Source organism: Pristis pectinata, chromosome X (assembly GCF_009764475.1).
Source record: "Pristis pectinata isolate sPriPec2 chromosome X, sPriPec2.1.pri, whole genome shotgun sequence".
NCBI lineage: Eukaryota > Metazoa > Chordata > Chondrichthyes > Rhinopristiformes > Pristidae > Pristis > Pristis pectinata.
In genome coordinates this window covers 13,584,816-13,728,994 of record NC_067450.1, presented here as the reverse complement: position 1 = coordinate 13,728,994, position 144,179 = coordinate 13,584,816, and the positions used below count along the sequence as shown (strand labels likewise).

General features: G+C 48.6%; 1 protein-coding gene across 1 annotated transcript; it reads left to right on the top strand.

Moving 5' to 3' along the window:
* Window positions 1-54,040: 54,040 nt before the first annotated feature.
* On the top strand, window positions 54,041-134,299 carry LOC127567050 (natural resistance-associated macrophage protein 2-like). The gene is made up of 16 exons (XM_052009715.1): window positions 54,041-54,079; window positions 56,967-57,047; window positions 65,724-65,848; window positions 71,151-71,273; window positions 75,189-75,308; window positions 80,119-80,225; window positions 83,033-83,103; window positions 97,778-97,845; window positions 100,228-100,383; window positions 103,677-103,835; window positions 105,749-105,835; window positions 113,658-113,777; window positions 118,118-118,267; window positions 126,382-126,455; window positions 127,495-127,648; window positions 132,228-134,299. Exons 2-16 carry the CDS (start codon window positions 57,014-57,016, stop codon window positions 132,375-132,377), a joined length of 1,698 nt encoding a protein of 565 aa, XP_051865675.1. The 5' UTR covers window positions 54,041-54,079; window positions 56,967-57,013; the 3' UTR covers window positions 132,378-134,299.
* The last annotated feature ends 9,880 nt before the right edge of the window (window positions 134,300-144,179 follow it).

The following is a 144,179-nucleotide window of genomic DNA, read 5'->3' as shown; positions in this document are numbered from 1 at the left end:
CTTTTCCTCCCAATAGTTTCTCGCACCATCTCCGGCCAATTAGCTTTCAGCTGCCGAATAATGCAGGAGAACCAGTTGTGTGAAGTGCCAATCACAGAGCGAAGTAACATGGGTGCCTGACTCACTGGAAGGCAGCTGTTGCTGACTGAGTCTCCCGGTGGCCCCGACACTCACTGATCAGAAAGGAAACAAGTGAAAAGGGAAGAGGTTTCAGGAACAAGTACAGCAGGCAGAGGTGGGGGCAGGGGGCAGGGAAGTGGCTTCTGACCTGCTGCTCATGTTGTGTTCATTTCCAGGCTACAGGCTGTGTCGTTCCAAGAGGCGTCAGACAGAATTGTACAGCAGTCAGTTTTTGAACTCTACACAGTCCAATTTCGACCTTGCTTGGAGGAGATTGCACTGGAGATTAGTTCTGGGTGAAATCACACCAGACACAAGGCTAGAGCGGGTACTTGCGTGGGGAATCCACGTTAGTGTTCCTGACCTTCCCTCGGAGGAGCTGAGAGTTCCTCTACACCCGTCTAGGAACGGTCCCAGTGGAACCAGGACCACCGGCTGTGAGCCTGTTACTTTGAAGGAACCTTGGAGACACCAAGAGACCTGACTGGGCAGCTTCAGGACTCACTGCCGACTGCTCACACACTCTCCACACCCCACCCAGTGTGGTGCGACCAACAGGGAAAGATTTCTCCAGTTGTTGGGATACTCATTCCATGGGGGGCCCCGAGCGCTGTCAGCTCTCCATCACTGGAGGGCCCCACTTGCACTGACCACAACACCTCAATGAGTGAACCCCTGCCCCAATTAGCACCTCAATGAGTGAACCCCTGCCCCAATTAGCACCTCAATGAGTGAACCCCTGCCCCAATTAGCACCTCAATGAGTGAACCCCTGCCCCAATTACTTCTTTCATTTGTTGCATTGGGTTTGGTCTTTGTCCTGACATGTTGAGAAATGAATAAATTCACCTGTTGGATTAGCCTTAGAAAGCTTCTGGATTCTTTCTTGCCTTTTGGTGTTTTCATTTCAGAGAGCTGTGACGTTTTCTGGGCTTGGTTTAACTCCACTTGGTCTATGAACTGTTCTTAAGAACTGATATTCTTTCACGTTGTCAGCACTTAGCTTGAATCAGCCTTTCCGGTTTGGCTCATGAAGATGACAGTTGTGGGTTTCCTTATCCACTCTACAGATCTACTTTGCCTTCTGCTGTTTTGTATCCTCTGTAAGCCTCATCTAGCTTATGTTGAAACACGTTCTGGTTTACTGTGAGACCAAACAGTAGACATTGGAACTTTTATCATCGAAATGGTAGAGTGGGTATTGTCAACACTGAAGCTTCATGTTCTGACATCAGGTTTGCTCCAAACATTAGTCTCTGCCATTGCTGGACTGATGCCTTCCATAGTTGGAGTTAGGTGGTGATCCCCCTTCATTGTCAGATTTGAGTCTTTTGGGACCAGGCATATCATGAGCACATCCGTGAGTTTATCCAGTTGGTAGATTCAATGACTTTAGTACTATCTCCTTCTGCCACATCTCTTGGAGTTCACTTCAACTCAGTCGGTGTTTTTTCTTGGCAGCCAACAGTGACTGACATTCAAAATCCTCAGAGCATCCAACTGTTCAATCAGAACTGTCAGGGTGTGTTCTGGTTGGGTCTGTTTGCCTTCTAGTTGGAAGTTGCTTCTGATCAGCATGTTGCTTCAGGGTTGTCTCCTCCATCTCACAGTTTACTGAGACCAATTCTACTGCAGAGCTGGGGCAGTAGCCTTGTGTTTCTGTGACAGAACCTGTAGTTAACTTCCTTTTGTGTCCCCCTGATTTGGGTCATTCCAGGTTGTAGAATTTTACCTCCTCCATGCACCGTCAGCTTTGTTCTGAGACATTTTCCTTTGGATTCCTCTCTGCCAGTTTTCAGGGAGGCTTTTTTGGTCTAGGCCATCTGGTGTGATGTTAGTTTGTGCTCCTGAACCCCATTTGGCTTGCTGCTGATGGCTGTGCATTTGTTTGTCAGCCTTTTTGTGGTCTGGATGGAAGTGCGAAAGTCATTTCTCTGGGACTGCCTCATCCAGTCGCTCCATAGATAGTCCTCAACCCTACTTCCTGTCCCGGACTGATCCACAGGTGGCTTTCCGTGCCCTGGCTGAATCTGCAGTCTGTGCTACAATGAGATGCACCTCCCTAATCAAGGCTTTCCGCATAAGCTGAGCCTGAGGTGAGTTGCTCCACTTACCTCTCATCCATTGCCCTGAATTTGCATTTATTGACTGTGTTTCTCAGCCTTGCAAGGGAATGGCCAATGCTTCCCCAGTTCCTGTCTCAGCCTGTGGAATTCACATCTGTGGATCCAATGATTTGATTTCAGATCCGGCTGTGGGCTGAATCTTTGGGCAGGATTTTTATTTTCTGACACACACTTTCAGCTGTTGCAAACATCAAATCCTTTCTCTGCATCCACAAAGGCACACAGCTGACTGTCTCTTCATCACTCATGCTTTTCAGAAAACTGTCGGAGTGTTAGTTTACATTTCTGCTGATGTTTTCTGCTCACCTGCACCAGGTCAGGGCACTAAGAGTTGGGAAGTTATGTTGCAACTTTATAAAAACTCTGGTCAGGCCGCATCTGGAGTACTGTGTGCAGTTCTGGTTGCCCCATTATAGGAAGGATGTGGAGGCTTTGGAGAGGGTGCAGAAGAGGTTCACCAGGATGCTGCTTGGATTACTGAGTATTAGCTATAAGGAGCGGTTGTACAAACTTGGGCTGTTTTCTCTGGAGCGTCAGAGGCCGAGGGGAAACCCGATAGAGGTTTATAAAGTTATGAGAGGCACAGATAGAGCAGACAGTCAGTATCTTTTTCCCAGAGTTGAAATGTCTAATACCAGAGGTCATGAATTTAAGGTGAGAGGGGGAAAGTTTAAAGGAGATGTGCGGGGTAAGTTTTTTGCACAGAGAGCGGTGGGTGCCTGGAATGTGCTGCCAGGGGTGGGGGTGGAGGCTGATACAATTAAGACGTTTAAGAGGCTCTTAGGTAGGCACATGGATGTGCAGAGAATGGAGGGATGTGGACACTGTGTCGGCAGAGGGGACTGGGTGTCATTAGCTTCATACGTTTGGCACAACATGGTGGGCTGAAGGGCCAGTTCCTGTGTTCTACATTAACAGTGGGGGCTCCTGGTCCACCCTGGACTGGAACTGTGCAGGCAACGCACCGTCACCACAGCTCAGTGTAGATATTCTCCTTGTACTTGTAGTTAGATTCAGCTTTCACATCATTCGTGTGTGGAACTTTCACCATGAGGCCACGTTACATCTTGCTGTTCCCAGAGCTTTGTGTCCCTTGGTTGTAATTTAAGACTTAGATCTGTGTCTATTTTCAGGTGACGGCCATGTCGGGCACAGAGATGCAAGGTGTGTCATGATGAGCAAGTACAAGTGGTGCACTAAAGCAGATCACAATTCACTCTTGCAACGATACCATCTGCATGAAGTCTGTTACTTTGCCTCTTGGCCCTCCCCACGTCTGACCAGCTCATGGACAGAGTCCGTCAGGCACATGCAATGACCTCCAATGACACACAACGTGGCCAAGATGCCTTGTCCATGACGTTGGACCTTGCAAGTGTGGCCAGCGGTCACCACATTCACACACACAGGGTGAACACAGTGAGACTTTGCTGCAGAGGAAATCTCCCACCATGCTTACACTGCAGGATCAGCAGGAAGTGAAGGAAACTCTCTGCACTCTCCTGGCCAGAGAGAGGCTTAGGTAGTGAGGAAAGATCCTTCTCTGCTGCCCTGTCAAACACATTCAGCACAGGGTAAGGATAGGGACTCAGTGTGGGGAGTCCATCACCAGTGAGACGGTGGGCATCCTCGTGCTCCCCACCGAGTCTCCCCTCATCCCCATGGAGGAACTCCGGGATTTCCTGGAGAAGACCAGGGGTTGTTGCAACAAGGTCCAGCTGACCACTGACCATCAGTTGGAACTGGCGCTGCTCCTGGGGTCTGTCCGTGCCGTCCTCAACAAGACTGGGAGGGGCACGGGTGTGGCTCTCATCGATGGTGCCGGTTCAAGGGGTTCCCCACTGGGCTGCTGAGGGGAGGGTGACGAGCGACTCTGCTCCCTCCCCACAGGGTGTCAGTGACGGGATCTACAGTACTCCTAACATGAAGACCACCACAGCCAGACTCAACGTCAACAGCAGTAGGGGGTCTCTGCACAGGTTTCACCATCTCTTGGTCCTCAGGGACGGGAGATAAGTGGTGAGCTTCCTGCAGGAAACCCCCACCATTCTGGGAGATGACCCCACTTCACTCCTGGAGTGGTGGGGAGGGGTCTACATGAGTCACCTCAGTTCCATTTCCAGTGGGGTGGTACCTTGTTGGCCCCGACATTCCAGCCAGAGACCGTGGGGGTGAAGGATGTTGTGCTGGGCTGCTTGCTCCACCTCACCGTGTGTCTTTGGGAACGTGTACGCCCCCAGGCCTGGTGATGCAAGCATGCTCGTTTTGAGAGGTGCCTGTTCTCTCGAGTTCCAATGTCAGCAATGAGTGAGTCATCCTCGGAGGAGATTCAGCTGTACCCTCAAGGAGGGGGAAATCGCTCTGGTCCCCAGCACGGCCAAGTGTCAGTGAAGAAGTTAAGGGAGCTGTCGGCTCCTTTGATTTGCTGGACATCTAGTGAAATCTCCTGACTCCAGCGCCTTCAACCTGTGGGGGGTGGGGATTCTCTTGGATTGAGCGCCTGTACATCTCACAGGCGTACATCTCCTGTGTCTCGGCAACCTCCACGTGGCCGGTGTCGTGCTCGGACCACCTGGTGTGGGCGGAGCTCGGACCACTGCGCACGAGTGGTGTCCACGTACCAGCACCTTCACAGCCAGCTGCCTGAGGACGAGAGATTCCGGGATTCCTTCTGTTGGTTCCGGATCACCTGGGGAAGGGAGCGGGAGGGTTTCCTCCCCATGAGGCTATGGTGGGATGTGGGCAAGGCGTGACTCGGCTCGAGAGGGAGGCGCTCGACTTGGAGTCTCGTCTAGGTCGAGCTGTCGAGGGCCTGGTCCTGTGGCAGATGTACCAGAAGAAGAGTGCACTGAAGGACTGGTAGATCCAGAGGTCATGAGGCATGTACGAGAGGTCGTGGGTCCAGACCGCTCCTCAGCCACCTTCTACTCACTGGAAAAATGGTGGGGTGTCTGTAAGCGACTCGTGGAACTGCTGGCTGACGACAGATCCTCCGTCATGGATCCAGAGGGAATCGGCAATTTGTGTTACTCCTTTCACAGGACTTTGTTTTTTCTGGATCCATCCGCGAGGATGCGCACAGAGCTTTGTGGGAGGACCTGTGGAACATCAACCCGGAGGGCTCTGGTCACCTGGACACTCGCGGACTTTGGCGGAGCTGACCGGTGCCCTGATAGAGTCCTAGAGTCACACAGCAGGGAAACAGGCCCTTCGGCCCAACTGGTCCACGCTGACCAGTGTGCCCATCTACACAGGTCCCACTTGCCCACATTTGGCCCATATCCCTCTAAACCTTTCCTATCCATGTACCTGTCCAAATACCTTTTAAATGTTGTTAATGTACCTGCCTCACCCACTTCCTCTGGCAACTCGTGCCATGTACTGACCACCCTCTGGGTGAAAAGCTTGCCCCTCAGGTCCCCTTTAAATTTCTCCCCCCTCACGTTAAACCTGTGCCCTCTAGTTCTAGACTCCCCCATCCTGGGGAAAAGACTCTGTCTATCTCCCCTATCTACACTCCTATAATTTTATAAACCTCCCCAAGGTCACCCCTCATCTTCCTACGTTCCACTGAGAACAATCCCAGCCTGTCCAATCTCTCCTTATAACTACAGCCCTCCGTTCCAGGCAACATCCCAGTGAATCTCTCCTGCACTCTCCATTGCTACCACATATTTCCTGTAGTGCATTGACCAGAACTGTACACAATACTCTGAGTGTTGCCTAACCCAATGCTTGTACAGCTGCAACGTGACATCTCAACTTTTGTACTCAATGCCTCGGCCTATGAAGGCAAGTATACCAAACGCCTTCTTCACTACCCTATCGACCAGCATCACCACTTCAGGGAGCTCTGGATTTACACCCCAAGTTCCCTCTCACTGTACATCAACACCCCTGAGGTCCCTGCCATTTACTCTGTATGTCCTACCAGAATTTGACTTCCCAAAGTGCATCACCTCACACTGGTCTGGATTAAGTTCCATCTGCCACTGTTCCACCCAGCTTTCCAGCTGATCTATGTCCCGCTGTGTCCTCAGACAACCTTCTTCACTATCTGCAACTCCACCAATCAGCAGACAGTAATCAGTTATCCTACATTCTCATCCAAGTCATTTATATACATTGCAAACAACAGAGGACCAGCACCGATCCCTGTGGTACACCACTGGTCACAGACTTCCAGTCAGAGGAACACCCCCCCCATCACTACCCTCCTTCCACCAATTCTGGATCCAAAACCAAGATACTGGAGGAACTCAGCGGGTCAGGCAGAACCTGTGGAGGGAAATGGACAGTCGACAGTTTGAGTTGGGACTCTTCATCTGGACTGCATCTCCCCCCACAGATGCTACCTGACCCACTGAGTTCCTCCAGAATTTTGTGTGTTGCTCCAGATTCCAGCACCTGTCGTCTCTTGAGCCTCAGTTTTGGATCCAGTTTGCCAACACAGCAAACCCACATGCCCTGACCTTCTGGACCGGCCTACTGTGCGGGACTTTGTCAAAAGCCTTGCTAAAGTTCCTGTGAACCGCGTCCACTACACTGCCTTCATCAATTTTCTTAGTTACCTCCTCAAAAAAAATTCACTCAAACCTGTGAGACACGATCTCCCCTGCACAAACCTGTGCTGGCTCCTCCTAACCAGCCCCTGCCTTTCCAAGTGAACATAAATCCTGTCCCTCAGAATCTCCAACAACTTGCCGACCACTGATGTAAGGCTCACTGGCCTGTAGTTGCAGGCTTATCCCTACTGCCCTTTTTGAACAAGGGGATGATAACTATCACCCAGTCTTCTGGTACCTCACCCCTGGCTAACAAAGATACAAACATCTCCATTAGAGCCTCAGCAATCTCCTCCCTTGCTTCTCTTAGCATCCCAGGATAGATCCTGTTAGACCCAAGGGATTTATCCACCTTCATATGTGCCAGTAACCGTAACATCTGATACAGACGTGCTCCAGAGCGTACCCCTCCCCTAACTCTCCATCCTCCACATCCGTCTCCCTCGTGAATACCGATGAGAATATTCATTCAGGACCCCACTCATAGCCCCTGGCTCCACACATAGATTCCCCCGTTGCTCTGAGGGGACTTACTCTTTCCTTAACTGCCTTCTTATTTAAAATGTACTTAAAAAAGATATTGGGATTCTTCGTAATCCATTTTATTTCTCCTTTTTGCCCTCAGCGATCTACAGAGGCTGGACAGAGCCTCTGGACTTTCTGGGATGCCCTGGGGAGTGACTACAAACAGGACCTGGGGGAAAGCCCGGCGACCAGGGAGGTGCCCGCCCCATTGCACAGGGCAGTCACTGTCCTGCTGCCTAAGAGGGGAGATCTCCACCTCTTGACAAACAGGGGACCTCCTGGTCGGTCTGCTCCTGGGCCTGGCCAAGGTGGCCATTCACAGGTCCAGGAGCGGGCTATCAGGAGTTGTGCCCGATCCCATTACCTACCCCTCTTCTGGGGTTACTCCATGTCTGGATGTCCCTGGAGAGGGAACACATGGTGTCCTGGGCACATTGGAGGTTGCCCGGGACGAGTGGGTGTTGTAGGGGCTGCAGTGTGTCCTGGACACAGATGACAATATTTTAATTTGAGAACCATGTAGATATTCTGAAGAAAGTTGTGTAAATATGTAAGTAATTCCCTTTTTAAACAAACGGAATTTTGGAGGGAACCAGGCTGGCTTCCTTCCCGGACATGAAGGATATTCTAAGTTTTGTTGATGTTTCAATAAAGATATTTTTAAGACAAAGGAAATGAAAGCAGAAAAAAACAGGTTGGATACAGAATGAAGTTCCTCTACACTGTCATTGACATACTTCCTCCCACTGCACTAACAGTTTGTTAAGTGACAATGTCACATGTTCTTCGATAATGCTCTCATGAAATGCCTTGTGGTTTTTTGCTATGTTAAAGTTGATTTATAAGCTTAGGCTTATTATCCCTCATTGAATGAACATTAATGATCAATCACCACTCTCTCCTTAGGTTCATTTTGGCAATTGACAACAACTGATACCCCCACAATCCACTGTCTCTCAGTGGATCCAAGGCAGTGAGGAATGAGAGGTCCCTCTCTCTGGACCTGGGCCAGTGATGGTCTCATCTCTGTCCATGGCTCTCTCTCTCTCAGCAGATTCAACCCAGTGATGGATCACAGCTCTCTTTAGGTGGAGAATTGCTGGTGACTTACTGGCTCAGTTGTTAGGGATATTGGTATTGGTTTTTTATTGTCTCTTGTACCGAGGTACAGTGAAAAGCTTGTCTTACAAACCAATCGTACAGGTCAATTTATTACACAGTGCAGTTACATTGAGTCAGTACAGAGTGCATTAATGTAATACAGGTAAAAACAGTAACAGTACAGAGTGTCACAACTACAGAGAAAGTGCAGTGCAATAAAGTGCAAGGTCACAACAAGGTAGATCGTGAGGTCAGAGTCCATCTCATTGTATAAGGGAACTGTTCAATAGCCTTATCACAGTGGGGTAGAAGCTGTCCTTAAGTCTGGTGGTACGTGCCTTCAGGCTCATATACTTTTGATCAATGAAGGATACAACCCCTCTCAGTATATTCTAGGTAATAACATCTCTCAGTCTTTCTCCTATTGAATTGAGGACAGGGACACATCACACCTTTCCTTTACTGGATAGATCACACTTCCTTGTTGGGTGAGTGTTGATCAGAGGTGATCACTCCTTATAATTTGATCAAGTTTGGTGACAAAATGCAACTCACTCTCAATGCAATCAAAGCTACACTGCTCACTGCTCCTGGTCATTGGAACCAAATCAGTGATGCTGCTCAGTCTCTTGCACTCAGATTATCTAAGGCAATGATCAATCATTACTCTCTCTTTCAGTAATGAAAGTGATGACCACATCAAGGTCACTGATGGAACAAATTTCAAATTGGCTCCATTTTAGTGACAGATCTCTTTGCAGCAAAATTAATGATGAAATATAGCAGCGTCTGACTGCATTTAAGAGTGTGATATCACAAGTTTCTGATAATGGATCAGAGAAAGTGAATGAACATGTTGTTGATGGATATGTTCCCCTTGTATTGAGTTTAATGATGGATCACAAGCCTCCCTCTCAGAAATAAACCCAGGGATCTTTTTCCCATTTTTTTCATGTCAGATCGCAATCAGTGATGGATCACACCCCTCTCTGGAAAAACAATCCATTGGTGTGTCACCTAATGCATTACATTCAGGGAAGGATCATGGGTTATGCTCGTGGAATCAAGTAAGTGGTGGATCACAACTCTCTCTCTTGTTCATTCCATGATTGTTGATACACGAGAGCTCTCTCCCAATGGAGTATGTCAGTGGTGGATTGCAAGGAACAACGTCAGTGATGGATCATAACTTTCCTTCATCAGCTCCAGTTACCTGTTCGATCACATCCCTCTCATTGGACCAATAGAGGTGCAGTCAGCTTCAGAGAGGTTCAGGTGAACAGATTGCTCTAGTGTGCAGAACCTTGGCCAGACATCCCCAAACCAAGACAAAGCGACAGCCAGAGGAATGCCTGAGTTCAGCAAAGTCGACAGGGCAACCAAGTGAGTCCTAATTGCTGGGGGAGCCTTGGGAAACTCAACTTGTAGAGGGACCTGTGAAAGAGGTTTGTGACCATTCTCACTTCCTTGTGGTTTTGTGCAGAAAACGTTCAACAGTGGTCACACTTGACTTCTGCAGAAGTTGTAACTATTGTTTTGTTCTTGGACCTCACAAAACATTTAGAGCCCTTCATGATAGGCAAGGCTGGCAGGCAGCAGTCACTTAGTGAGGGCACAGGGTCAGGGGCTGAATAAAACAAGACCACCAGCTGGGTAAAGCTTAAGCCTACCTCAATGCGCTCTGTACTAACCCAATGTAACTGCACTGTGTAATGAATTGACCGTACGATCGGTATGCAAGACAAGTTTTTCACTGTACCTCGGTACAGGTGACAATAATAAACCAATACCAATACCAATAGCAATACCATTGCTTCCAACACTTTGAAGACCAGTCTGTTCAAGTCAGTCAAAAGTCTCCTGAGCACCAAGTAACAATAACGAGGCGGGGTTATTCAGAGTGCAAGAGTCCTGTTTACTGCTGAGGTAGCATTGAACCTTCTTAATAGCTTCTCCCTTTCTCTAGGTGCTTTAGAACCTTAACACTGAGCAGGGTGATTTTCCACTGAGATATGAAAGCAATTAGAAAGTCTAAAGGTTGAGTACAGAGGACTATAGACTTGTCATTACGTCCCCTGCAATGAGACTTAGCACGGAAGGTCTATAAGACATCCAACACTCCAATAAAAAAAGGTGAAGCTTGCAAAGTCAACAGGAAACCTGGTGACATCTCAAGGGCTTTTTGAAGACAATCAGTAAGGTGTGTTTGTCTTGGAGTAGTGTTTGATCGAAGATTGGAGCTCCCTTGTGTCCTGAGCAAGCAGAGAGTATGGGTTAAACAAAGCAGCAAGTAGCTGGAATTTACCTAGCATGGAAACATGGATTAGGAGCAGGAGTGGACCATTCAGCCGCTGGAGCTGGGCATGACCTTCTACCCCAGTGCCATCTTCCTGCATTTATCTCCATAGCCCTTGATTTCCTCAATATCCAGAAATGTATCAATCTGAATGAATTCAGTGACTGAGCCTCCACAGCCCTCCGGGACAGAGAATTCCACAGATTCACTGCCTTCCTGGTGAAGAAATTCCTCCTCATCTCAACCCCAAACGGCCGCAGCCTTGTCCTGAGACTGACCTTCCTCAGCCGGGGAACCCTCCTCCCTGCATCCAGCCTGGAAGGACTCTTCAATGAGATCTTGTCTCATCCTCGGAGACTCTAGTGATGCAGTCCTAGTCTGCTCAGTCTCTCTCCATACAGCCATCTCAGGAGCCAGCTGTCACAGATACATGCCCTCCATGCCAACGATATCCGTTTCTAGGTAAGGAGACCACAACTGCACACAACAGTCCAGGTGTGGTCTCAGCGGCTGGAATGTGTGCTGAAATCCTTTCCCAGACTTGTTTGCGATGTGACTCCTCAGTAGGTCACATGACACTTGTCTTGCAGACTATTAGTTGCACTGCATTCATTCCCCATTGCTGATCTCAGCAGAAACTGAACGCAATGCAGGCTGTGTTTGAGAAATGTAGGAACAGGAGGGGAGGTGTAGCCTCACGAGCCTGCTCAATCATCTAATGTAGTCAGGGATGACCATACCTGAAGCCCATATATTTGCATCAACTCCACATCCCTTGATAAAGTCACTTAACACCCTATGTGAGTCTCCTGGGGGAATTGGACACATTGTCAATACTTCCAGTGGATCAAGGTTTTCAAAGCTTTGAGGGGAAGAGCCTTAAACACAACATCTGCTTCTCTACCAAGCTACCCCCTGCTGCGCTACAACATCCTCCGACAGTAACGGTTCACAGCCGGACCCTGGAAAGTGTGGACCACTCCCCATACCTCAGGAGCCACCTCTCGGTGAAGGCAAACATTGATGATAAAATTCACTACGTTCAATTCACCAGCACAGCCTTTGGTCGACTGAAAAGTAGTCACCACAGAAACCACAGAAACAGAGTGGGAACAAGTCATCCATCATCCCAGTAGAATCGCTACAAAAATCCCCACAGTGCCATGCATTAGGGAATTCCAGGAATTTGGCCCAGCAATGTGAGAGAGGGATGGTATATTTCCAGTGGCAACATGGTACACTGGTTGGGTTATTGGAGTAGTAATCCAGAGGACTGGACGAGCCATCCAAAGACATGTTTAAATACCACCACAGAATGTCCAATGACACTCAAGCTTGACACCATCCAGGACAAAGCAGCAACTCACAAAGCCATGCAGACTGTCCCTAATCAGCCTATGCTTCTCTAAATGCCCATAAATCCTGTCTCCAAGAATCTTCTCCAGTAATTTGCCCACCACTGAAATAAGACTCACTGGTCTGTAATTCCCAGGGTTATCCCTACTCCCTTTCTTAAACAAAGGAACAACATTTGCCACCCTCCAATCATCTGGCACTACTCCTGTGGCCAGTGAGGATGCAAAGATCATCGCCAAAGGCGCAGCAATCTCTTCCCTAGCTTCCCGTAATAACCTTGGATATATCCCGTCCGGCCCCGGTGACTTATCTATCCTAATGTTTTTCAATTAGTCGGGGTATTGAGTTCAAGAGCAGCGAGGTAATGTTGCAGCTCTATAGAACTCTGGTCAGACCACACTTGGAGTATTGTGTCCAGTTCTGGTCACCTCATTATAGGAAGGATATGGAAGCTTTAGAGAAGGTGCAGAGGAGATTTACCAGGATGCTGCCTGGATTGGAGAGCATGTCTTATGAGGATAGGTTGAGCGAGCTAGGGCTTTTCTCTTTGGAGAGAAGGAGGATGAGAGGTGATTTGATAGAGGTGTACAAGATGATAAGAGGCGTAGATCGAGTGAACAGTCAGAGACTTTTTCCCAGGGTGACAATGGCTAACATGAGGGGGCATAATTTTAAGGTGATTGGAGGAAGGTATAAGGGGGATGTCAGAGGTAAGTTTTTTACAGAGAATGATGGGTGCGTGGAATGCACCGCTGGCAGAGGTTGTGGGGGCAGATATACTAGGGACATTTAAGAGACTCTTGGATAGACACATGAATGATAGAAAAATAGGGGGCTGTGCAGGAGGGAAGGGTTAGACAGATCTTAAGGCAGGATAAAACAATACAAAGCATCAATACAGTGACTGCAGTGAGCACCGTCTACAAAATACACTGCAGTCACTCACCCAGGCTACTCCGACAGCACGTCCCAAACCTGTGACCTCTGCCACCAAGAAGGACGAGGGCCGCAGGCACAGGGAAACACCACGACCTGCAGGTTCCCCTCCCAGTCACACACGGCCCTAACTTGGAAACATATCACTGTTCCTTCATTGTCACTGAGTCTAAACCCCGGAACTCCTTCCCCACAGCACTGCGGGAGCACCTTCACCAGAAGGACTGCAGCAGTTCAAGGAAACAGCTCACCTCCACCTTCTCAGGGGGCAGCAAGGTGGGCATTGACAGTGATGCCCATATCCGTAAAAATTTGGCATCAAACTGTTGTGCTCTTTGGAAGAAACCTAACGGACAGCAGTGCAACAGTGTTGCCACAGATTTTCTGCCCTGGTCCTTTCAGGGGCAGAGGCTGCAGATCTGCGAAATGCAGTCAAGGAAAAGCGTGCAGGCCAAGAGCAGCAGTCATAGTGGAGGCAGGGAACCCTGGCGGTGAATGTTGTGGCAGGTGAGGGCCTACCATGTGGATTGCTTTGGTTTGATGGGGTTGAGCCTCGAGTGCTGCCACCCGCCTCAGTGGAGAGTATTCCTTCCGTGTAAGTGGCGGGGAGTCTCACAAGGCAGTGGGTGAGCCATTGCTCCAAAATACTCAGCCTTTCATCAGTTCCTGTAGCCCCTACTCTGTCCAATTGAGTTTCTGATGAATTGTCACAGCTTGGATGTTAATAGTGGGGGATTTGATGATGGGCATGTGGTGGACTGAGTGTTCTTTCCCGTTGGAGATGCTTATTCATGCCACAGAATTGCCAAGCAACATGATTTGGCACTTCTCAGTCATTGTCTTGTTGCATCCAGGTAAGGTCTGGGAGCTGTGGATGGGATTGGACATTGAGCAATCGTCACTGGGCACCCCCACTTCTGGCCTTGTGATGGAAGGAAGGACATTGATGCAGTTGCTGAAGGTCAGGTCAGGGCCGCTGCCTGAGGAACTCCTGCAACATGTCTTTCAGTGACCACAGTGGCCTCTTAGCTGAGTGTGAGTCCAGCCAGTGGCTCGTTCTCTGCCTAACATGTGGCCACTTTGCAGAACACCCCCACTCAGTCACCAGGGGCAAACCTGAGCTTTCAGTTGCCACTTGCGTCAGTTCTTCATCCCACTCACACTCGAGCCTGTCTATCCGTGAACTCTTGCACTGCCCCAACAAGGCCCAAAGTAAGGTTGGGGAACAGCACCTCTTGCCCCTGGGATGTTGCAGCCTTCTGCACTCAATATCAAATTCAACAATTTGCTTTTATAGTTGGGATCAAAACCAGTCAGTTCTTACTATTAAACATCTGTTTCTGTGCTTCTGAGTCCTGGAGTCATACAGTGTGGAGACAGGCCCTTCGGCCCACTGAGTCCATGCTGACCATCAAGCACCCATTCACACTAATTCTACTTGAATGCCGGTTTATTCTCCCAACATCAGCTCCCCCCAGGTTTTACAGCAGGGTTCTGCTGTAGCGTTAACCATCTGCCATATTAACTCCGTCTCCACAGACACTGCCTGATCTGTCGGGTATTTCCAGCTCTGACCTGCATTTTACAGCTTTGTATGTCCCTTTCATTGTTTTCCCTCTCTAAATTACCTCATTAATCTGATAAACAAGCAGCTGGAAACAGCAGGATCACCATGGCAACCCTGGTCTCACCCTTTGTCCTGCCCATCCGTCCCCACACCTCTCGACAATTTAAAGTTAACCTGGTGTTCTCCTTCCCACTTCTGATGTCGGATCTTCAGTCTGAAACGTTAGCTCTGTTTCTCTGCCCACAGATGCTGCCCGACCTGCTGAGAGTTTCCAGCGTTGCCTGTTTTTATCTCAAGTTCCAGGCTCTGCAGTTTTTTTGACTTTCATTTCCTGCCTGATCCCTGTTGACCACACTATCAGAAGAAACCCTGACTACTGTTTCTCAAACACTGTCCTGTGTAAAGGCTGACACACTCAGATCACTCCTGGATTTTAGTACTTTCAGCACAGAACCATCAGATCTAAGAACACAGAACGATGCCTCATCACCCATTTCCCTGTGCCAGCACTTTGTTAGTGAAATCGTCTACATCAATGATAGATCACAGATATCTCTCTCACTGGATCAAATTCAGTGATGGATCACAAGTCAGTCATTGGATCAAAGTCAGGGGAGGATCCAGCTCACCCGTTCATTAGATCAAAAACTGCAAAGTATCACATTCCACGGCCCCTAAACTGAACGCAGTGATGCCCGTGGATCAAGTTCAGTGACTGATCCCAGTTTACTCATTGGGTTAAAGCTGGTCGATTCATTCAATCCCCGACCCTACATCCTCTATCAGTGTTATGGATGGACAAAAGTTCCTTATTGGATCTGAGGCACTGATTGGTATTTTTCATTGGATTAACCCTTGTGATGGCTTATAAATCTTCCCATCAGATTAAAGTCAGTGTAATCAGTGAACAACAAGTCTTTCTGATTGGATCTTTGATGAATCACCACCCTCTCGGATTGAATCAAGCTCACTGATGGATCACATCTTCCTTGGGTCAAAGTCACCAAAGCTTCACAACTCTACCACATTAATCCAAGTCAATGGTGATTGACAACTCATCAGCCAAAGTCAGAGACAGATTATAGCCCTTAATTGGACCATTATCTTAATAAAATACAGGGGCACAGCTTGCTCTCATTGGATCACTTCTCTTCCTCCCATTGGATCCAATTCAATAAATATATCACAACTAATTCTCACTGATTTGTGGCCAGTAATGGAACACCACGCTTTCTCATTGGATGAAATCCATCAACGGATTAATTCCATTAATGCTTGGAGCACAAATTGATCCAAGAATGTTTTGAATTACAATTCTCTCTTCTTGGATCAAAGCAGTGGCAGATCACACTCCTCCCTTATCAGGTTGATGTTGCTGCTGCATGAGAGCTCTCTCCCAATGGAGAATGTCAGTGATGGATTGCAAGGAACAACATTAGTGATGGATCATAACTTCCCTTCATCAGCTCCAGTTACCTGTTGGATCACACCCTTCTCATTGGACCAATAAAGGTAATTCTGCAAAGTGTCTCGTCAGATCAATGGTGGTGATGGAAGATAAATACCCACCTTGGACCCAATTTCTTATTCAAATCAATCTAGTGATGGATCAGAACTTTCTCTCATGTTTTTAGGTCAGTGATAGATGAGATTCTTCTTCCACTGAATCCAAGAGGTGGATTTCTCACAACTCCCACTGGTGATGGATCACACTATTCTGACAGGGTTGAAGCCCTCTCTGGTCCAATGGATACAGCACGGATGTAAAGAACATCCCTGTCCATAGTTGGGACAACTAGTGGAGACCTCAATTCCATGAGCTGACACATGATGCAATCCATCCATTGGGAAAGCTAACAACAGGATTTACTGTGCCAGAGGTGCAGTCAGTTTCAGAGAGGTTCAGGTGAACAGATTGCTCTAGTGTGGAGGACCTTGGCCAGACACGCCCAAACCAAGACAAAGCGACAGCCAGGGGAATGCCTGAGTTCAGCAAAGTCGACAGGGCAACCAAGTGAGTCCTAATTGCTGGGGGAGCCTTGGGAAACTCAGCTTGTAGAGGGACCTGTGAAAGAGGTTTGTGACCATTCTCACTTCCTTGTGGTTTTGTGCAGAAAACGTTCAACAGTGGTCACACTTGACTTCTGCAGAAGTTGTAATTATCGTTTTGTTTTTGGACTTCACAAAACACTTAGAGCCCTTCGTGATGGGCAAGGCTGGCAGGCAGCAGTCACTTAGTGAGGGCACAGGGTCAGGGGCTGAATAAAACAAGACCACCAGCTGGGTAAAGCTTGAGCCCATTCCCATTGCTTCCAACACTTTGAAGACCAGTCAGTTCAACTCAGTCAAAAGTCTCCTGAGCACCAAGTAAAAATAACAAGGCGGGGTAATTCAGAGTGCAAGAGTCCTGTTTACTGCTGAGGTAGCATTGAACCTTCTTAATAGCTTCTCCCTTTCTCTTGGTGCTTTAGAACCTTAACACTGAGCAGGGTGATTTTCCACTGAGATATGAAAGCAATTAGAAAGTCTAAAGGTTGAGTACAGAGGACTATAGACTTGTCATTACGTCCCCTGCAGTGAGACTTAGCACGGAAGGTCTATAGGACATCCAACACTCCAATAAAAAAAGGTGAAGCTTGCAAAGTCAACAGGAAACCTGGTGACATCTCAAGGGCTTTTTGAAGACAATCAGTAAGGTGTGTTTGTCTTGGGATAGTGTTTGATCGAAGATTGAACCTCCCTTGTATCCTGGATGAGAGAAACACCTCAAAATAGTTCAGCCGCTAATTTTCAATGATTGCAAGTTGCATTCACACAACCTATCCTCTCTGGCTCTATGACACTGGATTCAGCAAAGACTGGAGGGACCAGACAACCTCCCAGCTGCATGCTGTAACACTGCAGGCCTGTGCTCCAGAACCAGGTGTGTCTCTGCCCAGGCTGCTCCACCATGTGGAAAGTTGCCATCTCCTGACAACAAACAGCAAGACCAATCCAACCCCCTCCTCACTGCTCCCCACCCCTGAGAAGCATTTTGTTAAATACCTCTGAGTGCCTATGAAACCATTGGTCTGAAACCTGCCATCCTAAACCAGTTCAGCCTCTGTGTGACGGCAAACTCACCAATGTGGGCTGACTTTTCACTGGCTCCTTGGTTGAGAGACCAGAGATGGGCAATAAATGCTGGCATTACCACCAATGTCCCTGAGTGAGGCAATACCCTGCTCACCGATGCCCAGGACCACCCAGCTCCAGACCTGATCCCAGCCTGGATCCAAACACAGACCAAAGAGCTGAACTCCAGAGGTGAGGTGAGAGTGACAGCCCTTGCCATCAGGGCAGTGCTTGAGCCCTAAAACTGAAGTCAATGGGTGCCAAGGGGAAACACTTCAGTGGGTGGAGTCACCACCCCGCACAAAGGAAGATGGGTGTGGGTGTTGGAGGTCAATCGTCCCTGCCCCAGGACATCACTGCAGGAGTTCCTCAGGGCAGTGTCCTGGGCCCAACCACCTTCATCAGTGACCTTCCTTCCATCAGGAGGTCAGAAGTGGGGATGTTCACTGATGATGCACAGTGTTCAGTTCCATTCACAGCTCCTCAGCAGATGAAGCAGCTCATGGCCTGCATGTAGCAAGACCTAAAAAATATATACACGCATGGGTTGATATGTGGCAAGTAATGTTTGTGCCTCAAAAGTACCTGACAATGGCCATCACTAACAAGCGAGAGTCTAAAGTCATACAGCATGGAAGCAGGCCCTTCAGTCCACCATATCCATGTTGACCATCAAGTACCTTTCCATACTAATCCATCTAGTCCAAGGATAGTGGGGAAGGTTGTCAAAGGATTCAGCAGGATAGATCCGTTGGAAATGTGGGCAGAGAAATGGCAGATGGAGTTTAATCTGGACAAGTGTGAGGTGTTGCAAGGGAACACTTCTCCAGAGTTGTTTGATACAAGGGAATGACCAGCCAGCATAATCAAAGACCCCACCCACCCGGGTCATTCTCTCTTCTCTCCTCTTCCATTGAGTAGAAGGTACAGGAGGCTGAGGCCACTACCACCAGATTTAAGGACAGCTTCAACCCCACTGTGATAAGACTATTGAACAGTTCCCTTATACGATGAGATGGACTATGACTTCACGATCTACCTTGTTGTGACCTTGCACCTTATTGCACTGCACTTTCTCTGTAGCTGGGACACTTTACTCTGTACTGTTACTGTTTTTACCTGTACTACCTCAATGCACCCTGTACTAACCCAATGTAACTGCACCGTGTAATGAATTGACCTGCACGATCGGTGTGCAAGACAAGTTCTTCACTGTACTCGGTACGTGACAATAATAAACCGACACCAGTACATTTCCATGTCAGGGCTTTGCGTTACTCTGAGGGAAGTGGAGTTGGTGGTCTTCCCTTTGACCTTCTGCTCTTGTTCTTCCAGGTAGTGGATGTCACAAGATTGTGAGATGTTGTTGACAGAAACTTGTTGAGATGCTGCCTTGGACCTTCACTGACGGAGGAGGGAGTGAATATGTAAGGTAGAGGAAACCGTGCCATTCAAGTGTCCTGGATGATGTTATGTTTGTTAAGCTTTGCAGCTGTTCCTAAGTGGAGAGAATCCCTTTCAGTATGTGTCTTATGAGATTGGGAAGGCCCTGCAGAGGCAGGAGATGAGTCATTTGCAGGAAAATACACAGCCTTGGACCTGTTTATGCAGCTGGTTCAGTTAAGTTTCCCCTCACTGTTGGCACCCAGGACATGAATGGTGGTGGACTCACCAATAATAATGCATTAAACTTCAAGGTGGCTGGTTGGACCTCTTCCTTTTGGAGATGGTCAGCGCCTGGTACTTGTGTGGGCCAAGTGTTGTATACTTGACTGTTGTGTCGGTCTTGCTCCATGCAGGCATGCAGTACCTCATGTTCCGAGGAGCTACAAATGGAATTGATCATTGTTCTCTGTTGATCGCATGTCAGGGCCCTGATCACATCCAAGGAGCTCCAACAGGTAAGTTACATTGTCCACAGGTCTGACAGCAGAGTCCTGTAACCAGCTCTCTACTCAAAGCTCTGCCACAGTGTTTTGACACAGAATAGGATCCAAGAAGAATGTGACACCCAGCAGCTCACGAGTATCCTTGTGCTGTCACTGCTGGGGGCCACTGAGCTCCCCCAGCCTCGATGACAGTGACACATGGATGCAAAGTGCAAACAGGTGAAGAAGGGCACAACATCCCAAATTGCTCACCCACCCACCTCCTGCCCCATCTGGGGCAGAGACCGTGGTTCCCATGTGGGACCCTTTGTCCACATTAAAGCCCTTGACCACAAAGGACTGCCTCGAAAGAAGACCCCACTTCTGACCTTCTGATGGAAGGTCACTGATGAAGGTGGTTGGGCCCAGGACACTGCCCTGAGGAACTCCTGCAGTGAGGTCCTGGGACTAGGATGGTTGACCTCCAACACCCACACCCATCTTCCTTTGTGACTCCACCCACTGAAGTGTATCCCCTTTTGATGCCCACTGACCAGTTTCACAGGGATCCCTGATGCCACACTCGGTCAAACACTACCTTGGTATCCAGGGCTGTCACAGATCAACTCTGGAGTTCAGCTCCATCACAGTATTTAGGAAGGATATGTCACAGAGAAGCCACCCAGTCATTCTGCTTGTGTTGAATTTCAGTGGAGAAATCCAATTATCTCCTCCCTTCTGATGTTTCCTGAATGCCCTATGTTTTTATGAACATTTAGAGCCTTTCGTGGTGGGCAAGGCTGGCAGGTAGCAGTCACTTACTGAGGGCACAGGGTCAGGGGCTGAATAAAACAAGACCACCAGCTGGGTAAAGCTTGAGCCCAATCCCATTGCTTCCAACACTTTGAAGACCAGTCGGTTCAACTCCTGAGCACCAAGTAACGATAACAATGCGGGGTTATTCAGAGTGCAAGAGTCCTGTTTACTGCTGAGGTAGCATTGAACCTTCTTGATAGCTTCTCCCTTTCTCTAGGTGCTTTAGAACCTTAACACTGAGCAGGGTGATTTTCCACTGAGATATGAAAGCAATTAGAAAGTCTGAAGGTTGAGTACAGAGGACTATAGACTTGTCATTACGTCCCCTGCAGTGAGACTTAGCACTGAACGTCTATAGGATATCCAACACTCCAATAAAAAAACATATAGTAGCTTCTTTGGAAATATCTATGGAGCAGTTTTGATGTTGGATTAGCAACCCAACAATGTGCAGATCCAGCAGCAAATCTCTCTCATATCAAACATTCTAAAGGTGGAAAGATACAGTTGTCCAACCACACGTCAGGCAATTGTTGGCTACAGTCTGTGTTTGTGATTGACGGAACCTCTTGCTTTGTCCCTTTTCAACTACAGAAGCTTGGAATGAGCATAGGCAAGGAAAATCTGCAGAGATTTCTTCAGCAATCTCAATGATATGTCAGTCTATCTCAGCCGAGATCCACCAAATGCCCAGATCAATAGAGAAACAAGAGTCAGTTCTCTAAAGTGGATGGACATTGGAAGAATTGTATTGTGACGAGACGGTATGATCCAAGTATAGGTGATTTGGACTTAATTTACAAACTGGAGTCAGAGCAGGGAAATGGTCCAAAGACAATGCTGATGGCCCTTCACCTGAATACACACAGCATTTATAATGGGGGAATTTGTGAACTACTGACACAGATGGAAATCAATGGGTTTGATCCAACCAACATTACAGAGACGTGGCTCAAGGTGAGCAAGGTTGGGGATGAAATATTCCAGGGATTTACCTTTTGGATGAGATTGACAGAACGGAAGAGGGGTCAGGGTAGCCCTGATAATGAGGGACGGGGTACGGGTGGGGGACAGGAAGGTCTGGGCTCAGAAAATCAGCAGGTAGAATGGATTTGGGTGGAGCTGAGGAACAGCGAGGGACAGAAAACACTGGTGGGGGTTGTACTCAGGACCCCACGCAGCGGTGGGGCTGTAGGGCGGGGTATAAGTCAGGACGGTACAGGGGCATGTGGCAAGGGTAATGCAATGATCACAGGGGACCTGAATCTACAGGTAGACCGGGGCAACCAAGTGAGCAACAGTTGTGTGGAGATGAGTTGATGGAGAGAACAAGAGATGGTTCTCTACATCAGGATGTTGAGGAACTGCAGAGGGAACAGGCTGTTCTAGAAATGGTTGCAATGAAAACGGGGTCATTGATGATCTAGTGGTTAAGAGGCCTTAAGAAAACAATGATGATAATAATATAACAGAATTTTCCACAAGTATTAGAAGCGATTTATGTCAATCAGAAACAATACTCTGAAAGAAGCAAACTCTGAGTGGATGGGGTATGAGTTGGTGACAGGAGATTGGGAAACTGCATTAAAACCTCTGCCAGTGAAGGTACATGTTCTGAGGATGTGACAACTAGAACAGATAATGGCGGGCCAGAGGATGTGGGGTATTTGGACATTCACAAGGCCACTGATAAGGTGCTACACAAGAGATTATTAACCAATATAGAGCATGCAGTACTATCAAGGACTGAGGACTGGTTAACAGCCAAAAAACAGAGAATAGGAATAAACAAATACTTTTTGAGTTGGGAGGTGGTGCCTAGTAGTATGTCACAGGGATCAGTGCCAGAGCAACCTATGGCACAACTATTAATAAGCTATATCAATGATTTGGTTGAGTATATCCATGTTTGTTGATGATACAAAGCTGGGTGGCAGTGTGGGTTGTGAGGATATGGACAGGCTAAGCGAATGGCTGCAGATGTGGCAGATCGAGTCACAGAGTCATACAGCATGGAAACGGGCCCTTTGGCCCAACCAGTCCATGCCGACCAAGATTCTCATCTAAGCAAGTCCCATTTTCCCAGGTTCGTGAAAAATGTTCATGAGACATGATCTCCCACACACAAAGCCATGTTGACTATTCCTAATCAACCCCGTCTTTCCAGATGTACATATGTGTCATCCCTCAGGATACCCTCCGGTAACTTACCTACCACAGATGTCGGGTTTACTGGTCTGTAGTTCCCAAGTTTTTCTTTGCTGCCCTTAAATAAAGGTGCAACATTCGCCACCCTCCAGTCTTCTGGCACCTCACATGTCGCTAACGATGGTGCATATATCTCAGCCAGGGCTCCCGCAATTTCTTCTCCAGCTTCCCACAGTGTTCTTGGATATACTTGATCAGCCCTGGAGATTTATCTACCTTCATACATTTTAGGACATCCAATACCTCCTCTGCTGTAATGCAGACTATCTCCAAGATCTCCCCGTTAACTATCTCAAGGTCCAAAGTCTTCATGTCTTTCTCCACGGTAAAAACAGAGGAGAAATACTCATTGAGGAGTTCGCCCATCTCCTGCAGCTCCACACAGAGATGTCCACTTTGGTCTTTGAGGGGCCCTATTCTCTCTCTAGTTACTCTTTTTCCCTTAATATATAAAATCTCTTTGGAAATGATGATGAATTATAATTGAAGAAATAAAAAGGTAAGGTATTTTTTAAACTGTGAGAGACTGAAAGGTGTTGATGTTCGGGGGCTCTGGGTACACCAGTCACTGAAAGTTAACTTGTAGACTCGGCAACAATTAGGAAAGCAAGTGTTGCGCTGGCCCTTGTTACAAGAGGACTTGGGTACAAGAGTAGTGACGTCTTGTTCCAATTGTACAGAGCCCTGGTGAGACTGCAGCTGGAATACCGTGTACAGGCCTGGTCTCCTGACAGAAGGAAGGACAGAGGGAGTGCAGTGAAGTTTGATCAGACTGATTGTCCAGATGGCAGTTCGTCCGATGAGGAGAGGTAAGGATTGGACCTGTACTCTCTTGTGTTTAGAAGAATGAGATCTCATTGAAACACTCAAAATTCCTCTGAGACTTCACAGGGTAAGTGCGGGGATGATGTTTCCCTTGGCTAGGTTCACAGCCAAGGTTCACCAGGGGTCACAGTCCCAAAATAAGGAGTTGGTCACTCAGGACAGAGGTGAGAAGAAATGTCTTCACCCAGAGGCGGCGAATCTGTGGAATTCTCTCCCCAAGAGGGCTGTGGAGGTGCAGTCACTAGTCCAAGACAGAGATCAATGGATTTCAGGCATTAAGGAGGTCAAGGGATATGGGGTTAGTGCAGGAAGCTGACACTGAGGCAACAGATCAGCCTCAGACTTGATGAATGGTTGAGCTGGGTGAAAGGATGGGTGCTCTGCTGTCCTGAATCGTACTTTCTGACTACACCATGAGACCATTGGAATGTAATTTCTGCAGAAGACAGGAATGGGTGGGGACCTTTGCAACGGCAGCTTTGGCAGAATTTGGTTCACACAATCACACCTTTCATTTTTGAACTGAAATACAATGTGTGCTGATTTACAGATAATTTAATGAATTGGTGTTTGCAACATTTGAAACCAGTTTTGCAACAAGCATCCATTGGAGATGTTGAGAGGGACATGGGACTGATGGATGGAATTCCACGGAGCAGCTGCTTTGCTCCAGTCTTCAACGGATGGCAGAAAGTGAGGTCACTGGGCCGCTTGATCTTTCCTTGTGATGCCCGGAGCAGATCTTTGGTTTGCTGACCTGCAAGCTTTCCCTGCTCAACCCACTGAGTTTCCCGGCCTTTCGTGGGCAAGAGTGATCTTATCTTCCCAAAAGCCTGCTTCAGAAGGTATTCTAGCTCAAAAAGCACATCAGGCACTATCTTGGAATGGTAACTTTACAGGCAAGGTAGCTCTCTTATAAAAGTACAATCAGCACCAGAGAACTTGAGAAAAACAATCAGGAACAGGCTATTCAACCCCTTGAGCCTGCTCCACCATACATCACGTTCATGGCTGATCTACCCCAGTGCTATTTTCCTACCCTGAGCCCAGATCTTTCACTCTCCCTGATGTACAGGAATCTATTGATCTTTGTCCTGAATGTACTCAACAACAGCCTCCACAGCCCCCTAGAGGAGAGAATTCCAAAGATTCACCACGCTCTAGTTGAAGAAATCTCTCCTCACCTCACTCCTTGACCCCTCAGCAGGAGAAACATTCTCCCACATCCAATGCTTTAAGAGTTTTCCAAGTTTCAAAGAGATTTCCCCTCGTTCTTTTGAACTCTAGAGATACAATCCCAGTCTACTCAATGCCCCTCCGTACAGAGAGCCCATCACCCCAGGAACCAGTCTGGTGAATCTTCACTGCACTCCCTCCATGGCAAGTACATCCTTTCATCAGTGGCTCAGCGGGTAGAGCCGCTGCCTCACAGCGCCAGAGAGAGACCCGGGTTCGATCCCAACCCCCGGCGCTGTCTGTGTGTGGAGCTTACGCGTTCTCCCCTGTGGCTGCGTGGGTCTCCGCGCCCCCCCCCCCCCCGGGTGCTCCGCTTTCCTCCCACATCGCAAAGACGTGCGGGCTGGTGGGGTAATTGGCCGCTGTAAATTGTCCCCGGTGTGTGGGTGAGGGGTAGAGTCTGGGGGGAGTTGGTGGGAGTAAGAAGGATAGGTTCCAGGGAGGTGAATGGGGAAGGCGGAAGTGATAGGAGGTAGCATAGACCCAATGGGCTGAATAACCTCCTTTTCTGTCATAAGAAAGTACAAAAAAAGGGAAAAACAGACTAAAATTGTGCACATTACTCCACGTGTGGTCTCACCAAGGCCCTGCACATTGCAGTAAGACTTACTTACTCCTGTAGCCAAACCCTCTCATGATAAAGACTAACATTCATAGAACATAGAACACTACAGCACAGTACAGGCCCTTCGGCCCACGGTGTTGTGCTGACATTTTATCCTGCTCTGAAATCCATCTAACCCTTCCCTCCCACATAGCCCCCCATTTCTCTATCATTCGTGTGTCTATCTAAGAGTCTCTTAAATGTCCCTCATGTATCTGCCCCCACAACCTCTGCCGGCAGTGCGATCCACGCACCCACCACTCTCTGTGTAAAAAACTTACCCCTGACATCCCCCTTATACCTTCCTCCAATTACCTTAAAATTATGTCCCCTTGTGTTAGCCATTGTCACCCTGGGAAAAAGTCTCTGACTGTCCACTCGATCTATGCCTCTTATCATCTTGTACACCTCTATCAAGTCACCTCTCATCCTCCTCCTCTCCAAGAGAAAAGCCCCAGCTCACTCAACCTATCCTCATAAGTCATGCTCTCCAATCCAGACAGCATCCTGGTAAATCTCCTCTGCACCCTCTCTAAAGCTTCCATATCCTTCCTATAATGAGGTGACCAGAACTGAACACAATACTCTGTGTGGTCTAACCAGAGTTTTATAGAACTGCAACATTATTTGGTGGCTTTTGAACTCTATATCCCGACTAATGAAGGCCTACACACCATACGCTTTCTTAATAACCCTATCGACCTGCATGGCAACCTTGAGGGATCTGTGGACATGGACCCCAAGATCCCTCTGTTCCTCTACACTGCTAAGAGTCCTGCCGTTAACCTTGTATTCTGCCTTCAAATTCGATCTCCCGAAGTGTATCACTTCACACTTTTCCGGGTTGAACTCCATCTGCCACTTCTCAGCCCAGGTCTGCATCTTATCACTATCCTGTCGTAACCTATAACAACCTTCTACTACCCACAACACCACCAACCTTTGTGTCATCAGCAAACTTACTAACCCACCCTTCCAGATCCTCATCCAAGTCATTTATAAAATCACAAAGAGCAGGGGTCCCAGAACAGATCCCTGCGGAACACCACTGGTCACTGACCTCCAGGCAGAATACGCTCCATCTACCACCACCCTCTATCTTCTATGGGTGAGCCAATTCTGAATCCACACAGTCAAGATTCCCTGGATCCCATGCCTCCTGACTTTCTGAATGATCCTTCCATGAGGAACATTATCAAATGCCTTACTAAAATCCATATACATCACATCCACTGCTCTACCTTCATCTATGTGCTTTGTCACATCCTCAAAGAATTCAATCAGTCTTGTGAAGCACGACCTGCCCCTCACAAAGCCATGCAGACTGTCCCTAATCAGCCTATGCTTCTCCAAATGTCCATAAATCCTGTCTCTAAGAATCTTCTCCAGTAATTTGCCCACCACTGAAGTAAGACTCACTGGTCTGTAATTCCCAGGGTTATCCCTACTCCTTTCCTTAAACAAAGGAACAAAATTTGCCACCCTGCAATCATCTGGCACTACTCCTGTGGCAGTGAGGACACAAAGATCATCGTCAAAGGTGCAGCAATCTCTTCCCTAGCTTCCCGTAATAACCTTGGATATATCCTGTCCGGCCCCGGTGACTTATCTATCCTAATGTTTTTCAAAAGTTCCAGCACATTCTCTTTCCTCTCGTCGACATGCCCTAGCGTATCAGCCTGTCGTACGCCATCCTCACAAATGTCAAGGTCTCTCTCACTGGTGAATACTGAAGCGAAGTATTCATTAAGGACCTCCCCTACCTCTTCTGACTCCAGGAACATGTTTCCTCTTTTAACCCTGATCGGTCCTACCCTCACTCTAGTCATCCTCCTATTCTTCACGTACATGTAGAACATCTTGGAGTTTTCCTTGATCCTACTTGCCAAGGACTTCTCATGCCCCCTTCTAGCTTTCCTAAGTCCATTCTTAAGATCCTTCCTGGCTACCTTGTAACTCTCCAGAGCCCTGTCTGATCCATGCTTTCTAAACCTTAGGCAAGCTTCTTTCTTCCTCTTGACAAGATATTCTACATCTCGTGTCAACCATGGTTCCTTCACTCTACCATCCTTCCCCTGCCTCGATGGGACAAACCTATCCAGAACCCCATGCACGTACTCCCTGAACAAGCTCCACACTTCCGCTGTGCACTTCCCCAAGAACATCTGTTCCATTTGCTCTTTCAGTCACTTGCTACACCTGTATGTTGCCCATCAATGACTCGTGTACACCCGCACATCCCTTCGAACAACGACACCACCCAATCCATCCCCATTTCACCAACACTCTGCTCTTTCTGCTCTGTGCACTGAAGTGGACGGGATCACGCGTTTCCACTTTTCTATTCCATCTGCCATCTTCTCCCCCACTCAGTCCACCCCCCCCCCCCCCCCAAACCTCTCCACATCGCCCTCCCCTCTCACACTCCCACCTAGTTTAGCACCATCAACAAACCTAGAAATAGGACCTCTGGTGCCTTCAGTTTGTCCAGCTGAGACAGTGCCGACTACCAACCAAACAAGTCAACTACTAGTGTGCAACACACGTTAAACAAAATGGAGAAAGAGATGGTTGCTCACAATTGCATTCCCTTTTCCTCAAATGGGCTCCTGAGCCTTCTCCTTGAAAGTGCCACATTGACCCTTGCACTTCCATCTCCATGGCAACACAGAGAGAAGACAGGCTCAGGCACCTAAACAGGGAAGCTAGATAACAAGTTTGAGGGAAAAAAGAAACAGACTTTATTGATCTGAACCTGCGCTACACATTAATAACTCATATTAATTATCTGTTCACAAGATAATTGCCAAGCAACAGAAAAGAATAAAGAATTTCGCCAATCAGAAAATAGAAACAGTTATTGGGAAATCAGACAAAGCCCAAATATGGATAATTCCTTAATAAATAACTGAGCCAATTTATTAGAGAATAATTTCATCACCAGGTAAAAAAAATCTGAGACGTGTATCTATATATAGGTCAAATTCAATGAAGTAAAAGTGATCAATTAACAGGGGAGGCTGAATGATCGAACGACTTGCTGAACTGAACAGACAATAATTGCAGTTAATGTACTGAAGCTGAGGTTTCATACAGTGAGATTTAAACTACAGACATTAGCAAGACACAGGCTCAGCAACAGGTAAGTCCATAACTATATACAATAACCAGTTTCTGAGTTAGCATTCCAAAGCAAGTCTGCTGGGCATCGCCAGAAGCAACACTTCCTGCTGGGTGTAACTATCAGGGACAATGCCTGCAGGGCACTGTCTGCTGGATGCACTGTCTGTTGGAAATGCAATGCCTGCTGGGTGCACTGTCTGCTGGGTGCACTGTCTGCTGGGTGCACTGTCTGTTGGGTGCACTGTCTGCTGGGTGCATTGTCTGCTGGGCATTACCAAGATGTGCTGATGAGGGCAGTACAATTGACATTGCCTACCTAGGCTTCAGCAAGGCCTTTGACAAGGTCCCACATGGGAGACTGGTTCAAACGGTTAGAGCCCATGGGATCCAGGGCAAGTTGGCAAATTAGATCGAAAGTTGGTTTGGTGATGGGAGACAGAGGGCGGTGGTGGAGGGGTGTCTGTGTGATTGGAAGCCCATGACCAGTGGTGTCCCACAGGATTGTTGCTGGGACCCTTACTGTTTGTTGTGTACATTAAAGATTTAGATGGTACGATTTGTAAGTTTGCAAATGACAGGAAAACCCGCAGTGTTATGGATAGTGCAGAGCGTAGTGCTCAGTTACAGAACGATATTGGTCCGCTGGTAAGATTGCTAGAGGCTGATTGAGTTTAATCCTGATTGCAGGACTAATAAGGCTAGCTGATACACAACGAATGATCGGGCCCTGGGGAGTATTGAGGAACAGACAGACCTTGGTGTACAAGTCTGAGGATCCCTGCGGATGGCACCACGGGTCGATAAGGTGGTAAAGAAGGCACATGGGATACTGGCCTTCATTAGTAGGGCACTGAGTACAAGATCAGGGAGGTTATGGGACAACTTTATAAACCATCAGTCAGACCACAGCTGGAGCACTGTGTGCAGTTCTGGTCACCACACTACAGGATGTGACTGCACTAGAGAGGGTGCAGAGGAGATTCACCAGGGCGTCGCCTGGGACGGAGTGTTTCAATTGTGGGGAGAGACTGGAAAGACCATAAGACCATAAGGTTTAGAAGAAGAATTAGGCCATTCGGCCCATCAAGTCTGCTGCCATTCAATCATGGCTGATTATTTTTTAATCCATTCTCCCACCTTCTCGCCGTAACCCTTAACCCCCTTACCAATCAAGAACCTGTCAATCTCTGCCGTAAATACACCAATGACTTGGCCTCCACAGCCGTCTGTGGCAACGAATTCCACAGATTCACCACCCTCTGGCTGAAGAAGTTCCTCCTCATCTCAGTTTTAAAGGGATGTCTCTTTATTCCGAGGCTGTGCCCTCGGATCCTGGACTGGAGAGGCTAGGTTTGTTTTCCCTGGAGCAGAGGAGGCTGAGGGAGGACGTGAATGACAGAGGTGGACAGAGTTATGTGGGGAATAGATAGGGTGGATAGTGGGAAACTTTTCCCTATGGCTGAGGTATCCAAAATCAGATGACATAAGTTTAGGGTAAAGGGGGTGTTCAGTGGGGGTCTGAGGTGGAACATTTTTCCCCAGGGGGGGGTTGGAATTAGGAACGCACTACCTGAGGGGGTGGGGGAGGCAGAGACCCTCACAGCGTTTAACAAGTGTCTGGAGCAGCACGTGTATCACCAAGGCAGAGAAGGGTGCAGACCAAGTGCTGGGAAATGGGATCAGTGTGGGTGGTCAGCACAGACGTGCTCCTGACCTCTCAGGTGCTTTACCGCTCTCGCCATTTTCAATGCCTCTTGCCTCACTTAAACCTCCACCTCGTGTCCAAGTGAGCTCCCCAGGATGTGTTCTCCTGTGGAGTAAATGGGCAGTTGGTGTGAGAAGCCAGATGCACACAGCCTGGCGAGGGCCCAGCACTGCAGTACGTGAAACATAGAACATAGAACACTACAGCACAGTGCAGGCCCTTCGGCCCACAATGTTGTGCTGACATTTTATCCTGCTCTAAGATCTATCTAACCCTTCCCTCCCACATCGCCCCCCATTTCTCTATCATTCATGTGGCTATCTAAGAGTCTCTTAAATGTCCCTAATGTATCTGCCCCCACAGCCTCTGTCGGCAGTGCGTTCCACGCACCCACCGCTCTCTGTGTAAAGAACTTACCCCTGACATCCCCCTTATACCTTCCTCCAATCACCTTAAAATGATGCCCCCTCATGTTAGCCATTGTCGCCCTGGGAAAAAGTCTCTGACTGTCCACTCGATCGTTGCCTCTTATCACGTTAGCTGTGAACACTGATCGCTACTTTAAGGCTGTCATCCTTTTAAAAAGATTGTGCCATTTGACTAACTACTTTCTGGCCTGCAACAGTGCTTGCCAGAGTCTCCCAGAGACAGTCAGTGAAGGGCCCTTGTCCAAACAGCACACAGATTGTCTCCTCATCTATCAGTCTGTACCCTCTGCAATGGCCATCATTAGAACCCACTGAGCCCACACACTGTGAAGCCTGTGACCAGTGGTGTTCCACAGGGATCGGTGCTGGGACTCTTGCTGTTTGTAACAAACACAAATGACCTGGATGTGGCTGTCGGTGCTGTGATCAGTAAGTTCACAGATGACACAGATCAGTGGAGTTGTTGACAGTGTGGAGGGCAGAAGGCTGCAGACCAAGTGCTGGGAGGTGGGGTTAGTATGGATGGGTGCCCACTGAGTGTGGATGTTGTGGGCCAAATGACCTGTTTCCGTGCTGGATGACCCTATGGCTATGACTTTCCAAGCACTTTCAAAAGAGTTGAGTGATGACAGAGTGCAGGCCTCTAACAGGCCAATGAAAGGCAGCAAGCTGTAGCTCGGCCTGATGTGGATCAGCTGCCTGCCACGACGTTGAAAGTCGATCGTTACAAGCACGGACCCTCAGACTTCCTGCTGGGTACTGGGGTGGAGGGGTACACCAGTTGTACACAGCTATGTCCGTCTTCCTGAGTTGGGAATCACACAGTTTCCTGGAACACACCCATCAGCCCAAATCTGCGGGCGCCTCTGCACGCATACCTGGACCTCCACCAGCGCGCCGCGCTGTCTGGGGCCGTGACACGCACACACCTGGAGCCAGCAGGCAGGCCGAGGCAACATTGCCCAGCCTGGAGCAAGGCCTCTGCTTTTTGCCTGATTTACAGTTGAACTTGAAAGTGGAGGAGGCTGGAGGGGACCTGCAACAGCTGAAACTCCAGCAGGCAGCTCGCTGGGCGCCCGTGGCAAGCGTTGCGGTATGAGCGCCCTGCGACTAGCTCAGAAGTAATGCAGCCAGCAGCCAACAAACATCCTGTGACTGCACTCTGACCACAAGATGCACCCACTTCTCCTGCAAGCCTCCGTTGCTTGTCAGCCTTCAAGAGAGAGCAGTAACCAAGCAGAGAGCAGCCTTCAAAACCAAAAGGAAAGGCTCATGGATTGATCCTGCTTCACTTGTGACAGGAGGCTGTGAAAGGTTTAGCCAGCATTGGAACCTCCACAGAAGTGAAATTATAAAAATTACTTTTTTTGACTTGAAGCTGGCAGCAAAAATTCACATTGGAACATCCACTGCAACAAGCCAAAGCTCTTGTAACAAATTGATTGTGGTATCACTCCAGGACAAAAGCAATGTGATTACTTACCTCGTGCTATATTTTAGATACAGTTTTACACCACGAGATAGTCATTTTAACCTGTAGTCAATCAAAGTGGAATCCTAATTTGATTCGATAAAGTACATCATCCTTTGCACAAAATCTGTTGTCAAATGGGGACAATTAAACAGGTAACGGATAAAGAATCCAGTGCAAGGCACACACCTGAGGCAATATCGAAAGGCTTTCAAAGTTGGAAGCTTTCACAGAGGTTAAAATCCCAGCAAAGAACAACACGTCAAGTTTTAAACAATCTAAACTTGAATGTCAGGAAAAGGATTTGTTACCATTTCTTGTGCTCTCATGAACCTCTTCTGCACATGTTTGGCAAACAGTCCAGCTCCTCCAGTTTTACTTGGAGTCTCCGCCATTGCACCTGTGCTCTCTCAACTCTGGCTCTCTGTCTGCCTGCGGCTTGTGTCAGGTTGCCCCCGGTCTACTCTCTGCTTATGAGGAAGTGAGATATTTAAATACCCATCGTGCTCCACATCCGTTACAGATCTTAGATAATAATTGGTGAAAAAGGCACTTTCTGTTTTCCCTCTGGTGGGGCAAACAGTCAGAGAGCACAGAAGCAGGCCCTTCGGCCCACAGGATCTGTGCCAACTGTCAATCACCCGGTGACACCAATCCGACACTAATCCCTTTTCACTCTCTCCACATCCTCAAAGCCAACATATTATACCTGGACTTGAACAACAGATTAAACCCTTGTATTAATATGGGCGCTCCATCCTCTGGGGTTCCTGCTTACCTTGAAACCACGCACAGATGTGTTCCTGTCCCAGTGGCTTTGCGAGTGTGGCTGATTACTCAGCGCTGTGAACTCTCGAGCTGGCGGCCTCAGACTTCTTCTGCGGGACACTTTGTACTTCTGCAAAGGCAAACACGCTTGGAGATCTGGGGACAACTGGTGTCGCACTGCCTTTGTCTGCTTTGGAAAGAGCCTGTTCCCGTCATGTGTGGTTTGGCAGGGCTGTCTGTCACGTTGGAAGGAGGGAAATTGGGAGGAGTGGGAACAGTTGGGAAAAGAGGAAGAGGAGGGGTCGGTTCTGTAGGCCTGAGCCACAGCAATCACTTCTCCCAGCTGCACATCCCTGAAGGGTAGTGTCTGCAGCTACAACACAAGCCTCACACCGGGCCTGTCGCACTCTGCGTGACCTTCAACCTTCAGTCTGCAGGCTACAGCGGTGACATCAGCACCATCTCCCAGTTCACCGCTGGAGGACACGGAGCAGGGGGAGCATTTTCACCTCGCTCCCCCGTGGGCACCAGCTTCGTGCTTTCTCCATCAGCAGCGGTAGCAACTGAAAGGGATGCTATTCCTAGAGTGTATCCAGAGGCAGCAGATCACCCAGTGTGTGTGTGTGTGTGTGTGAACTCCTCCAGCAACATCACAGTTCATTCACCTCCTTCCAATCGCTCGCAGCACCTTCACTCCAAGCCGGCTGTCCCGTCACACGCCTGTCCCTCTGGACACGGCTCCCAAATCCTGGCCACAGTCGCCATGGTACCAGCAGGAAGACCAACACACAAACCACTAGTGTTTTGGAGAGTGGATCTCGGTCTGGACTGTTCTGGAGGAGACTGTAGTCAGGTTCTGCGCAGGTTTCCAAATTAGTGGCTGGCTGCTGCCTGCTCCATAACTTCACCCTGGGGATATCAGAGGGACAGGGTGTGATTTTCCTCTCCAGTGTCACCAGTCACCATGGCCTTGACCCTGACCCTGACCCTGCCTCTCATCAATGGGGTGGTGTGGGTAGGTGGGCTCAGCCTTGTCCACTGGAAGCCCCCTCTCAGGTCATGGGCAACCTGTTCCCACAGGATTGTATGGAGTGGCTTAGTCGATCCACTGGGGTGTTCAGAGAGCATGCCTACCACAGTTAAATAGCTGACATGCAGTGGGGAAGTGAGGGTGGAAACAGCAGTGAGTGTGAGGAGGATATGCAGTGCAGTGATTAGAGGAGTGTCATGGTTATACAAGAAAATAGGAGTAGGAGGAGGCCACTCGGCCCCTCAATCCTACCCCGCCATTCAATATGTTCATGGCTGATCCACACTGGTCTCAACTCTTCTTCTGTGCCAGTTCCCCGGAGCCCTCAATTCCCCGATCTGTCAAATATGTATCTATCTCCACTGTAAATATATCTAACGATCTGTCCTCCGCCTCCCTCGGGGAAGAGAATTCCAGAGATTCACCTCCCTCTGAGAGAAGACATTTCTACACACCTCAGTTTTAAATGACCGGCCCCATTTCTTATAGCTGTGCCCTCTTGTTCGTGGCTTTCCCGCGCCAGACCATTGGGAACCTCCTTCCTGCATCTAATCTGTCCAGTCCCGTTAGAACTTTGTTGGCTTCTGAGGTCAACTCTCACTCCAATAAACCCCAGTGATTATAAGTCTACTTGACCCAATCTCTGGTCATCTGTCACTCCTGCCATCCCAGGGGTTAGTCTGGTGAACCTTCACTCAACTCCCTCCAGATACGGAGACTAAAACTGCACACAGTACTCAAGGTGCAGTCTCACCAAGGCTTCACCACCCTCCGTGAAGAAATTGCCCCTCAGGTCCCCTTTAGACCTTTCCCCTCTCACCTTAAACCTGTGCCCTATAGCTTTAGACTCCCCCACCCTGGGGAAAAGACAGTGACCACCCACCTTAGCTACTCCTCTCATGATTTTATAAACCTCTATAAGGTCACCCCTCAGCCTCCTTCGTTCCAGGGAAAACAGTCCCGGCCTGTCCAGTTTCTCCTGATAACTCATGCCCTCCAGTCCCGGTAACACCTTCATAGATCTTTTCTGCATCTTCTCCAGTTTAATGACACCCTTCCCATAGCTGGGTGACCAGAACTGCACACAACACTCCGAGTGCGGTCTCACCAACGTCCTGTACAGTTGTCATGTGACATCTCAACTCCTGCACCAATGAAAGCAAATGTCCCGTACACCTTCTTCACCACCCTGTGTCACCGTTATCAGGGAACTATGTACCTGTACCCCTGGGTCTCTCTGTTCTACAACACTCCCTAGGCCCCTGCCGTTCACTGTGTGCATCCTGTCCTGGTTTAACTTCCCAAAATGCATCACCTCGCGCTTGTGAGCCTTTTCTGCATCCTCTCTAGCTTAATGAAGCAGGGATACAGGGATCAATAACAGCCGTCCGCCCAGAATCAGAATGACTCCTAAATCACAGGGAGAAAGTTAACATCCCACATAGAGAGTGGTGGGTGTGTGGAACGAGCTGCCAGAGGAAGTGGTAGAGGTGGGTACAGTTACAACATTTGACGTGCGTACTTTCCAGTCCTGGTAACACTGAGCTCCCTGGATGGGCTGTACACATCCGCATTACACTGAACGGTTTGCTGAGATCTCTCAAGTAAGAAGGGTTTGCGGACATTCCGTGGCGCCCAGTTTCACCCGGCTGCCCCGCAAGGAATTGATCCACAGCAGGGCAATGACTCCACAACTACACCAGCCACGCTCAGCGCATCCTGGGAGGGGCCATGCAGGACATCCTTCTGTGTGTGTGTGTGTGTGCGTGCGTGCGTGCGTGCATGTGTGCGTGCGTGCGTGCGTGCGTGTGTGTGTGTGTGTGTAATCCATTGGTTCCTTCTCATAATCCCCACTGAAATTCCCATTTTCTGCAGGCAGGAATTGTTCAGTCTTGCATTTCTCATCAACCAGGTCAGGCTTCTCTTTCTTTCTTTTTCAATCTTTTTATTGAATTTCAAATTTATACATAACATTAGTAATTATACATCTGGTGCAAAGACATCGGGATAACAATAATATCAGTTAATATTTATACTCACAAAGAGTAAAATATGTAATCTGGACCTCCCACTCTCTTGCTAAGTGTACTGTACGTACGGTGGCACGGTAGCGTAGTGGTTAGCGCGATGTTATTACAGCGCCAGCGATCGGGGTTTGATTCCCGCCGCTGTCTGTAAGGAGTTTGTACATTCTCCCTGTGTCTGCGTGGGTTTCCTCCGGGTGCTCCGGTTTCCTCCCACATTGCAAAGATGTACGGGTAGGTTAATTTGGGTCTAAAATGGGCAGCGCGGACTCGTTGGGCCGGAAGGGCCTGTTACCACGCTGTAAATAAAATTTCAAAAAATTTAATTTAATAATGCAAAAAAAAAGTAATTGAAAAGAAATTTGATTATATGAAAAGAAAACCCCCAAATCAAAAAAAATAATAAACTAAAGCAAACCAAAAACTTCAAAGAAAAAAAAACTGGACTGATATTTCTTAGATTAAAAAAAACATTTTTATGTCGTCAGCTCTGCTCCTCTATATTCAAAGGTTATTGAAAGGGATTTGAAAAAGTTCTGCTTACATCATATGGAAATATTGAATAAATGGACTCCAAACTTCCTCAAATTTAAGCGAAGGATCAATAGTACCACTCCTAATTTTTTCTAAGTTTAAACATGTTATAGTTTGAGAAAACCATTGAAATGTGGTAGGGGGTATCGGATCCTTCCATTTAAATAAAATGGATCTCTTGGCCATTAATGTAACAAAAGCAATCATACAACAAGCTGAAGCGGATAGATGGCTGGAATCCATCACTGGTAACCCAAAAATTGCAGTAATAGGATGGGGTCAGGTCAGGCTTCTCGTTGACATATTTTAGAATTTGTTCTGGGGATCTGGACATCACAGGCTATCCCAGCATTTACTGCCCATCCCGAACTGCCCCTGAGAAGGTGGGGGTGAGCTGCCATCCCGAACCGCTGCAGTCCTCCTGGTGAAGGTTCTCCCTTCTGACCATCCCCACTTCTGCCATTCTGATGGAAGGAGGGTCACTGATGAAGGTGGTTGGGCCCAGGACACTGCCCTGAGGGAGTCCTGCAGTGACGTCCTGGGGCTGGGACGATGGACCTGCAACACCCACACCCATCTTCCTTTGTGACTCCACCCACTGGAGTGTTTCCCCTTATGGCCCACTGACCAGTTTCACAGGGCTCCCTGATGCCACACTCGGTCAAACACTGCCCTGATAGAGGGCCGTCACTCTCACCTCACCTCTGGAGTTCAGCTCTTTGGTCCGTGCTGGACCCAGGCTGGGATGTGGTCTGGAGCTGGGTGGTCTTGACAATACCCAAGATGGGTGTCAGTGAGTAAGTACTATTTGGCACCACTGTCGCTGACATGTTCCATCACTTTGATGATGATTGAGAGTGGACGGATTGGATGGTGATTATCCAGATTGGATTTGTCCTGCTTTCTATGACGGGACATACCTGGGTGACTTTCCATGTTGGTGGGTGAGTGTCAGTGTTGTAACTGTACTGGAACAGCTCGGCCAGAGGCGCAGCCAGTTCTGGATTGCAGCTGGGACATTGTCTGGTCCCGGAGCCTTTGCTGCATCCAGTACTATCAGACCGTTGCTTGGTATCACGTGAAGTGAATTGAATCGAGGCGCGTTTGTATGACGGTGGAGATCTCAGCAGGGAGCAGAGATGGATCATCCACTCAGTGCTTCAGGATGAACACAGTTGCGAATGCTTTCGCTTTGACACAAGGGCTCGCATGCTGGGCAACACCATCATTGAGGATGGGGATGTTCCTGCAGCCTCCTCCTCCTCCCAGCAGCTGTTGAATCACCCACCATCACTCACAGCTCGAGGTGGCAGGACTGCAGAGCGTGGATCTCATCCACTTGTTGTGGGATTACTGAGCTCTGTCTGTGGCAGACTCCTTTTGCTGTTTAGTACAGGTGTAGTGCCAGTGTTACACAGGCTGTTTAGTACAGGTGTAGTGTCAGTGTTACACGGGCTGTTTAGCACACGTGTAGCGCCAGCGTTACACGGACTGTTTAGTATACGTGTAGCGTCAGCATTACATGGGCTGTTTAGCACACATGTAGCGCCAGCGTTACACGGACTGTTTAGCACACGTGTAGCATCAGCGTTACACGGACTGTTTAGCACACGTGTAGTGTCAGCGTTACATGAGTGAGAGGTCACCAGTGTAGCCTGAGGTAGACAGGTCACAATGTTCCTGCTCTCCAGTGGCTCCTCAGTTGCAGCCACAGGGAAGAAATAATGTTGTTAACCAGTGTGTTGGAACACCATTCCACTCTAACCAGCTACTTTGCAGATCTCATGAGGACAGATTGAGGGATTTCTAGAAACTGGGATACAAGGAACCCACCAACAGCCAGCGCAGGGTGGAGGCAGGCTACAGGCACTGTTCACCAGGTGCAGGAGAGCGCCTGCTCCTCCGACACCTGCCCTATGCTGTTCCAGGGAGCCATTGGAATGGTGCCAGTCACAGAGCCACTGTCACTTTATTTTGGTTCCAGTAACTTGCTTTCCCCAGAAAAAAATAAATGCTTCCCCCATTTGTTTGCCTGAAATCTCGCCCGTTACTAAAATATGCTCATTTTGAGGAAGTTGACGTTTGGTAAAGGATCTGTTTATTTATAAGTCAGAAAAGTCAGTAATTTTATGAGAAGGATTTCCAGAAATTACAGACCCAGATAACTTTAGCTTCTCTGCTGAGCTGGCATCCCAGCAGATCCCAGCAGAACCATTCACCTCCAGTCCTCACCGCCAGTGTTTCTGAGTGGCAGTCCCCCTCAGCTGATTTTGCTATGACAACCTCGGTGGCCGATGTCAGATGTGGCTCATTGCCACTCTTGTCTCCACAGAAGAATGTTGTGGGCTCAAGTCCTACTCGAGACTGGAGAACACGTCGATATTCCAGCACATCTGATAGGGCAGCACTGCCAGAGTATATCACATTATATCATTCAGATGACATCCTACATTACAACAGATAGAAGGGAAAGGGGTGGATTCCATGAGGCATGAGAGAGAACCTTCATTTACACAGCCCCTCTCACAATGACAGGATATATCAAACCACCCTGGTCGGTTGCTCCGGAACATGGAATCCACAGTGACTTGGTAGATGGGATTCAAACTTGGTCCATAGAAGGCAGAGGGTAGTGGTGGAGGGTGTTATTCTGACTGGAGGTCTGTGACCAGTGATGTTCCACAGGGATTGGTTCTGGGACCTCTTGTTTGTGATATATATAAATGATTTTGACAAAAATGTAGATGGGCTGATTTGTAAATTTGCAGATGACACAAAATTTGGTGGAGTGTGGACAGTGAGGAAGGTCGTCAAAGGATTCAGCAGGATGTAGAGCAGTTGGAAATGTGGGCAGAGAAATGGCAGATGGAGTTTAATCCGGACAAGTGTGAGGTCTTGCACTTTGGGAGATCAAATGTAAGAGGAAAGTGTACAGTAAATGGCAGGACCCTTGGGAGCATTGAGGTACAAAGGGACCTTGGAATGCAAGTCCATAGCTCCCTGAAAGTAGCAACACATGTGGACGGGGTGGTAAAGAAGGTGTACGGTATATTTGCCTTCATCGTTCGGGGCATTGAGTATAAAGTCGGGAAGTCATGCTGTCGCTGTATAAAACTTTGGTGAGGCCACACTTGGAGAATTGTGAGCAGTTCTGGTCACCCCATTACAGACTGGATGTGGAGGCTTTGGAGAGGGTGCAGAAGAGGTTCACCAGGACGCTGTCTGGATTAGAGAGCATGAGCTATAAGGAGAGGTTGGATAAACTTGGGTTGTTTTCTCTGGAGCAGCGGAAGCTGAGGGGAGACCTGATAGAGGTTTATAAAGTTATGAGAGGCATAGATAGGGTGGACAATCAGAGTCGTTTTCCCAAGGTGGAGATGTCAAATACCAGAGGGCATGGGTTTAAGGTGAGAGGGGGGATGTTAAAGAGGATGTGCGGGGCAAGTTTCTTTTACACAGAGTGGTGGGTGCCTGGAACGGGCTGCCAGGGGAGGTGGCGGAAGCAGATATAACAGCAGGGTTTAAGAGGCATTTAGACAGTCACATGAACAGGCAGGGGATGGATGGGTAAGGACCATGTGTACGCTGATGTGTTTAAATTAGCATCACGGTCAGCACAGGCATGGTGGGCTGAAGGGCCTATTCTGTGCTGTTCTGTGTTCTGTATTTGTGAGAGAAGTTGCCTCTAGAATGTCTTTAGTCTGTCTCCTTGTCCTGTTTTTCCCGATGAGGGGGAAGATTTTTGGATCCACCCTATTGTAAGAAGTTTTAATACTTTAAGCACCTTAATTAGGTAAACCTTTAACCCTGCAACCAATGAAGTGCGGCCATTGCTGGAATTTGGGGAACACAACATTCAACCTTCCCACCAGAGAGGAAACACAGGAGACAACCTGCACAAGCCACAAACTGCAGTCTCACTGCCAGCTCAGGGGCGACAAGTCCTGCGCCAGAGGTTTGAGTCCATAATCCAGACGAGACGGTCCAGTGCAGTGCTGTGGGAGGGCTGTGGTGCCATCTTTTGGCATTGTTAAGCCAAGGTCCCACCTGCTTCTACAGGTGGACACAAACACTTTGACGAGTGGCAGGGAGTTATACCCTTTGACTTGGCCAATTTATCCCTCAAGCAGCATCACCGAAACGTGATCTGATGTTATCACCTGCGGGATCTTACTGTTCACACAGCTCCCACTTGGTCACAGAGTCATAGATTCATAGAGTTATACAGCATGGAACCAGGCCCTTCAGCCCAACTCATCCATGCTGACCAAGTTATCTCGCTGAGCTAGTACCATCTGCCCGCGTTTGGCTCAGGTCCCTCTACACCTTTCCTGTCCATGTACCTGTCTAAATGTCTTTTAAACGTTGTAATTGTACTCACCCCTACAACTTCCTCTGGCAGCTCGTTCCACACACCCACCACCCTCTGTGTGAAAAATTTGCTCCTCAGGTCCCCTTTAAATCTTTCTCTTCTCACCTTAAGCCTGTACCCTCTAGTTTTTGAAGGGACCGAGTGCAGCGTATCTCAGTTTGCTGATGACACCAAATTGAGTAGAAAAGCAAATTGTGCAGAGGATGCGGAGAGTCTGCAGAGAGATATGGATAGGTTAAGTGAGTGGGCAAGGGTCTGGCAGATGGAGTACAATGTTGGTAAATGCGAGGTCATCCACTTTGGAAGGAAAAATAGAAGATCAGATTATTATTTAAATGGTGAAAGATTGTAGCATGCTGTTGTGCAGAAGGACTTGGGAGCGCTTGTGCATGAATCGCAAAAGGTTGGTTTGCAGGTGCAAAAGGTTGGTTTGCAGGTGCAAATGTTGCCCTTCATTGCTGGAGGGATTGAATTTAAGAGCAGGGAGGTTATGCTGCAACTGTACAGGGGACTGGTGAGGCCGCACCTGGAGTACTGTGTGCAGTTCTGGTCCCCTTACGTGAGGAAAGATATACTGGCTTTGGAGGCGGTGCAGAGGAGGTTCACCAGGTTGATTCCAGAGATGTGGGGGTTAACCTATGAGGAGAGATTGAGTCACCTGAGACTATACTCACTGGAATCCAGAAGAATGAGAGGAGACCTTATAGAAACATATAAAATTATGAAAGGGATAGATAAGATAGAGGCAGGAAAGTTGTTTCCACTGGTAGGTGAGACTAGAACTAGGGGACATAGCCTCAAGATTCGGGGGAATAGATTTAGGATGGAGATGAGGAGGAACTGCTTTTCCCAGAGAGTAGTGAATCTGTGGAATTCTCTGCCCAGGGAAGCAGTAGAGGCTGCCTCATTAAATATATTTAAGACACAGTGAGATAGATTTTTGCACAGTAGGGGAATTAAGGGTTATGGGTAAAAGGCAGGTAGGTGGATCTAAGTCCACGGCCAGATCAGCCATGATCTTATTGAATGGCGGAGCAGGCTCGACGGGCCAGATGGCCTCCTCCTGCTCCTATTTCTTATGTTCTTGTGTTTAGACTCCCCTACCCTGGGGAAAAGACAGTGACCATTCACCTTATCGATGCCCCTCATGATTTTATAAACCTCTGTAAAGTCAGCCCTCAGCCTCCTTCACTCCAGGGAAAACAGTCCCGGCCTGTCCAGTCTCTCCTGATAACTCAAACCCTCCAGTCCCGGCAACATCCTGGTGAATCGTTTCTGCACCTTTTCCAGCTTAATGACACCCTTCCTACTGCTGGGCGACCAGAACTGCACACAGTACTCCAAGTGTGATCTCAGCGACAACTTGTACAGTGGTAACGTGACGTCCCAACTCCTACACTCTCTTGCCTTCATCGGTCAGGGCATTATGCCATGCACCTTCTTCCCCACCCTGTCTGCCTGTGATGCCACTTTCAGGGAACCATGTACCTGCACCCTGAGGTCTCTCTGTTCTACAACAGTCCCCAGAGCCCTGCGATTTACTGTTTCGTGGCATCACTTCTCAAGTATTTCCTTGTCTGTAAAGTATCGGTGGAAGACGCCACCCCTCTCTCCCAGTTACATTACAGTGCTAGAATGGCCACTTTCTTTGCTGGTTCCTCCCAGATCTCCGACAACCTCTGTGAACCCAACTTCCAGAATAACCCCCAATAGCGCAGGCGTTTCTGGAAGAGAGCGACGGTTGATTCCTCAAAGCTCAGGGATTGTCACCCCCAATGCGCACAGAGTAACACGAGAGTGAATGAGACAAGGAGTGAATTGAGCTGGAAGTGTGCCGGACACCCCTGAGCTCCACAACATAACGGGGTATGTTCAGCCCTACCCATTGTTACTGGTGGGGCAGGCAGAAGGTGGAGTCTGGCAGAATTTGAGGAGGGCATCCTCTGCAAAATATCATCCCACCTAAATTCCCCAGAAAAACTCTGACTTTTGCAGAATCTCATTGGGAATTCTGCTTTGGAAGAGTGAGTGCCACCAAAGAAGAGAGTTATGCCACCAAATGGCTGCAGATGAACAGCTGTCATCTGTCCAGAACGTTTGTCTTCACATTGTGAGTGACATCCATTACTCCATCATCTCCCCAGATACCACCTGGGCTGGTATCTTCCACCAACTTGGTTGGAGATCTGGAGGGAAACTTTTAAACTGATGAAGACCAATGAGAACTGTGGCTTGTATTCATGTTGTGTCTTGGAGAGAGAATCATACATCACTGAAGCAGGCCCTTCAGCCCAACTTGTCCATGCCAACAGAAGTGCCTTCCTGAGTTAGTCCCATTTGCCTGTGTTTGACCCATCTCCCTCGAAAGATTTTCTATCCACTAACTTCTCCAAATGTCTGTTAAACATTGTAATTGTACCTGCCTCTACCACTTCCTCTGGCAGCTCGTTCCACACACCCACCACCCTCTGGGTGAAGAACTTGCCCCTCAGGTCCCCTTTAAATCTCTCCCCTCTCACCTTAAACCTGTGCCCTCTAGTTTTACATTCCCCTACCCTGGGAATGTCCACTTTATCGATGTCCCTCACGATTTTATAAACCTCTGTAAGGTCACTCCTCACTTTCCTGTGCCCCAGGGAAAACTGTCCCGGCCTGTCCAATCTCTCCTGATAACTCCAGCCCTCCAGTCCCTGTAACATCCTGATGAATCTTTTCTGCATCCTCTCCCACTTAATCACATCCTTCCTACAGCAGGGCGACCAGAACTGCACACAACACTGCAGTGTGGTCTCACCAACGTCATGTACAGCTGTAACATAATGCCCCAACTCCTGCACTCAGTGCCCTGACTGATGAAGGGCAGTGTACCATACACCTTCTTCCCCACCCTGTCTACCTGTGTCACCTATGTACCTGTACCCCGGGTCTCCCTGTTCTACAACACTCCCCAGGGCCCTGCCGTTCACTGTGTGCGTCCTGCCCTGGTTTAACTTCCCAAAATGCATCACTTCACACTTGTCCGAGTTAAACTCCATCTGCCATTCCTTGGCCCACTTCCCCAGCTGATCCCGATCCTGTTGTAACCTTGGACAACCTTCTTCACTGTCCACCACACCACCAGTTTTGGTGTCATCCACAAACTTACTAACCGTGCCACCTACATTCTCATCCGAACCGTTAATATAGATGACAAACAACAGAGGACCCAGCACCGATCCCTGCGGCACACCACTGGTCACAGGCCTCCAGTCTGAGAAACACCCCTCCACTCCCACCCTCTGCCTCCCACCACCAAGGCAGTTTTGTATCCAATTGATGAGCTCACCCTGGGTCCCATGTGACCTAACCTTCCAGACCAGACCTCCATGCGGGACCTTGTCAATGGCTTTGCTGAAGTCCATATAGATGACATCTACTACCCTGCCCTCGTCCATCCTCTTGGTCACCTCTTCAAAAAGCTCAATCAACTTCGAGAGACACAATTTCCCACGCACTAAGCCATGCTGACTCTCCCTAATCAGTCCTTGCCTTTCCAAATGCAGGTCGATCCTGTTTCTCAGAATCCCCTCCAGTAACTTCCCCACCACTGACGTTAGGCTCACCAGCCTGTAGTTCCCTGGCTTGTCCTTGCAGCCCTTCTTAAACGAATTGCAGAATGAGCATCTCAGCAGCTGACACCACAGCCACCAGTGATGGAGTGATTAAAATTGGAAGATGACAAAGCCTGAACTGGGGAAGTGCAGACACACTGGAGCTGGAGGGGACTGCAGATCGGAGGATGGAACCACTGTGGATTATTTAAACAATAGGTGGAGGGGTGTTTAAAAATCAACGTGTTGCTTCACATCTCACGCGATTGATATAATAGCCACATCTAGGTAAGTGGAATGGGAATGAACCCTGGGGATGGCAGGTACTTCCAATGCCAATACCTGCCTCACGTGAGCTGCTTTCCATGTGAGGTACAAACGAGCCTCTATGGTCAAGTGACCCTCTGGTGCTGGTCACCTGAGCTGGCCTCCCATCAAAGCACCAACCAAAAATCAAAACAGACAATGCTGGACACACTCAGCAGGTCAGGCAGCGTCTGTGGAGAGAGAAATGGTTAATGTTTCATTCCAGGACCCTTTGTTGAGGCATCTTTTTTACACAGAGAGTGGTGGGTGCCTAGAACACACCATCAGGGGAGGTGGCGGAGGCAGATATAACAGTGGGGTTTAAGAGGCATTTAGACAGGGAACGGAGGGATATGGACCATCTGCAGGCAGATGGGACTAGTTTAGACTGGCATCATGGTCGGCAGAGACACGGTGGGCCGAAGGGCCTGTTCCTGTGCTGTACTGTTCTGTGGTCTGTGTTGTATTCCCTATTCACCACCTTATGCTGCCACCTCCAGGGATCTCTGGACTTGTACATCAAGGTTTGTCTCTTCCTCAATACTCCCTGGAACCTCACTGTTCATTGTGTATGTCCTACCCTGATTAGACTTCCCAGGTCATACTTCCTACATTCCTATTCAAGTCCTTAATGTACACAACAAACAGCAGGGGTCCCAGCACCGATCCCTGTGGAACACCACTGGTCACAGGCCTCCAATGACCAAGCCAATTTTGGATCCAATTTCCATTTTGCCTTGTACCAGTCTCCCATGTGAGACCTTGTCAAAGGCCTTATTGAAACCTATGTAGACCACATCTACCACACTGCCCTCATCAGTATATTTTGCTACCTCGATCAAAAGATTCAATCAGACAGCATCTCCCACCAACAAGCTGCACTGACCAATCCCTGCCTTGGAGTCCCTGTCCCTTGGAGTCTTTTCCAGTAACTTCCCCACCACTGATGGTAGACTCACCGGCCTGTAACGACCTGACTTATCCCTACTGCCCTTCTTTGAGTCATGAAGTTGAGACAGAGACAGACAGACAGGCCCTTCAGTCCACCCTCTCCCTGCCGACCATCAACTACCCACTCACACCGATCCCATCTCCCAGCACTTGCTCCGTACCCCTCTCTGCCTTGGTGATTCAAGTGCTGCTCCAGACACTTGTTAAACGCTGTGAGGGTCTCTGCCTCCCCCACCCCCTCAGCCAGTGCGTTCTGGTTCACATTGGTAGTTTTCCAATCCCCCAGCACTTCTCCAGCACCTACAGACTTCTCTGAGATTACAACAGTGCATCCAGTGTCTTGGTCGGTCCTCCTTTTAGGACCCAAAGATGCAAACCATCCAGGCCAGGGGACTTATCAACTATTTCGCCCATGAGTTTGCCCAATCCCAACTCTCTGGTGAAGGTGAGGGGATTTCATCCCTCCCATGTATTTTTCTAGTCCTAGAGTCACCCAGCACAGAGACAGGCCCTTCAGCCCACCCTGAGCAATCAACTACCCACCCACACCGATCCCATTTCCCAGTACCCTTCTCTCCCTTGGTGATTCAAGTGCTGCTCCAGATATTTCTTAAACACTGTGACAGTCTCTGCCTCCCCCACCCCCTCAGGCACTGCGTTCCAGATTCCAACCCCACCATTGGGGAAGAACCATACTCCCCCCTAAACCTCTTACTCCTCACCTTATACCTTTGCCCTCTGGTTTTAGATATCTCTATTATGGGGAAAAGTTTCTCACTATCTACCCTATTTATGCCCCTCATAATTGTGTACCCCTCTGTCAGGACCCCCCTCAGCCCCTCTGCCCCAGGGAGAACCGACCCAGCCTGTCCGGTCTCTCCCCATAACTTCTAACGCCGCCTCCTTTAAAATGTTTCTCTGCTCTAAAGCGTCTCTGTTCCCCCTCCCTGAAGTCTAGAACTACGATATTTTTCTCCTTTATGAATGAGAAGTGTTCATTTCAGTGTGACAAGTATTCATTTAAGACCCCGCCCCGTCTCCTGGCTGCACCCACAGACTGGCCCCTTTGCTCCCTCATGGGCCCGACTCCTCCTCTTCATCTGCTGATAAAATGCTTTGAGATTTTGTGGCCCCTCTTTGCCCTCCTAATTTCTTTATTAAGCACCCATGACCCCCCCCTCCACACACACACACACACGTGCGCAAACACGCGCACACACACACACACACACACACACACACTCATACACACACACACTCACACACACACTCTCACACACACACACTCACATACTCTCACACACACACACTCTCACATACACACTCTCACACACACTCACACACACACACACTCATACACACATTCACACACACACACATTCACAAACACACACAGTCACACACACACACGCATATACAGACACACACATAGACAAACATACTCACACATACACTTGCACACACACACTCACTCACACACAAACACACACACACTCACACACACAGACACACATACACGCACACACAAACACACACACTCACACACATACACACACAAACACACACACACTCATACACACACACACCCTCACACATACCCTCACACACACACTCACACACACACACACACACACACAGAAACACACACATTCACTGTACCTCTCTCCCCTGTTTTCAGTTCTCTGTACCTGCCATAGGCTTTTTCCCCTTTAACAAACCCCGATATCCCTCAACTTCCAGGGTTCCTTGAACTTGCTGAAAATCCTTCCAGGGACGAGCTGGGGCTGAACTCTCACTGTTCCCTCTCTCTCTGCAGATGTGGACTACCTGCAAGTAGCTCCTCCCACTCTACCTTTTCCGGGTCCTGTCTAATCACATTGAAATTGGCCTTCCCCTAATTCAGGACTTTAATTTCCAGACCATTCCTATCCCTTCGCATAATGACCTTGAAACTCACAGAGTTTCCATACTCAAAATGCTCTCCCAGAAACTTCAACCACTTCCCCGGCTTCATTTTGTAAAATTAAGTCCAGTACTGCCCCAAGTTCGGGTTCAAGTTTATTGCCGTGGGCATACACACACAGGGTATAAATGCCATGAGAATTCGCTTTTTGAAACAGCAGCAGCACAGTACGTTACAAAATGAGGACAAATATAAGTTAAAACAAACTTAACATAAATCATGCATAACTTACATGTGTGCAGAATTAATAACAAAATAAACAGAACGACACTGGTGCAAGGCTGCCCTTCTCTAGTCAGACTGTGTACCCGCTCAAACAGCTCTCCTCCGCACATTTTAAATATACCACTCTCTCCAAGCCTTTCACGTTGAGATGATTGTTGTTAATATGGGCATGTTGAAGCCCCCACTACTATAACACGACTTCTCTTCCACCTCTGTGATTTGTCTCTGGATCTGCTCCCCTGTCTCCCACTGACCATTAGGAGGCCTGTAGTTTACCCCCAGTAAAGTGATCGCCCTCTTTATGTTTCAAATCTCTACCCACATGGCCTCATTTGAAGAACCTTCTGAGACATCCTCCCTCATTACTGCAGTGGTTTGCCCTGATTAAATATGCAATGCCCCTCACGTCTCTATCAAGCCTGAAGCTTCTTTACCCTGGAATGTGAAGTTGCCAGTCCTGCCCTTCCTCCAGCCGTGTCTCAGTGATTGCAGCAATATCATCTTCCCTTCTGCTGATCACTGCTTGAAGTTCATCTGCCTTACTAGTCAGGCTCCCTGCAATTAAACAGATGTGATCCCGCCTTCGAGTCCTCCCACACACCTTCGCATGCCCAGGCTGCTCTACCTACTGGACTGACTTAGTTTTCCTTCTAAATTTGGTTGCATCCCCGTTCTCTAACTGTACATCTATTGTGCCCCACTGCCCCACCAAACTAATATAAAAACTTCCCCAACACCATGAGCAAAGCTGCCTGCAAGGATATTGGACCTTCTCTGGTTCAGGTGAAACCTGCTGCTTCTGTTCCAGCACTGTAATCTCTATAAGTGTGACAGAAATCTCATGTTAATGGAGGTTTCAGCACACTTCCAGAGAGGTTACATCAGAGGAACAAGAGCAGCTCTGAGAAAGCTCCCCCTCTTGGTTTTCTTGCAAAGATCTTCTTGTGGCCCGCTGTCTGTGGGTGGGTGTCCCCTCTCACTTTCTAGTTAACAACCCGTCTCTCTTGATCAAAAGAGACAAAGGAGATGAGATCTTTACTCACAGTTCAATTATAACCCAAAGCAACAAGGCCGTCTTACATCTCACTTTAATGTGATATGTGAGCCACCCAGTTCTGCTCACAAGTCAGTAGGGGTCAGCGATGCACCAAGCCAACCAACCTAAATAAGATGGCTCTTCATTGGCACAAAGAATGCATCTGGGTGGCAGGGAGCTTGCGAACTTATAAATTAATTGATTTATTTTGGCAGAATGAAAGGGAAAAAAATCAAATCTCTTACATGACGACTCTTTCATCTTGCTGCATTTTTAACTCAGCTGGTAAACCTGCTGAAGCATAGAAGTGAGGCCATTCAGCCCCTTGAACCTGCTGCACCATTTAATATGACCATGGCTGATCATCCACATCCAGTCCCCTGTTCCACCTTTCTCCCTGTATCCCTTGGTCCCTCCAGCCCCAAGAACAACATCTAACTCCTTCCTGAATATATTTAATGGTTTGTCTTCAACTTCTTTCTGTGGTGGAGAGTTCCACAGATTCACCACTCCCTGGGAGAAGAAATTTCTCCTTGTCTCAGTCCTAACTGACTACCCCTTATCCTTACACTGTGACCCCTGGTCCTGAAATCCACCCCCCCCCCGCCCCCCACCATCGAGAACATCCTTCCTGCATCTAACCTGTTCAGCCCCATTAGAATTTTGTTGGCTTCTGAGGTCGACTCTCACTCCAATAAACCCCAGTGACTATAAGTCTACTTGACCCAATCTCTCGTCATCCGTCACTCCTGCCATCCCAGGGGTCAGTCTGGTGAACCTTCACTCAACTCCCTCTAGATACGGAGACTAAAACTGCACACAGTACTCAAGGTGCAGTCTCACCAAGGCCCTGTACAAGATATCCCCACTCCTATACTCGAATCCTCTCACTGTGAAGACCACCATTTGCTTCCTTAACTGCCTGCTATATCTACATATTCACCTTCAAAGACTGGTGCACAAGGACACCCAGGTCTCGTTGTATCTCCCCCTTCCCCAATCTATCACTGTACAGATAATAATCTGCTTCCTGCTGTTGTCACCAGAGTGGATCACCTCACATTGATCCACATTGTCTGCCATGTATCCCCCCACTCCCTCAACCTGTCCAATCAACCCGGAGCTTCTCGACATCCTCCTCCCACCAGCTTCGTGTCTCCAAACCTGGGGAGATATTGCATTTAATTCCCTCATCTAGATCATTGATGCATATTGTGAGTAGCCGGGGTCCCAACACTGACCCTGTGGTATGACACTAGTCACTGCTTTACTACACAGAAACAGACCCATTTATTCCTACTCTTTGCCTCCTGTCACCCAACTCATTCTCTACCCCTATCAGTACCTTACCTCCAATTCCATGTGCTTTAATTGTGCACACTAATCTTTTCTGTGGGACCTTATCCAGAGCTTTCTGGAAGTCCAAATACACCACTGATTCTCCCTCATCTATTCTGCTTGTTACATCCACAAAAAATTCCAGTAGAATTGTCGAGCGTGATATCCCTTTCACAGATCCGTGTTGACTCTGTCCCCTCCTGTCATTCTAATCCAAGTGATCCGCTGTCACACCTTTCATCAACTTTTTCCCCACCACTGATGCCAGGCTTAGAATTTAGAATTCCCCATTTTCTCTCTATTTTTAAATGTTAGTGTTACATTAGCTCCCCCCTAATCCATGGGAACTGTTCCAGAGGCTAGCAAGTGTTGGGAAATGAACCCCCAATGCATCCACAATTTCTTGGTCCCCTTCCTTAAAAACCCTGGGGTGACGACTGTTGGTCTTCAATCCAATCAACTTCCCGAACAGAATTTCCCTTCTGACACTGATTTCCTCCAGTCCCTCGCTCTCACTGGACCCTGTGCTCCCCAACATTTCTGGGAAGTATTTGTATCCTCCTTTATGAAGATAGAACAACAGTATGTAGTTAAATGTTCTGCCATGTCTTTGGACCCCATTGTAAATTCCCCTGTTCCCGAATATTTGTCTTCATAAATCTTTTTCTCTTCACTTGTCGTTTAGTCACTTTTTATGTTCTCTGCAAACCTTTCCCCTTCCTCATCAATATCTCCGTCCTCCTTTGATAAATGTTTTGAGATCCATGTTGAGCCACCTTTCCTGGTTTATTTTTGCGCCGGACAGGAATGTGCGATTGTTGTAATTGATCCGTGGTCTCTTTAAATGCTCACCATTGCCTATCCACTGTCATCCCTTTGAGTAATGTTCCCCAATCTATCACAGCCAACTCATGTCTCGTACCTGCATAGTTTATTTAGGTTCAGAACCCTCGTCTCAGAATCTGCTCTCTCATTCTCTGTCTTAATGAAGAAGGTTATGGTCACTTCTTCCCAAGGGATCCTGCACCAAGATTGTTCATTAATCATTTCTCATTACACAATACCCAGTCTAGGATGGCCTGGTCTCTAGTTGGCTTTTCAACATTTTGGTCCAAAAAGCCATCATAAATGCACTCCCAAAATTCCTGCTTATTTGGTTTGAGGCTGAGAAAGGCAGCTAAATCATGGTTCCAGTCAGACAGGATGGCATTCATGATTTTGCTAAGAACTGATCCAGTTCTATGGTGTGGGCAGCAACCTTGTAGAATGTTCTAACCTCAGAATGTCCCAACTGAGAGTTTAAGCACAACTGTAAATTAGAAGGCGTGGTTGCTGATACGCCATGGCATACTCAGAGGTGAGGGAGATCGGTGACCAGGTAACCTCTGGCAGAAAGGTTGATCAAGGGACAAATGTTAGCCAGGATGTGATGCTTAGCTAAGTATGACTATGTATTCAGATAGAAATGTATATAAATGTACATACAACAACCATTAATTAAACTGCAGAGATATGGCATTAACAGTACTTGGACCTTGCTTGGTTGCTCGTTGTCGGTCAGCGTGGACAACAGCCCCCCTGTATAGTCTGGAAACCAGCGCTACCTGAGCAGCCGGGGGTAGTGAGAGCCAGTGGTTCAACAATGGACCCTTGGTGCTGCAATGTAAAGGAGTGAGCTGGAGAGAGCTCACAATGTCATACAGTGGGACATGATGGTGCTGTGGTAACATTACCTGATGAATCATCTGAAGACTAGAGTTCAAAACCCATTATAGAACATAGAACATAGAACACTACAGCACAGTACAGGCCTTTCAGCCCACGATGTTGTGCCGACATTTTATCCTTATCTAAGATCTATCTAACCCTTCCCTCCCACATAACCCTCCATTACTCTATCATTCATGTGTCTATCTAAGAGCCTCTTAAATCATGACAGCTATGGAATTTAATGTGTTAATAATCTAGCCTTACAAGAAAACAAAGCCCTAGTCATGAGCAGTGAAGATTGCAAAACTGCTGGGTTGTTGTACAAGTCCATCTGGAGAGAAGAGCCTTTGTTTTTACTTGACCTTAAAATAAAATAATCAAACATGGATTTTTGAATGGAAAATCATATTTGCCCAATGTGTTGGAGCTCTTGGAGCACGTGTCTGGTGTTACAGATCAGGGGGAATCAGCGAACATGGTGCCTTTGCATTTGCAGAAGGTTTTCAGTAATGTCGCATGGAAGAGGTTACGGAGCAAATTCCACTTGGAATTGTGGGGTTATCCCCTGGAACAGATGGAGGGTCAGTTAGCAGATAGAAAGCAAAGACAGGCCTTTCTCAGGCTGAAAAATCAAAACTAACCGCAAACACAGGAAATCTGAAATAAAACCGGGAAATGCTGCAAACACTCAGCAGGTCAGGCAGCGTCTGTGGGGAGAGGAATGGTTCACGTTTCAAGTCCAAGGCCCTTCCTCAGAACTGGGGAAGACATTACAAAAAAGGTCATTTTAAGTTGCAAGGAAGGTGGGGCAGGGGTGTGATAGGCCAAATGGAATATATGTGATGGGGTGAGACCAGGACAAGTGGGAGAATGGAGCACTTTGAGCCTGCTTTCACTTCTTTGTCTGTGTTATGTGTGTCTGTACCAGTGGAGAGAGAAAAACTGAACCAATGTCACAGGTGGATGACTTACAGCAGAATAGGCCGGTTCTGATACACAGAAAGCAAGTCACCTGAGGTTGGAGAACTCAGTATTGAGAGCAAAAGGCTGCAACATGCCCAGATGGAAGATGAGGTGCTTACATTGGGCCTTGTGGTAGCAGTGCAGAGTCCACAGACAAAGGGAGTGGGACGGTGCAGTAAAATGACATCAGTTGCTCCTTCCACTGATGCAGCCTGACCTTGCTCAGGTTGGCAGGCTATGACTAGTGGGGTCCCACAGGAATCAGTACTGGGACCCCAACTGTTCACAATCATATCAGCCATGTGGCTGAGGGGAGCAAGTGTAAAATACCCGAGTCTGCCGATGATACAAAACTAGGTGTGTATTCGAGTAAGGAAGGAGGCTTCAGGAAGAAGTGGACAAAAGGAGTGAGTGGGCAACAACACGTCACAATGTGGAAAAGTGGGAGGCTATTCAGTTTGCTAAAAACACACAAATACTCCTTGAAACACCGGTTGGGAAGTGTTAATGTTCAAAGAGTGTCCGTCTAGATCCAGGTTCAGCAGGCAGTTAGGCAACTGGCATGTTGGTCTTTATTACAAGAGGATTTGAGTACAAGAACAAAAACGTCTTCCTACATTTAAGTGTGGTTGACTCTGAATGAAGTTCCTCCTCAGGGCTAATTAAGGATGGGCAATAAGTGCCAAGCACAGTGAGTCTCACTCACTGAGTTCATTCAGGATGTAGATTCTTGGATTTCAGAGGAATCAGGAGATGAGGATAGTGGAGGAAGATGGCATTGAAGTAGAAGATTGCCTTTGAACTTGTTGAACAGCAGGGCAGGTTTGAGGGGCTGAATGGCCTCCTCCTGTTCCTATTTCTTATGTTCTGACCAATATGTGACTCGACCCACTGACGTTGCTGGCTCAGCAAGCCACTTAACTGAAGAGTGACTGCGGGTGGACAATAAGCGCTGGCCCACCCAGCACTGCCCCGATCCCCCAACAAAGAAATCACTTCATAGGACGTCTCCTAACCTTTGAGGTGGAGGAATATGCACTCCCAGACCATGGCTCTTACTTTACCAAAACAGACTCATTAAACATTAACGAATTAACAGCATATTTACAAACTGTACTATTCAAAAGGTACAAACCTTCAAAGGAACTTGTCCTGTACTCACCCTCAATGTTAAACCAACCATGAAAACACACAAAGCTCTTCAAAATGTGGCCTGCCCCCAGCCCGGCACCGGTGCTCTGTCTTACGCTCCCACGGGCTCTGTTGGGTTGTTCCCCAAGGTAAGGTGAGGCAGGAAACTTGCAGATCGCACACCGACCTTGAGACTTAGGCGGTTGTTTGATTTTAACAGTGGTGACACAGTCAGTCCCAGAAGGTGGACACTTTCCCCCTTCACCACTGTCCCGCCAAACAAGGCACCCCCCCCCCCCCCCACTCTAGTCTGTCCCCCACCCCACCTACAGCTGGCAGAATAAACATTTCTGGCCTTTAATTCCTGCTTCTGACAGCTGTGGTATAGTGAGCGGTCTCTGCCTCCTTGCCTCAGTCTCCGCTGAGCTAGGGGGGAATGCTGCTGGCCTTCCGCTGTCAGTGAATCCTCTCCATCTGGGGTTGACATGGAGCTGAATTGAAAGACATTGCTTGGGTCTCTGTCAGGCATTTTGACTGACGTGTTGGACAGCTGTCTCACCAACACGGGGATGTCCAGGGCTTGCCTGAACCAACCAATCCAGTCTCTTGCCTTGAAGATTGGCTGGTGTGCTGGGCCTTCTGGAGAATGTAGGGGGCCATCCATCGTGAGACAGAAAACGCGTGCGTACACTCACACCTCAGGAAGTATCCCGTGAAGCAGATAAGGGCAACAGGTTTCTTCCCTGGAAGGACATCAGCAAGCCGGCTGGGGAGAATACCAAACCCCAAGTGCAATTAAACAGCAGTCCCTTCCCAGTGCTAAACCTACCTACAACTGATGCAGCTTGCAAAGCAATTTATTATGTATTGTATTTAAATTTGATATAATTAGTTATTAAATTTATTTAAGTTTAGAGTTATACGTCACGGAAACAGGCCCTTCAGCCCAACTTGTCCGCATTAAAATATCAATAATATAATATAGAATCAGAATGTGTGAGAAATCCTCAGCAGGTCAGGCAGCATCTGTGGAGATGTTTTAAAACCCACCTCATCTCCAACTTTTGCCAGTTCTGGTAGAAGGTCAATGACCAGAGATGTTAAGCCTTTTTCTCTTCCCACAGATGCTGCGTGACCTGCTGAGGGTTTCCTGCATTTTCTGCTTTTATTTCAGATTTTCAGTGGCTGCACCATTTTGCTTTCAATGTCTAATGGAGAGAGATCTTAAATCTAAATGGCACTCAATAATCAATCCATAAAGTACAGGGGAAAATCCCAGAATAGAAACAAAATTTGACTTCTTAATGAAAGAGCGGGTCCTCTAATTCACCATTCTACTGGAAACTATACCAATGGGTTGGCTCTTAAATGTCTTCTGAAATGGCAAAGTCATTCAGTTGGGAAAGAAAGGTCAGCCTTGCCAGTGATACCATGTCCTGAAAACAAAGAGCCGGCTCTGTGGATGGAGGAAGGTGGAGGAGAGAGTATTCAGGCTGTATCAACAAAACTGCCCCTTTGCACTTGTTGGTTTGAGTTGTGACCATAGAACCATAGAACCATACAGCACAAAACAGGCCCTTCGGCCCACCATGTTGTGCCGTCCATCAAACCACCCTCACACTACCTAACCCCTTCCTCCCGCATATCCCTCTATCTCACATTCCTCCATGTGCCTATCCAACAAACTCTTGAACCTGTCCAATGTATCTGCCTCCACCACCACCCCAGGCAGCGCATTCCATGCACCAACCACTCTCTGGGTGAAAAACCTCCCCCTGACATCTCCCCTGAACCTCCCACCCATAACCTTAAAGCCATGCCCTCTCGTCCTGAGCATTGGTGCCCTGGGAAGGAGGCGCTGGCTGTCTACTCTATCTATTCCTCTCAGTATTTTATATACCTCTATCATGTCTCCTCTCATCCTCCTCCTTTCCAGTGAATAAAGCCCTAGCACCTTAAGCATCTCCTCATATTCAATACCCTCCAATCCAGGCAGCATCCTGGTAAATCTCCTCTGCACCCTCTCCAACACCTCCACATCCTTCCTATAATGAGGCGACCAGAACTGAACACAGTACTCTAAGTGTGGTCTAACTAGAGTTTTGTAAAGCTGCATCATCACCTCGCAGCTCTTAAACTCAATCCCGCGATTTATGAAAGCCAACATCCCATTGGCCTTCTTAACTGCTCTATCCACCTGTGAGGCAACTTTCAATGAACTGTGAATATGAACCCCCAGATCCCTCTGCTCCTCTACACTGCCAAGTACCTTGCCATTTACCCAGTACTCTGCCCTGGAGTTTGTCCTACCAAAGTGTACCACCTCACACTTCTCCGGATTGAACTCCATCTGCCACTTGTCAGCCCAGCTCTGCATCCTATCAATATCCCTCTGTAAGCTCCGACAGCCCTCCACACTATCCACAAACCTGCCGATCTTAGTGTCGTCCGCAAACTTACTAACCCAGCCTTCCACCCCCTCATTTAAGTCATCTATAAATATCACAAAAAGTAGAGGTCCCAGTGCTCTAACTGTGGAGCTGATTTGAAGTGAAAGGAGGAGCAGTTGGTGCTGAAGTAACTGGCACTGATTGTTTCGTTCCAAACCTGGAAAACCACGTGAGACGGCCTTGGAGGATGGAGAAGATCCCATGTGGCGAAATCAGGGATGAGACCACATGTTGCCATGCTGCACTCGAGTTCCAGTGAGCTCTGGCACTGTGCCACCATACCTCGCATGGTTCCTGTACTTTCCAATGATTTATTCATGTAGCTGTGTTCCCACAAGTTGTCAAAGTGTCAAGGTCAACCATAGGAGCCCAGATGAAGGTTCTGATGGAATCTTTAGGTAGTGCAGTCACTCAGTCCCTCCCCTGTCCACACCCCTATTCAAACTCAGACCATTGTATGACGGAGATTTCTGGCAGCTTCCACTGCACCTCGGTTGCTATTTGTTCCAAACTACTTTGATTATCTAAAAGGCACTGCCTCCCCCATTTCTTAGAACTTACTGAGTGTTTCTTACATCCACTGCAGGGAATAAGCTGTTACGGAGCACTGAGTTTCAACGCACTTATTTCACCATGACACCAGAGCAAGAAAAGAAAGAGTCAACAGGTAAGAACATTAGTTACATGCCAGGTGGGAGGGAAGGGGCATATCTGGCAACCTGGTTCTCAGAAATGCTCAAAAACCTGGCTTTCTCTCTCCCTCTCCCTCCCCCCCACCTCTCTTTTTCTCTCTCTGTCTCTTTCTGTCTCTCTGTCTCTCTCTGTCTCTCTCTCTTTCTCTCTCCGTCTCTCTCTCTCTCTCTGTCTATCTGTCTGTCTATCTGCCTGTCTCCTTCTCTCTCTCTCTCTTTCTCTCACTCCCCCCCCCCCCCCTCTCTCTCTCTCTCTCTCTCTCTCTCTCTCTCTCTCCCTCTTCTACACCCTTTCCAAAGCCTCCACACACATCCTGCAATGGGGAGACCAGAACTGCCTACAATAATCCAAGTGTGGCCTAACCAAAGTTTTATACAGCTGCAACATTGCTTCCTGACTCTTGCACTCAATGCCCCGACCAACGAAGGCAAGCATGCCATACGCCTTCTTTACCACCCTATCAACCTGTGCGGCCACTTTCAGGGAGCTGTGGACTTGGACCCCAAGTCTTGTGTTCCCCCCTCAGCCTCCTCCCCTCGAAGGAAAAGCCAGTCTCTCCTCATGTGGGAGGAAACCGGAGCACCCGGGGGGAAACCCACACGGTCACAGGGAGAACGTGCAAACTCCACACAGACAGCGTCGGAGGTCGGGACCGAACCCGGGTCCCTGGAGCTGTGAGGCAGCGGCTCTACCCGCTGCGCCACCGTGTGGCCCAGATTCTGTGGGAATTTTCTTTTGGTTGCTCTCTGCACCTGGTTCTCTCTGGATCCACTTGCCTGGGTGAGAGCAGCTCCAATGACACTAAGGAAGATCGACACCACCCAGGACTAAGCAGCCCACCTGACCGGCACCTAATCCACCATTCCCTCCTTCCACCACTGGCACACAGCAGCTGCAAAATGCACTGTAGCAACCTGTCAAGGCTTTTTTGACAGCACCTCCCAAAGACCCGCCCCCCCCCCCCACGCCGGAAGGTACATGGAAGTGCAAACACCTGCTCCTCTCTGTCTCACATCACATGATACCACCTCGTCGCCGCTGGCTCAAAGCCCTGACACACTGCATTGTAGGAGTACTGTCACCACACAGACTGCAGCATTTAACAAGGCTCACCAGTTCTTCAGTGATAGACTTGCCAGTACAGCCCACATCTCAAGACTCAGCAAAATGGCAGGCTTCAGCTCCAGGCTCTCCCTCCCACCAGAGCTGAATGAACCTTGATCAGGCTGAACACAATACCAAAGGTTCAACAAACAAGGTGCTGGAGGAACTCAACGGGTCAGGCAACATCTGTGGAGGGGAATGGACAGTCAACGTTTCAGGTTGAGACCTTTCATTTGGACTGAAAGAACAAGGGGAGACAGCCGGTATAAAGAGGTCCCCTCTACGAGTCTGGAAACGTCGACTGTCTCCTGTCTACTTCCCTCCACAGATGCTGCCTGACCCGCTGAGTTCCTCCAGCAGTTTTTGCTCCAGATTGCAGCATCTGCAGTCTCCTGTGTCTCCACAATACCAAAGGCTGAGCATTTCTGGCTCTCCCACCTACCATTCGATAAAGTGACAAAAACCTGGGCTGGCTGGGGAGGAAACCAGACCAACCCTGCTCAGAAGCTGACCTTAGGGCATTTCAGCAGGCTTGGATTTCCATGTCTGTTATTAATCAATTAGATTCATACAAGTGCTGGGATGGTCGCAAACTGAGGGAAAGTCGTGGACATGTAAAGGCAGCTTGAGCCACCATTTTGTCCTCTTTACCTCTCTTCCTGTGTTTCACTCTTGCATGTTCACTTTAATCTCTCTCTCAGGGTTAACATTTCAGATCGAAAACAGAATACTGATAAAGAATCTTTGACTTGAAACATTAACGGTTTCTCTCTCCACAGACGCTGCCTCACCTGCTGAGTGTTTCCAGCACTGTCTGTTTCTATTTTCATGGGCAAATTAGCTCGCATACTTGACCACCATCATCCACAACTAATGTGCCAGGACTAGAGAGCTTTGATCTGCTCCATTACTTCATCAGATCGATAGAGTCATGGAGTCTTACAGCACAGAATCAGGCCCTTCGGTCCACTGAGTCCGTGCCGACCATCAACCACCCACTTACACTAATCCCATTTCATTCTCCCCACACGTTCCCATCAACTCCCCCCAGATTCTACCCCTCACCCACACACTGGGGGCAATTTACAGCGGCCGATTAACCCAGCAACCTGCACATCGTTGGGATGTGGGAGGGAACCAGAGCACCCGGGGGGAAACCCACGGGGTCACAGGGAGAACGTGCAAACTCCACACAGACAGCGCCGGAGGTCGGGATCGAACCTGGGTCTCTGGAGCTGTGAGGCAGCGGCTCTACCCGCTGCGCCACTGTGCTGCTCATGTAAAGGATGTGCCTGTGTCGTGCAGCTTTCACTCTTTAGCGTGAATTTTGTCGTAGCTGTGGTGAGTAGTGAGGGACAGGCTGAGCCTTGGGGTTACAGAATAATATGGAGTGTGCCCCATTGAGCAAATATCAGCTGATGGCACAGTGAAAGGAAAGCACAGCTGCCAGACTTGTAGGGAGTACAACTTGGACCTTCGCATCAGACCCTAGCTTCTATGGCATACTTGCTTCCCACTAAAACTGCTCAGGGCTAATCTTGCTTCCTCTTTGCCTCATTACCCTTTCCCAGCCTAACATTGTTTTGCTGCTGGGCCATGTTAGTCTACAAACTCCCCTTCAGGGGAATGAATTCACAGAATGGAAGGTTTTCTGTTTTCTTTGCCCTGTTTTCTGCCTTGGCCACATTCTCACACTTTTTGATGGGGTGCCTCAATCTCTCTCTGCTCACTGTCTCTCCACTGTCACCTGTCAGAGAAATAAGGTGACAGAGAAACACTGGGTGTCAACTCACTGGAGTTTCAAAAGGATCCCCCACGTGATAAACGCAGGGTAAGCTGTAAGGCCATGAGATTGATGGAATTGCAATAAAATTAACTGGTAGATTGGTTCCTTTGTTACAAAGCAAATGCAGTGAATGGGCAGGGAGCTAGTTGGCAGGCAGTTATCAGTGAAGTGTCACAAGATTGATCCATGAATTAATTATTTTTATACATTATTTCGAAGAACAAACTAAGTTGAAGTATTCACATTTGCAGATGATCCCAAATTATCGATGATATCAGTGTGCACAAACTCAAAAGGATTCAGGTTTGATTAGTAGGTGGACCAATAGTAGATCAAGTTCAATACAGGGAAATCTAAACTTATGAGATTTGACAGAGGGAAGGTTGATGTGGATTGCGTGCCAATCGGAGGTGTTCTGGAGATATCAGAAAATCTTGTAATAGAGTCTTGCATTTCTGCAGCATGTTTCACAGCCTCAGCACATCCCAAAGTGCTTTACTCCCAACTCCACAGCTTTACAATGTAGGAGAGCGAGAGAGTGAGCAAGAGAGAGAGAGAGCAAGAGCAAGAGAAAGAGAGAGAGAGAGAGAGAGAGAGAGAGCTTGGGTTTTGAATAGAAAAGTCACCCAGGTTTTTTTTAGAGCAGGTGTTAAAGTATACAGCAAAAGCCAAACATTTAAACCCAGAAGCAATACAGAAGCAAAATTCTGCAGGTGCTGGAAACCTGAAGTAAGAAAAGAAATATTCAACACACCAGCATTTATTGGTTGAGCTCTCCCCACAGATCCTGCCTAAACTGCTGAGTATTTCCAGCACTTTCTGTTTTTATTTTCTGTGAATCCAGAGAGGTTACTTTAATACTTTGTTTGGCCCTGGTGAGACTGTGCAGTTTTACTCTCACTACCTCAGCTGATGAGGACTAACACTGATGATCCCAGAATCAGGAACGATTCACTCTCCTGGCTCTATCCTGTCATAGAGGGGCCGGGATGGAACAGGTCCACATTATCAATGCTTTATCGAAGATTGAAAGATTGGTTTCACTCATAGACTAAAGAAAGAAAGAGTTACATTTACATAGTGACTTTCACAGTTTGAGACACCACAAATTAAAGAGAGCACAGAAGAAAACAGGAAGCACTTAAGGTAAATGCATGGTCAGTATGTGAAATCATTGACAGGAGAGGTGGAAGAAGAAACCTTAATGGGATTGAGGAAGAAATTAAAGAGTTCTTGGCAGCAAATGACACCAAGGGTCACTGGAAGTGTGGCAAGGGAATGCAGCAGAGGAGTGGTCTTGTCTCTGCCTGAAGCTGTTACTATGATCCTTCTCTTACATTACATCTCTGTCATGCTCCCAATAGTTTTTTAAGTTAAATTTTACTTACAGCATGGTAACAGGCCCTTCCGGCCCAACGAGTCCACGCCGCCCATTTTAACCCCAATTAACCTACCCTTACATCTTTGCAATGTGGGAGGAAACCGGAGCACCCGGATCCCACACTTATTGCTGTCGTTTTGGGCTATTCCTTGATCTGTTGTCTCTGTGCTTGTCTCTGACTTGTTCTGGCAACAAGTCAGAGACAAGAACACTTGCTGGCCCACATACTAATTTCTGCTGTGATTTAAAAGCAGTTCTGGCAATGGAGAAGATTTAAGCATGACTGAGCTGAGTGTGATATCAAAGGTTAACTATCTTGGCCCCACCTCCATGGAAATTTTCAGAACTGTGCAAGGTGGGGAAATCGTTTCAAAAACCCGTCCCCCACGTGCTTTGTGGGAGGCTGGATATATCGAATCAAGATCAAGTGCCCATTCATCTGAGGAGATTGTACATGTGAAGAGAAGGCATTTAAAACCGTACCTCAAATAGATAACCCAGAGCAGTGGTTAAAAGTTCGCAGGCACCTCCCAAGTCAGGGAGAATACAGTCCAAACAAGTATAATGTTTGATTGTGGGCAAACTCACAGCTTATGATCAAAGTGCTGAAGCTGAGAAATAACAGCTGGAAACAGGAAGGACTATACTTTAAATCGTTAGCTCACAAATTTGAACTTTACCTCCTATTAATTAGGGAAGTGTTCCCAACCTTTGAACAACTGTCGTTAAAGGTGAGATCCTAACCAGCTACTTCATTCTGATCATTACTGCTGGATCAACTCTAAAACCCTTGTGTCATTGCAAGAATAAATTAACTTGTCCAATAATGTGATTTATCTCCCTAAGACAAGAACCATTCCATAATGGAGAGATAGACCATGATAGACCCATACTGGGACAGCAGTAAGGTGAGAAATGCCACAGAACAGGAGCTCAATTGAAAGAAATTCAATTTAAAATAGTGCAAAAGGTGATAAATCCCCCCAGGTTCTACCACTCGGCCACACACTAGGGGCTACGTACAGCACCAATTAACCCACTGAGCCGCATGTCTTAGTGGGAGGAAACCAGAGCACCCGGGAGAAACCCACGGGTCACAGGGAGAAGGTGATACTCTACAATAGGGGAGAGTATCCGTGGGCTGTGGGAGGGGGTTCAGTGGATGGGGAGAGTCGATAATGGGGGAGAGTGTCTGTGGGGCTGTGGGAGGGGGTTCAGTGGGTGGGCAGAGTCGGTAATGGGGGAGAGTGTCTGTGGGCTGTGGGAGGGGATTCAGTGGGTGGGGAGAGTCGGTGACGGGGGAGAGTGTCCGTGGGCTGTGGGAGGGGGTTCAGTGGGTGGGGAGAGTCGGTGACGGGGGAGAGTGTCCGTGGGCTGTGGGAGGGGGTTCAGTGGGTGGGGGAGAGTCGGTGACGGGGGAAAGTGTCCGTGGGCTGTGGGAGGGGGTTCAGTGGGTGGGGGGGGGAGTCGGTGACGGGGGAGAGTGTCTGTGGGGCTGTGGGAGGGGGTTCAGTGGGTGGGGGGGAGTCGGTGACGGGGGAGAGTGTCCGTGGGCTGTGGGAGGGGATTCAGTGGGTGGGGGGAGTCGGTGACGGGGGAGAGTGTCTGTGGGGCTGTGGGAGGGGATTCAGTGGGTGGGGAGAGTCGGTGACGGGGGAGAGTGTCCGTGGGCTGTGGGAGGGGGTTCAGTGGGTGGGGGGGAGTCGGTGACGGGGGAGAATGGTCACTATTCTGTGCATTGACCCAGTGCAGTTCAGCAAGCAGGGTTAGTGGTTAACATTAGGAAACAGGCAGAACTTGTTTAACTTCAAGTTTCCATAAAGTCAAACAGGAAAGGCTAGCCAGCAACGTGTTGGTATACTCAAGTCCAGAGTTAAAAAAAGGCGTGGATGAGGGCTTTAACAGCGGATGAACTGGGATGAGGCAGACGTTATGGACATGGGAATAGCTGGTGCCTCCACACTCCCTGTTCTGGCGCAGGTCCCAACACTGATGGGCGCACGTGGTGCTGCCATCTCCAGTGCTGGTCCAGTCTAACTGACAGTCTAACCTGCAGTTCTACTGACAGTACGTTTTCTCTGCCTGTTCTATGCCCCCAAATTGATGCAGTGTTTGTGCAATTTGCTTCCTCACTCCCTACCACCACTGAGACTGTTTATTGCAGTGGGGCGCTAACATCTGCCCGTCTTGGTGGGGGGGAGATTGCAGCTTCCGTCTGTGGGTCTTGCTGGGTCAGGGCTGGGTCAGTGGGATGGTCAGTAGGGTGGACCAGCTGTTTCCATGCCCACAAGGTCTACCTCATCTCAGAACAGGAAGGTGGAGGTGGTCAAGACTTTGGGGAACGGGAGGATCAGAAGACCGAGAAGGCCTGAGAGAACATCAGAGATCAAGGGCTTGGACCTCAGGGGATTGGAAGGTCAGGGATGAGATCAGGGATTAGTCCTTGTGCTGGCAAAGCCCAAAGAGTCAAAGGTAAGTGAAGATCTGCAGATCTGTGGTGTTAAAACCCAGCTATCCTGGGAATGCCCAACAATGGTTGCTCCAGGAACAAATTTGTCTAATATCGCACCTGCAACAGGCAGATTGTGTGTGACGTGACATCATCCCATGCACAACTGATGCAGATGTGCATCAGGCACCCCAGAGTGAGTAACTCTGTCAAGTGCCCGGCCGAATTCCTGAAGTAGCGTGAAACATCCCAGAAATGATTGTCGTCACGTTTGACTCCCACTGAAGTGCACTTTCATTTGCATAGCACCACTAAAAATCAACGTTGTGTCATTGAATTTGGAGGCTGCTGGCTCACACCTGGGTACACTTCCACAGTGCCCCCCACTGCCAATCTTTGTGGGACCCGAGCACAGAAACTCTGGCTGGGGAAGCAGTGATCACATGTCTATACCACTGGGCTCAGCAGAGTGCAATCTGGGGTAGGGCCCTGGGTCAGTCTCCCCTTGCAAACCACAGAGAGCTGGAAGATTCCTTCTGAGTCAAACGGTTTGGATTTAAGTGCCACTCCACTGATGGCGGCTACAGTCCGAGTGCTGGTGAGGGGGATTAGTGGAGATAGGTACTTGCTGGACAGTATAGCCATGATGGGCCAAAGGGCCTGTTTCTGAGCTGTGTTCCTCTGTGACTCTGTGACAAGACTCCTGACCTCTGAAGAGTGGGTTGGTGTTCAACAGGGAATGCGTGTCTGATGGGAGGTGACTATTCCTCCTAACACGTCAAGCCAATTCCCCAGGTGGGGCTCCGAATCAGACTTCTGGCCTTTCGATGTTACAAAGTAACCCACAGCACATCGGTTGGACGTGAAATCAGTGGAAGCTTGTGTCCCGCTCAGCATCAAGCAGCCAGCTGAGGGTAGATTCTGTATTGTTGTCACTATTTCCACGGTGATTAGCTGAGTCAGTGCCCAACCCCTGTAACTGGGCACTCCACACTAACTCCTACACTGTACACTCATTACTCTTCGATCTAACTCCCCCTTGCTGCATGTCAGCTTCAGTCCAAAGATTTCTTGGCTGGGAACTTGGGGAACTGCAGCCTTACAAATCCCAGTCTTATGACAGCTCAGAAATTCCATTCTTTGGAAATCTTGGAAGTTTCTTGAAGTCAGAGAAACTCCGTTTAAAGAATTTGATGACAGTGGAGGAGGCGCTTGGGTAACCAAGGTGCCTTTAAACTGCTGTGCAAGGATCCAACTTGCACCCTGGGCAGCTTTCTCTGGAAGGAGCAGGGGCTGCATGTGACAGGCATCCCTCGGATCCAGGAGTCGACCCTCATCCAGGCACACAGTGTGACTGGGTGGTGGACACTGCAGCTGGTCAATCCAGTGTGCCCACTTTGTGCCACTGTCCAGAATAAACCTCGACCTCAAAGTGTCTGGAAATTTGAAAAGTGTCCTGAGAGCGCCCCGGGTTGGGAAAGGCCAAAACACCCATTGTTAACAATGAGTTTTATGTTGGTAAGAGTAGGTACAGGTTTGACCTGCTCCCTTCCTCCCCGGTACAGAGCCTTCAGTGGACACAGACGGGAAGAGTGGTGAACTCATGGGGTCCCTGTGAAAGCCGTGGGGCTGCTGTCAGTGCCCCTGAAAGGGTGAAATTGAAAGTTGACTTGGAGTTTCTGGGTGGGTTGGACTGTTTAGTTCCTGGTTGGACAAAAATGCAATCAGTACACATTGAAGCTAACGGATTTGATGCTTTCGAGCAAGGAACCCTTTGCTTTCTCCGACTTTAGATGCGCCAGCAGAATAGGAACATACGATCCCTTTAGGAGAGCTGTCGTCAGGAGAGAGGCGAAGAGGAGAGGGTGCTGAGAATTCCGGACTGCTCTGGCCTTGCTTTGTCTAAGTTGTGATCGATCTGTGTTTTCAGACAAGCCTCCCACAATGATCGACACGACTCGCAGTAGCACCAACCTGCGAGGATTGTTTGCTCCCATGGAACTGACCTTCCAAGGCGAGACGGAGGAAAAAATCCCCATCCCTGACACCCACTCGGTAAGTCTGCACATCAGTGACATCCTTTGGAGAGGGCACCTGCAGTATTTGGGGGGAACGGAACTGATTAAACAGCTGGTTGTGCCCTGTCTAGGGAGCCCATGAGAGCACAGATTAACCAGGTTCACATTCAGTGACGACCCAAGGGTCTTCTTCCTTTTGTATTATCACCCAGGGAGAAGAAAGCTCCTCCCCGACATCCCCTGCTCTCCTGTTATATAGAGTCCTGATGAGACTGCATCTGGAATACTGTGGGCAGGTCTAGCCTCCTTACCCACTGTGTTATTATGTAGTTATAATAAAGAACTACAGTTCCCAGTAGGCAATGCAAGGGGTCACATGGGGGAACTGGAAGTGGCTGTAAAAAGAGAGGGAAAGCAAATCAGTCTGGTGTTGGTTAATAAAAATGGTCAGATGTAAAACCAATGCGAAGTTTGTCTCTTGCTGAAGAACAAACAAAACACCCATGACAGGTTATCAAAATAAGAGCAGAATAAACTGGAAACACTCAACAAGTCAGGCAGCATCTGTGGAAATGTTTCAGGTCGGAGACTCTTGTGACAGAGAGAGTGCGGCAAGGGACAACAAGATTTGTCATCTGAGCAGATTGGGCCAGGGTAGATGCAGGGAAGGTATTTCCCCTGGGTGGGGTCTCTAGAACCGGGGGTGACAGGGTCAGAGTAAGGTGATGGCAATTCAGGGCAGAGAGGAAGGGAAATGTCTCCACCCAGAGGGTGTTGAATTTCCTGAACCCTTCACCCAGAATAACTGCGGTCGCTCTGTCACTGAGTATTTTCAGAGCAGAGATGGACGGGTTTTTGGATATTGAGGGAATCACTGGATCTGGGGCAAGTGCAGGAAAGTGAGGCTGAGATAAACTGTCAGCCTGGACCTTACTGAGTGGTGAAGCAGGCATCAGGGACCTCAGGGTCAACCCAGGCTCCTATTTCTTATGTTCAGTCCAGGTGGGAATTATTGTACAAAAGTCTGCTCTGTTGGTTCAAGGAATCCCAGATCACTGAGTTGCAGCAAACATCACTGGGTCAGCTGTGCTCTCAGGATGCAAGCACAAAACTGCAGTCCGTACAGGAAGCACCTCTGCGCAGCGTAGAACAGCACAGGGAGCATCTCTGGGAGATGGCTCGTGTTGTGTGGGACTGGCTCCCAGGGAAGGTTTCGGACTCTGGGTCCGATGAGCAACTGTGGTCGAGCAGTGTGTGTTGAGGTCCCCCTCAATACACACTGTGACGGGACGGCTGGAGACTTCGGCCGTGAGCCCCAGTGGTGAGCAGCTCATTCCCCTACCGTCCGGTCCGTCCCTTGGTCCGGCCACCCCTACAGACAGAGCCCCTCCCTCCACCAGTGGGGGAGTGTCCAGACTGGAAGTGACCCTGTCCCAGACTATGAATAGGTCCTGGTAAGAGACAGGCAACTCCCACAGAGCAGCACGGCTGATGCTCACCGCTGGGATCTGTGTGTCCTCCTGAAGGCAGTGTCCCTGGTGGTAAAAATATACATCACCAGTGCGCACTGTCTGGGAGGGTGCTCAGTGTTACAGGGGTCTCTGCAGGGTCCTGAGGCAGAGAGTCACCACCTGGGCACAGACACACACCAGTACCTGATCGGGAGACTCAGGACCCCCGCAGAGACCTGGTGTTCCCCGTTGCCCCAGAATAAATCGACCAGTTTCCTCTGATCTTGGTGACAAAGGAAGTGGGTGGGACCCAAGTGACCACCCGGTACCACAGCATGGAGGTCACCAGTCGGTTGATGACCAGAGCTCTGCCTCAGTAGGAAAGCACTCAGAGCAATCCTGACCAGTGCCCCAGCCGGGCAGTGGCTTTCTTCTCCTGGTCCTGCCAGTTTGGGGGCCGGGCTTCCTCAGTGGGGACCAGGTGGACTCCCAGATAGAGGTTACATGGTCCACGTAACCGGTCTCCTCTCCTCCGGCAGGGAGTCCACCCACCACTGACCTACCAAAGGTCTGGAACGTTTCTCCCAGTTGACCCTGGCAGAGGACACAGCCGAGAAAATCCCCTGGCACTCGCATATCCTCCGCAGGTCAATGGTCTGTGACCATGAGGAGCACGTTGTGGGTGTAAGCCGAGAGAACCACCTCCACACCCCATCTGTACAGAGCCAGACCTGTCAGCTACCTCCTCCGAAGACACAGGAAGGGCCCCACACAGATAGAATACAACTGTCATTGCCATAGAGTCATCTAGCACAGAAACAGGCCATTTGGCCCACAACATCCACACTCAGTGGGCACCCATCCGTACTAACCCCACCTCCCAGCACTTGGTCCGCAGCCTTCTCTACCTGGGCGATTCGAGTGCTCACCTGGACCCTCAGTAAGTACTGTCAGTGACTCTGCTTCCTCCTCTCTCCCGGACAGTGTGTTCCAGGTACTCACTGCTCTCTGGGTGAGAAAGGTCCCCCTCAGATCACCTCTACATCTCTCCCCCCTCACCCTAAATCTGTGTCCTCTCGTTTCATTCACCTCTGATATGGGGAAAAGTTTCCTTCAGTCAATCTATACCCCTCGTAATTTTATGTACCTCAGTCACATAACACAGAACATAGAACACTACAGCACAGTACAGGCCCTTCGGCCCACAATGTTGTGCCAACATTTTATCCTGCTCTAAGATCTATCTAACCCTTCCTTCCCACATAGCCCTCCATTTCTCTATCATTCATGTGTCTATCTAAGAATCTCCTAAATGTCCCTCATGTATCTGCCCCCACCACCTCTGCCGGCAGTGTGTTCCACGCACCCACCACTCTCTGTGTAAAAAACTTACCCCTGACATCCCCCTTATACCTTCCTCCAATCACCTTAAAATTATGTCCCCTCATGTTAGCCATTGTCACCCTGGGAAAAAGTCTCTGACTGTCCACTCGATCTATGCCTCTTATCATCTTGTACACCTCTATCAAGTCACCTCTCATCCTCCTCCACTCCAAAGAGAAAAGCCCTAGCTCACTCAACTTATCCTCATAAGACATGCTCTCCAATCCAGGCAATATCCTGGTAAATCTCCTCTGCACCTTCTCTAAAGCTTCCATATCCTTCCTATAATGAGGCGACCAGAACTGAACATGATACTCCATGGAACTGCAACATTACCTCACTGCTCTTGAACTCAATACCCCGACTAATGAAGGCCAACACACCATACGCCTTCTTAACAACCCTATCAACCTGCGTGGCAACCTTGAGGGATCTATGGACGTGGACCCCAAGATCCCTCTGTTCCTCCACACTGCAAGGAGTCCTGCCATTTCTTGTATTCTGCCTTCAAATTCAGTCTTGTCCCCTCTTGTCCCCACAGTCATGTCCCTTCTTAGCCTCCTCCGCCCCAGGGAGAACAGACCCAGCTTCTCCAGTCTCTCCCCATAACTGAAACGCTCCGTCCCAGGCAACACCCTGGGGAATCTCCTCTGCACCCTCTCCAGTGCAGTCACATCCTTCCTGTAGTGTGGTGACCAGAACTGTACACAGTGCTCCCACTGTGGTCTAACCAATGGTTTGTAAAGTTGGAATATGCCCTCCCTGGTTCTGGATTCTCTTCCCCAACTACTGAAGGCCAGTATGCCATTAAGCCTTCTTCACCACGTTATCTACCTGCACTGCCACCTTCAAGGATCTTTGGACCTGAACACCAAGGTCCGTCTGTTCCTCAACACTCCCTCGTACCTCACCTTTCACGGTGTATGTCCGAGCCTCATTAGTTCTCCCTAAATGCATCACCTCCCATTTATCGGGATGGAAAGCCATCTGCCGACCCTCAGCCCATTTCACCAACACATCGATATCACCCTGTGGCCTGAGACTGCCCCCCACACCATCAACAACTCCACCGATCTGTGTCATCTGTGAACTTACTGATCATGGCACTGACAGCCACATCCAAGTCATCCGTCTGGATTAGAACCATAAAGTTATACAGCACCTGTGGTACACCACTGGTCACAGGCTCCAATCAATAAAACAACCCTCCACCACCACCCTGTCTCCTATTGCCGAGCCAGTTTTGGATACAATTTGCCAACTAGCCCTGGATCCCATGGGCCCGAACCTTTTGGACGAGTGTCCCATGTCGGTCCTTGTCAAAGGCCTTACTGAAGTCCATGTAACCCATAGCTACTACACTGCTCCCATCGATACACTTAATTACCTCCTCAAAAAATTAACTCGGAACCCTGACCTCCCCACCCCCAGAGGGTGCAGGTGGGGGAGGAGGGTCTCACCGGGAATGAAGGGCGGGACATTGGAGAGGATGACCCTCTGTGTGGTGGTCTCCAGTGGGTCCACTGACAGGAAGGTCCCACCCACGGTGAGCCCCTTGCTCAGGGTCAGGGACGCTGCCCACTCGGTCTTCAGGAAGAACACGGCCTTCCCGGACATCTTAGTGGCTGGACAATGGCGGAAGGGCCGACAACCTCAGCCTTTGCCTCCACACGGGTCTCGATGTTGGGGTGGATATAAGCCTTCGTCCTGTGGTTTTCCATGAGAAACTGGAATGGTGACAGGGCCACAGGAATGGGTGCAGCTGCGGGAGGATCCCGCCACCAGATACGATGGATTGGGCATGTGGGTTGTGGACACGCCCACCCAAAGTCCATGTTCGTATAACGTAAGGAGAGGAAGGCCAGTGCCGATGTAAACTAGTCTATTGGGCTGTGGGAAGTCAGCTAAAAGCTGCTCATGCCTTGCCATGGTCCAAGCTTTAACAGAATTATCTTCACCCAGGTAGTTGGGGAGGGGAGAAGGAGCTTACTTGTGTAAAGATGAAAATCACGCTGCTCACCTCCCTGTGGAACTGGCAGCCTTCCCCAATACTCTTCATATATCCGGTCACCAACCTTATAATAACACAGGACTTCCTTCTTCCCAGGGGTAAAACCTCTTCCTCTCCTCTTTCCCACCAACAAAAGTGTTTGGAAAAGTTGTGTGTGTGTGTCCTCCACTTCCAACCTTCCCAACTCCGGCCTGCGCCTAGTTCCACACACTGATCTCTCGCTCTCACTCTTTCTCCCTTCCTCTTTCTCACTCTCTCCCTCCCTCCCTTTCTTTCTCTGACCCTTTCTCTCTCTTTCTCCCTCCTCTTCTTCTTTCCTTCCTCCCTCCCTCTTTCCTTCCTCACCCTCCCTCTCTCTCTCTTTCTCTCTCCCTTTTTTCCTTCTTTCTACCTCTTTCTCTCTCTCTCTCAGTCTCTCAGATATCAATAAATGTGTGGGGTTTAAAGTTCAGCTCTCTGGTGTCTAACTGACTGCTCTTTCTTTTTGTCTGCAGACTCGGTTTAACTTTCGAAAGCTCTGGGCCTTCACAGGGCCTGGGTTTCTGATGAGTATTGCTTACCTGGACCCAGGAAACATTGAATCTGACCTTCAGTCTGGAGCTGTGGCAGGGTTTAAGGTACATTCTTCACTCCTTTTAGGAAATTTCCCAACAGTGTTAATACTTTCCTGTAGTTGTGTACAAAAACAAAATCATCCAGTTTTAAAATTCTACCCTGAAGATCAGCAGGGTGTCTATCCAAGCTTCAGAACAAATTAGATTTGAGCAGTCATGCTGGAACTAGCTGAACGACAGCCAGCAGCTGTCCCAGGACACAGATGAAGCCAAGACATGGTCAGATGAATGTCATGGAGTTATAGAGCCCCACATCATGGAAACAGGTCCTTCGGCCCACCACGTCAATGCTGACCATCCACATCGATCCCATTTCCCAGCACTTGGTCCGTACCCTTCTCTCTCTTGGTGATTCAAGTCCTTGTTCAGATACTTCTTCAATGTTGTGAGAGTCTCTGCCTCCCCCACCCCCTCAGGTAGTGCGTTCCGCATTCCAACTGCCACCCCCCAGGGCAAAATAATCCCCCTCTAAGCCTTGAACCCCCTCACTCCAAGCCCATGCCCTCTGCTCTTAGACTTCTCCGCCACGGGGTAAAGCTTCTACCCTCCCTCGGTCTCTCCTAATTTATACCTCGAGGGCTAGAGGTGAAATGCTCTCCACTGAGAATGGAACGGCCAATTATGTTGGATGTAGGAGGTGCCGTCTGAGGGAGGAAAGCTGGGACTGCTCGACCACTCTGTGTGCCTTGCCTGCCTGGCACCTCAGAGCAGGTGCTGTCAGAGGCACAACATGCCCCAGCCCCTTGAGGGCACTGAGGCCGAAGGCCCCAGCCGCAGACCTCACAGGGCCCTGCTGTGCCAAGGGGGGGATGGAATGCTGAGGGGAAATCGGGCGCTTGGGGTGGGGTGGAGTTGAGGTGAGCCCCTGTTTCAGGGAACCACTCAGCGCCAAGAAGGTTGCGGTGAGGACGGGAGAGGGAACACAACCCACGCCACCCCCACTACCTCTTCCCGAACTGTTCCGAGTTGTCCGGGGGTCGGTGCTGCCCCCTGCAGGTCCTGGTCCTTTGGAACTGGTGCTTGTCAGGGCTTGGTGTCCAAATCTCCAGTGGGAAAGTCATTCACATCAGGAGCAGGTACATGAGATCTGGCTGGAATGCCTGACCGTTGGCATTTTCTTCATGTCCTGGGTTCTGTGAGCTGCCAGCATTTATTGCCTATCCCCAATTGCCCTTGAGAAGGTGATGGTAGGCCATCTTCCAGTGAACGTGCCCCACAGTTCCAGGATGTAGACCATGTGACGGCGATGTTTCCAAGTCAGGATGGGGTGTGGCTTTGCGGGGAACCTGCAGGTAGGAGAGGTTGTGGGCTGGGTGGTGACACTGCACTGCATCTCTCGATAGTGCGTACTACAGTCCCAGGACATGGAGACACAGGAGACCACAGATGCTGGAATCTAGAGCAAAAATCAAGATACTGGGGGAACTCAGCGGGTCAGGCAGCATCTGTGGGGGGAAATGGACAGTCAACATTTTTGGGTCGAGACCCTTCACCTGGACTGACTCAATCAAGTCACTTTCAAGGACCTATGTACCTGCACCCCTCAGTCTCTCTGTTCTACAACACTCCCCAGGGCCCTGCCGTTCACTGTGTGCGTCCTGCCCTGGTTTAGCTTCCCAAAATGCATCACTTCACACTTGTCGGAGTTAAACTCCATCTGCCATTCCTTGGCCCACTTCCCCAGCTGATCCCGATCCTGTTGTAACCTTGGACAACCTTCGTCACTGTCCACCACACCACCAGTTTTGGTGTCATCCACAAACTTACTAACCGTGCCACCTACATCCTCATCCGAACCGTTAATATAGATGACAAACAACAGAGGACCCAGCACCGATCCCTGCGGCACACCACTGCTCACAGGCCTCCAGTCTGAAAAACACCCCTCCACTCCCACCCTCTGCCTCCCACCACCAAGGCAGTTTTGTATCCAATTGACGAGCTCACCCTGGATCCCATGTGACCTAAACTTCCAGACCAGCCCTCCATGTGAGCCTTATCAAAGGCCTTGCTAAAGTCCACGTAGACAACATTTACTACCCTGCCTTCGTCCATCCTGTTGGTCACCTCTTCAAAAAACTCAATCAACTTTGAGAGACAAGATTTCCCACGCACAAAGCCGTGGTGACTCTCCCCAATCAGTCCCTGCCTTTCCAAATGCAGGTAGATCTTGTCTCTCAGAATCCCCTCCAGTAACTTCCCCACCACTGATGTTAGGCTCACCGGCCTGTAGTTCCCTGGCTTGTCCTTGCAACCCTTCTTAAATAAAGGCACAACATTACCCACCCTCTGGTCTTCTGGTACCTCACTGTGGTAAAGGAAGATACAAAAATCTCTGCCAGGATCACAGCAATTTCTTTCCCAGCTTCCCACAATGTCCTGGGATACACTTGGTCAGGCCCTGGGGTTTTATTCACCTTTATGCCCTTCAAGACTACCAACACCTGCTCCTTCATAACGTGCATATGTTTCAGGATATCACTGTTCTTCCCTGAATCCCCTCCAGTAACTTCCCCACCACTGATGTTAGGCTCACCGGCCTGTAGTTCCCTGGCTTGTCCTTGCAGCCCTTCTTAAATAAAGGCACAACATTACCCACCCTCCAGTCTTCCGGTACCTGTGGCTAACGATGATACAAATATCTCCACAAGGGGCCCCAGCAATTTTTGCCCTTGCTTCCCATGTGACAGGCACCCCATCTACCACCATTCACTCACTCCACCACTGACACACAGGAGCAGCAGTTTGTACCATCTACAGGATGCACTGCAGCGACTCACCATGACTGCTTAGGCAGCACCTTCCAAACCCACCACCTATACCAGCTAGAAGGACAAGGGCAGCAGAAGCACGAGGAACACCGCCCCCTGGGAGTTGCCCTCCGAGCCACACACCGTTCTGACTTGGAAATATATCGCCGTTCCTTCACCATCGCTGGGTCAAAGTCCTGGAACTCCCTCCCTAACAGCACTGTGGGTATATCCACACCTCAAGGACTGCAGCAGTTCAAGAAGGCAGCTCACCCCCACCTTCTCAAGGGGCAACTCGGGATGGGCAATAAATGCTGGCTCAGCCTGCGAAGCCCACATCCCTTGAATGGATATAAAACCCTCCAGTGTCTGTCCTGCTGTTCCAGCTCTGGACTGGGCTCACCTGCAGCTGCTGGCCCAAGTGACTGCGTCTTGAGAAAGGGGGGGATCTCCCAGGATTGTGCAATCACGTTCACAGTGAACAGCACTCCGAGATCGGGAAACAGTCCCCTGGTTCTTTGAGGTCATACGTACCCTTTCTTTGCAAGTGCAATTCAGTCACTGTGGAAGGGAGGGCTTATACTGTTACCTGTGCGTTATACCTGAAGGAAGAATAGGGACCAAACAACGAGTAAACCAACTAACACAGCCCCACAAGTTCACCACCTGTTAGCACAGAAACAGGCTCTTCGGCCCACCGAGTCTGTGCTGACCATCAATCGCCCAGTTATGTTAATCTCATTTCATTCTCCCCACATCCCCATCAACTCCCCCCCAGATTCTACCCCTCACTCACACACTGGGGGCAATTTACAGCGGCCAATTAACCCACCGACCCCCAACATCTTTGGGATGTGGGAGGAAAACAGAGCACCCGGGGGAAACCCTCGTGGCCACAGGGAGAACGTGCAAACTCCACACAGACAGCGCCGGAGGTCGGGATCAAACGCAGGTCTCTGGCGCTGTGAGGTAATGGCTCTACCCGCTGTACCACAGTGTCATCCCTGTTGCTGGGTTTCACAGCTGCATTGACAGCAAGTGCAGGCCGTTTGTATACATGGCAAGGAATCCAAGGCATGTGATATAAAACCATATTTTGAGGTGTTTGCAAAGTTTGGTTGATAACCTGCTGGACTTGCCTTGCTTTTTCTTTCGGATATTTCTTCAGATTCTCTGGGTCTTGCTGTTGGCCACCATCATCGGCCTCATGTTACAGAGGCTCTCGGCTCGCTTAGGGGTTGTAAGTGGCATGCAGTTGGCTGAGGTCTGTCGCAGGAAGTATCCAAAGGTGCGTGTCAGAGTTCTAAACGTCTCCACCAAGTAACACCTACGTTTTACACGTATTTTCATCCATATTAAGGGGGCAAAGATGCATTAACTGATGTTGTGAGGGTGCTTCGGGGCACAAATGGGGAAATGTGTTGTGATCCTGCCGGTCTGCACACAACACTAAAATGGTGTCTTGCACAAAGCAGCACACGTTTGAACTGGTGGATGGTGAGACTTTTACTCAATGTTTGAACACATTCAGCACTGCTCTTATGGTAAAGTAAAAGACACAAAGGAAATCTAGGGCCTGAAAGCACGTACCACCAGGCTCAAGGACAGCTTCTATCCCAATAAGACTATTGAACAGTTCCCTAGTACAGTAAGATGGACTCTTGACCTCACAATCTACCTTGTCGTGACTTTGCACCTCGTTGTCTAGCTGCACTGCACTTTCTCTGTAACTGTTATACTTCTGCATTCTGTCTTGTTTACCCTGTACTACCTCAATGCAATGTGTAATGGATTGATCTGTATCAACGGTATGCAAGACAAGTTTTTCACTGTACCTCGGTACAAGTGACAATAATAAACCCATACCAATACCAATACCACAATGTTGTGCTGAACTAATTGAGCTAATGACACCTAATCCATTCTGCCTGCACACGGTCCATATCCCTCCATTCTCTGCACACTCAAGAGCCTCTTAAAACCCTCTATCGTATCTGCCTCCAACCACCCCCCCCAATCACCCCTGGCAGCACATTCCAGGCACCCACCGCTCTCTGTGTAAAAAAACTTGCCCAGCACATCTCCTCTGAACTTTCCCCCTCTCACCTTAAATGCACGCCCTCCAGGATGAGACGTTTCGACCCTGGGAAAAGACAACACTGTCTACTCTATCTGTGCCTCTCACAGCATAGGAATAGTGAGAGTTCAGGACAAACATGTTCTTGTAAAGGTGAAAGGTAAGGACAGCAAGTCCAGGAACCCTGGACGTCAAGGGATATTGAGGGTTGGATAAAGGAAGCATATGCTAGGTGTAGACAACTTAAAACAGGCCCTTCAGAAGTATAGAATGTGTCCGTGGATCACTTAAAAAGGAACAGAAAACAGAACACTGGAAGAACTCAGCAGGTCAAGCAGCATCTGTGGAGATAAAAGGTGTCTTGATCTTTTGGGTCAAGCCCTTGCGTCAGGACTGAGAGGGAAGAGGGAAGAATGTACAGCAGTACAAATGGGGGTGGGACACAGGCTGGTAGGTGACTGGTGGAGCCAGATGGGGAGGCGATGATGGGCGGATGGAACCAGGTGGGAGAAAGAGAGGAGGAGGGTATGGGAAGGGTGAACAAAGGGAGAGAGACCTGGCTGGACAGGTGAGTGTATGTGGGAGAGAACACCGGGGCTGTGGGTTACCTGGAATTGCAAAATTCAATGTTCATACCATTGGGCTATAAGCTTCCCAAACAGAACACAAGATGTTGGGGTACACTTAAGAAAGAAATCAGGAGGGCAAAAGGAGGACACGGTTGATGCGGTAAATGGGAATCCTAAGACTGGTAATTGGTAATTTGGTTTATCATTGTCACATGTACCGAGATACAGTGAAAACCTTTTCATTGCATGCTATCCAGCAGATCGTTCCATACATAAGTACATCGAGGTAGTACAATGGAAAACAGAATATAGTGTTACAGTTACAGAGAAAGTGCAGTGCAGGCAGACAAATAAAGTGCAAGGGCCACAATGAGGTAGATTGGGAGATCAAGAGTTCATTTTTATCGTATAAGAGGTCCATTCAAGAGTCTTATAAAACCGGGGTAGAAGCTGTCCTTGAGCCTGGGGGTACACGTTTTCAAGCTTTTGTATCTTCTGCCTGATGGGTGAGGGGAGAAGAGAGAATGACCAGGGTGGGTGTGGTCTTTGATTATGTTGGCTGCTTTCCCAAGGCAGTGGAAAGTGTGGACAGAGTCCATGGAGGGGAGGCCGGTTTCCGTGATGTTCTGGGCTGTGTCCACAACTCTTTGCAGTGTCTTGCAATCCCGGGCAGAGCAGTTGCCGTACCAGGCCGTGATGCATCCAGATAGGATGCTTTCTATGGTGCATTTGCAAAAATTGGTGAGGGTCATCAGGGACATGCCAAATTTCTGAGGAAGTAGAGGTGCTATTGAGCTTTCTTGGCCATAGAGTCTACATGGTTGGACTAGGACAAGCTATTGGTGATATTTACACCTTGGAATTTGAAGTTCTCAACCATCTCCACATCAGCACCATTGATACAGACAGGGGTGTGTACTCCACCCCGCTCCCTGAAGTCAATGACCAGCTCTTTTGTTTTGCTGACATTGAGAGAAAGGCTGTTGTCATGACACCATGTCACTAAACTCTCTATCTCCTTCCTGTGCTCTGACTCATCATTATTTGAGATACGGCCCACTACGGTGATGTCATCTGCAAATTTGTAGATGGAGTTAGAGCAGAATCTGGCCACACAGTCGTGAGTGTATAGAGGGTAGAGTAGAGGGCTGAGGACGCAGCCTTGTGGGGCACCAGTGTTGAGAATAATCGTGCCGGAGGTATTGCTGCCTATCCTCACCAATTGCAGTCTGCTGGTCAGAAAGTCAAGGATCCAGTTGCAGGGGGAGGTGTTGAGTCCTAGATCTCGGAGTTTGGAGATGAGTTTGTTTCTATAATAAAGATTCTACAAGTATATTAAGGGCAAAAGAGTAACTCAGGTGAGAATAGGTCCTCTTAAGGACCAATGTGGCCATCTACGTGTGGAACCACAGTAGGTGGACGGGGTCTTAAATGAACATTTCACTTCTGTATTTATTATGGAGAAGGGCATAAAGGTGAATAAATCCCCAAGGTCTGACCAAGTGTATCCCAGGACATTGTGGGAAGCTGGGGAAGAAATTGCTGTAATCCTGGCAGAGATTTTTGTATCTTCCTTTACCACAGTGAGGTACCGGAAGACCAGAGGGTGGGTAATGTTGTGCCTTTATTTAAGAAGGGTTGCAAGGACAAGCCAGGGAACTACAGGCCGGTGAGCCTAACATCAGTGGTGGGGAAGTTACTGGAGGGGATTCTGAGAGACAGGATCTACCTGCATTTGGAAAGGCAAGGACTGATTAGGGAGAGTCAGCGTGGCTTAGTGCGTGGGAAATCTTGTCTCTTGAAGTTGATTGAGTTTTTTGAAGAGGTGACCAACAGGATGGACGAAGGCAGGGTGGTAGATGTTGTCTACATGGACTTTAACAAGGCCTTTGATAAGGTCCCACATGTAGGCTGGTCTGGAAAGTTAGGTCACATGGGATCCAGGGTGAGCTCATCAATTGGATACAAAACTGCCTTGGTGGTGGGAGGCAGAGGGTGGGAGTGGAGGGGTGTTTCTCAGACTGGAGGCCTGTGACCAGTGGTGTGCCGCAGGGATCGGTGCTGGGTCCTCTGTTGTTTGTCATCTATATTAACGGTTCGGATGAGAATGTAGGTGGCACGGTTAGTAAGTTTGTGGATGACACCAAAACTGGTGGTGTGGTGGACAGTGAAGAAGGTTGTCCAAGGTTACAACAGGATCGGGATCAGCTGGGGAAGTGGGCCAAGGAATGGCAGATGGAGTTTAACTCGGACAAGTGTGAAGTGATGCATTTTGGGAAGTTAAACAGGGGCAGGACGCACACAGTGAACGGCAGGGCCCTGGGGAGTGTTGTAGAACAGGGAGACCCAGGGGTACAGGTACATAGTTCCCTGAATGTGGTGACACAGGTAGACAGGGTGGGGAAGAAGGTGTATGGTACACTTGCCCTCATTGGATGGGGCATTGAGTGCAGGAGTTGGGAGGTTACTCTGCAGTTGTTCAAGTTGTTGCTTAGGCCACAGCTGAAGTAGTGTGTGCAATTCTGGTCAGCGCACTGTAGGAAGGACACCTAGAGAGGGGGCAGAAAGGATTCACCACAATGTTGCCGGGACTGGAGGGCTGGAGTTATCAGGAGAGGCCAGGACTGTTTTCCCTGCAGCGTAGGAGGCTGAGGGGTGACCTTATAGAGGTTTATAAAACCATGAGTGGCATGGATAGGGCAGATAGTCACACTCTTTCCCAGAGTAGGGGAGTCCAAATTTAGAGGGTGGAGGTTTAAGGTGAGAGGGGAAAGACTTAAAGGGAACCTGAGGTGCAGGTTTTTCACCCAGAGGGTGGTGGGGATGTGGAACGAGCTGCCAGAGGAAGTGGTAGAGGCGGGTACAATTCCAACATTTAAAAGACAATTGGACAGGTAATATGGATCGGAAAGGTTTAAAGGGATATGGGCCAAACGCGGGCAAATGGGATTAGCTTAGACAGGCATGGACGAGCTGGGCCAAAGGGCCTGTTTCTGTATAACTCCATGACTCAATGAACCTAGTTGGTAGAATGGTCAGAGCAACGGCAGATGGAATTATTCCTGAGAAGTGTGAGTGAGGTGATGCATTTTAGAAGGACAGACAAGGGGTAGGGCATACAGAATGAACGGTAGGGCCCGAGGGAGTATTGAAGAACAAAGGAACCTTGGTGTACATGCAAAAGATAGTTTGGGGAATTGATATGAAAAACCAGGAGTGTTGCTTCAAGTTCTTCTCTGCGTGTAGCAATGTGGGCCCCAGAACCAAACTTGTGCAAGGTCTGCTTTGGACTGGTACCAGGAGGTTGCTCTTCACCCTGACTGCCCTGTGACCTGCGTGAACGTGTCCCCAGAGCCGTTGTCTGTTAGAGTTCACTCAGCTGTATCGGATCGCCACACCGATCCGATGACCCTGGCTCCAGACTAACGCTTGGCATCTTGTGAATGTTCCAGGTCCCCCGGATTGTGCTCTGGCTGATGGTGGAACTGGCGATCATCGGCTCAGACATGCAGGAAGTGATCGGATCGGCCATCGCTCTGAACCTGCTCTCTGTCGGAAGGTAGAATGCAGCCACTCTGGGTTCACCGGTCTGTATTCGGTACTGATTGGCACATTCCGGTTGTCCAGTGTGACTCAGGAAGCGTGGTGGGGGTTGATCTCCACAAAGTCTTTCCACTCATTCATCTACATCTTGGCCAGCATGGACACGCGTGGGCCGAAGGGCCTTTTTCTGTGCTGGACAACTCTATGACTCTTTGGCTTCATTCACTAACCGTGGCAAAAGATTCATGGAATAACAATAACCCAAGTAGCATTAGGTTTCAGCGTCTGATCCACCGAGTGAGTAGGAAAGCCACACGAAGAAGGGAAGTTGTCTGACCAACAATGTAGTCTTACCACTTGTACAGTCTCCCTCCTGAATTCACCCTTCTATAGCACCACCGTCTCCACTGCACGGTGACATTGTCATATCCCACAGTGTACAATCTGCCCATCTTTTGGCTATCTCTCTCATGAACAGACTCCAGCCATTCAATGGCTCCTGCCGTTCCCCAGTCACCAACCTTCCCACAATACTGGGTTCTGCCCCAGTAACAGACGCTTGATTAATTGCCAATTGATAAACATGGGTTCTTCCGAAACGATAGGGGCCCCAGTAATTGGATTCTCTCCAATGGACCTCATCAGCAGGAGGCTCTCATCCATTTCACCCAACAGCAAGTTTTCCCAGTAATAATCTCATTGTATCAGAGTCATCGAGTCACAGAGAGATGCAGCAAGGAACCAGGCCCTTCAACCCATCCAGTCCTGCGCTATCAACCAGCCATTTACGCTGTTCTTACATTAATACCTCTTCTTATTCTCCCCACATCCCCATCAACTTCCCCCACAGTCTAAAACCCAGCCACACACCAGGGGGACAATTTACAGTGGCCAATTAACCCACCGACCCGCACGTCGCTGGGATGTGGGAGGAAACCGGAGCACCTGGGGGGAAACCCACACAGTCACAGGGAGAATGTGCAAACTCCACACACAGACAGTGCCGGAGGTTGGGATTGAAGCCAGGTTTCTGGAGCTGTGAGGCAGTGTCACTGCACCTGCCCTATATTCCAATTACATTACAAGTTCCCTGTAAATCCGTCCCCCAGTAAAAAACTTCCCTCATAATTCAATCTTTGCAGTAAATGTCTCCCTCCCACATTAATGATGTCTCGACAGTACACAGTCTCACTCTAATGCAGTCTCGCAGCAATTCTCATGCAGCAATTTTCTTGCAGCAATGCAGTCATGCAGCAATTGTCTCACAACTGCGCCAGCTCGCAAAAGCACCATCTTGCCGCCATAGTCTAGCCATAATATTCTCGCGACAATGCAATCATTCAGTTGTACTCTAACAGCGCTGTAATCTCAGAGCAATGCAGTTTTGCGGTGATAGTCTTATTGCAATACTCTCTTGTCAATGCGGTAATTATCATGCTGCAATGTGGCCTTAATATAATACATTTGCGCCAATGCAAAATTGCAACAATACAGTCTCACACAATGTCTGAAAGCAATGTAGCCTTGTTATAATAGTCTTGCAGCAATGCAGAAATGTAGCAATAGTCTTGCACAATGTCTTTGCAGCAACGCATACTTGCAGTGATAGCTTTGCAGCAATGTGCTCTCGGGTACAGTCTCACAGTAATGCACACTCATGGTAATAAGTTATGCAGTCTTTTAGAAATGGTCTGGCAGCAATACAATTTTGCAGCAACAGTCTCACTATATTGCAGTCTCATAACAGTATAGTCCTGCAGCAGTGTAGTCATAATCTTGCAGAAATGCAGTCTTGCAGCAATGAAATCTCAAAATAGTATTTTCATAACAGTGCAACCACAGCAGTGCAGTCTTGTGGTTATGCAGTTTTACAGTAATAGTCTCAGCAACATCAGGTTAAAGCAATGCAGTACAGCAGAACTAGTTTTCAAACAATGCAGCCTTGCTTTAATAGCCTCATGGCAGTGTATTCCTTCAGTAATACTGCCTTGCAGCAATAGTTTCACAGTAATAGTCTCACAGCATTGCATTCTTAGCAGTGATAGTTTTGGAATAACAGTCACTCAATAGTCTTGCAGCAGTGCAGTCTTGCAGCAATGATCTTGGAGCAATGCAGTCTCAAAGTAACAGTCTCACAGCAACAGCTTGCAGCAACACTTTGATACACTCTTAGTAATAATAAGGGACCTGAGGGACAACTTTTTCACCCAGCGTTATGTGGAACGAGCTGCCAGAGGAGGTGGTAGAGGTGGGTACAATTACAATGGTTAAATGACATTTGGACAGGTACATGGATAGGAAAGGTTTAGAGGGATACGGGCCAAACACAAATAAATGGGACTAGCTTAGGTAGACATCTTGGCTGGCATGGACCATTTGGGCTGAAGGACCTGTTTCCATGCTGTATAATTCTATGACTGACTCCCTACACAAACACATGCCACCACACTGATAGACTCTCAGTGAAGGAGTCTGCCAGTAGTGTCACACAGCTACACACACCACCTCAGTGCTGCAGTTTCTGATTAATATGTGTGAAATGTTACTTGGAGCAGAGAACGGCACAGTGTTCTAGGAAATGTGAGGCATTGCTTTAGCTTCCTCCGAAACTGTACGTGGCGTGGCTATGTACAGCAGCTGCTGACTTACCACATTAAAACTAAACAGCTTCTGCGGTAACTGTGCTCCAAGTTTTGACTTCTTAGAAAGTAAGGTTTTGCAGCTGATCTTCACAGGTTTTGCTGTGTTAGTGGGTAGGGGTCAGTGTCCTGAGCCACAGAAGAGTGAACAGTTCGTCTAACCACCTGCTCTCTCTGTGTTTAGGATTCCCCTGTGGGGCGGAGTAATTATAACGATTGCAGACACGTTTTTCTTCCTCTTCTTGGATAAATATGGTAAGTTTGATGTCATTTGTATGAGTTTGCCAAAAGGAGATTGCAGAATGTGTAATAATATTGGTGTTGAACAGTTATTATTGCTTTAAGGATTGTGTTGTGTGACTACTTGCTCTCTGGGCTGCAACAGTATGAATAATGGGTTCCAGAGGCAGTCCCACACGACTTTGGGATGTGGGAGGAAACCGGAGCACCCGGAGGAAACCTTCACAGTCACCGGGAGAACGTGCAAACGTCACACAGACAGCACCTGAGATTCGGATCGAACCCGGGTCACGAGCTGTGAGGCAGCAGCACTACCCGCTGCACCACTGAGCCGCCCATTTGGCTGGATGAGTGCACTTATCCAGGCGAGTGAGGAGTTGGGAAGGGAAATCGCAAGTGGGAACTTTACTAGAGGTCTTTGAGGGTGTAACCAGCGGGGTGGATGAAGGCGAACTGGTAGATGTGATGTATTTAGATTTCCAGAAGGTATGAAAAGAGAGAGCCTGTGGCATTAGCACTAATATATCAGCATGGATGAAGGAGCAGCAATCTCACAGAAAACAGTGTCAGGATACGTGGGTCATTTTCAGATTACCAAGCTGTAACTAGTGGGATGCCACAGATATCACAGTGCTGGGGCCTCAGCCATTTACAGTCAGTATCCATGATTAGTCAAAGTTTGCTGACCTGGGAAAGGTAGTTGTGAAAAGGATGCAAAGATCCTGCAAAGGGATACAGAGAGGTGAAGAGAGTGGCCAAGAACTCGGCAGTTGGAGTATAATGTGGGAAAAGTGTGAGGTGATCCATTTTGGTGGTGAGAATCTTGTTTAAATGGAGAGAAACTACATACGGTGTCCTACAGTGAGTTCTGGGGGGGTCCTTGTACATGAAGCAACGAGAGTTTCCTGCAGCAGGTAGTGAGGACTGCGAACGGAATGCTGGCCCTTATTTTGAATGGGTTGGAGCATCGAAGCAGGGACAACCTGCTGCAACTGTACAGGGCACTAGTGAGACCTCACTTCGAGTTCTCTCTGCCGTTTTTGTCTCCTTATTCAAGGAATCAGTGCAGAGAGGCTTCTCTGGGTCAATTACTGGAAGTAATTGGTAAATTGGTTTATTATTGCCACATGTACCAAGGTACAGTGAAAAACTTTGCTTTGCGTGCCATCCATACAGATCATCATTACACAGTGCATTGAGGTAGTACAAAGGGAAAACAACAACAGAATGCAGAATATAGTGTTACAATTACAGAGAAAGTGCAGTGCAGGCAGACAATAAGGTGCAAGGTCTTAGTCACAGAATGTAGATTTAAAAGAGCAGAATGATTACAACAGAAATAATGAGTAGATCTGCAGAGAGCAGCTTGCAATGAATTGCCACGCTCCGGTGCCATCACGAGGGAAGGTTGAGGTGATTCGGTTTATTGGTTTAGATCAACAAAGTCAATAAGAGGTTGAAACAGGTAAGATTCTGAGGGGGCTCAAAGAGTAGATGCTCCTTTTCATTCATATTTCAACGTGTAGGCACCACTCTCAAGGGCAGCGTTTATTGCCCATCCTTAGTTGCCCTCAAGAAGGTGGAGGTGAGCCACAGTGAAGGTGCTCCCACGGTGCTGTTGGGGAGGGAGCTCCAGGGTTTACACCCAGTGACAATGAAGGAACGGTGATAGATTTCCCAGTCAGGACGGTGTGTGACTGGGAGGGGAACCTGCAGGTGGTGGTGCTCCCCTGCACCTGCCGCCCTTGTCCTTCTGGGTGGCAGAGGTCACAGGTTTGGGAGGTGCTGTCGGAGTAGCCTGGGTGAGTAACTGCAGTGCATTTCAGAGACGGTGCACACTGCAGCCACTGTGCGCCGGTGGTGGAGGGAGGGAGTGTTTAGGGGGTGGGTACGATAAGATAAGATAAGGTATCCTTATTAGTCACATGTACATTGAAACACACAGTGAACTGCACCTTTTGCGTAGAGTGTTCTGGGGGCAGCCTGCAAGTGTCACCACACTTCTGGCATCAACATAGCATACCCACAACTTCCTAACCTGTACGTCTTTGGAATGTGGGAGGAAACCGGAGCACCCGGAGGAAACCCACGCAGACACGGGGAGAACGTACGAATTCCTTACAGACAGTGGCCGAAATTGAACCTGGGTCGCTGGTGCTGTAATAGCATTACGCTAACTGCTACACTACCGTGATGGGGTGCTGATCAAAGGAGTTGCTTTGTCCTGGGTAGTTCATGCTTCTTGGCAGTTGCTGGAGCTGGAGTCACCCAGGCCAGTGGAGGGTGTCCCATCACACTCCTGACTAGTGCCTTGTAGATTGTAGAAAGGCCTTGGGGTGTCCAGAGGTGAGTCACTCACCACAGGATCCCCACCCTCTGACCTGCTCCCATAGCCACAGGATTTATGTGGCTGGTCAAGTTGAGTTTCTGGTCACTGGTGACCAGAATGCTGAGTGTTTCAACTCTCTCTTGTTGGAGATGGTCAATCCCTGGCACTTCTGTGGCACAATGTTACTTGCCACCTCTAGCCCATGCCTGAAAGTTGTCCAGGTCTTGCTACATGCAGGCCATGGGCTGCTTCATCTGCTGAGGAACTGTGAATGGAACTGAACACTGTGCATCATCAGTGAACATCCCCACTTCTGACCTTCTGATGGAAGGAAGGTCACTGATGAAGGTGGTTGGGCCCAGGGCAGTGCCCTGAGGGACTCCTGCAGTGACGTCCTGGGGCTGGGACAATGGACCAGCAACACCCACACCCATCTTCCTTTGTGACTTCACCCACTGGAGTGTTTCCCCTTGGCGCCCATTGACTTCAGTTTTAGGGCTCAAGCACTGCCCTGATGGCGAGGGCCATCACTCTCACCTCACCTCTGGAGTTCAGCTCTTTGGTCCGTGTTGGGACCCAGGCTGGGATCAGGTCTGGAAGGTGAATGGTCCAGGAAAAGCACAGACTGGGCATGAATAAGCAGCTTGCTGGTGAGTAAGTGCCACTGACACCACTGTCGACAACAGCTTTCACATTTTGCTGACGATTGAGTGTAGACAGACTGGATGTGTCCTTCCTGTGCTGGGACGTACCTGGGCGATTTTCCACATTGTCAGGGAGATGCCAGTGTTGTATCTGTCCTCGAACAGCTCGGCCAGAGACACATTCAGTTCTGGAGCACAGCTGTCCAGTACCACAGCTCTCCAGTACCACAGCTGGGATGGTGTCTGGTCCTGTAGCCTTTACTGTATCCGGTGCCCTCAGCTGTTATCACGTGGAGGGAATCGAACCGACTGGAGACTGGTTCCTGTGTCGGTGGGGATCTCAGGAGGGAGCTGAGACAGATTGTCCACTCACCACTTCTGACCGAACACGGGTGTGAATCCTTCCGCCCTGTCCCCAGCACCCACACACTGGGTCCCACCGTCACTGAGGACAGGGACGCCCTCCCATTAACTGATATCTCCACTGGTGACGGTACCCGCAACGAGTGGACATAGTTTGCACATTTCAGGCAGAAAGGAGAAATTTCTTTGCTCAGAGGTCTGTGAATCTCTGGAATTCTCTGCCTCAGAGAACTATGAAGGTCGAATCATTGAATACGTTCCAAGCTGCAATGGACAGAGCTTTGGTCTGTAGGGGAGTCAAGGGGTCGTAGGGTCTGTGCAGGAAAGTGGAACCGAGGCCAAGATCCAATCAGCCATGAGCTGATTGACCGGTAGTAGGGGCACAAAGGGTCGAATGACTCACTCCTACTCCTGTTATGTTCTTATGTGTTCTAAAGTCTTCATCAATATCATGCTTGAACAGAGAGCAGATGTGCCTTCACGGAGAAGGTAGTGGTTTACTTAGGCCCACAAGTGGATGAAAATTAAATAGGATGAAGCCCAGAAGTGACACTGAGCTCCAGTCGTTCATCTAACACTTTGGCCTGACCTCACCACAGTGCTCACGTTGAAAGAAAGGTGACCTGTAGGAGTGGGGAACAATCAGCAAGTGATCTACAACCCTGTGCAACAGCTCAGTCGTGAGTCCATTTGGTTACATCAGGACACTAACCATGAGCTAACACTTGCTAACTCAGCAATCTGTAATCAAAATGCTGCAAACACTCAGCAGGTCAGGCAGCATCTGTGGAGGGAGAAACAGTTCATGTTTCAAGTCTGAGACCCTTCATCAGAACTGAAGTTAGAAATGAGAACATGGAAGATACAGCACAAAAACAAGCCCCTCAGTGATCACTGAGTGGAACAGACCGCCATCACAAACCATCAGTGCTGACCCTTTAAAGGGGCCAAGTACCTTTAGAACATAGAACAGAAAACTGTACAGCACAGGACAGGCCCTTCGGCCCACAATGTCTGTGCCAACAATGACGCCAATTCAAACTACACATCTACCTGCACATGGTACCTACCTCAACCACTTCCTCTGGCAGCTCATTTTCTTTTAATAATAAACGTTTATTCACTAAAAGCACTACAGAAGGCAACCAGTGTCAATACACTACATCGAATACAGAAAAGAAGAAACTACGCAACGACATACTACGGGTAGAGAATGCAAACTAATACTAACGAAACACACACGCGACGCTACACCCGTTAACGCGACACGCGACCCTTCAAATAAGAATCGCACTCGTACCGTCCACGACACACGTGATCCCCTGAGGGGCCCACCGAGCGCGGAACTCGGCTAGGGTGCCCGCAGGAACCGCGTGCTCCCTCTCTAAACGCACCCACGCGCGCACATAAGCGCGGAAGACGGGCAGGCAGGCAGACCTGCCGGTACCCTCGGCCGCCCGCCGCCGCGTCCCATGGATGGCCAGCTTGGCCAGGCCCAGCAGGAGACCCACCAGGAGATCCTCCGCGTGCCCTGCCCCGCGCCGCACCTGGTGCCCGTAAACCAACAGCGTCGGGCTGCAGTGCAGCCAGAACCTAAGCAGCAGCCCCCTCAGGTAGGCAAAGAGGGGCTGCAACCTCTCGCACTCCGCGTACGCGTGGTACACCGTCTCCTCCCGGCCGCAGAAGTGACAGGCAGCTGGGGTGTCGGTGAACAGGCTCAAAAATCAGTTGCACGGCACGGCCCGGTGCAACACCCTCCACCCCAGGTCCCCGATGTACAGCGGGAGGACTCCCGCGTAGAGAGACCTCCACCAGGGACCCTCTGGCAGCTCATTCCATGTACAGGCCATCCTCGATGTAAAGAAGTTGCCCCTCAGGTCCCCTTTTACCTTAAACCTGTGCCCTCTAGGTTTTGATTCCCCAACCCTGGGAAAAAGACTGAGTGCATTCACCTGATCTTGAAGTTGTACAAGACATTGGTGAGACAGCACTTGGGGTAATTTGTACAGTTTTGGTCACTCTGCCATAGGAAAAGCATCATTATGCTGGAAAGAGTGCAGAAAAGATTCCTGAGGATGTTGCCAGGACTTGAGGGCCTGGGTTACAGGGAGAGGTTGGGCAAGCGAGGACTTTGTTCCTTGGAATGTCGGAGACTGAGGCGTGACCTTATAAGAGGTGTATAAAATCATGAGGGGTATAGATAGGGTGAATGCACTCAGTCTTTTTCCCAGAAAAGGGGAACTAAAAACTAGAGGGCATGGGTTTAAGGTGAGAGGTGAAAAATTTAAGAGGGACCTGAGAGGCAACTTCTTCACACAGAGTGTTGTGTATGTGGACCGAGCTGCCAGAGGAAGTGTGTGAGGCAGGTACATTAGCAACATTTAGAAGAGAGTTGGACAGGTACGTGGATAGGAAATGTTTAGAGCGATATGGGACAAATGCGGGCAAAATGGACTGGCTTGGGGGCACCATGGTCAACATGGACAAGTTGGGCCGAAGGGCCTGTTTCTGTGCTGTATTACTCTATGACCCTATCCATGCAACTCATGATCATTGACTTCAGGAAATGGGGCGGTGTACATGCACCTGTCTACATCAATGGTGCTGAGGTCGAGAGGGTTGAGAGCTTCAAGTTCTTGGGAGTGAACATCACCAACATCCTGTCCTGGTCAAATCATGTAGATGCCACGGCCAAGAAAGCTCACCAGCGCCTCTACTTCCTCAGAGGCTAAAGAAATTTAGTTTGTCCCCTTTGACTCTCACCAACTTTTACCAATGCACCATAGAAAGCATCCTATCTGGATGTATCATGGCTTGGTACGGCAACTGCTCTGCCCAGGACCGCAAGAAGCTGCAGAGAGTTGTGGACACAGCCCAGTGCATCACGGACACCAGCCTCCCCTCCTTGGACTCTGTCTTTACCTCTCGCTGCCTTGGTGTAGCAGCCAGCATAATCAAAGACCCCACCCACCCAGGACATTTTCTCTTCTCTCCTCTTCCATTGGGTAGAAGATACAGGTGCCTGAGGGCACATACCACCAGACTTAAGGACAGCTTCTACCCCACTGTGATAAGACTATTGAACGGTTCCCTTACACGATGAGATGGACTCTGACCTCACGATCTACCTTGTTGTGACCTTGCACCTTATTGCACTGCACTTTCTCTGTAGCTGTGACACTTTACTCTGTACTGTTACTGTTTTTACCTGTACTACATCAATGCACTTTGTACTAACTCAATGTAACTGCACTGTGTAATGAATTGACCTGTACGATCGGTATGCAAGACAAGATTTTCACTGTACCTCGGTACAAGTGACAATAATAAACCAATACTAATGTTATAAACCTCTATCAGGTCACTCCACAGTCTCCTACGTTCCAGGGAATAAATAGATTTCCAATCAGTAATGGAATGAAGGATTAGAACAAAGAATAGTACAGCACAGGAATAGGCCCTTTGGCCCACAATGTCTGTGCCAAACATGATGCTGAATTAAACCAGATCTCTTCTACCTGCATGTGGCCTCTACATCCCTCCATTCCCTGTGCGTCTATCTAAATGGCTCTTAAATGTTGCTACCTTCTTTATTTCTACCATTGCCCCTGGCAGCCCGTTCCAGGCACCCACCGCTCTCTGTGTAAAAAACTTGCCTCATAAATCTCCTTTGAACCTTCCCTCTCTCACCTTAAACCTCTGCCCTCTAGTATTTGACATTTCCACCCTGGGAACAAGATTCTGACTGACTACCCTACCTATGCCTCTCATAATTTTAGATATTTCTATCAGGTCTCCCCTCAGCCCCTGACGTTCCAGAGAAAACAACTTAAGTTTGGCCAACTTCTCCTGATAGCTAATACTCTCTAATCCAGGCAGCATCCCGGTGAACCTCCTCTGCACCCTCTCCAAAGCCTCCCCATCCTACCTGTAATGCAGTGACCAGAACTGTCCACAGTGCTGCAAATGTGGCCTAACCAAAGTTTTATACAGCTGCAACATAACTTACCAACTTTTATACTCAACGCCCTGACCAACGAAAACAGGTATACCGTACACCTCCTTTACCAGCCTGTCTACTTGTGTTGCCATTTTCAGGGAGCTATGGATTTGCACCCCAAGGTCCCTCGGTACATCAATGCTCCCAAGGATCCTGCCATTTACTGTGTACTTTCCTCTTACATTTGACCTCCCAAAGTGCAACACCTCACACTTGCCCGGATTAAACTCCATCTGCCATTTCTCTGCCCACATCTCCAACAGGTCTACATCCTGCTGAATCCTTTGACAACCTTCCTCACTATCCACACTCTGCCAATTTTTGAGTTAGCTGCAAACTTATGAAGAGGGAGGGGTGGAGAGAACGAAGGGAAGGTTTGTAGTTGGGCAGAGACCAGAGGAGACTGAGAGACACAAGTGGTGGTGGAGCGGCTGGGAGAGGGTGGGGAAGGTGCGTGTGAAGAAGGTATGATGAGGAGGAGATAAGATCACTATTACAGCGCCAGCGATCGGGGTTCAATTCCCGTCACTGTCTGCAAGGAGTTTGTACGTTCTCCCGTGTCTGCGTGGGTTTCCTCCGGGTGCTCCGGTTTCCTCCCACATTGCAAAGACGTACGGATTAGGTTAATTTGGGTTTAAAATGGGCGGCGCGGACTCGTTGGGCCGGAAGGGCCTGTTACCACGCTGTAAATAAAAAAAAAGATCAGATATCTTTACTAGTCACATGTACATCGAAACACACAGTGAAATGCAGCTTTTGCGCAGAGTTTTCTGGGAGCAGCCCGCAAGTGTCGCCACGCTTCCGGCGCCAACGTAGCATGCCCACAACTTCCTAACCCGTACATCTTTGGAATGTGGGAGGAAACCAGAGCACCCGGAGGAAACCCACACAGACATGGGGAGAACGTACAAACTCCTTACAGACAGCGGCGGAAATTGAACCCGGGTCGCTGGCGCTGTAATAGTGTTACACTAACCGCTACATACAGAATGTGAACTACCTGAAGATGACCGAGGCAAAAGAGTGATTGTTGAAAATGTGAGATGCAAACAGAAAAGGCAGGTTATCTGAAACTGGAGAATTCAGTGTGGAGTTCTGAGGGCTGTGATGTGTCCAGTCTGAAGGTGAGGTGCCCTTCCTGAGCTTACGTTGGGCTTCGTTGAAACAGTGCAGGAGAAAGGGGTCAGAGGGGGAGTGGGATGGAGAATTAAAGTGACAGGCAGCTGGAAGGTCAGGGTTGTCCTTGTGGACCAGACTGAGTAGCTCTGCAAAATGGTCACCCGATGTGTGTTTGGTATCTCCAGCATAGAGGAGAGCACATTGTGAACACCACATGCAGTACACGAGGTTAGAAGAAGTGGAAGTGAATCACTGCTTCGCTTGGAAAAACTGTTTGAGTTCTTGGATGGTGGGAAGGGAAGGGGTGAGAGGACGAGTGTTGCATTGGCTCTGTTTGCATGGGAAGGTGTAGTAAGAAGGGAAATGACTGGTGGAGATGGGCCAGAGAGTCACAGAAGGAGCGATCCCTTTGGAATGCTGAAAGGAGGAAGGAGTGGGATCCATCTGGTGGCGTTACAATGGAGGTGGTGAAATTATGGAAATGCTCTCTGACACCTCCTCATACCTGCCCATCAAGGACTCCACCACTGAAGATCAGGCCATCATCTCCCAGAGTCACCGACCTCGAGATCTTCCCTCCAGCCTCTCGGTCCCCCATCCCCACACACAGCCTGCTTCCAGATCCTCTCCGATCCACAGGCAGGACTGTCCATTGTCTCAGCTCTTGCCCCAGAGGACTTGCTTCTTCCTACCATGACTCTACGTCCTCCCCTGACCCAGTCCCTTCCCACTTACATCGGCGGTGTTTCCGTTGCCCTCGGTTCCCAGTTTTCTGGTTCCAACCAGTTCATTTTCACCACAGACGTCCAAACCCACTACACCTCCATCCACACCAGTCCCCCTTTATTTCTTCCCTGAACAGAGGACCAACCAGACGCCCTGCAGTCCACACTCATTCACCTGCCTGAGCTCATTCTCGCTTTGGACAACTTCGCATTCAACCCCACTGCCTTTCTGCAAATGGGAACCCGCATGGGCCCAAACTACACCTGTGTCTTTGTGGGACATGTGGAACTGTCCTGAGCCCAGCCCTACTCAGGCCCCCCTTCCTCAACTCTTCTTCCACTACATGTTGGGTTGCCCGCTGCTCTCGTACACATTCTGGACCAAGTGAATGAACACAGCAGGTGGCTGGCCCAATTTGCACACAGCTTTGAGTGAGAGCATGATGCAGATGCTGTGAGTTGTCCGCCAACCAAGGCTGCACAAAATGGAGACCCAGGGTAATGGTACTGAAGGAATTGTAAAACAAGGCTATGGAAGAACACCAGGGTCACTGAATGTGAAGGCAGTGGCTATTGGCCTGCCAGACGGACTGAGTTATGGAGAGAGGTTGAGCAGGCTGGGACTTTTTTCATTGGAGTGTAGGAGAATGAGGGATGATATTATGGAGGTGTATAAAATCATGAGGGGCATAGATAGGGTGAACGCACTCAGTCTTTTTCCCAGGGTTGGGGAATCAAGAACTAGAGGATGTAGGTTTAATGTAAGAGGGGAGAGATTTAAAAGGGACCCGAGAGGCAACCTTTTTCACCCAGCGGGCGGTGAGTGTATGGAAGAGGAGGTGGTTGAGGCAGGTACATTAACAACATTTAAAAGGCACTTTTAAAAGGATAGGAAAGGTTCAGAGGGATATGGGCCAAACATGGGCAAATGGGACTGGCTTAGATGGGAATCTTGGTCGGCATGGACCAGTTAGGCCGAAGGGCCTGTTTCCTTGCTGTACGATTCTAAAACCTAAAACTAAATCTACGATTCTGTAAAATCTAAAGTCAAGATAGAGAAAAGCTATCTCCCCAGATGCTCTAAGTCTGGAAAAAGGACAGAAAATGCTAAGGTCAGTCAGCATCTGTGGAGAGAGAGACAGTTAACGTTCCACATCCTTCACTTCTTGTGCCAGATTGGGCTGAACAAGACTTCACCAGAACTGGGGAAGTGAGAGAACGCGAGTGTGCTCAGCTTCAGAGAGGGAGAGGGGACCAGGGTTGTCCAGGTGATACGATGCTTTCTGATTAATAGGTGGATAAATGTGTTGAGGATAAGTGTGCTGGAACTGTGAGAGGTAGAAGACAGCAGTTTCTGGAAATCTGAAACAAAAGAAAAAGCTGGAAATTCCCAGTGGATCAGGCAGTGTCCGTGGGGAGTGACCACGATGAAGATCACAGAGTGTGAAAACTAGTGACATCATTCAATTTATAAATCCGCTGTCATTTGATGTTTCTTTTTGAAGGAAAAGGGGAAACATTGTGGTGTCTTTAATATCAGTTGTGAACAATAATTGCTTCTCTAAAGCAGTCACCTTTTGAGCATTGTATGGTACAATGACTCCCTGCTCTCTGGGCCAGTCTCAGAGACAGTCAGTGAAGGGCCCCTGTACAAACTGCGTACACAGTGTCTCCTCATCTATCTGTCTGTACCTCTGCGACAGCCATCATTGGAACCCACTGAGCCCACACACTTTACAACTTATTGAGCTGAAAATCTTCTCGGATCATTTTCCACAGACGTGTTAATGACAAAGTAGATGTGGGCAATTTTTCAGCCTCTCCACAAACCCGTGTTGTGTTGTAGCTGGGTTTGGCAGTGGTACGTGGCCGGTGACCATCCGACAACTCGACCAGATCGGCGTTCACATGGGCACTGAGGTCAGTGGCAATGGGCCCCACCCCAACCTGTATGGTGAGGGTGGAACCCCTCAGTGTGTTCACTGGCCCACACATTAGATGGTCCATTGGAGCCATACAATCAATGATTCGACATCTCAGAGAGAGTGGGTGGGGTGGGGGTGGTCGGGGACAGGGAGGGGGAGCTGAAGGCAAAGATAGGAGACTGGAAAAAGAAGAGAGAATGAAAGGAGCTGGGCGTGAGGGTGACAGATTAGATGTGTGTGTGTGTGCGTGTGCGTGCGTGCACAAGTGTGTGTGTGCACGAGTGTGTGTGTGAGTGTGAGTATGTGTGTGTGCGCAACTGTGTGTGTGCACAAGTGTGTGTGTGCTAGTGAGTGTGAGTGTGTGTGTCTCTCTGTGTGTGAGTGTGTGTGTGTCTGTGTGTGTGCATATGAGTGTGTGTGCACGTGAGTGTGTGTGTGCGTGAGTGTACGTGTGTGTACATGCGAGTGTGTGTGTGTCTCTCTGTGTGCCAGTGCGTGTGTCTGTGTATGTGTATGTGTGTGTGTGCAATTTTGTGTGTGCATGTAAGTGTGTGTGTATGAGAGAGTGTGTGTGTATCTGTGTGTGTGTATGTGAGTGTGTGCACACAAGTGTGTGTGTGAGTGTGTGTGTGCACGTGAGTGTGTGTGTGTCTGTGTGTGTGAGTGTGTGTCTCTGTGTGAGTATGTGTGTGTGTGCGCAATTGTGTGTGTGTGCACGCGAGTGTGTGTGAGTGTGTGTGTGTGTGAGAGAGAGAGGGAGAGAGCATGTGAGTGAGTGGGAAAGGGGGAGAGTTTGTTCAATAAGGTTGGAAATTATGATCCTGGAAGTTATAGACCGGTGAGTCACATCAGTGGTGGGGAAGCTCATGGAGAGGATTCTTAGGGATAGGATTTATTGGCATTTGGAAAACCATGGGCTAATTAGGGACAGTCAGCATAGCTTTGTGTGGGCCAAGTCATTTCTTATTAATTTTATTGAGTTTTTTGAGGAGGTGACGAAGGTGATTAATGAAGGTAGAGCTATGGACGTTGTCTACGTGGATTTTAGTAAGGTGTTTGACAAGGTCCCTCATGGGAGGCTCATCCAGAAGATTAAGATGCATGGGACCCACGGTGACTTGGCCGTTTGGATTCAGAATTGGCTTGTCCGTAGAAGACAGAGGGTAGTGGTCGACGGGACTTATTCTGGCTGGAGGTCTGTGACTAGTGGTGTTCCGCGGGGACCCGTACTGGGACCTCCACTGTTTGTGATATATATGACTTGGATGAAAATATGGATGGGTGGGTTAGTTTACAGATGACACAAAGATTGGTGGTGTTGTGGATAGTGTAGAAGTTTGCCAAGGGATACAGTGGGATATAGATTGGTTGCAGATATGGGCAGAAAAGTGGCAGATGGAGTTTGATCCAGGCAAGTGTGAGGTGCTGCACTTTGGGAGATCCAACATAAAGCAAGAGTGCACAGCTAATGGCAGGATCCTTAACAACATTGATAAACAGAGGGATCTTGGGGTCCAGGTACGTGGCTCCCTAAAGGTGGCCACACAGGTTGATAGGGTGGTAAAGAAGGCATACGGCCTGTTTGCCTCCATTAGTTAAGGCACTGAGTTCAAGAGCCAGGAAGTTATGTTGCAGCTTTATACAACTCTGGTTAGGCCACATTTAGAGTATTGCATTCAATTCTGGTCGCCTCATTACAGGAAGGATGTGGAGGCTTTGGAGAGGGTGCAGAAGAGGTCCACCAGGATGCTGCCTGGTTTGGAGGACATGTGCTGTGTGGGGAGCTTGGATAAACTTGGGTTGTTTTCTCTGGAGCAGCGGAGGCTGAGGGGAGACCTGGTGAAAATTTAAAAAATATGCGAGGCATAGATAGAGTAGACAGCTGGTATCTTTTTCCCAGGATTGAAATATCTAGTACTAGAGGGAAAGTTCAAAGGAGATGTGCCGGGCAAGTTTTTTACACAGAGAGAGGTGGGTGCCTGGAACGTGCTGCCAGGGGTGGGGGTGGAGGCAGATATGATAGAGGGGTTAAGAGACTCTTAGATAGGCACATGGATGTGCAGAGAATGGAGGGATATGGTGAATGTGCGGGGAAGAGAGATGAGATTATCTAGGAGTCATTGATTTAATTAGTTGGGCACAACATGGTGGGCCGAAGGGCCTGTCCTGTACTGTGCTGTTTTATGTTCTGTGTTAAGGTTAATTAACAAGAACCAGCTGCATGAGGAAACAATCGTGTTTTCATATCCCTTTCAGAATACCTTCATAGCCAATGAAATGCTTTTGCAGTGTCATTGGATCTACCTGAGAGACAGACAATGCCTTAGGTTAACACCTCAACCACAGGTCAGCGCCTCTGACAGTGCAGCACTCCTTCAGTACTGCACTGAAGAGTCAGACAAGACTTTTGTACTCAAGGTTCTGCAATGGGGCTTGAAGTCGGAACCCTCGGACTCAAAAAGCAAGAATACTGCACGTGTGCACTGGGGATGCCCACTCTCCACTCTCCCCCTCTCTGTGGGACCACACTCCCTGTGTACTCTTCCACAGTTTGTCCTTTCAGCAATCCTCGGAAGGAGTAAGCGATAGATAACAGAGCACAGACATACGTGCACTCTCGCCTCCCAGCTGGGACACTGAACTCTGCGTCAGTTTAAACAGAGCCGTAACCAACTTTTATTTCATCGGCTATTGTCCTGATAATGGTCGAACAGTATTCCTTGTCCTTATTCAGGTGATCCTTGTCCTGGTTACAGTGTTCAATTACAGCTGTTCAATTTACATAGAACATAGAACATAGAACATATAACAATTACAGCACAGTTCAGGCCCTTCGGCCCACAAAGTTGTGCCGAACATGTCCCTACCCTAGAAATTACTAGGTTTACCCTTAGCCCTCTATTTTACTCAGCTCCATGTACCTATCTAACAGTCTGTTGAAAGACCCTATCGTATCAGCCTCCACCACCGTTGCCGGCAGCCCATTCCACATACTCACCACTCTCTGAGTAAAAAACTTACCCCTGACATCTCCTCTGTACCTACTCCCCAGCACCTTAAACCTATGTCCTCTTGTGGCTACCATTTCAGCCCTGGGGAAAAGCCTCTGACTATCTACTCTATCAATACCTCTCATCATCTTATACACCTCTATCAGGTCCCCCCTCATCCTCTGTCTCTCCAAGGAGAAGAGTTCCCTCAACCTGCTTTCATAAGGCATGCTCCGCATCCCAGGCAGCATCCTTGTAAATCTCCTCTGCACCCTCTCTATGGCTTCCACATCTTTCCTGTAGTGAGGCGACCAGAACTGAGCACAGTACTCCAAGTGGGGTCTGACCAGGGACCTATATAGCTGCAACAATACCTCCTGGCTCCTAAATTCAATTCCCCAATTGATGAAGGACAATACACCATATGCCTTCTTAACCACAGAGTTAACCTGTGCAGCCGCTTTGAGCGTCCTATGGACTCGGACCCCAAGATCCCTCTGATCCTCCACACTGCCAAGAGTCCTACCATTAAGACTATATTCTGCCAACATATTTGACTGACCAATTTCTCAATTCACCACAATTTCTCCTCAGGTCTGAGAAAACTGGAAGCTCTCTTTGGGTTCCTAATTACAGTAATGGCCATCACGTTTGGCTATGAGGTAAGAGAAGGTGAAGTTGGTTTCTTTGAACTGAATTTTTAAAATTTATATCCATGTGGTTGCCTCACTACTTTTTATTAATTTTTCTCTGGGGTCTGGGTGGCAATGCCAAGGTCACTATTTATTGTCCACCCTTGAGAAGGTGGGGCTGAGCTGTCTCCTCGAACCGCTGCAGTCGTCCTGGTGAAGGTGCTCCCACGGTGCTGTTGGGGAGGGAGTTCCAGGGTTTACACCCAGTGACAGTGAAGGAACAAAGATATGTTCCCAGGTCAGCCTGTTGTGTGACTTAGAGGTGTTCCCTGTGCCTGCCTGCCCTTGTCCTTCTAGGTGGGTTTGAGACAAGGAATTGCACTACATTATCAGGCTTGGATTTGCTTTTATTTTTTGCACTTCTTTTCATAATACTTCTGAATCTCACTGAATTGCAGATTCTTGATTTGGTATTGGCATTGGTTTATTATTGTCTCATGTACCGAGGTACAGTGAAAAACATACCGATCATATAGACCAATTCATTACACAGTGCAGTTACACTGAGTCAGTACAGAGTGCATTGAGGTAGTACAGGCAAAAACAATAACAGTACAGAGTAAAGTGTCACAGCTACAGAGAGAGTGCAGTGCAATAAGGTGCAAGGTCACAACAAAGTAGATCGTGAGGTCATAGTCCATCTCATCATATAAGGGAACCGTTCAATAGTCTTATCACAGTGGGATAGAAGCTGCCCTTAAGCCTGGTGGTAGGTGCCCTCAGGCTCCTGTACCTTCTACCTGATGGAAGAGGAGAGAAGAGAGAATGACCCGGGTGGGTGGGGTCTTTGATTAAGCTGGCTGCTTCACCAAGGCAGCGAGAGGTAAAGACAGAGTCCAAGGAGGGGAGGCTGGTGTCCGTGATGTGCTGAGCTGTGTCCACAACTCTCTGCAGTTTTCTTGCGGTCCTGGGCAGAGCAGTTGCCGTACCAAGCCGTGATACGTCCAGATAGGATGCTTTCTATGGTATAAGTTGCCTGACACAAGTGCAGTGTTTTGCTAATGGAGACACAAGAGACTGCAGTTGCTGGAATCTGGAGCAGAAGTCCTGATACAGGGTTTTGACCTGAAACGTCGACAATTCCTTTCCTCGCACAGATGCTGCTCGACCCACTGAGTTCCTCCAGCAGATTGTGTATTGCTCCAGTGCTTTACTAAGTTTGCCAATACAGGGTTCAGCCCCCAGGAGCCCATCTGGGGCCTGATGTTCAGGATCCTGAAGTTCTATTCGAATATGAATGGATTGAAGTCAAGTAAATTTGGTTGCGACAATCAATGATACAAGATGATTGCATGAACGTCTTCATTCTGCTAGGGAAAAATTCAGTTATGTAACTGGATAGCCCAGTCTGAATGATCAAGCCACACAATCAACATAAGTCTCTTCCAGTTTCTGTCTCTGAAAACTTTATTGGATGTGCAAGCCATAATCCCCACCCCCGAGAAGGACACGGGCGGCAGGGACAGGGGAACACCACCACCTGCAGGTTCCCCCCCAAGTCACGCACCGTCCTGACCTGGGAACATATCTTCGTTCCTTTGTCGTCACTGGGTCTAAACCCTGGAGCTCCCTCCCCAACAGCACCGTGGGAGCACCTTCACCAGAAGGACTGCAGCGGTTCGAGGAGGCAGCTCACCCCCACCTTCTCAAGGGGTAATTGGACATGGGAAATAAATAGCCAGCAACTCCCACATCCCGGAAATGACTTCTAAAGAACGGTTTCCCGGTTAGATTCCTCAACACTTTCCGTACATTCGTGTAACTAAAGACAGAGAACGCTGGAAACACTCAGCATGTCAGGCAGTATCTGCAGAAAGAGAAACGGTTAACATTTCAGATCAAAGACCCTTCGCCAGAACTGGGGGAGGGAGAAGTTAGCTGAAGTTGGGAGAGGAAGTTGGGGGAGGGATGGAGATAGGACAAAGGGAAAATCTGGAACAGGGTGAGGCCAAATGGGTTAAGGTGGCAGTTGGGAACAGAATACGTTCCTTTGTCTGTGTTATGTGTTGCTTAGCGCAGGGCTATGGGATGTTCCCAGGAGAGAGGAAAACTGAGTAAAATCCCAGACTGATCCTGTGCCTCCAGCTTGCATTGGGCCTCACTGAGACAGTCCAGGGGGCTACAGACTGAGAGGTCAGAGTGGCAGTGGGGTGGAGAATTAAAGTGACAGGGGCTTCACAAAGGGATCACCCAGTCTGTGTTTGGTTCCTCCAGTGTAGAGGAGACCACAGTGTGAACACCGAATGCAGTGCCCTTTGGTTCTTTGATATTCATTTACTGTACACTTGTGCCTGAGCGCACAGGGTGGGGTGCACCATGACTCACCTGACAGACTGTGTTCTCTGCCCACAGTATGTGACGGTGAAGCCAGACCAGCGACAGTTGCTGAAGGGGATGTTTGTGCCCGGCTGTGACAACTGTGGAAGCCAACAGCTGCAGCAGGCGGTTGGCATCGTTGGCGCTGTGATCATGCCCCACAACATCTACCTGTACTCGGCCCTGGTCAGGGTGAGTATCCATTCACTGTACAACTCCTACTTTAATTTGACTGTCCAAAATGCATCACCTCACACATATTTCAGTTGAAACCTATTTGCCATTCCTCAGCCCATCTCCTGAACTGATCAAGATCTCTTTGCAATTCATTGTAACCTGCTTCACTATCAACAAGACACCCTAATTTAGTATCATCAGCAAACTTGCTAATTGTGCCATGTACATTCATATCCAAATCACTTACAAACATAACGAATAGCAGAGGTCCCAACGCTGACCCCTGGGGCACCCCACTAGTCACAGGCCTCCAGTCGGAGAATCGACCTTCAACCATCACCCTCTGCTTCCTATCATGGAGCCAATTCTGAATCCACCTCACTGGCTTCCCCTGAATCCCATGTGATCTAACCTTCCAGATCAGCCTGCCATACGGGACCTTGTCAAAGGCCTTGCTGAAGTCCATATAGACAACATCCACCGCCCTACCTTCATCTATCCCCTTAGTTACCTCTTCAAAAAATTCCAAAAGATTCATAAGACATGACCTGCCACGCACAAAACCATGCTGACTATTGCTAATCAGGCCTCGACTATCCAAGTGATGGTAGATCTCGTCCCTCAGAATTCCCTTTAGTAACTTCGCTACAACTGAAGTCAGGCTCACCGGCCTGTAGTTCCCTGGCCTGTCCTTGTTACCCTTCCTGAACAATGGAACAACATTGGCCACCCTCCAGTCTTCTGGAACTTCTCCAGTGGCTAACGACAAAACAAATATCTCTACAAGGGCCTCCGTGATTTCTACCCTGGCCTCCCATAAGGTCCAGGGGTGGACTTGGTCAGGCCCTGGGGATTTGCCCACCTTAATGTGCTTCAAGGCTGCAAATCCCTCCTTCCTCATAGTATGCATATAATCCAAGACCTCACTACTTATTCCCCTCATTTCTCTGGCGTCCATGATATTCTCCATTGTAGGAGAAATAGACATTAAAAATCTTGGCCATCTTGGTCCTGATGGTCTTTAAGAGGACCTAGTCTCTCTCTAGTCATTCTTTTACTGTTAATATAACTGAAGAACCTCTTGGGATTATCTTGCCCTCATTTAACTTCCCAAAATGCATCATTTAGCACTTGTCTGAGTTAAATTCCACCTGCTATTCCTTTGCCCACTTTCCAGTTGATCTAGATCCTGTAGATGACGTCTACTGCCCTGCCCTCAGCAATCCTCTTGGTCACCTCTTCAAAAAAGTTAAATAAAGTCGAGGGACACGATTTCCCACGCACAAAGCCGTGCTGACCCTCCCTAATCAGTGCCTGCCTTTCCAAATGCAGGTAGATCTTGTCTCTCAGAATCCCCTCCAGTAACTTCCCCACCACTGATGTTAGGCTCACCGGCCTGTAGTTCCCTGGCTTGTCCTCGCAGCCTTTCTTAGATAAAGGTCAACATTACCCACCCTCTGGTCTTCCAGTACCTCACCTGTAGCTAACGAAGATACAAATATCTCTGCCAGGAACCCAAACAATTTCTTCCCTAGCTTCCCACAATGTTCTCGGAGACACCTGGTCAGGGCCCGGGGGTTTATCAACCTTTATGCCCCTCAAGGCCGCCAGCACCTCCTCTTGTTTAAAAGCCACTGGCCTGCTGCTCACTGGGAATAGAGCAGTGAGCAGCTGCCAACAGAGGAAGTTTCAGTGGCACCTGGCGCACCTGCTTGTGGGGAGGGTGGTTAGGAGCTAGGAGTGTGGGGCAGGGAAGGCCGTGGCTTTTCTCATGGATCCTGCTCTGACCCTGCTTCCTCTAGAGCTGATCTGAATCAGCGACATTGGGCAAAGGTCATCTTCTGAATGAGTGCCCAACCCTGCCAGTTTTAGCTGCCTGCTTACCTACTTTCCAAACCTTGCTCCCTCAGAAAAAGGTGATTCAAAGCTCCCACCCGAGACTTCCAAGCACTCCCCGTAGAGAGTATGTGTCCCTCAGTATCCCAAGTAAAAACAACTCAATGTGGTTGCACAACAACACAAGAAAACCGGAGCAGGAGGAGGACACTCGGCCACTCAAGCCTGCCCCGCCATTCAATATGATCACGGCTGATCCACTCCAGGCCTCATCTCAACTGTGCCAGTTCCCCATTCCCCTCTGTTCCTCGATTATCAAATATCTATCCACCTCCACTCTAAATACTTCTAATGATCCAGCTTTCCTCACCCACGGGGGTAGATAATTCCAGAGATTAATCCCCCATTTGTTATTTGTGGGATCTTGCTGCGCATCAGTTGGCCCCCCTGCGTGCTGCCAAAACAAAAGCCTTCTTGTGCTTCAAGATGTTTCTGACTGAAGCTTTGTGATTAGGTGAAACACTGAGGGGGCAAAACCAGGGAGGGAATTGAGACTGTGGGACTAACTAGAACTGATGTTCTCTCCCTCTCTCTCTCTCCCTCCCTCTCTCTCTCCCTCCCTCTCTCTCTCTCCCTCCCTCTCTCTCTCCCTCTCTCTCCCTCTCTCTCCCTCTCTCTCTCCCTCTCTCTCTCCCTCCCTCTCTCTCTCCCTCCCCCTCTCTCTCTCCCTCCCTCTCTCTCTCCCTCCCTCTCTCTCTCTCCCTCCTTCTCTCTCTCCCTCCCTCTCTCCCTCTCTCTCCCTCTCTCTCCCTCTCTCTCCCTCTCTCTCTCTCCCTCCCTCTCTCTCTCCCTCCCCCTCTCTCTCTCCCTCCCTCTCTCTCTCCCTCCCTCTCTCTCTCTCCCTCCTTCTCTCTCCCTCCCTCTCTCCCTCTCTCTCCCTCTCTCTCTCCCTCCTCTCTCTCTCCGTCCCCCTCTCTCTCCCTCTCTCTCCCCCTCTCTCTCTCACTCTCTCCCTCCCTCTCTCTCTCTCCCTCCTTCTCTCTCTCCCTCCCTCTCTCTCTCCCTCTCTCTCCCTCTCTCCCTCCCTCTCTCTCTCCCTCCCTCTCTCTCTCCCTCCCTCTCTCTCTCCCTCCCTCTCTCTCTCCCTCTCTCTCCCTCTCTCTCCCTCTCTCTCTCCCTCCCTCTCTCTCTCCCTCCCTCTCTCTCTCTCCCTCCCTCTCTCTCCCTCTCTCTCTCTCCCTCTCCCTCTCTCTCTCCCTCCCTCTCTCTCTCCCTCCTTCTCTCTCTCCCTCCCTCTCTCTCTCCCTCTTTCTCTCCCTTCCTCTCTCTCTCTCCCTCCCTCTCTCTCCCTCTCTCTCTCTCTCTCCCTCCCTCTCCCTCTCTCTCCCTCTCTCCCTCTCTCTCTCCCTCTCTCTCCCTCTCTCTTCCTCTCTCCCTCTCTCTCTCTCCCTCTCTCTCCCTCTCTCTCTCAGTCCAGGGATGTGAATCGAGCCAATAAGAAGGAAGTGAATGAGGCAAATCGTTACTTCTTCATCGAAGCCTGCCTGGCTTTGTTTGTGTCTTTCCTCATTAACGTCTTTGTGGTCTCGGTGTTTGCGGAAGCCTTTTATAATCAGACCAACGCGCAAGTGGTGAGTGTGGGAGTGGGCACACTCCAAGCAGCAAAACCTGCATGTGCCGGTGCCCAGTCATTGCACGCTGACACCATGGTTTGAGCAGGACTGTGGCTGGGCTGTCACTGACACTTTCTGCCATCCTTGTTCATGGTCAGTCACCCCTGTCCTGCCCAATAAAGTACTTTCGAGTCAAAGGCTCACAGTCATACATCACGGAAACAGGCCCTTCAGCCCAACCGGTCCATACCGACCAAGATGCCTATCTATGCTAATCCCATTTGCCCACATTTGTCCCGTATCCCTCTAAACCTTTCCCATCCATGTACCAGTCCAAATGTCTTTTAACTGTTGTTAATGTACCTGCCTCACCCACTTCCTCTGGCAGCTCGTTCCACACACCCATCACCCTCTGGGTGAAAAAGTTGCCCCTCAGATCCCTATTGAATCTCCTCCCTCTCGCTTTAAACCTATGCCCTCTAGTTCCTGATTCCCCAACCCTGGGGAAGAAGGCTCCAGCAAAGAGAGGGGGCGGCAGGGCGATGGACTACATTTGTCCTCAGCTCCATCCAAAGGTACGCCCACTGGCAAGTTCAATACTTAAGGCTGCGTGTGTCCTGCAGTCAGAAGCAAGTCAAGGGAACTATTCACTCACTCTGCTCCATGCACTGTCTGTGAGTCTCGATGCCAGATTTTGTAACACCCGAAATGTTAACATTTTAGCTCCCCCAGCAGAGGAGCTGATACTTAGGATTGGGTAAGCTGTACTGTTGGAATTCCGAAAGCAAGAGCTGGACAGTGATTGCAATTACTTGTCTGTACAATAAGTCTGTCGGCAGCTGAAGTCATTTACTCTGGGCTCCTAATGCTTCACATTTGTAACCGTTTGCCAGAGTGACTTGGTCACGTGTGGATGCCACAGTGCTGAAACCCTCTTGATGTCTTTTCAGTGTCAGTTTGCACTGTGTTTTCTGCCCTGTGTTGTGATGCTGAGTGCCACCAACAGTGGTACAGAAATGTGACATGGTTTTAAAGAGAAAAGACCCCGAGAAAAGACCATATCTGGAAGCATAACGATGAGTTGGAGTACAGGAAGGAGACAGAGAGCCTAGTGATATGGTATCATGACAACAACCTTTCCCTCAGTGTCAGCAAAACAAAAGAGTTGGTCATTGACTTCAGGAAAGGGGGCGGTGTACATGCACCTGTCTACATCAATGGTGCTGAGGTCATGAGGGCTTGAGAGCTTCAAGTTCCTAGCAGTGAACATCACCAACAGCCTGTCCTGGTCCAACAACATAGATGCCACGGCCAAGAAAGCTCACTAGCGTCTCTACTTCCACAGGAGGCTAAAGAAATTTGGCATGTCCCCTTTGACACTCACCAACTTTTATTGATGCACCATAGAAAGAATCCTATCTGGATTATCACAGCTTGGTACGGCAACTGCTCTGCCCAGGACCGCAAGAAACTGCAGAGAGTTGTGGACACAGTTCAGCACATCACAGAAACCAGCCTCCCCTCTATCTATACCTCTCACTGCCTCAGTAAAGCAGCCAGCATAATCAAAGACCCCACCCAGCCGGGTCATTCTCTCTTCTCTCCTCTTCCATCAGGCAGAAGATACAGGAGCCTGAGGGCACGTACCACCAGGCTCAAGGACAGCTTCTATCCCACTGTGATAAGACTATTGAACGGTTCCCTAATATGATAAGATGGACTCTTGACCTCACAATCTACCTTGTTATGACTTTGCACCTTATTGTCTACCTGCAATGCACTTCCCTGTACTACCTCAATGCACTGTGTAATGAATTGACCTGTACGATCGGTATGCAAGACAAGTTTTTCACTCTACCTCGGTTCAAGTGACAATAATAAACCAATACCAATACCAATAGCAATACCATTCACCATTTTTTCTCTTGCAGCATGAGGTGTGTTCAAACAGCAGTAGTCCACATTCTGATCTCTTCCCAGTCAATAACGAGACTCTTGATGTCGATATTTACAAAGGGGTAAGTACGCCAGAGGAACCTGTACTCGTGAATGCGTCTTAATGGGCTGTTTTTCAGTCAGTGCATTTCTTTGCAATTCATTACAGCTCTTTCCAACTATTTAATGGGTTTTTTTGTTTCCCTTGACAGGTCTTTGAGCTCAAAAGGGTTTTTATAAATCTTTCAGGATATCCTTATAGATCTAACAGGTCTGCGTTACACGGTCTATGCATTGTAATTTTTACCTTTGCACCATTTTCTGGGTCATTTACTAGTCTGTACAGATCTATTAGGGACATGGGAATGGTGTAAGAATTCGTTCTCATACCTCTAAGGTAATAGCAGCATGCAGTTGAAAACAGACAGCCAGGAGTGGACCATGACTTCAGCCACATCTAGTGGCCCTCTCCCAGGCTAGGACAACCAGATCTCCGTGGTGAATGTCCTCAATGAGCTGCTGGCCTGGCTGGGCTTGTTACTGACTCAGTGGTCTGGACACGGGCTGCGCGCCGGAGAGGGCAGTGCCTAACAGCCACAGGCAGAGGATAGAACAAAAAGCTAAACAGCTAGAAATCTGAAAAAAAAACAGAACATTCTGGAAATACTCAATGGTCAGGCAGCATTGTGGAGAGGAAAAAACAGAGTGAACTTTCAGGTTGACAATCTTTTGTTGTTCTGATACAGACGAGAAAGGATGGTTATCTAAAATTGTTGAATTCAGCATTGAGTCCTGAGGGCCACAGTTTGCCGAGGTGAAGATGAGGTGTTGATCCCTGAGCTTATACCAGGCTTCATTGGAACAGCACAGGAGATAACAGACAGAGGCCGGAGTGGGAGTGGGATGGTAGATTAAAGTGACAGTGTTGCACTTACGGGCTGACTCAAGGTGATCCTGGCCTTCAGTCCCACACCATCCTTCACTGCACTCATTGCTTCAACAAACACCAAATATCACAAGCTCCAACAGTTCCTCAAGTCCAATACTCCTCCATTCCTTCCAACCATTCACTTTCCTTTGAGCCGAAATCTCCTCACAATCTTTGTCCTTGCTGCACCTTCACCATCCCTTCTGATTGTCCCCTCCCTGATCCCGAGCGATCAGTCCTCAGCAGGAGTCTCCGCTTCATCTCCCGACATCCCCGTCTAATGAATCCTTCCACCAACTGGGTCCACTTCTTGGCCAGGAATCTTCAGCCCTGACTGTTGGTCCTTTCTCGAGTCTTCAGAATTCCTGAAAAACATGGTCCCTTCCCACAATTTTTTTGATGTTACTTTAATGACTGCATTGGTACTCTTTCCTTGAATGCTAAAAGATGAACTCTTGGACTCTTGATCTCTCAATCTACCTCATTGTGGACCTTGCACTTTATTCGTCTACTGGCACTACACTTTCTTTGTAACACTATACTCTGCATTCTGTTTCCCTTTTTACTACCTCAATGTATGGCAGATTTGCGGATGACACCAAGATAGGGAGGCATAGTGGACAGCGAGGAAGGCTATCAAAGCTTGTAGCGTGATCTGGACCAGCTGGCAAAATGGGCTGAAAAATGGCAGCTGGAATTTAATGCAGACGTGTGAGGTGATGCACTTTGGGAGGATAAACCGGGGTAAGACTCACACAGTGGGACACTGAGGTGCGCGGTAGAACAAAGGGACCTGGGAATACAGGTCCACAGTTCCTTGAAAGTGGCGTCACAGGCAGATAGGGCCGTAAAGAGAGCCTTTGGCACATTGGCCTTCGTAAATCAGGGCATAGAGTACAGGAGTTGGGATGTTATGTTGAAGTTGTACAAGATGTTGGTGAGGTCTTATAGAGGTATACAAAACTATGAGGGGTGTAGATAGTGTGAATGCACGCAGGCTTTTTCCCCTCAGGTTGGGTGAGACTAGAACTAGAGGACATAGGTTTAGGGTGAAAGGTGAAATATTTAAGGGGAATCTGAGGGGGAACTTGTCACTCAGAAGGTGGTGCGAGTGTGGAATGAGCTGACAGCGGTAGATGTGGGTTCAATTGTAACATTTAAGAGAGGTTTGGACAGGTGCATGGATGGGAGGGGTTTGGAGGGCTATGGTCCGGGTGCAAGCAGGTGGGACTAGGCGGAAGATCAGGTCGGCATGGACTGAATGGGCTGAAGGGCCTATTTCTGTGCCGTAGTGGTCTGTGACTCTATGATCTGTCTGGATGGCACGCAAACAACAGCTTTCACTGCATCTCTGTCCCTGTGACAATCATAAACCAATCACCAATTTCCACCCTGCCCACCTCTCTGAGCTCTTCCCCTCCCTCTATCTCCAACTCAGGGGGTAGGTGGGTGACCAATATCCATCACACTCCCACCTATCTCAGCTCCAACCCCTCCCACCCTGCTTCCTGCAAGGATCCATTCCATTCTCCCAGTTTCTCCAGCTCCATTATGTTTATTCCAATGATGAGACTTTCCACACCAGTGCCTCTGAAATGCCTTCCTTTTTCCTTCACCACGGTTTTCCCTTTATGACATTGTCAGGGTTTTGGTGGAGTCACAGTGTGGAAACAGGCCCTTGGCCTAACTAGTCCATGCCAACCATGGCACCTACTTGAGCTGGTCCCACTTGTCTGCATCTCCCTCTGAACCTTTCCTATCCATGAACCTGTCCAAATGTCTTTTAAATGTTGTAATTTTCCCTTCATCAACCACCTCCTCTGGCAGCCCGTTCCATATCCCCACCACCCTCCCTGTGAAAAAGTTGCCCCTCAGATCCCTTTTAAATCTTTCCCTTCTCACCTTAATCCTGTGCCCTTCAGTTTTAGATTCCCCCACCCTGGGGAAAAGACTGTGACCATTCACCTTATGATTTTATAAACCTCGATAAGGTCACCCCTCAGCCTCCTTCGCTCCAGGGAAAACAGTCCCAGCCTGTCCAGTCTCTCCTTATAACTCAAGCCCTCCAGTCCCAGTAACATCCTGGTGAATATTTTCTGCATCCCTTCCAGCTTAATGACACCTTTCCTGTAGCTGGGCGACCAGATCCGCACACACTACTCCAAGTGTGGTCTCACCAACGTCCTGTACAGCTGTAACATAACATCACAACTGTTGTACTCAGTACCCTGACTGATGTAGGCAAACATGCCAAACACTTTCTTCCCCACCCTGTCTACCTGTGTCACCACATTCAGGGAACTATGTACCTGTACCCCTGGGTCTCCCTGTTCTACAACACTCCCCAGGGCCCTGCCGTTCACTGCGTGTGTCCTGCCCTGATTTAACTTCCCAAAATGCGTCACTTCACACTTGTCCGAGTTAAACTCCATCTGCCATTCCTTGGCCCACTTCCCACAATGTCCAAGGATACACTTGGTTAGGCCTCGGGGACTTATCCACCTTTATGAGCTTTAAGACAGTCAGCACCTCCTCTTCTGTAATGTGGATATGTTTCAGGACATCACTGTCCTCTTCCCTGAGTTCCCTCACTTCCATGTCCTTCCCCACAGTAAATACAGATAAGAAATATTCATGTCAGACTTCGGCCATCTCCTGTGGGTCCACACATGGACAACCACACTTATCTTTAAGGGGCCCTATTTCTCTCCACGTAACCCTTTTGCTCTTAATATACTTGTAGAATCTCTGAGGATTCCCCTTTACCTTATTTACCAAAGGTATCTCATGTCCCGTTTTTGCCCTCCTGATTTCCCTCTTAAGTGTACCCTTACATCTCTTGTACTCCTCAAGGGATTCACTTGATCCCAGCTGCCTGTACCGGGTATACACCTCCTCCTTTTTCCTGACCAGAGCCTCAATGTCCCTCGTGAACCAGGGTTCCCTACCCCTGCCAGCCTTGCCCTTCACTCCAACAGGACACACTAACCTTGAACTCTCCCCATCTCACGTTTAAAAGCCACTTGCCAGATGTCCCTTTACCTGCAAACAACCTCTCCCAATCAACCTCTTCAAGTTTCTGTCTAATGTCTTCAAAATTTACCTTGCCCCAATTTAGGACTAACTTCTGGACCATTTCTGTCTTTTTACGTAACTATTTAAAACTAACAGAACTGTGGTCACTGGTCCCACAGTGCTCCCGAACTGACACCTCAGTCACCCGCCCTGCCTCATTTTCCAACAGGAGGTCCAGCGTTGCCCCCTCTCCAGCAGGGCCGTCTACATACTGCTTGAGAAAACTTTCCTGGACACACTGAACAAATTCTGCCCCATCCAATCCCTTAGCACTGTGGCAGTCCCAGTCAATGTGAGGCAAGTTCAACTCACCTCCCATTACAACCCTGTTATTCCCACACCTACCTGTGATCTCCCTGCATATTTGTTCCTCTCATTCCTGCCGACTATTGGGGCCTATAGTACAATCCCATCAATGTGATCACATCTTCCTCTTTTTATGTTCTGCCCATGTGACTCAGGATATCCTCTCCAAATACTGCCGTGATGTTCTCCCTAACCAATATCACAACTCCCCTCCTCACTTCCCTCCACCTCTATCACGCTGGAAGCACCTACCCCCGGATCTACCTGCTTCTCCGGTAGTGCGACAATATCCCAGTCCCATGTCCTGAGTTCACCTGCCTTACCTGTCAGGCTTCTTACATTAAAGCAAATGCTGTTGAGTCCATCAGACTTTCCTCACTCCCCGTCCTGCCCCTGACTGCCTTGTCCACTGGACTTGCTTGCTTTAAACTCTGTATTTGCCTCAACTTTCTCAGCTGCTCCATGACTGCCTTGGGTCCCACCACCTCCTCCCCCCACCCCCAGCCGACAGATGTGTTTAAACCCTCCCGAGTAACACTAGTAAATCTCACCCACCACAATACTGGTCCCCCTCCAGTTCAGGAGCATCCTGTCCCTCTTGTACAGGTCACCTCTGCCCCAGAAGAGATCCCAGTGGTCCAAGAAACCTGACTCCCTGCCCCCTGCGCCAACTCCTCAGCCACCCACTCATCTGCCCTGTCCTCCTATTCCTGCCCTCACTAGCACAGGGCGCCGGGAGTAACCCAGACATCACAACTCTTGAGGTTAACCTTCTGCCTCACTCCTTATATTCACTCTGCAGGATCTGATCCAGTTTTCTACCCATGTTGTCGGTACCAATGTGCACAACCACCTCTGGTTGCTCACGCTGACCCCTGAGACTGTTCTGCAACCGATCAGAGACGTCCTTGACCCTGGCACAGGGAGACAACACACCATCCTGGAGTCTCGTTCGTGGCCACAGAATCTCCTATCTGTCCCCTCCCTGTGGAGTCTCCTGTCACTACAGGTGTCCCTATCACCACCCTCCCCTGTTGTACATCAGAGCCAGTTGTGGTGACACAGACCTGGCTGCTGCTCTCCTCTGAAAGGCCATTCACCCCCAGCAGCATCCAAAACAATATACTGGTTAGTGAGGGGACTGGCCCCAGGAGGACCCCGCACTCCCTGCCTACCCCCTCCACCTTCACTTGCTGCCTGTGCCTTCGACACAAGCACCTCCCTAAAGCTCCTGTCCATCACCCTCTCAGCCTCACGGATGCTCCTGAGTGAGTCCAACTGCAGCTCCAGCCCCTCGATACAGTCGGTCAGGAGCTGCAGTCGGACACACTTCCCACAGGTGGAGTCACCAGGGACACTGGAAGGTTCCCTGATCACCCACATCCTGCAGGAGGAACATGTGACGGCCCTGACTGTTGTGTCGAAACCACGAGGAATACAGAGGAAAGTGAGAAATCTTATCTCATCTTACCCTTACCACTGCTCAACCTCCTTACTGAAGCCCCTTTCAACAAAGCCTCAGCACTTACACCTGAAAACAGCCATCTCTGTGGGAAGAACTCCCACTGGAAAATTCTCTTACACACAACACAAGGTGTCGTGCACAATTGAATCAGCCTCCACGCTGCACAGAGAGTGTAGTGGGTGGGGTGAAGGAATCTGGGGAGGTGATAGAGTGGAGTGGGATGCTGGAAAGGAAAATGAAAGTCACACCTGCAGATGCAACCCTTGCATTGAGAGCAGGGCCCTCAGCCTAGTTCATTGCCTGTCGTGGTCTGCGGCTGTGGAGCCCGGGGCTTGGAACCTTGAGTTCCCGTCTTTTTGGCAGGACAGCACCAGAGCCATGAGTTCAACCCTGACCTCCGGCACTATCTGTGTGGAGTTTGCACGTTCTCCCTGTGACCATGTGGGGTTCCTTGGGTGCTCTGGTTTCCTTCCACATCCCAGAGACATGCGGATCGGTGGGTTAATCGGCCGCTGTAAATTGTCCCCAGTCTTGGGTGGTGGGGGGGGGGGGGGGAGGATGGAGGTGTCAGGATGGGTTAAGATTCATGTAATTGGGTGGTGGATGGTCAGTGCAAACTCGGTGGGCCAAAGTGCCTGTGTCCATGCCACTTCTCTCTCTGATTCTCTGCTCATTTGCAACCTGGCCACCAATAGCTGGTTGCCGTGGTGGGGTGTGGGTCACGATCCAGTGGTAGGGAACAGAGTTGGGGTCACAGCCCAGTAGGGGACGGTGAGGATTTGGGTCCTTACAAGTCAAGGGCCTTTGCATGTACCTGAAGTCTACAGATTTGAACAGGTGTTCACAGCTGTAAATTGAACTAAACACTACAATCATATTAATCTTTGCAAACAGTTCCAGGTCATTATGTTTCTCTGAGCTTTTGAAAGTCTTTACGGATTCCAACAGGCCATTGCAATAGCGTCGGGCTTTCCCTGGGAATTCCATTGATTACTTCAGTGATATTTACCTATCTCAACAGATGATCACAAGTCTTCACACTTCTTTTCAAGTCTTTCTGCTTTGTAACCGATATGTACAGACATTTATAAACTTTACAGGACTTTCTGCATCTTTATTGAAATCTCTTCCTCCGTTTAATTCTTTTCATACACAGGGTGTTGTATGAAACAGTGTTGTATGAACTCTTTTCATACATACAACATTATTTTTTATTTACTGGCTTTCATGCATCTTTCTGTACGTACAGTATATGGGTCTTCATTAGTTCACAAGGGTTTCTAAAAGTCTGAACATGCTGAGTCTCTTGGTCTGGGGATGATAGACGATCTTATGGATCTTTACATATTTTCACGTCTACTGGATTTTACAAGACTTGCAGGTCTGCTCTTTTCAGTTCTTTATGAATCTCTGCAGATTATTGCAAATCTTTACAAGGTTGCATCAACTTTTGCAAGCCTTCTGGAGAATTTTCCTGGGTACTTTCAAGGCCTTATAGGGCCTCTCTGACACTTTTGAGACTCTACGTGTCTTTCCACATGCTCTTGGGTATTTGCAGGTTTTTAACGAGTCTTTATGGCCTTCTGAGAGATAATAACCAGAGAGGCGTGATGGATGGTTGGAGAATGGGATGCAGTGGTGTTCTGAGGATAACTGATGTATCTGCTGTACACTAATGTCCTCAACCAGAACACACGGCACAATTTCAAAGTCTGCAGATGAACCAAACGTTAAAGTTTAACAACGGTAAGGGTGAAAGATACAGACTTGCTGAGTGATCTGGGCAACAGACGGTACAGGACATTTTAGTGGGTAAAACTGTCAGGTTATGTGGGAAGTGAACAACAGCAACAGTCAGTGATTCATTTCAGATCCTGGACTTTGCAAATGGAAGTACAGAAACAGGGATGTCATTCTAATCACATTCACTGGGGTGGCTCCAGGAATAAGGGGTCAGAGTTAGAGAGGGCAAGAGGAGAAGCTCAGGCTGAGTGACAAGGGAGTACTGACAACCTGAGAGAAGTTCCTTTCCTTCCAGCGACAGGAGCACTTGCCACTGAAGTCCAGAAAACAACCAGATCAACAACATCACTGCACTCGTCAGTTAACCATCCTTTTCTTTTGACCTCAGGGTGTGGTGTTGGGCTGCTATTTTGGAGCTCCTGCCCTCTACATCTGGGCCATTGGTATCCTGGCTGCAGGTCAGAGTTCAACCATGTCAGGGACATACACTGGACAGTTTGTCATGGAGGTAATCATTGACTTTGTTTCCTAAACTGCAAATAAAAGAGAACACGGAGGTGTACCGAGAATAAATACTTTTAAAGAAGTACAAGACTCAACCACGAGCACTGGGTCCAGTTCTGGTCTCTCCCATCGTGAGCACTGGATCCAGTTCTGGTCTCTCCCATCGTGAGCACTGGATCCAGTTCTGGTCTCTCCCATCATGAGCACTGGATCCAGTTCTGGTCCCTCCCACCATCAGCACTGGGTCCAGTTCTGGTCTCTCCCACCATCAGCACTGGATCCAGTTCTGGTCCCTCCACTGTCAGCACTGGATCCAGTTCTAGTCAGTGGGATACAATGGTCAGATTCAGGTGCTGGGGATAATATGGAGAGTCGTCACATGGCCAAGCCCTAATGTTGTGGATCCAAAGCTCTGGTCAAAACATTGCACCTCTGGAATCCTGAAACAAAAGTGAAAAATGCTGAAAGTCTCAGCAGGTCAGGCAGCATCTGTGGAGACAAAACTTGAGATGGTGTTGCAGGTCTGAGGCCCCTTGTCAGAACTGGGAAAGAGCGACCTGCCTTCCCTTTCAGACGCTCTGTTTTCCAATTCTGACAAAGGGTGTCCAACCTGAACACCCACAGGTGCTGCCTGACCTGCTGAGTTCCTAGCTAGCACTTTCTGTTTTTATTCTGAGACGAGAGAAACCTAATCTTTTCACATGGGAATGGAGGTAATTGAGCAAAAGCATTCTGAGTATTGAACAGGGTGAATGAGGTTAATCTGGAGGACTGCCTCTACATAAAATTGATTTCAAGCAAATTTTGTGTTGATTAGGAGGCAAAGGAAGTGGAATGGGTGGCAGGTCATAGAACATGGAACACAGAAAAGTACAGCACAGGAACAGGCTCTTCGGCCCACAATGTTGTGCTGGACTAATTAAAATAAACAAATCCCTTCTGCCTCCATCCCCACCCCTGGCAGCACATTCCAGGCACCCACCGCCCTCTGTGTAAAAAACTTACCCTGCACATCTCCTTAGAACTTACCCCCTCTCGCCTTCAATGCATACCCTCTGGTATTAGACCTTTCAACCCTGGGAAAAAGATACCGGCTGTCTACTCTATCTATGCCTCTCATAATCTTATAAACCTCTATCAGGTCTCCCCTCAGCCTCCGCCACACCAGAGAAAACAACCCAAGTTTGTCCAACCTCTCCTTATAGCTCATACTCTCCAATCCAGGCAGCATCCTCGTGAACCTCTTCTGCACCCTCTCCAAACCTTCCACATCCTTCCTGTAATGGGGTGACCAGAACTGTATGCAATACTCCAGATGCAGCCTAGCCAGAGTTTTATAAAGCTGCGACATAACCTCCTGAGTCTTGAACTCAGTGCCTCGACTAATAAAGGCAAGCATGCCGTACGCCTTCCTTACCACTCTATCAACCTGTGCAGCCACTTTCAGAGAGCTATGGACTTGGACCCCAAGATCCCTCTGTACGTCAACCCTGTTAAGGATCCTGTCATTAACTGTGTACTGTCCCTTTACATTTGATCTCCCAAAGTGCAACACCTCACACTTGGCCTGATTAAACTCCATCTGCCATTTCTCCGCCCATATCTACAACTGATCTGTATCCCGCTGTATCCTTTGGCAACCCTCTACACTGTCCACAACACCACCAATCTTTGTGTCATCTGCAAACTTACAAACCCACCCATCCATGTTTTCATCCAAGTCATCACAAACAGCAGGGGTCCCAGTACGGATCCCTGCAGAACACCACTAATCACAGACCTCCAGCCAGAATAAGTCCCATGGACCACTACCCTCTGTCTTCTATGCACAAGCCATTTCTGAATCCAAATGGCCAAGTCATCGTGGATCCCATGCATCTTAATCTTCTGGATGAGCCTCCCACGAGGGACCTTGTCAAACACCTGACTAAAATCCATGTAGACAACATCCACAGCTCTACCTTCGTCAATCACCCTCATCACCTCCTCGAGAACCTCAATCAAGTTAGTAAGACACAAATTACCCCGTACAAAACCATGCTGACTGCCCCTAATTAGGCCATGGTTTTCCCAATGCTCATAAATCCTATCCCTAAGAATCCTCTCCAATTGCTTCCCTACCACTGATGTGAGACTCACCAGTCTATAGTTTCCAGGATTATCCCTATTTCCCTTTTTGAATAATGGAACAACATCAGCTACTCGCCAGTCCAAACACTAAATCATTTGTCACTCGGACTGGACCTTACGAAGGACTGGTGGACTGCAGCCTTTGTTTTTTTGGGGTGAATAAACACAGCTGGGTCAGCTAGGATGCCTCAACATATTCACCCCGTGACAATCCAGAAAGCCCTGTCACACAGCCAGCAACTGAGGGGGAGGGAAGAGTCAGTCAGAAGCAGAGACACAGGAGACAGCAGACACTGGAATCTGGAGCAACGAACGATCTGCTGGAGGAACTCAGCGGGTCGAGCAGCATCTGTGGGAGGAAAGGAATTGTCGACGTCTCAGGTCGAGATCCTGCATCAGGACTGAGAGTGGGGAGGGAAGGTGGCCGGTGTAGACAGGAGAGGGTGAGGGGCGAGACAGGGGCTGAGGAGTGGTGGAGGATGACGGGCAGGTGGAGACAGGTAGGGGAGGGGAGGGGAGGGGTGGAGTTGGGAGGCAGAGGCAGGTGGGTGATAGATGAACACAGACACAAATAAAGGCAGATGGAGCGAGGTGTGGGGAGGGGAGGGTGAAGGTGGAGACGGCTGCGGGAGGGGGATAAGCAGGAACACAGAGGGCTGCCAGTGCTGGGCCCTGATAATGGGAACCATCAGGGGAGAGGTGTATGGCAGGTAGAACCAGAACCAGACGGGTGGGGAGGGGGCGGGGGAGGTGGGTTGATGGAACTGGGAGGGGGAGTGGGACGAAAATGAGTGATCCAGGGCTGGAGGGGAGGGGTATAGGAAGAGGGTCAAAAATGGGAGGAGTAGAGGAGAATTGGAAGGAGGGGTGGGAGACGAGGGTTATCTGAAATTGGAGAATTCAATGTTGATGTCATTGGGCTGTAGACAACTCAGGCGGAACATGAGGTGTTGTTCCTCTGGTTTGTGTTGGGCCTCCCCCCGGCAGCGGGGAAGGCCAGGGATGGACAGGGCGCTGTGGGAATGCCATCGACCCACTACCCACACACTTCACCCACCGGCTCTCCCCTCTCTCCCCCTCCTGGTTCTACCTGCCATACACCTCTCCCCTGATGGTTCCCATTATCAGGGCCCAGCACTGGCAGCCCTCTGCGTTCCTGCTTATCCCCCTCCAGCAGCCGTCTCCCACCTTTACCCTCCCCTCCCCACACCTCGCTCCATCTGCCTTTATTTGTGTCTGTGTTCATCTATCACCCACCTGCCTCTGCCTCCCAACTCCACCCCTCCCCTCCCCTCCTTTGCCTGTCTCCACCTGCCCGTCATCCTCCACCCCTCCTCAGCCCCTGTCTCGCCCCTCACCCTCTCCTGTCTACACCGGCCACCTTCCCTCCCCACTCTCAGTCCTGATGCAGGGTTTTGACCCGAAACGTTGACAATTCCTTCCCCCCCCCCACAGATGCTGCCCGACCCGCTGATTCCCTCCAACAGATTGTGTGTTGCTCTGTCTGAAGCAGGTCTGCCTTCCATTGACTTGCATTTCTGGCCTTACTTTACCCTTGCGTTTGCCTCTGTCACTCCAAAACAAAAGCCTCATCCTTTACGGTGCTGAAAGCCGTTAGTGCCAGTTTAACTCAACATTACAGCAGACCTCTCTGGCCCAGCAGTTTTTTTCAGACTCCTCACGAGTTCAAACCTCACTCCGGAGATCTGCACAAGTATTGTCAACATGCCAGTGGGTGCTGGAGGGAGGCTCTGTCACTGTCATTTGGATGAGCTGTTCAACAACGTCAAAGGAGCGCAGGGTGTTCCCCTCAGCATCACAGTACGTGTCTCTGCAAATAGAATATCTGGTCGTTCTCACGTTGATGTTAGTGCCTGGGTTTTCCTTACATTATAAAGTGAACTTCAGAAATAGTGAGAGCAAAGCTCACAAGCTGGGCAAGGAATAAGATAAGATAAGACATCTTTATTAGTCACGTGTACATCGAAACACACAGTGAAATCCATCTTTTGCGTAGAGTGTTCTGGGTAGAGTTTTGCGTAGAAGACAGTTTTGTGGGTATCATTAACTAGTTGGTAACTCGTTTTGAATTACAGAATTCCTCAAGACTAAATTGTCATGTCAGGGCAGGACTTGTCTTTGTTACCCTACCAGGGGCGTCACGACAAGCAAGTCCACTGGATAAATTCTCAATGTCTTGTTTCCCTTTCCCAGGGTTTCTTGAACCTCAAGTGGTCTCGCTTTGCCCGTGTCGTCTTCACCCGGACAATCGCAATCACTCCCACCTTGTTGGTCGCTGTTTTCCAGAATGTGAACACATTGACAGGAATGAATGATTTGCTCAATGTTCTGATGAGCCTGCAGGTGAGCAGCTTTTACTCTGACTGTGGTTCCTAGACTGGCCTGCACTGGTGGGGCATCTTACACCCGCAGATTCTGTGCTGGACCTCCAGACAAACAGAAAGGTTGTTTGGGACATCTAATGTGGCAGCCCACAGTCGACACCGATGTCACTAAGCTGCTGGAGGAGGTACCTTGCTGTCAACAAGTCACCGATCTGGAAAATGTATTTATCATCAGTAACACATAGGCCTAGAATTTCATTTTCAACGCTGAAAATAAGGTGCTGTGCAATTGAAAATCAGGTTGAATGGAGCTGAGGAAAATTGGGACCATTTCTAGACATCAATACTATTTAGGAAATTCCATTGGGAACTTTGTTAGTGATTCTGGTATGAAACTCACCTCAGTGACATCAGTAACAGGGAACACCCGTTTCCAGCTTTCCAGTGGGATTTTCAACATCCCTGGCCCAGGAAACATCAGTCACAGAGTCATACAGCATGGGAACAGGCCCTTCAGCCCATAGAGTCCTTGCCGGCCCTCAACCATCTATGTACACCAATCCTACACTGATCCCAGTCCATTCTCCCCACCTTCTCCCCAAATCCCCCCAGACCACCCCTCACCCACACACTGGGGACAATTTACAGCAGCCGATTAACCCACCGACCCGCACGTCGCTGGGATGTGGGAGGAAACCGGAGCACCCGGGGAAACCCACACGGTCATAGGGAGAACGTGCAAACTCCACACAGACAACAGCATCAAACCCGGGTGTCTGGAGCAGTGAGGCAGTAGCTCTGCTAGCTGTACCAATTTGCTGCCATGTTCTTGCTCACTCCTGGAACAACCAGCTTTCACTGACCCCAGTTCCCCCGAAACCAGCCAATTTAAAGGGCCCACACTAAGACCGTGTCCTTCTCCAGGCTGCTCCCCCTCCCTCCACACCCTCACTGCTCACACTGAACACAGAGCCTTCCTCCCATTCCCAATGACTTCCCCTCACTCCAGACTGACCTCCAATGGGTTTGTGCACCACAGGGGCAATCTACTGCACGCAACCAAAGGGTATGGGTGAGGGCTTCTATGAAACTTCTCATCTGCATTCACTGAGGAGAAGGATATTGCGGTTGGAGATTTCAGGGAGGGGAATGGGGATATCCTGGAACACATTACCATTAAAAAGGAGGAGGTTTTGGATGTATCAGCAGGTATAAAGGTGGATAAATCCCCAGGGCCTGATGAGGTGTATCCCAGGTTGCTATGGGAGACAGGGAGGAGATTGTTGGGGCCCTGATGGAGATGCTTAAGTCTTCACCGACCACAGGTGAGGTACCAGATGACTGGAGGACAGCAAATGTGGTACCTTTATTCAAGAAGGGCAGCAGGGATAAATCAGGTAGTTACAGGCCTGTGAATCTAACATCAGTGGTGGGGAAGTTACTGGAAAAAACTCCAAGGGACAGGATTAATGTACACTTGGACAGGCAGGGATTAATTCAAAGAAAGCATGGTTTCGTCTGACCAATTTGATTGAGTTTTTCGAAGAGTTAATAGTTTCAGTAATGAGGGCAGCGCGGTTGATGTTGTCTCCACGGACTTCATTAAGGCCTTTGACAAGGTCCCACATGGAAGACTGATACAAAAGGGATTCAAGGCAAGATGGTAAATTGGATCCAAAATCGGCTTGGTGATCGGAGACAGAGGGCGGTGGTGGAGGGGTGTTTGTGTGATTGGAAGCCTGTGACCAGTGGTGTCCCACAGGGATTGGCACTGGGACCCCTGCTGTTTGTTGTGTACATTAAGGATTTGGGTGTGAATGTTGGAGGTGTGATTAGTAAGTTTGCAGATGATGCAAGAATCAGTGGTATTGTTGGTGGTGAGGAGGGTAGTCTCCGGTTACAGAATGACATTGATCTGTCGGTAAGATGGGCGAGTTTACAGGAACCCACACTCTTCTCAGGTGTACAGGCCAGTCCTCAGTAACACCCGTGACCTTCAAGGACCTCAAATACGCCTGAGCCGCTCTCACAGGTGAAGTCAGGGCCATGGTCACTCAGTTTCCTCGCATCATTCCCGACCTCTATCACATCTCACAGTTTGCTGCTCACTGCAGCACTCAGACTCCATACCCAAGGAGAGGGGAGTTCACTTACGTTCTGACTGCACTGAGGATGTGGCCAACCAGACACCAGATCAACGTTCTGCCTTTGCTGGCTTCCACAAAGTACAGGCATTCAACGACTATGCAAGCATGGGATTCACTCCTGGCGAAGAACCTCCTAGCAACCCCCTGCCCAGAGGTGCTGGCTGCAGCCCTGGAGGGTCGTAGCAGCTCCTTGCACCCAGTACCTCTCTCTTCATGTTTATCTGTTCCACCAGCCTCTCCATGTCTCCCCCTCACCTTTCCTCAATCAGCTGCAGCCACGCTTCACACTGCAGTGCTCTGTCCAAGCTGCAGCAGGACTGGGTCGTGTGAGAGGACCGCAGAGCAATTGGGTCGTGCGCGTTGGACTGGGGAATCGGAAAACACCCGTTGGAGATGGTCACGTTGGAAGATTGAGACTCTCTGGAAAATGCCATCATTGTGCCATAAGCAAAAAACACACTGCTGGAGGAACTCAGCGAGTCAGGCAGCATCTGTGGAGACAGAGGGATGGTCAGTGTCCCGGGTTGATACCTTGCCTCAGGATCATTGTACTGCCCTGGGACAGATGGATTTTTAGACTACTTGTTCACACAAACTCATACTGAATAACTCTTTCCCTTCCCTACCACCCCACCTCAACTCAGCAGAACATTTCTTTTAGTGCTAGTACCCACCCACACCTTCATCGCCACCTCAGTGCACGTTAAACCCAGGGGGGGAGAAATTTAATGGAGACCTGAGGGGCAAGTATTTGACCCAGAGGGTGGTGGGTGTGTGGAACGAGCTGCCAGAGGAAGTGGTGGAGGCGGGTACAGTTACAATGGTTAACATACACTTGGACAGGTACGTGGATAGGAAAGGTTTAGAGGGGTATGGGGCCTAATGCAGACAAGTGGGATAGGTGTGGATGGGCATCATGGCCAGCATGGATGTAGTGGGCCGAAGGGCCTGTCTCTGTGCTGTGCAACTCTCTGACTCTTATGATTCTGTGTAACTAGTCCATTCACCTCTGGATCTGGCAGGACTACAAAGTACCGTCAGGTCCTGGTGCCATCGGTGAAAGCCCCTCCCTATTCCAGGATCATCCTGAACTGCAAAGATTGACGTCCGGCTTCTTTTCTACACTGGAAGCCTTTGCTTTCAGGGCCTTTCCCTTGTCGGCTCCACCCTCAACAGTAAAGAGAAGCCCATAAAGCTCATGAACTGAGACTGAGACCATCTAGTCTGCTGCCTCGGTCACTTCCCCCCCTCCCATTAGCTCAGTCGGCAGAAACAGAAGCTCTTCCCTTCACCTTCCCCTGCACCAGTTTCTTCCCTGTCTCCCCCTCCCTGAAATCACCCTGTGTACAAGACCCACCTCCTGCTTCCTCGGCCTTACTGAACTGCTGACCACACAGTTCTCCCTTCTTGGGAACCGTCCCCCCTCCCTCCAATGCAGTTATTGCCCCTTCTCGAAACACCAAACCTTACAAACTGCATCACTGCAAACTGTCACCACATCTCCATCCTCCCTTTCCTTAATCATGTGTTCGCTTTAGGTCAGCACCTATATTTTTCAGTATTCTTGTGCTTGAATTGTTCTTGCCCCTGAGTCATACCCTGAACCACTCCTTTCCCCTTCCCCTCACCACCAGCCCTTCCGCCTTCTTGAGCTGACAACATCCTTTGCCACAGTTCACCGTGCCACCCTCCAGGCACTTCACCCTGCCCTGGGTGGTACTGTTCCTACTGGCTACCATTCTATCTGTCCAATCATAGCCAGAGAATCATATGCAATAGCTTCTGTCCCCATCCCTGCACTGTTACCAAAGGTCCTCCATCCCCAGCAATGTCCTGGTGAATCTCCTCAGCACTCTCCAGTGGAATCAAATCCTCCCTATTGTCCATCCCAGGGAGCACAGGTTTAAGGTGAGAGGGGAGAGATTTAATAGGAACCTGAGGGGCAACTTTTTCACCCAGAGGGTGGTCCGTATATGGAACGAGCTGCCAGAGGAAGTGGTTGAAGGAGGTATATTCACAGCATTTAAAAGGTACTTGGACAAGTACATGGATAGGAAAGGTTTAGAGGGACTTGGGCCAAATGTGGGCAAATGGGAATCTTGGTCAGCATGGACCATTTGGGCCGAAAGACCTGTTTCCATGCTGTGTGACTCTATGACTTTATTACTCTATGACTAAATTTTTATAAAATTGGAGCATGACCTTCTTGCTTTTGTACTCAGTCCCCTGACAAATGAAGGCCAGTATCCCATATGCCTTCCTTACCACGTTATCTACCTGTGCTGCCACCTTTAAAGATCTCTGGACTTGCACCCCTAAGTCTTGCTGTTCAGTGAGATCTAGGGATCCAAGTCCTTCGCACCCTACCATCCACTGTATACGTCCCACCCCTACTTGACTTCCCAAAATGCACTTGTTGGAATTAAATTCCATCGGCCAACGCTCTGCCCAACTTTCCATCTGACCTATAGCCAGCTGTAGCCTTAAACAATCTTCCTCACTGTTCAAAACACCACCAATTTTTACATCATCTGCAAACTTACCAATAGCTCTTCCGACATTCACAGCCAAATCGGCAATACTGTATGTATCATAAACAACAAAGGTCCCCAGCACCGATCCCTGTGGTACGCCACTGGTCACAGACTTCCATTCACAAAGGCATCCTTCCACCACCATCCTCTGCCTCTTATCACTAAGCCAATTTTGGATCCAATTAGCCAGCCCTCCTTGGATCCCATGTGCCCCAACCTTCTGGAGCAGCTTCCCATGCAGGACCTTGTCAAACACCTGACAACATTAGGAGTTGTGGATGGACTCACTGTGGAACACCCACGGTGCTGAGGACATCGTGCATCCCTTCTGATGAAGGGTCAGTAACCTGAAATGTTAGCAGTCTTTCTCTCCATAGATGCTGCCTGACCTGCTGAGTGTTTCCAGCATTTTGTTTTTACTTCAGTAGATTTGCCGAATATTTCCAGCGGCTGCAGTGCTTTACTTTTAGAGAAAAAACACTTGCTCTCTCAGTGATGACTGAGCGGAACAGACCCCTATCACAAACCATCAATGCTGCCTCTTCCAAAGGGGGCCAAGTACCTCTAGAACAAAGAACAGCACAGGGACAGGCCCTTCAGCCCACAATGTTGTGCCAAACTAATGAAACTAATAACACCTAGCCCCTTCAGCCCACACAACGTCCATCTCCCTCCATTCTCTGCACATTCATGTGCCTGTCTAAGAGCATCTTAAACACCTCTATCGCATCTGCCTCCACCCCCACCCCCGGCAGCGCATTCCAGGCACCCACCACTCTGTGTAAAAAAACGTGCCCCACACATCTCCTTTGAACTTATCCCCTCTCACCTTAAATCCATGCCCTCTAGTGTTAGACGTTTCAACCCTGGGAAAAAGATATCAGCTGCCTACTCTGTCTATGCCTCTCATAATCATATAAACTTCCATCGTCTCCCCTCAGCCTCTGTCAATCCAGAGAAAACAACCCAAGTTTGTCCAACCTCTCCTTATAGCTCATACCCTCTAATCCAGGCAGCATCCTGGTGAACCTCTTCTGCATCCTCTCCAAATCCCCACACCCTTCCTGTAATGGGGCGACCAGAACTGCACACAGTGCTCCAAATGTGGCCTAACCAAAGTTTTATACAGCTGTAACATGACTTCCCGACTCTTATACTCAATACCCTGGCCCATGAAGGCAAGTATACCGTACACCTTCTTTACCACCCTGTCCATGTGTCGCCACTTTCAGGGAGCTACGGACTTGCACCCCAAGATCCCTCTGTACATCAGTGCTCCCAAGGGTCCTGCCATTTACTGTATACTTTCCGCTTACATTTGACCTCTCAAAGTCCATCACCTCACACTTGCCCGGATTAAACTCCATCTGCCATTTTTCTGCCCACATTTCTAACTGACCTACATCCTGGAAATCTTCCTCATTATCCACAGCCCTCTGACTTTCATGGTCAAACCAATTTTGAATCAATTTTCCCAAGTCTCCATGGATCCCATCTTCTGGATCAGCCTACCCTGAAGGACCTTGTCGAAAGCTTTACCAAAGTCCATGTAGACAACATCCATTGCCCTACACTCATCAATCATCTTCGTCACCTCCTCAATGAAGTTTGTAAGACAGGACCTCCCCTGTACAAAGCCATTCTTACGATCTCTAATAAGTCCATGCTTTTCCAGATGTGAGAATCTTCTCCAATAATTCCCCCACCACTGACGGCAGGCTCACCAGCCAATAATTTCCTGGTTTGTTCTGTTGCCCTTCTTAAACAGAGGAACACCATTGGCTACTCTCCAGTCCTCTGGGAACCTCGCCTGTGACTAAAGAGGATACGGAGATCTCTGTCAAGGCCCCAGCAATCTCCTCTCTTGTCTCTCTCAATAACCTGGGATAGATACCACCAGGCCCTGGGGACTTATCCACCTTAATGTTCTTCAGGAGACCCAACACCTTGATATCAACATGCCCTAGAATATCAGCTTACCCCTCCCTGATCTCACTGTCCTCCATGTCCTTCTCCTTGGTGAATAACGATGCAAAGTACTCGTTTAGTACCTTGCCCACTTCCTCTGGATGCAGACATAAATTCCCTGCTTTGTCCTTCAGTGGTCCTCCCCCCTCTCTACTCATCCTCATGTTTTTAATGTACGTACAAAATGCCTTGGGATCCTATTTAATCCCACTCGCCAAGGATATTTCATGGTCCCTTTACCCCTCCTGATTCCCTGTTTAAGTTCTCTCCAACTTCCTTTATATTCCTCAAGGGCCCCTCTGATTTCAGCTTCCAAAACCTGACATATGCTTCCTTTTACATTTTGACTAAACTTACAACATCTCTCGTCATCCAGTGTTCCTGAACTTTGCCATCCCTGTCTTCCTTCCTCACAGGAACAAGTTGGTCCTGAATTCTGACCAGTTGGCCTCTAAACGACTCCACTTAAACGACTCAAATGCGGACTTACCCAATAACAGTCACCTGCAATTTCCTCTCCCCAGCTCCTGCCTAATACAGTTGTAATTGGCCTTTCCCCATTTGAGCACTTACACCCGAGGTCCAGACTTATCCTTATCCATAACTGTCTGAAAACTTACAAAGTTGTGATCACTGTTCCCAAAATGCTCCCCCACTGAAACTCCAATCACCTGGCCCGGCTCATTCCCCAATGCTTTCTTGCATTGCTGGTTACGGGGACACATCCGCCTGGAGTTAATCAAATACTGAACAGGACATTAGCATTCCTCTGCTGGTAAGGTGGGAGGAAATGTTGTCTGTTGAAGAAACAGTCGGTTTCACATGATTACTTTTGAAGATCAGGGAGTATTTACATACAGCTTGCTCTCAAGATCCAATAGCTGGATGGAGTTCATGAGACTGTGAAGAGCATAGAAAAGAATTGATGGCCTGAATCCTGTTCTCACACTCTGCAGGATGATAGTTCTCATCTGTTCCATAAGTAACAAGCCCAGGATTGGTCCGGGTGCTCCGGTTTCCTCCCACATTCCAAAGACGTACGGGTTAGGAAGTTGTGGGCATGCTACGTTGGCACCGGAAGCGTGGCGACACTTGCGGGTTGCCCCCAGCACATTCTCAGTAACGCAAAAAGACGCATTTCACTGTGTGTTTCGAGGTACATGTGACTAATAAATAAATATCTTGCCTTACCCTATCTTGTGAGAAAATGCTGTCGGCCTGCAGAGTTCCAGACAGTCTTGCTGACACAAGTGCGGGTAGGGTTTCTGCATTTGAATCTGATGAGTGTGCTCTAGGTGAGGCATTGAGTATTTGTGGCTCAGGGTACGACTTTATCACACCTCAGTTTCCCACGTCAGGTCGAGCGGACCGTACTAGCGGTGAGGAAGGGCAGGGCGTTTACTTCAATCGTATCTGTGTAATTTTGGTTTCTTGACGGTGGCACTGTCCCCAGATCTAACAAATAACCTTTCAACTCTCTGCAGCTGCCGTTTGCATTGATCCCAGTGTTGACATTTACCAGTATGAACTCGGTAATGCACGACTTTGTCAACGGTCTGTAAGTAGTCTGACTCCCCAGTTCACACTTAGTCTGTCTGGCCTCGTACGTGAAGAATGACTGTATTGGTGAGGAGCTAGAGGATGAGCTGGCAATGATGGACTGAAGCACACTGTGAAGGAACAAACAACTATGGGAGAAATGGGAGAAAAGCTGTATCAAAACTAAGCACTGTCCCAGTGCTGTCCATATACCATCAAAGTACAAAAGCAGACAGCACATACTCCTGTACTGGTAGAATGGGAGCAATATGTGACAATGCAGCCAGGATGTGTGATGACTGGGAAACAATGGGATGGAGAGGGAAAGTTGGGATTTTCTTCCCTCTCGTTTTATCCGCTGTACTGTGGAAGGAATATGAGCTGTTTGTGAGAGACCAGTCTGAAAGGCTTTACAAGCCTTGAAGTCAGTCCTTTGTCAAAGGTGAAAATGTTGGGAATCTAATAGAGGGTCTTAAAATGGGCAAAAATAAAATTGTCTTCAATTGATGTTTGATATTACCGATGTCAGCACAGAAGCTGCAGACTTCAAGAAATATTTCTAATGGGCATTAATACAGATGTGATGCATTGAGCAAAATACACAGAAAATCAGTGCAGAATGCAAAGTATGCAGGTACACTAATAGAACGTGACTTAAATGCTGCTCTGCAATTCAGTTTTGTGTGATGGGTTGGTTGTGTGGTGAACTTTACACCAATCCATTTTCCGTTATCCCATTAATGCTTAGCTTGTATAAAAAGAACCTCTGAGCTCAGAGGAGAAGGCACTTGGACTGCAGAGCCACTGTGGTGCACTGTTAACAGCAAAATTGGTTTCAATGCTTTTTAATATTTGCCCCTAAGATTGGCCAAGTACCCAAGTGTCAGTACAGGTGCAGAACTTTACTGTTCCTGGTCTGAAAGTGGCACATCACTCCATATGGAGCAGACTCCACCTTGTTGCTGACGGCTGTAGAGATGGTGTGTCTGTGTTGACAGAGCTGTGTGATTACATGGTGTAACACTAATGTTGCCTGGATTCTTTCTACTTTCCTCCAGCGTGTGGAAGATTATAGGCGGAGTTATCATTCTGATCATCTGCTGCATTAACATATATTTTGTGATCGATTATGTTTCAAATCTGAACATCGTGGCATTCTACATTGTAGCAGCTGTCGTGGCAATTGCCTATTTATCTTTTGTGTCTTACTTGGTAAGTTCTGGAACATTTGGGAATATTTGGGAATATGGGGATTTGGGAATATGGGTACCATAGGCTGTCTGTCCCAGCAGCATCTTTTGCTGTTCGATGACATGGTGTGACCTAACTCCCCAGCTGCCTTTTCCCTTCCATACCTTCAGTCAAGAAAAATCAATCAGTCTCAGTTTTAAAACAAACAATTACTGTTTGTGGAATAGAGTTCCAAATTTCTACCTCTCTCCATGTGGAAAAGTTTCCTAACTTCAATCTTCTAAGGTCTCACTCTTATTTTTAGAGCATGCTTGCCAGTCACAGTGGCCCCAATTTCTTTTAATCTAGTCCTAGAGTGATACAGCACAGAAACAGACCCTTCGGCCCATCGAGTCCATGTCAATTATCAAGCACCCATTTACACCAATCCTACATGAATCCCACATTTCATTCTCCCCACATTCCCATCAACTTCCCCCAGACTCTACCCCTCACCCACACACTGGGGGCAATTTACAGCGGCCGATTAACCCACCGACCCGCACGTCGTTGGGATGTGGGAGGAAACCGGAGCACCCGGAGGGAAACCCACACGGTCACAGGGAGAACATGCAAACTCCACACAGACAGCGCCAGAGGTCAGGATCGAACCCAGGTCTCTGGTGCTAAGAGGCAGTGGCTCTACCCGCTGCGCCATTGTCACAACTAGTTTCTCAGTTCGTCTGAAAAACTATAATGGGAAAATATTAATGGCAGGGGAAAATATCATGGGGAATCAGAAAATTGCTAAGAATGTTTTGCATCTTTCAATAGAAGTTACAAAGAATTTCATGGTCATAGTCACAGTCCTACAGTATAGAAACGGGTCCTACAGCCCCCATGTCCATGCCAACCAGTGAGTACCCCTCCACACTAAACCATTTACCAGAACTTGGTCTGCACCCTTCTCTGCCTTGGTGATTCAAGTGCTTGTCCGGACACTTCTTAAGTGTTGTGAGAGTCTCTGCCTCCACCTCAGGCAGTGTGTTCCAGATTCCCACCCCCCTCTGGCGGAACTTGTCCTCAGACTCCCTCTAAAACCACTTAGTCCTCATGTTAACCCTATGCCCTCTGGTCTTAGACACCTCTGCTCTGGGTAAAGTTTCTCACTATCCACTACTCCACTGGGAATTCTTGCCAACATTGAAGAAGTTCTCCACCTCCTTTCGACGGGGGTTCTGTGAGTCCCTCTCTCACGGTCCCACCGTTGTTTCTACTGTTCTTCCGCTCTTCAACAATGTTCTCACCAAGACTCGTCCTACAGCCACACGCCCAACCATCACCTCCCAGCCCCTATCTCACCCCTCCCTCTCACCTCTGCATACTGCCTATCTCCCCCCTGCACTCTCAGTCCTGATGCAGAGTCCCGACCTGAAACATTGACTGTCCCTCTGCCTCCACAGATGCTGCTCGACCCACTGAGTACCTCCAGCAGTTTGTTTACTACTCCAGATTCCAGCACCTGCTGTCTCTTGTGTCTCCTTTTTCACTATCTCCCCTATCTATGCCCCACATAATTGTGTACCCCTCTATCAGATCCCCCCTCAGCCCCCTCCACTCCAAGGAAAACAGGCCCACGCTGTCCAGTCTCTCCTCATAACTGAAACACTCCGTCCCAGGCAACACTCTGGGGAATCCCCTCTGCACCTTCTCCAGTGCAGTCACATCCTTCCTGTAGTGTGGTGACCAGAACTGCACACAGTGCTCCAGCAGAGGCCTAACCAATGTTTTATAAAGTTGTGCCTAGACCTCCCTGCTCTTATGTTCTATGCCCCAGCTAAAGAAGGCAAGTTTCCCTTATGCCTTCTACACCACCCTATCTACCTGTGTTGCCACCTTCAGGGATCTTTTCAATATATTGAAAATGATGGAAGACCAAGGATCCAACCCGAATAAGGAAGTTACACATTTAGTGTTGGTAAAGGGAGGATACTGAAGAAAGTGAGGGGACTTCTTGGAAAAAATTCTGAGGGATGGGATTAATCAACACTTAGAAAGGCAGGGACTGATCAGGGATAGTCAGCACGGCTTTGTGGTTGGGAGATCCTGTCTGACTAATTTTGTTTTGAAGAGAACAAAATATACTGATGAGGGCAATGGGGTTGATGTGGTCTGCGTTGACTTCAGTAAGGCCTTCAACAAGGTCCGAGTCCATGAGATCCAACGCAAGTTGGCAAATTGGATCCAAAACTGGCTTGGTAGTAGGAGATAGAGGGTGGTGGTGGAGGGTTGTTCTTGTGGTTGGAAACCTGTGACTAGTGGTGTTCCACAGAGATCGATGCTGGGACCCCTGCTGTTTGTTGTGTACATTAAGGATTTGGATGTGAATGCAGGACAAATGATTAGAAAGTTATAAGAGGCATATATAGGGTGGATAAGTAGTAAAGTCTTCCCCATAAAACCAGAGGGCATGGGTTTAAGGTGAGAAGTAAAAGGGTTAGAGGGGATCAAAGGAAATATTTATTTCTCCCCCAGAGGGGTTTGGAATCTGGAACACACTGCCTGAGGGGGTGGTGCAGGCAGAGGCTGTCACAGTGTTTAAGAAGTGTCTGGACAAGCACTTGAATCACCAAGGCAGAGAAGGGTACGGACCAAGTGCTGGTAATTGGGATTGGTGTAGGTGGGTAGTTGATGGCTGGCACTAACACAGTGGACTGAAGGGCTGTTTCTGTGCTGTGTGACCCTAAGGTACTGTAAATGTTTATTTTCCTACACTGCCCAGCTGGTATGCAGCAGTAGAGAATCATACTTCCTTGGAGCCTTTTATAATGCCATCATATCAAGATTTAAGGGTAAGAAGTCCAAGAACATCTCCTGAGAAACTAAGACGCTCCTTATAGCTTGTGACACGTTGCATTTATTGCGAATAGAAACAGGTACCTGAGACCCACACTGTGGCTAGAATTAGTGGCAGGTGTACTCAGCTGATCAGGGGACAATCCCAACTGCCCACAGGGGCTCAGGGTTAACTGTTATTTGTTGAACTTTGCCGTAAAAGCTCTTATCATTGTGGTCGAAGGAGGATAAAATTGTGTGTTGAATTACCCACAGATCTGAAAGGCCAACATTAAATCAAGAATCCCACGAAAGAGAGTCAGGGGTGTAGTGCTAAATAACTCCTTATGTATAAATCAATATGCTCCAAATCACTTTCTTCTGCATGTTAAGTGAGATTTACTATACACCACCTTGAAATTCAGTTCCTAGTTTGTGTTAAAGCAGTGTTCAGTGGTCCAATACCATTTTCTAAAAAGTGTCATTAAGATCATTCACTGCAAGGTTCCCTGAACAGTGGAATCAGATCCTGTTGTGTGGCAGTGCACTGTGACAGTTTCAGTTGTCACACAACGTTTCACAACAGCTTTGGTGTACACTATTGTATTGATCTATTGCGAGATTGCACATTTCCCAGCGCATTTAGCCTCACAGCTGTGACCTCAGGATCTAGCCCTTCAGGAACACACATTCACAATACAAGCAGCACTCTTCCATTGTGTCTCCTAGGTCTTGTCTACTGCTCCCAAATCTCTTAACCTTCTTTGCTCCAAGGAGGACAACCCTCCTGTTTTCTACTCTATGCCTCTATGAATTCCAGGATCCCATACACTTTAACAACCTCTCATTCAATATGCCCTGCCACTTCACCCTTTCCTGTATTAAACTCCATCTGCCACTTGCCTGTCCATTCTGCCAACCTGCCTGTGTCCTGGAACAGACAGTTACTGTCCTCCTCACAGCTCATCGCACTTCCAACCTTTGGGTGGTCAGCAGGTTTGGACATTTTACCCTGCACACCTGTGTCTAGGTCATGAATATATATAGAAAGCAGTGGTCCCAGCACTGACCCCTGGGGACACCTCTGTCCACCATCCCCCAGTGTGGAAAGTAACCCCTTATCACCACTCTCTGCTTGTGGCTTTAATCCAAGTTCTGTCCTTGCTGCTCCTGAGCCTTTAATTCCAAGAACTTCAATCTTGTTTACTAGCCTGTTGTCATGGAGTTATACAACACGGAAACAGGCCCTTTGGCCCAACTTGTCCATGCCGACCAAGATTCCCATCTAAGATAGTCCCATTTGCCTGTGTTTGGCCAATATCCCTCTAAACCTTCCCTATCCATGTATATGCTTATCCAAATGTCTTTTAAATGTTGTTAGTGTACCTGCCTCAACTGCATCCTCTGGCAGTTCGTTCCATATATGGACCACCCTTTATGTGAAGAAGTTGCGCCTCAGGCCCCTTTTAAATCTTTCCCCTCTCACCTTAAACCTGTGCCCTCTAGTTTTTGGTTCCCCTTCCCTGGGAAAAAGACTGTATGCATTCACCCTATCTATGCCCCTCATGATCTTATACATCTCCATATGTTCCAAGGAATAAAGTCCCAGCCTGTCCAACTTCTCCCTATAACTCAGTCCCTCGAATACTGGCAACATCCTCGTTGTCTGGAATTTTATCAAATAGATCCTGATAATCCACGTCACGCTCTGTAATAGCTCCTTAGACTTCCACTGCTAGGAGCCATTTATTTTGAGGCTGACTGCCTTTTGTGTGTCTCTCTGTAGGTGTGGTTTTGTTTGGTTACCATGGGTGTCCCGTTCTTGGACTGCGGTCATGACAACAATGAGAACAGGGTGATGATTGCGGAAGATCAGAGTCAGGTATTTCAGCAAATGGAGCCAATCCATTCAGCAGATGTGGACACCATCCACTGAGGAGACTCCGTCAGGGAGTACTGATAACTGACATGACTTTCCCTAGATTGGACTGAGTTGGAGCATTTCTGTAAATGATTGTCATAAATCAGTTTGGTTACTTGATTCAGCAGATCATGATTTTAAAAATTGTTTCTAATTGTCGGCAAAGTCTGATACTACATATTTCTTTTTGGGATCTATCAGACCACAGGAACACACAACAAAATCACAGGGGCCAGCATGTCACTCATCCCCAATGGTTGTGGAAATTTCCAGTCGGGGGTGAAATCCTAATGTCCAGTGACATCAAGGGACGCTGCTGCAGACGTGACCTTCCTGGGCTAAGTCGTGACCCAGTTAGTGGACCATCTCTTGACGGGCACCAGTGGGCCACCCTATGGGAGGATGGGTTTAGGAAACAGGGGGCAATTTTAACACCAAAGAACAGGTGATTAAAGTATTTTACTATTTATTGGATTCTCACCCTTGCAAATAAGGCTGAAGGTGACATGTTGGGGTCTGGAGGCCTCTTGGGTCCACTATCCATGGTGGATAGTTGCACTACTTGGCTTCAAAGAGCTACCGGATGCTCAAGATATGTTCGAAGACAATAAGAATGTGATCTGCTCACTTTAGACCCTGCACCCTGCGGGATAAGGGTGGGATAAGGGTCATAAACTGCATAACTTCCCAATGTAGTCTAGAATAATTTTATATTCCCGTCCCTTCAAGGAAATCCTAATCTGATCGGAAACCCTCAATGACTCAGGTAAATACTGCTCCAGCTTTTAGCAGGAGGAAAAGCAATTGGAGCAGCAGAGCTGAGGTAGAGAGGTGGGAGAGGCACAGGGAAGAGGTGAGACAGGCAGTGGAGGGGGAGGGATAGATTGTGGAAGAGTGGAGGGGAAAGGATGGAAGATGGACAGGAGGGAGACAGAGGCTGAAGGGTGAGATGGGGTACAGGATGGGAGAGCTGAGGAGGGAAGAGGCACAGGGTGCAGATAGGGAGATGGGTAGAGGTAAATTATAAGATAAGTAAGGCATCTTTATTAGTCACATGTACATCGAAACACACAGTGAAATGTATCTTTTGCGTCGAGTGTTCTGGGGGCAGCCCGCAAGTGTCGCCAACATAGCGTGCCCACAACTTCCTAACCCGTAGGTCTTTGGAATGTGGGAGGAAACCGGAGCACCCGGAGGAAACCCACGCAGACACGGGGAGAACGTACAAACTCCTTACAGACAGCGGCCGGAATTGAAGCTGGGTCGCTGGCGCTGTAATAGCGTTACACTAACCACTACACTACCGTGCCTGCCCAACCTCCCCAACAGTGACCTCAATGACCTCCAGAGGCACTGCTCTTCACACCAACCATCTTGGTGGCCTGTCTTAGATTTCCAACCATGGTCAAATTTTGGATTTGTATATAAATGAAATTATGATCACATAATTTGACTGATGTTAGTACCAGGTCAGTTTACTTCTTCACCAATTGGGCTGTCTGCATCTATCAGTGGAACCTGCAAGTACTAGGTACCAAGTGTGTCTCTTCTCTTGGACTGGCAGCAGCACCAGCCCACTGCCATTACAATACCAGGTACAATTGTCCAACGTAGAGAGAAGTGCCCAGGGCTGCCTTCCGATGTGGTTGTTGTCCTGAGCTGGGCAGTGCTTAAGCTTTGTCTCTTGAACCCATCCTCACTGCCCTGTGTAACCCAAGGATTGCACTGATGATGACTCTATTGGGGATGTGAAAGCCCTGTTGACCCTGAGCTTGTTCCTCTTACATAGCTCCCAAACTCACCCTTGGCTGCAGTCTTCCAGTAGTTGGTGTAAGGTTTCACTCTGTACAATGAATAACACATCAAGAAAAAGGAAGGTTGTACTCGTGAGCTTTCTCATAGAATAATTCTGTTCATATTTGAATTTGTATTTTGAAGTGATTCTCCATTACAGCAAGGTGTACATATTTAAAATTAAATAAATGAATATTCTTAGCAAAAGCAAGCATGTATGTTTTCCACCTCTACAAGTTCAAGTTTATCGTCATGGACATGCACACCCAGGGTATAAATGCCATGAAAGTTAGCTTTTTGTAGCAGCAGCACGGTACGTTACAGACATGACAAACATAAGTTAACAGAAACTTAAATTAACATAAATTGTACATAACTGACACAAAAATAAATAAATAAATAACATGAACACAACAACACTTGTGCAAGTTGAGAGAGAGAACAAGAAATGCAGTCTGACATAAAATTGGAGTTTTTAGGTGGGTTCAAGACCCTGACGGCAGTGGAGAGGAAGCTGTTGTTGAACCTTGAGCTGTGGGTCTTCAGGATCCTGTACCTCCTGCCTGATGGCAACATCGAGAAGAGGGCACAGCCCGGATGGTGATGCTTTATTTTCCCAAAGTTGCTGACGCCTAGCTGGGCTCCAGGTTCCATTGTTCATAGAGTGATCCCAGTACCTCCCAACTGGCAAAATACTCACCTCTGACTTCTAAGGGGCCCACAGAGAGCAGCAGTAATATCGGTCAACTTGCAGTTCACTTTTCCAATAACCAGGTAACTGGGGATTTGATTGCCAAACAAAGAAACATCGGAGCAGTAGTAGGCCATTTGCCCCTTTGAGCCTGCTCTACCATTCAGTACGACCACGATGCTCTTCCTCAATGCCGTACCCCTCTCTCTCCATACCCCTTGATGCCTTTTGTGTCCAGAAATTTGTCTATCTCCTAAAATATATTCAGCAACTCAGCCTCCACAGCCTCTGTGGCAGTGAATTCCACAGATTCACCACCATCTGAGTGGAAATGTTTCACTTCATCTCTGTTCGAAAGGTCTTGTTCATATCCTAAGACAGATCCATGGTCCTGAAACCCTCCTGTCCCACCAGCTAGGGGAAACATCCTCCTTGGTTCCAGTCTGTTGTCCTCTCAGAATTTTGTACATTCCAATCTCTTCTCATTCTTCTAAACTCGAGTTAATACAGGCCTGATTGATCCAATCTCTCCTCAGCTGACAGTCCTGCTATCCCAGGAGTCAGTCTGCTGACCTTGTTGCTCCCTCTGTGCCAATTAGACCCGTTCTTTGGTAAGGAGACTAAAGGTGCACACAGTGCACCAAATGAGGTCCTCTATAACTGTAACAACACATCCTTGCTCCTGGACTCAAATCCTCTCACAATGAAGGCCAACACACCATTTTCCTAACTGCTTGCTGCATCAGCTGGCTTGCTTTCAGTGACCGGTGTAAGGGACACCCTGATCCTTTTGTACATCAACATTTCCCAACCTCTCACCAGCTACATAGTACTCCGTCTTTCTGTTTCTCCTACCAAAGTGGATATCCTCCCATTCACCAACATTAAACTGCACCTGCTGTGTATCTGCCCACTCACTCAACTTGACACTAAATCACCTCGAAGATTCTTTGTATCCTCCTCACAACCCACAATCCCATCCAGTTTTGTGTCATTGACAAACTTGCATTCAATTCAGGATCCCCTCAAATCCAAGACCGTGCTGGTGAAATACTTCTAGGGATCACAAGTATGTATGATTATCCTGTTATTGATTCTGGTGTGTCTATGTGGTGCTTTCCTGGTGACCGCAGTCTAGGAGAAGTCCCTTCAAACCTGAGTCCAAGTAGCTCAGTTGAAGGCTGAAAAAACTGGCGCTGGAGCAGTCTGGCACCTGGGCAGGTTGAAGTGGTCAAGAGGTTGTAAAGGTGCTGTCAACCTGGCAGACAATGAGGTCTTGGATTTTTCTTGCAGGCCTAAACCAATTGTTGGGCTTCAGCTCAATGCCCACTGATACAGACTTCAGGAGAACTATCCGATCAGTCTCCAGTCCGGCAAGGCCAGAGGAGCCAGTTAAGCCTAGCACCTGCAGTCTTCCAGTATGAACATCCTTGAGAGATGCCACAGGCTCTTGTGGCAATAGGCCATTGAGTCCGCCCAGGACCGCAAGAAGCTGCAGAGAGTTGTGGACATAGCCCAGTGCATCGCGGACACCAGCCTCCCCTCCTTGGACTCTGTCTTTACCTCTCGTTATCTTGGTGTAGCAGCCAGCATAATCAAAGACCCCACCCACCCAGGACATTCTCTCTTCTCTCCTCTTCCATAGGGTAGAGGATATTCAGCCTCTGGGTCATTCATGTGACAATGGTGTTTATGTGGTTGGTCTAGTTAAACTTCCTGTCAACGGTGACTCAGTAGGTTGATGGTGAGTGACTCAGTCAATGTTATGCCATTGGATGTCAAGGGTAGGTGGTCAGAATCTCTGTTGGAGATGGTCATTACTTGGCACTTTTGTGATACAAATGCTACGTGCCAGTTATCAGCCTATGCCTGAATGTCCTCCAGGTCTTGCTACATGCAGACCATGGGCTGCTTCATCTGCTGAGGAGCTGTGAATGGAACCGAACACTGTGCATCATCAGTGAACATTCCCACTTCTAACATTCTGATGGAAAGAAGGTCACTGATGAAGCAGCTGAAGATTTGGGGTTTGGGACACTTCCCTGAGGAATTCATGGAGTCATACAGCACGGAAACAGACCCTTCAGCCCAACCGGTCCATTCCAACCAAGATGCCCATTTAAGCTTGTCCCATTTGCCCACGCTTCCTACCCACCAACGTAATGAGGTCCAACGTAAGCTTTAGGAACCGCACCCCGTCTTCCTTCTAGGCATGCTGCAGCCTTCTGAACTCAATATTGAACTCTTCAACATCCAATGGTTCACTTTCTCGTAGCAGGCCTAGTTTTCTTCTCGCTAATCGCACACCTTACCTATTGTCTCTAATAACACATCACACTCTTCATCGACCTCTAACTGGCCCATTAACGACCCATGCCCACAGGAAACCTGGCCCTCACCCTATCACAGATCCTCCCTTTGTCCCATCCCTACACCCCCACCCACTCCGCACCTTCTCTGAAACTCTAAACTAACTTTTTTCTCTTTCACGGTTCTGATGAAGGGTCCTTGACACAAAAGTTAAAAACCCTAAAAAACTAAGTCAGAACTTAGAACAAATGCATTATGACCTTTTGAGTTTCCAGCATTCTCTGTTTATGTTTCCGATTTCCGCACCCAGCTCTCCAGTACCACAGCTGGGATGGTGCCTGGTCCTGTAGCCTTTACTGTACCCAGTGCTCTCAGCTGTTTCTTGACATCACGTGGAGGGAATCGAATGGACTGGAGACTGGTTCCTGTGTCGGTGGGGATCTCAGGAGGGAGCTGAGACGGATTGTCCACTAGCCACTTCTGACTGAACAAGGGTGTGAATCCTTCCGCCCTGTCCCCAGCACCCACACACTGGGTCCCACTGTCACTGAGGACGGGGATGTTCTTGGAGCCTCCTCCTCCCGGCAGCTGTTGATTCACCCACCAACACTTACAACTCAGTGTGGTAGGAGCATGGATCTGAGCTATTGGTTGTGAGGGAGCTCAGCTCTCTCTACTGCACATTCCTTGTGCTGTTCAGCTGCATCTAGTCTTGCGTGGCAGCTTCAGCAGGCTGGCACCTCATTGTGTTAAGGTGCTCCTGGTGCTGCTCCTGACACGTCCTTCTGCACTCCTACTGAATCAGGGGTGATCCCCTGGCTGACAGTAATGGTGGAGTGAAGGATAAGCCAGGCCGTGAGGTGACAGATTGTGGCAGGGACATTTCTGCTGCCTCGTGGATGCCTAGTTTCAACTGCCAGATCTGTTCTGAGTCTCTCATTCAAAACAATGACAGTTCCACACAACACAATGGAGGGAATCCTCAGTGTGAAGATGGGACTTTGTGCATTGGACACTCGTACCAATGTTATCATGGCTAGAGACTGGTGAGATGAGGTCAATAGGTTTCTCCCTGGTTGCTGGTTCACTCACTACCTGCCACAGACCCAGTCTGGAACCAATGGATTCAGATAATAGACTCAGATGGCGATGAGGAGGCGTACAGGAGTGAGATAGATCGTCTGGTTGCGTGGTATCGCAACAACGACCTCACACTCAACGTCAGCAAGACCAAGGAATTGATTGTGGACTTCAGGAAGGGGAAGTCAGGAGAACACACACCAGTCCTCATTGAGGGGTCAGCGATGGAAAGGGTGAGCAGCTTAAAATTCCTGGGCGTCAACATCTCCAAGGATTTGTCCTGTGCCCAACACATTGATGCAATCATGAAGAAGGCATGCAGTGACTCTACATCGTTAGGAGTTTGAGATTTGGTATGTCACCAAAGACTCTTGCAAATTTCTACAGATGTACAGTGGAGAGCATTCTGACTGGTTGCATCACCGCCTGGTACGGAGGCTCCAATGCACAGGATCACAAGAGGCTGCAGAGGGTTGTAGACACAGCCAGCTCCATCATGGGCGCAACCCTCTCCACCATCGAGGACATCTTCAAGAGGCGATGCCTCAAGAAGGCAGCATCCATCATTAAGGACCCTCACCACCCGGGACATGCCCTCTTCTCGTTACTACCATCGGGGAGGAGGTACGGGAACCTGAAGACCCACACTCAACGATTCAGGAACAGCTTCTTCCCCTCCGCCATCAGATTTCTGAACAGTCCATGAACACTACCTCATTATTCCTTTTCATTTGCACTATTTATTTATTTTTAAATTTATAGTAATTTTATGTCTTTGCACTGTACTGTTGCCACATAATAACAAATTTCACATCATATAAGACCGTGATAATAAACCTGATTCTGATTCTGAGATAACTTGGTCAGTGGTGATGCTAACAAACCATCAACATAGTATAGGATATAGGACAAACAAAATGTCTGCTGAGTTGAACAGCTGTGTAGCTACAACAAGTAACCCAATGCATGGCATCATAAAGAAACTGTTTCATCATAATGGCATGACGTGTTTAAATGTAACCAACGATTCCCATTGTCAAATAATCAGCATTCCAATTACTTATGCGATGTTGAGTCTCATATCTGCTGGTTAAAATGAAGCAAGGAAATGAGAACCTTAACAGGTGATCAAATACAACAGAAGAATTATTTTAACTATCCCAAATGGGTTTTACAGTTTCAGCCAAAAACGTCAGGAGACAAAGCCTTGCAGGGTTCATTCATGCATACTACTCAACAGATTCTGGCACCAGCTATTGGCAGCAGGAGAGTCAACAAGAAGAAAGCAAAAATTAAGCAATTATCGTGATTTCTGGGAAACAACTAATCATAGCACAGACATGCCTGGCAACAATGGTCATTCAACTTTTTAAACATGTTAAAGTGTCTGATTTTGTCCACTCCACATCCATCCATCCATCCATCCATCCATCCATCCATCCATCCATCCATCCATCCATCCATCTATCTATCTATCTATCTATCTATCTATCTATCTATCTATCTATCTATCTATCTCTCTCTCTCTCTCTCTCTCTCCCCCCCCCCCCAACCTCCACCCCCCCCCCCCCCCCCCGCCTCCCCTGAAGGTACTGTCCCTCACTGGGTACAGTTGGTCTCTCTCTCTGCCCTCCCATGAAGGTACTGACTGTCCCTGGGGTACAGTTGGTCCCTGTCTCCTCTCCAGAAGGGGCTGACTCTCACTGGGGTACTCTCCCTTTACTGTGCTGGGAAAGCATACAGCTCAGATCACTGTGTGAGGCATACACTCCTGCAGCCCTTGTGCCCATGCCAAACACACTGTTAACTTTGTTTTCTCTCCTCAGTGTAAACCTTTGAAATGACCTTCTCATCTGGCCTCCAGCTGGGAAAGGAACACCAGGAGTTGAAACTCAGGTCCACGGGCATTGTTGGTGGAGCTTACAAGAGAACAGACTTGGGAGAAGAAACACTTCTTTTGGTAAGTGACATTCTTGTACTGTTATGTCTGAAAAATCATCCTGACCCTCAATGAAACTTTCTTCAAGTGAGATTATACTGTGTGCACAGTTATGTGGAATCATAGAGTGATACAGCACAGAGACAGGCCCTTCGGCCCACCATGTCCATGCTGACCATCTGTACTGATTTCAGCACTTTGGTATTGGTATTGGTTGATTATTGTCACTTGTACCAAGGTACAGTGAAAAACTTGCCTTGCATACCGATCGTACAGATCAATTCGTTACACCGTGCAGTTACATTGAGTTAGTACAGAGTGCATTGAGGTAGTACAGGTAAAAACAGTAACATTACAGAGTAAAGTGTCACAGCTACAGAGAAAGTGCAGTGCAATAAGGTGCAAAGTCACAACAAGGTAGATCGTGAGGTCAGAATCCATCTCATCGTGTAAGGGAACCGTTCAATAGTCTTATCACAGTGGGATAGAAGCTGTCCTTAAGTCTGGTGGTACGTGCCCTCAGGCTCCTGTATCTTCTACCCGATGGAAGAGGAGAGAAGAGAGAATGACCCAGGTGGGTGGGGTCTTTGATTATGCTGGCTGCTTCACCAAGGCAGCAAGAGGTAAAGACAGAGTCCAAAGAGGGGAGGCTGGTTTCCGTGATGTGCTGGACTGTGCCCATGACTCTCTGCAGTTTCTTGCGGTCCTGGGCAGAGCAGTTGCCGTACCAAGCCGTGTTGCATCCAGATAGGATGCTTTCTATGGTGCATCGATAAAAGTTGGTGAGAGTCAAAGGGGACATACCTAATTTCTTTAGCCTTCTGAGGAAGTAGAGGTGCTGGTGAGCTTTCTTGGCCGTGGCATCTACGTGATTTGACCAGGACAGGCTGCTGGTGATGTTCACTCCCAGGAACTTGAAGCTGTCAACCCTCTCGACCTCAGCGCCATTGATGTAGACAGGTGCATGTACACCACCCCCTTTCCTGAAGTCAGTGACCAGCTCTTTTGTTGACATTGAGGGAAAGGTTGGTGTCATGACGCCATTCCACTAAGCTCTTTATCTCCTTCCTGTACTCTGACTCATCACTGTTTGAGATACGGCCTACAACGGTGGTATTATCTGCAAACTTGTCGATGGAGTTAGAGCAGAATCTGGCCACACAGTCATAAGTGTATAGGGAGTAGAGGGCTGAAAATGCAGCCTTGTGAGACACCAGTGTTGAGAATAATCGTTGAGAATAATCGTGCCAATCGTACCTATCCTCACTGATTGTGGTCTGTTGATTAGAAAGTCACGGATCCAGTTACAGAGGGAGGTGTTGAGTCCTAGGTCTTGGAGTTTGGTGACAAGTATACTTGGGATTATAGTATTGAAGGCAGAGCTGTAGTCAATAAACAATACTCTAACGTAGGTGTCTTTACTGTCCAGATGTTCCAGAGCTGAGTGTAGGGCCAGGGAGATGGCGTCCACTGTAGACCTGTTTTGGCGATAGGCGCATTGCAGTGGGTTGAGGTTGTCTGGAGGCTGGAGTTGATGCATGCTATGACCAGCCTCTCAAAGCACTTCATGATGGTGGATGTCAGAGCCACTGGTCGGTAGTCATTGAGGCATGTTACCTTGCTTTTCTTCGGTATTGGGATGATAGTGGTGCATAGTACTTGGTTCATAGCCTTCTGTACTATGGTGATTCAAGTGCCCATCTTGCTACTTCTTCAATGGTGTGAAAGTCTCTGCATCCACCATCCCCTCAGACAGTGTGTTCCAGATTCCAAACCCCACTCTGGGGGGAAAAATTCCCCCTCAGACCCCCTCAGAACCTCCAACCCCTGATCCTAACCATCTACCCTCTAGGTTTAGACACCTCTGTTGTGGGGAAGATTACATACTATCTATCCTATCTATCCCCCACATAATTGTGTACCCCTCTATCAGGTCCTCTCTCCAGGGAGAACAGACCCAGTCTGTCCGGTCTCTCCCCATAACTGAAACACTCCGTCCCAGGCAGCACCCTGGTGAATCTCCTCTGCACCCTCTCCAGTGCAGTCACATCCTTGCTATAGTGATCCTCAGACTTATACAACAAGGTCCTCCTGTTCCTCAATGTTACCTTGGGCCCTACCATTCATAATGTACATGCTGGCCTTCTTTTAGTCATCCCAAAATGCATCACTTTGCACTTATCAGGATTAAATGCCATTCTTCTGTCCATTTGACTAACTGATTAATATCATTCTGCAGCCTATAGAACCATAGAACCACAGAACACTACAGCACAGAAAACAGGCCATTCGGCCCTTCCAGTCTGTGCCAAAACTTTATTCCGTTAGTCCCATTGACCTGCACCCAGTCCATAACCCTCCAAACCTCTCCCGTCCATGTATCTATCCAATTTATTCTTAACACTTAAGAGTGAGCCCGCATTTACCACATCAGATGGCAGCCCGTTCCACACTCCCACCACTCTCTGAGTGAAGAAGTTCCCCCTAATGTTCCCCCTAAACCTTTCCCCTTTCACCCTAAAGCCATGTCCTCTCGTACTTATCTCTCCTAATCTAGGTGGAAAGAGCCTACTCGCATTTACTCTGTCTATGCCCCTCATAATTTTGTAAACCTCGATCAAATCTCCCCTCATTCTTCTACGCTCCAAGGAATAAAGTCCTAACCTGTTCAATCTTTCCCTGTAACTCAACTCCTGAAGACCCGGCAACATTCTAGTAAATCTTCTCTGCACTGTTTCAATCTTACTGATATCCTTCCTATAGTTAGGTGACCAGAACTGCACACAATACTCCAAATTTGGCCTCACCAATGTCTTATACAAGCTCACCATAACATCCCAACTCCTATACTCAATACTTTGATTTAAGAATGACAGGATGCCAAAAGCCTTCTTTACAACCCTGTCTACCTGTGACACCACTTTCAGTGAATTATGTATCTGAACTCCCAGATCCCTCCACATGATATCCACAACACCACCAATGTCCGTGCCATATACAAACCTATTCATCATACCTCTTATATTCATATCCATATTGTTAATGTACATAATAGACAACAGGGGTCTCAGCATCGATCCCTGTTCCACACTACTGGTAACTGGTTTCCAGTCATAAAAAAATCTTCCACCAACAACCCCTCCCTCCTCTTACCAATCCCATCTTCCAGCACTTGACCCACGGCATTCTATGCCTAGGGGCTAACTGATGGAAGATGCAATTAATAGGGATGTGTGCTCACTGGTCGGTGTGGACATGGTGGGCTGATTGCCTTGTCTCCATGCTGTATGACTCTGTGACTGCACTGTAGAGGGTGCAGAGGGGATTCCCCAGGGTGTTGCCTGGGAGGGAGTCTTTCAGTTATGGGGAGAATTGACAGATTGGGTCTGTCTTCCTTGGAGTAGAGGAGGTTGAGAGGGAAGTTGATGGAGGGGTTCACAACTAATGAGGTGCATAGATAGGGTAGTAAGCAGGAAGTCTTTCCCTATAGCAGAGGTATCTAAAACGGGAGGGTAGAGGTTTATGGCAAGGGGTAAGAGGTTAGGGGAGATCTGAGGAGGATTTTTCCCCAGAGGGGGGTTTGGAATCAGGAACACACTGCCTGAGGGGGTGGTGGAGGCAGAGACTCTCACCGCATTTAAAATGTATTTAAAAGAGCACTTGAATCACCAAGGTATAGAAGGCTATGGACCAAGTGCTGCTAAATGGAATTAGTATAGATGGATACTTGATAGTTGGCATATACATGTTGGGCTGAAGGGCCTGTCTCTGTGCTGTATGACTCTATGAACATTTTCTCTATTCCTAAAGGACCTCCCCTGTTTTCCCTTCTCTATACCTGCCATCTGCTTCTTTTTTTCCTTATTTAGCCCTCGCTATCCCCTGACATCCAGGGTTCCTGGGACTTGCTGTCCACACCCTTCACCCTCATGGGAACACACTTCTCCTGAACTCTCACCATTTCACTTTTAACTGACTCCCACTTACCGGATACGGATCTACC

Coding starts and splice junctions, on each gene's coding strand:
- LOC127567050 (XM_052009715.1), top strand. CDS start 57,014: ATGACACCAGAGCAAGAAAAGAAAGAGTCAACAG. Junction 65,849..71,150: donor CCATCCCTGACACCCACTCG/GTAAGTCTGCAC, acceptor TTTTGTCTGCAG/ACTCGGTTTAACTTTCGAAA. Junction 105,836..113,657: donor ATGTCGATATTTACAAAGGG/GTAAGTACGCCA, acceptor TTTTGACCTCAG/GGTGTGGTGTTGGGCTGCTA.